The 144179-nt window shown below is 41.3% G+C and overlaps 4 protein-coding genes across 5 annotated transcripts; 1 reads left to right on the top strand and 3 right to left on the bottom strand.

Moving 5' to 3' along the window:
• Positions 1–57852: 57852 nt before the first annotated feature.
• Positions 57853–83837, bottom strand: rnf144aa (ring finger protein 144aa). Of its 2 annotated transcripts, none has more exons than XM_080871442.1 (8): positions 83719–83837; positions 68685–68835; positions 65230–65334; positions 64412–64472; positions 62158–62374; positions 60664–60811; positions 60233–60322; positions 57853–58321 (listed from the first exon to the last, which is right to left on the bottom strand). In XM_080871442.1, the coding sequence occupies exons 2-8, from the start codon at positions 68817–68819 to the stop codon at positions 58190–58192; spliced, it is 888 nt and encodes a 295-aa protein (XP_080727568.1). In that variant the 5' UTR covers positions 68820–68835; positions 83719–83837; the 3' UTR covers positions 57853–58189. The 2 variants fall into 2 exon arrangements, with proteins under 2 accessions (XP_080727568.1, XP_080727567.1); XM_080871441.1 differs by having other exon boundaries at positions 83239–83831.
• Positions 83838–86154: 2317 nt separating this feature from the next.
• rsad2 (radical S-adenosyl methionine domain containing 2) lies at positions 86155–88952 on the bottom strand. The gene is made up of 6 exons (XM_080870764.1): positions 88424–88952; positions 88181–88342; positions 87837–88066; positions 87606–87755; positions 87000–87032; positions 86155–86775 (listed from the first exon to the last, which is right to left on the bottom strand). The coding sequence occupies exons 1-6, from the start codon at positions 88740–88742 to the stop codon at positions 86611–86613; spliced, it is 1059 nt and encodes a 352-aa protein (XP_080726890.1). The 5' UTR covers positions 88743–88952; the 3' UTR covers positions 86155–86610.
• A 258-nt stretch (positions 88953–89210) lies between these two features.
• cmpk2 (cytidine monophosphate (UMP-CMP) kinase 2, mitochondrial) lies at positions 89211–92909 on the top strand. Its single transcript, XM_080870763.1, has 5 exons — positions 89211–89981; positions 90235–90349; positions 90740–90941; positions 91135–91368; positions 92245–92909. The coding sequence occupies exons 1-5, from the start codon at positions 89388–89390 to the stop codon at positions 92363–92365; spliced, it is 1266 nt and encodes a 421-aa protein (XP_080726889.1). The 5' UTR covers positions 89211–89387; the 3' UTR covers positions 92366–92909.
• An 8902-nt stretch (positions 92910–101811) lies between these two features.
• LOC308389288 (histone H1-like) lies at positions 101812–109824 on the bottom strand. The gene has a single exon (XM_080870590.1). The coding sequence runs from the start codon at positions 106913–106915 to the stop codon at positions 106526–106528; it is 390 nt and encodes a 129-aa protein (XP_080726716.1). The 5' UTR covers positions 106916–109824; the 3' UTR covers positions 101812–106525.
• Between the last annotated feature and the right edge of the window lie 34355 nt (positions 109825–144179).

Raw genomic sequence — 144179 nt, 5'->3', positions numbered from 1 at the left:
ATTCAAATCACAATGCAAGTCGTCTCAGGGGCATTTTACTCATTAAGGTTAAGAACTTATAACATATACAGAAACACAACAATTCCCTTTAAGCAATCACTTGCTGACAGTGGGGAGGAAAAACTCCCCTTTACCATGAGACAAACCTCTGGCAGAACCAGCCTCAGTGAGGGCAGCCATCTGCCTCAGCCAGTTGGGGTTAGAGGAGAGTAAAGACTGAAGAGAGGAGCACAGAATAAAAACAAGAAGTGGGCAATATAATAGACAAAGTCTTGAACCACAAGTGCCTGCACAAAGGATATATGGTAAAAAAAAAAAAAAAAAGAGGACAGAATGGATGAAATGGAATGAATGAAAAGAATGGAACTGTTCCTGCTTCCTTCAAAGGTCCTGCTATTACCCCAATTCTGAAAAAAACTGGTCTAGATCCCAACAACTTTAATAATTTTCGTCCTATCTCCAATCTACCATTTCTCTCAAAAATCCTTGAAAAAATAGTTGCTTCACAAGTCCATCTTCACCTAACTGATAATAACCTTTACGAACAGTTCCAGTCTGGCTTTCGTCCTCTACATAGCACTGAAACTGCTCTTATAAAAATAACAAACGACCTTCTTATAGCAGCTGATTCTGGTCTCCTCTCCATCCTTATCCTTCTTGATCTGAGTGCAGCTTTTGACACCATCTCTCATCCCATTCTCCTTAGCAGATTAGCTTCTATTGGTCTCTCTCACACTCCACTAGCCTGGTTTAAATCATACCTAGCTGACCGCACTCAGTTCATTCAATTAAAATCCTTCACTTCTCAGCTTTCTCCTTTATCCACTGGGGTGCCCCAGGGATCTGTCCTCGGGCCCCTTCTTTTCATCATCTACCTTCTTCCACTCGGACATATTTTTCGTAAATATAATATTCAGTTCCACTGCTACGCCGATGACACCCAGCTCTATCTCTCTACCAAACCTGACTCTACTCTTCCTCCACCCTCCCTCATCCTCTGTCTAGCTGAACTTAATTCTTGGTTCTCCTCCAACTTTCTTAAACTCAACAGCAATAAATCGGAACTTCTTCTGGTTGGCACTAAACGACTGCTATCCAGAATTAACAATTTCTCTCTCACCATCAATAACTCGCTGGTCCCTATCTCTCCCTCTGTGAAAAGCTTGGGTGTCATTCTCGATAGCACATTATCCTTTAACTCACATATCAATAATATTACACGTGCAGCATATTTCCAACTCCGTAACATTAATCGCCTCCGCCCCTTCCTCACACCTCACGCCACTGCCATTCTCATCCATAATCTTGTTAGCTCTAGAATTGACTACTGCAACTCATTATTATTTGGCCTTACACAAAAATCTATCAACAAGCTCCAACGTGTCCAGAACTCTGCTGCCCGTATTATTACTAGGACTTCTTCTACCCACCACATCTCCCCAATCCTGAAGCAACTTCACTGGCTCCCGGTCAAATTTCGCATCCATTTTAAAATAATTCTGTATACATTCAAGGCTATTCATTCTCTCTCTCCACCGTACCTCTCTGACTTATTACAGATGAAGCTCCCATCCCGCTGCCTCAGATCTTCATCTTCTCTTTCTCTCTCTGTTCCCTCTGCTCGTCTGATCACAATGGGAGGGAGGGCCTTTAGCTGCTCTGCCCCTCGACTTTGGAATTCCCTACCCCCGGACCTCAGAAATATTAGTTCATTCTCTCTTTTTAAGTCCACCCTCAAAACTCATCTGTTTAAAATTGCCTATTCTTAAATTTCTGTATGTTTTAACTTTTATCTTCTATTTTTATCATTGTGTACATTTCCAGTTTTTATCTGTTGTACAGTGTCCTTGGGTGCTTTGAAAGGCGCTATTTAAAGAAAATGTATTATTATTATTATTATTATTATGAAGCAAAAACTGCAGGAAAGAGAAGACACAAAATGAATAAGATGCAATGCTGGCTTATATAAATGTGTGTGGACTGAAAGAGAGGAAGTAGAGGAGCAGTGCACACTGTGAGAATTACCCCAGAAGCCCAAAGCTATAGCTGCAGAATCAAGGGTGGTTCAGCTTATAGTTAACGTTGGGTATATACCCAACGTTAACTATAAGCTTTATCAAAAAGCACGTTCTTAGAAGCAGCGAGGCCGTCTGCCTCTCAAACACAAACAAGTGAACGTGGATTTTGAGAGCAAATCATGCTTTTGGGGTAATGCAATGCCTTAAATGTGTGGCTATAAATGCTTTTTTTGGGTGTGCAAACTATTTTAATCGTATTCTGGATTTTACGTGGGTCAAAGAAGAAAAATTAATCTGGGTAACATTTCTGTCTATTTCCTGTACTTCTACTGCATTATTGTAGGGTCTTTACCTTTAATGTAAAGCACTTTGAGGCGAATGTTGATGTGATTTGGCACTATATAAATAAAACTGATTTAATTGAATAGCATTTAGCTCAGTTGAAGGCTTTTTAGAGTATTTTTGAGACATCCAGCTAGTAAGGAATTATAGCATTTCATCTTAGGAGTAACGAATTGGGTAAATTGTTTTTATCCCCTACATTTAGACGGGATTTTACTAATTTTGATAGGATAAAAATGTCCAACATACTTATTTTAGTTAAAAGACATATTCTGATTAAGAATTAGTCAGTGGTTCCTGACTGTAGTAGTTCACAGCAAGCTTTGAACAGTGCAGTTGGGGTCAGGAATCAGTAGGAAAGCTGCACTCAAAATATAAATCAGGTATTATTGACATTTGCAGAGCTGGCTGCTGCAGTGCAGTCTTTTTTTTTTTTTTTTTAGAACTGTGGTCCATTTGCAAACTAAAATGCGAGCAACCTAATACCCAAAACAAAAGCAAAAGTGACAGGTGTCAAGACATGGATTGATAGAATTAAGCAGATCCAACATGCGATTACAATACCAGTGGGAAGCATATGGATTGTAGATATAAACCACTGCATGGGTGTGTGACTGCTTTGCGAGATGTTAAAGATGAGAGGGGATGAAAATTGGATTAAATTGTGTGTGGCAGCTCACTGTAGGGAGGTAATTAGGGACAAACATTGAGACGCTGAGTCTGATCTCTCCTGCTGGAGGTTAAGTGAAATAGGAGCTGTGAGTCCCAGTGTCCCGGTGGCACAGTGATTAGAATTTCCTAATGTGGGGCTAATGGGATGTCAGCCGGGAGCAGAACCCCTACACAGAACCACTCATAACAACAAGTGGTCAAAGATCAAGGCTGATTAAAGAGATAGAGAGGAGAAGGAAAAACACTTTGGCACTGGTGATGAAGAAGTAGACACTTTAGTGAGTTACGAGTCCTGACCATCAGCTGTATCATCGCACCGTGCAGGAATGGGTACACGAAAAGTAGGGTATTACTGTTTTGTTAGATGCACAATTAGGATGTGGGAAAAACAACAGTAGCATTGTATTTTAATGACCAACAGATTGCAGATGTTTTTGCACGAGCGTGTTAAATGTATCAGCTTTATATGTCCATAACTCAAACCTTGTTGAGTTGCAAAACAGCAGATTTATACATCATTAAGATGAGCCACAAGGTAAAGTACATCTGTAGTCTGTATCTCACATTTGTACAAGCCAGATTTATATTTCCAGCTTATTTATTTATTTAATGGGAGCCTGTGTTACTCCGGTTAGTGTCTCCCTCCATCATCAGACTTGTGCCATTTTCCTACATAACCTCTTTATCAGCTCTTCCTCTGCATTTGTGTCTCTTCTTCACTTTGTTTGTATTTTTTTTTTTTTGTTGTTCACCCACTCCAGCCCCAGCTTGCGTTTGCATATTTGATCAACGTCTAGTGAGGATTAGATGGCATCCCTAGTTGCCAGTTGCAGCAGGGTCTGCGGTTGAAATAACAACAATAGCAGCACAACTTGACTGCCAGCCCCTGATGATGAAACGACATGGGGAAACAAAAGCAACCCCCAGAGCTGCAGATGTTGACGCTGGAAGCTGTTTGTTGTGTGGAGGTGTTTGTGAGGTAGAGGTGGCGTGCTTTTGTGTAAGTTTATGAGTGTGTGTTTGATTGTGTGTGGGTGTATGAACATGTACTTACACAACTGTGCGTGTGTGCGCGCGTGCGCTGTATTTCTGTCTGTGTGAATGTGTGTCAAAGCTGTGGCCCTGTGGCTATGAGGAACCCAGCTGGGAGAAAGAGTGAGCGCATTCATCCTGGCTCTCAGGGGCCGGGGGCCACACAGGTACCCAGTGTGGGGATGAAAGGCTGCTCTGCAGATGTCACCCGCTGGGGTTCAGTGGCCTAGCCAGCAAATGTCATGTTTGGCAGCTGGCACGCTGCTGCTCTCCCACCAGTTGTTGGCAGAGGCGTCTTCTAAAGGATGCTAGAGTGGGATGCAAGCACCGAGAGCGCCCTAATGGGAGCAACATTAAAGAGAGTTGCTGGCTTCTGTCTGTCATAGAACATTAACCTTGTCCTGTTTCCTGCTTCTCTCGGGCAGCTGACGCATATGAACTCTCTCTCTCTCCTATTCTCCCTTTTTACCGCTCTACCCCCCAGTGACTTACCTACATGTGTGCATGCATGTCTTTCTTCACACAACGCTACTCTCCATTGAACTCACTCTCAGCCAGTTTATGCGCCTGTGAGGTCAGTTGACCCACACTACAACTTATCATTCTTGATTGAATTTGGCCCGGTTATGTGTCTCTTTCTTCTTCCAGTCTAGTAAAATAAAGGTGTTTATTGTTACAATATTAAAATGACTCGATGAAAAAAGCAAAATTACTATGATTTTAGTTTTCAGAGCTATTCGTAACACTGTGCCATCATTTATACGCACAACTTTTCCTTATTTTTCCTTCTGTTGTCCAGAATCTACGGTTGTTGAGTGTCAAAGGTCTCATGACTGGCCAGTGGTTTTTAGACCCTCCTGCTGTCCTACAGCCGAGCTCCCTAGGGTTACTAAAACACAGAAACATCACCCACTATGACCACAGCACACATGACTTCACATCCAGATGTACAGACACATACACACAGAAGACAGACCTTCTTTAACAAACTAAATGCTATCTACATATTTTTGAAAAGCTACAGATGGTGTCCTCTGTTTTTATTGATGATTTAATGGCAGCAATCCAAGTGTGTACAATAGATCACGGTGCATATTTTTTTCCTTCTCGTAACACAGCGGTTCCATTGGCATCGACGATTTTCCTCCAGTTGTTGGCCTTTGTGTTAATGCTCACCAGGGCCATGAACATGAAAATACCATTTGTGCAAATGCTAAAGGAAAGCATAAAAGAAAGGTCAGTTTCTCACTGTCAGATTGCTGTTTAACAACACATCAATCCCTCCATAATAGAAGAAGACACATGGGAATGACTGGATACCCTGTGTGTGTGTGTGTGTTTGAGTGAGGGAGTGAGATCATTTTTCTGGTCACTTTCGGTCAGTTAATATAAACATACAGTACTTCGGAACAAGACTAAATCAGTGGGTTCCCTTACTCATAAAACCCATTATCCAGTGGAAATGCCCAGAATTCCCTGTAATTTCCACTGATGCACCCACTGATCCTTTATTTTGTTTTTATTTTTTGGTCTTGGTATCTAAAGAGTAATTGGTTTTCAGATATTTTTGTTTCAAGATATCTGTCAATTTTTCATTTTAAATCTGATTATGCAGGCATGCGAAAAATCCACTTGCCCTTCCTTTAAATGATTTCTAATAATAATTAAATAACTGAACAATATATTCAGCTGCCTCTCGTGTGAATCACACAAACACTGGGCTTGGTGTTGGCGAGGCATGGGCTCCGACACTATCGTCATGGACTACAGCTAGTGATGTGACCTTCATATGATACCGCATAACCAGCATGATTCACTTCAAAGAATATCTTTCTCTATGTGTTCCTTTGCTGGACATGTGTGATAGTCAGTAAACATTTGGGAAAGTCATCTTTAATAGCTTTTCAGGATTTTTTGATGGGCAGGTTAGGAGGAGAAATTGCCTATAATTGATCACAGCTGGTCTTGTCACCTTCACCAATAAAAAAAATAATAATAATGAGTTTCCACTGTTTAGCAGTGCTTATCTGTGGGGAAACAGTGAGTCAGCTATGGTTTCAAGTTTGCTACAAAACAGATCCAATGTTTGTAGTCGAGTTGAAATAATCGCTTCATGACAATCATGTCGTCATATTTTCTGATCCTGTTGATAGATTAGTTTCAAATTTTTGAACAGTTTTCCAAGGCAGGCAGTAAACTGACAAAAATGTTAATGTTAACCTAATGAGTGCAAAGTGTGATAACAGAAGCCTCTAGGTCCACATTCACACAGGTCTAGAGACTGGTCAGTGATCCTCTGGGGTTTTTGGTGGAGTACCTTTTGGTACTGCTTTCCAATTACAGCTGATTTTACCTAGCAACAGCAAGCAAATTCCCCAAACCATTCACCAACTGGTGGGGAAATACACATTTTTCCCTAGCAACAAGTGGTTGGGGAGTGGTTGCTAGGCAATTGCTAGTCTTTCAGCCTATGTGATTCATGATTTTTTGTCTTTCAGCACTCCTTTATGTCCACTATGTGTTTACAGCACTTATGAAGATATTGTCAAAAACATGGTTGGTGTACTTTGTTGTTTAGTTGAGGAGCACAAAATATGCTAAGCTACCTTTTAACCTTTTAATGTTTAGACAGTATTGCTTAGGAATTTTAGATTACATTCATGTCAGTAATCTAATACCATCAGAGAGGCATCTCATCTGTCCCATTTTTATTCTGATACATGACAGTGACCTCAAATATACAGCCAGAGTCATAAAGAATGATCCTCTTCAACAAGAGGAATGATGAGCCAAACCACAGATGTGGGGCAACATTATTGTCCTTCTGGGATTACATGAAACAGACAGAAGCTATAGAAAGCAGCCTGAATCCACAGGAGAACTGTGAAAATTTCTCAGACATTCCCAGAATATTTGATATACCAAACAATTGAAATAATTGATTTGGCTGCATTTATACCATTGTTATGAAAGTATCCTCCGTTTACACATAGGTTCATCATAAGTAAGGCCTTTAAGGAAGCAGACATGGCTTTACCGCTAAGCTCAAACTCTTCTGCCATTTGTCTTAAAGTTTGCTTTAACATTTTGTAATATACATGAATACTATACATGTACACAAAAGGCACACGTGCATACATGGGCACACTCTCTCTCAGACACACACACACACGTGTCAAGTGGACAAATTACACCCAGAGGATTTGGATGCATGCAGTTAAGATTATGATCAATGACAAGTCAATCATGTGAGTCTGTTCTCCTCTCACTTCCCCAGCTCAGCAGTTATTCTCCAGCTGGCTGGATCTGCCCTGAACCATTGGTGGAGACATTATGCTCCTCTTTTTTCCATCATTTCTTTTTCCTACCGCCTCCACCCCTTAACCTCCTGCTTCGCCCTCACCCTCACCCTCCCTTTTCTGACTTCCCATATGAAGCTTTGTCTTCCCAGCTCCTCCTTCGCTTCTTTTCTGTCATCTCTGTGGAGCAGTTAGCTCTGTCAGTCACATATGACAGCTCACAGCCCTTCGCCATTAGCCCCTGGCCTCCCAGCCTTCAGATTCCATGTTAGGTCAGATATCCCCTCCAACACTAAAAAAACAGATAAGGGATGCTATTTATTACTCGCCTCAGGTGAATGTTAAAACTTCTGCTGAAACTAGAGCTCTAAAAGACTGTTGTGGTTTATTATTCCATTTTTAAAATATGGATTACTGCCAAACATGGACAAACTTATTGTGGTTGCTATTGTCTTCCATGTTGTCGCTTGAAAAAGCTGCTCATTTTGTTGACCAGTCAGAGCTGTGTGGAATGTACACAGACAACAGCAGGAGAGGAGCTGCACCTGTCCTCTTCCCTGTTTTGCTGTTTTTTTTTATTATTGGCAGCTCAAACAGGCTGGATTTCACAGTTTCTCAGGTACATTTGCTACTGTGCTACCAACTGCACTGAATAATAGTGTTCTGTGTGGTTGTGTACGTTGAAGAGAGGCATGCGCTCAGCTCTGCCCATTATTCATAATAGAAAGGCTGGCAGGCTGGCCAGCAGACCCATCGCTCCCGTGCTATCTGAGAGCAGATAAAGGAGGCAGGTGTGGGGAGGAAATTAATGTAAATCCATCAGTCTTCAATTAGAGCTCTGCTCACACCCAAAATAAAGACTCCATCTCACACCAATAGGACCCCAGCTTTATTCACATCCCAACCCCACCTGCAAAAAGCACAACAGCAGCAGCAGCCCTACCGTGTAAACAATCAGGAGCTATATAATGCGATGTTTAATGATGAGAGAGCATGAGATGTGTGATATGTGCAGGTGTGAGGTGTTATCTAGCTCATGAGCAGCAGCCATGGTGTACACGGTTGTCCATTAGGCTCCCAGTATGTGGCCCAGCTAATTCTGTGTGCCTGGAGGTGCAGGGGCAGAGGCTCTCCATGGACTGTGGGCTGAGGGAAGAACTGCAGTTTAACCTAATTTGGTTCTAATTACAAAGACAGGAAGTCCACCTGCCACACATACGACTGTGTTTCCCCTGCCTCCCAAAGGGCGGAGAGTCTGGAGAGAAAAGAGAGGCGATGGGAAGAGGGCAGGAGAGAAACTGTGCGATAACAATAGCAACAATAATTATTAGAATTATTAACTTTAATCTTGTGTTGTGTCCTCCTGCGGTAAAAAAGTCCCATAAATTCCCAACACATACAGCACCCTCACAGCTGATACCAGGCTGAATATTTTGAATAGTTGTCTCAACAATAAATATTTAACAAATCAACAGCACATTAGATTGGAATTTCAAAGAGTTGTGGGAGTTCTGCAAATCTGTATGAATGTTATCTGATATGAACAATGTTATCTCAAAAGAGCCATTACCAGTCTGCCCAACACTGAATCAGCCTTCTATAGCTCTCAGTTAGCAGCTTGGGAAGATTTGCATCTCATTGTTTCTTTTTGAGTTTGTGGTTTGATTAGCGATTGCATGCATTCATTTTAGCCATAACAGCTTTCCGCATAGAATTTATATAGTTTGAATGTAATGCCGATCACATAACATCATCAAGAGACAGATTCAGCAGGTAGTTATATGAGGTCAGGTTTCTCCATATATTTTTGTCTTAAATTAATTGAATTGATTCTTATTATGACTTATTATTATCCGTTCAGCTTTATGACTTGAATTTTGAATCCGGGCTAATACAGATATGATAAACGCAATGAGAAATCTTTGTTAAGTAACAATAAGAAAGAAGGCTTACGTTGTAAAAGCAAACATTTTGAACAAGTGTGGCATAGTGTGCAGTCGCATGAAGGTGCTGTTTTGACAATATCTCCTTTCAGAACATTCAAAAGCACTTTTTTAAACATATTCTACCCAAAGGACACAAATAAATGCAGCCATGTAACCTGCACAGCCTTCTGTTTCTTTCATCTGGCATCTTATCAATTGACCAGATCTCCCAGTGGTGTTAATAGCAGGCTTTAGCGGCATAAAGCTCCCTAACAAGGAAACTGATTGTTCTGTTAATGTGTTACTTCCTGTTGGAGTCACTTCTCTGGAATGGAGCTGAGTGACTGGTGCCGGAAGAAAATCCCCACATCAGAGCGATCACAGGCCAGGGTTTCACTTAGCTGGTCAGCCAGCCAGCCAGCTAGCCAGCCAGTCAGCCAATCAGCGCCTTCCAGTGCCGGTGATGGAGGAGATACATTTCACTAAAGCAGTATGTGTCACCTAAAACCCAGTCTATAGGCCTTGGTGGTCCGGTTAAAGCTGGGATATATCACACAGAGGATTTAATACGATTGCACAGACTTTACACGAGTCTGCATCTTTCCCAGTTTGAAAATATGAGCCAAGAAGTGTTTGATTCAGACATTCTTAGCATATGCTAATTGGCACTTTTCAAATCGTAATGTACACTCCATATATGGCACAGGCTCACGGATATGGACTGAAAGTTATTGCAATTTGGCATGTGAGTGTTAGTGGAGGTGATTTGCCACTATGGATTTCTCCAGCTTATTCCCCCCACTCTCGGATTTAAAACTTTGATCATAAGGTATTAAAGTCAATAGTAACCCAGCAGGGTATGTAGTAAAGCTGGGGCTTATAGGCTTTTTACCCTAGTCTATATGCGGGGAACTGTGTGAGACCAAAGTTAGGTGAGGAGACAATGTGGCAGAGAGACGTCAGGAGTAAAAAAGAAAAGAGTGAGAGAGAGAGAAAACATAGATAGAGACAATTTTCCGGGTCATGTTACCAGCAGGTCAAATTCTTGGCAGAAGAAGTGCTGTGTTGCTATGGCAAAATGCCTTTTTAACCACCCAAGAGTCACGGGCCAGGGCAGTATCATTGGTGTGACTGTTGTTCAAGAAGCAGTGGAGATCAGGGCCTTAATCAGTCAGCACTGCTACCAGGGTGAAGAGTGGGAATTGAGCCTGAGGCTATTTGGAACAGGAACATCAGTACGGATGCGCACACACACACACACACACACACACATGCACCCACACATTCTTATCTGATGCACAAATGAAATCATCTAACAACAATTTGCATTTTATATCTTGCATGAAAAAGGCCATTCTTACCTAATACTGAGATAATTAAAAGAGTAGATAGCAGCAGTGAAGAGGATCAGTAACTTCATATGGTTCAATATGTGCAACTCCGCTTGGCATCTTGCATAGCTGCAAAGAAAGTAAACAGGGAAGAAACTTGTGCCGCGTGCCCAATTTGTGTCTTTTTCCCTTCGATGCTCTAAAAGTCTGAAGAGGAAATCTATCCTGAAGTTATGTTATGAAACTTAATAACTGACCAACCATCTGATTCACACCCTATCTGTCCAAGACATGCCACATATTTATTTCCAGCAAGTGATTGCATCAAATTTATCCTGTTTTTAACTTTGTTAGAAAAAACATGCTTGGCGGATGCACGGCACACACTGGTGGCTGCAGGGAGCCAAAAGCACTTTATTTATGTTTGGATGGCAGTGGGCACTCAGTTCTGCTTGGCACAGACAGTGTGCTGTGGTCTTTGGCACCTCTTTGCATCCATCCTGTCCCCCTGACATACACTCTCCCTATCTCCATTGGGCCTCTGTAGCATCTTGTGTGTACGTATGCATTTGCATGTGTTTGGAACTATGCATGAAATGCTGTGTACTCGTGTTTACATGTTCTTTGAACTACAGTTAAGATTTTTTTTCTACCCCAAATATCATGTAAAAGAAACAGCAGGAATGCTTTATATGAATTTTTCATTGACTCTTTTATCTGTACTTTTCCCCCCAGAAATGACTACCAGCTCCTCTAATTAAGCATGAGAAGTTTTTCAGAAAGTGGTTTTGAAATGGAAACTAATCTCCAGTGCACCTAAGGTCATGGGACTGCAATACTCAACGTTCCAAGAAGAAAAATACTACATGAATTAAGATGAATACATATGACATTGGCTAATCTTCTACTTTGAGTTTGCTACTTGAAACTTACTTAAGACGTCACATGCAGGGCATGAGTGACTCATGTGGTTATACCAGCCAAGTGCAAACTCTAATCTTCCCTCAGCTATGCTTATGCAGGAGAGAGCACTCTGCCAGGGCGTCCACTGAGCACAGCCATTGCAGAAATTCAAAGTTACAAGGTCGACGTACATCTGCTGCCAGCAGAAACTAAAGTAAGCAAAGATCTGCAGGTCTATAGCCTAGCAATCTCATTTATTATTTTTCTTCCACCTTCCCAGTGCTTTTCATGTTACCTCAGGGAACCGACGGACCTGTGCTTGGTATATAAATATATAATTTATATCTCACATATTTATAAACCAAAGCAAGGCCAGCCCACCTTAAAAGGAAGCAAGGCCCTTTTCTTTGTGCCGGAGCACTGTGGAGTCTGTTGAGGCTCAAACCCAGGATTTGTAGCCTGGATTTCCTCAGTCTGGATCAGCAAGTGTAGCAGAAGGCTGGAAAAAGAGTGATTCTGGTCAGGCAGGCTGGCCATCCACGGCCAGATAACGGCTGATACTGGGACTAATTTGGTCATGTGTAGGGCTGCCGGATGATGAGGGCTGATAAAGAAAACATGGCAGATAGACAGCTGGGCTGCTGGAGGAGGATGTGAACTCTCCAGATGCTGGCTGTTGGGTTTTAAAGTGGTTCAGAGCCTGTCTGTCTTTCTGTCCATTCATCTGTCCAACTGCACAAGAGCGGCACACACCTCAAAAATCATCAAATCAAGCTCATGTGTAGATAATAGTTCCTAGTGAGGCAGCTGAAACGCACTGTTATCACGAGGAATCTTGTGACTGATGTAGTATAATTAAAGAGCAGCAGCACAGTTTGAGCAGCCCTGCCGGGGTCATATGGTTCTGACAGTCCTGGTCTGCTTAGGCTAACACAGAGCCTGTTGCCCGGCCTAGAGAGGGGAAAGACATAGAGATAGTGTTTGATGGTGTGTGCATGTGTGTGTGTGTGTGTGTGTGTGCTGATTGGCTCCCGGAAGATCAGCGGTGGCTCAGGACTGCGAGGAGGCTGCTGGGAAATGTCTGTGTCACCGGTGTCACCCAGGCAAGGCAGATACACAGAGCAGCAGTCACGGACACATTCTTGGCCCAGGCCGATCTCCAAACACACTACCACAATCCTCTCCTTGCACTTTCGAGCTCTCACTCCGTTTCCTCTCTCACTCACAGATGCTCGCTCTCTATTCTCTCCTTCTCTGACATCTAGATCTTGCTTTTTCGATCTCTGTTAACAGAAACATGCACGCATATACTTTAATGTGCCGTGTCACCGGACAGAACAGTCAAGAGCAAAACATTAAGACGGACTAAGCAACAACATCGAAAAAAAGGCAGATTTCAAGAAATATTTATTATGCTGATTGAAGATTAAATTAAGATTATTTTACTTCAAGTGATTGTTTTTAGATTTTTACTCCTGAATAGTTTGCTTTCTCTATTGTGGCACATTATCCTCTTTAATTTAGTCTAACAAGGGCTCTAACTCTTTCAGAGCACAACAGGCAGAGGAGCCAAATGAAGCTAACTAGCACCCCCTTTTGAAAGTTAACACTTGACCAGAAAAAAAAAAATCTCTTTCTCTTTTCATCATGTTTGATGCTCGAGAAGCAGATGAGCTTTCTGTCACCCGCGCGGATCCAGATCGGCCCGTCTCACGGAAGTGAACGGATGGAGTGATGAGCTGAATTAGCGATTAATTGGGATTAAAATGTTTACCACGGGAGGTTTTTATGAATGACCTTTTTATGTAATGTCTGCGTGTCTCTGTGCGCCTGTGTGCGCGCGTGCATCGCGTGTGCTAGAGAAAACAACGGCTCAGCTTTGATTAATATGGATTAGGAGTCTTACAACTCATAATTCACACACGGAACAAAAACATGTTTGGTAAAACCCTAATTCCTCTCAAATATGAAAAAAAATTGCTAAAGAAAAATGGGTGAATGAAAGGGAAATTACAAAGTGCTTTTTTCATTTAGGTAAGAAAATCACTATGATCACTTTAGATGAGCAAAATATTGTTTTTAAAAATAAATAGTCTCAGTAAGGAAGAAGATACCCAGAGAGTGTAATCTGGGTGCCTTTTATGATGCAATTTCCTGATTTCCTTTTTAAATGTAATTGATTATCCAAAGTTTTCTATACTACGGCATTAGTTTGCTAATAAGTTATTAGTTGGCTTTACTTTTTATTTTTTTATTAATTGTTGGTAAACTTTATAGACACTAGGGCAATGGTGGAAATATGCCCTCCATATACTATTTTACTCTTGATAAAGTCTGTTGTGTTTCTATTTTTTACAAAAATGTATTGAACATTGGTGAATGTACTGATATTAATCTAAATCCTCCATCAATATACACACACATATACATTCAGTTCACATTTTCGGGCATCTAATCAAAACCCAGTGAATTCAAGCCCTCACCAGAGAGCAGTGTGCGTGAGATCCGATAAGCAGCTCAGACTTGATCAGTCGTTGCAGTAGAGAAGCATGAGAGCTTCTCATTGCCCTCCTGTCTAAATATCCACCATCCCTGCATCCATTCAACTTCGTTTATTTTTTATGGATCACTCTGTATTCTGTTTCCTGTGTTATTATTTACATTCTTACATACTAAGCATGTCTCAGTCACTTATTTCTCTTCTTATAAGCATCTTTCTTCCCCATCACTTGCATATCATCCCCTTCTCTTAACTATCCTCCTGTCTGCTTTAAACCACCCTTGTATTTGAGCCCCACCTCCCTCCTTTCTCTATGCTTTGAGAGCACAGCTAGTTTCTACTCAGAGTTTGGAGGCATTGGAGGTCAAAGAGGAGATGGAGGGCTGGGGAGTGGAGGGAAAGGAAAGGGAGGGCTGAATGAGTATTGAGCTGGTCGGTTGGTCAGGTGCAGTGCCACCAGTGATCATTAGGGTTACAGCTGCCCGGGCCAGATTGTGTGCTGCCTGCACCAGGCGAGATGTTTTGCCCAGGGAGAAGAGCGAGCATCTGTCTGTCCCTCCCCGTAGACAGCAACCTCCTACCAGCCTGTCCAACTCAACCCAACTGGTAACAAGGTCACCCAACTCTTACTTTCTCTCACTCAAACACACCCGCTCTAAACTACTCCGTACTTCTTTTCCCGATTTGCTCAGTGCCTCCTTTGCAGACAGTTCCTCACTCCCTCTCTCTTCAGGACGTGTTGTGAAAGCAGCGGGCCCTAAGTGCAGCGCAGATTGCAAAATGGAGTGCATGTGATATTTGGAATGAAGTGGAATTTATGTGAATGTAATGCAAATGTGCATAGCGCTGCAGAACAGCTTTTCCTTTTTAAACTCTAGATGCTTTATTCATTATCTGCACCCAGTGTTAATTGCTTAGTATGATCCCGCTTGATAAAGGGATACTTTCATCATAAGAAAATAATTGGCCCTTGCAATTAGAGAAAAGATTATTTTGAAACTATTTCTTTTACCAACATTGTTTCTCCTTATCTTATGAAACTTGTACAAAATCGTAATTATGCACAAACCCCGAAGGGGAACTTGTAGCTGTATTTACTGTATATACTGAAATTATTTAACTTCTCTTTACATACTTAGACCTGATGAAAGTGTCAGTAGAAACTAAGTCAAACCAAAATATATTCTGATAATATGACTTTTTTTTAACATTAGAAGCCATTTTTAAGGCATCATAAAAAAAAAAGTCCAAAAGAGTAGTTAGCGCAGCTTAGCATATTGGTGACTGAAAGTAGTCTGTCTAGTCCATCTGTGCATTTCAAATATAACAAACTGCAGACAATGATATATATTTTAATATCACACTAAAAATATTCCCCTTAATAACATCTGTAGGTAAGGGTGACATTCTTGCATGGCTTATGCTGTTGGACTTGCAGCTGTCTGCTAGGCCGCAGCTCCCCAGATTTTAGTAAGTATGTTACTAAAAACTTTATCTCTACAATGCTAAATTGATGCTTTTTTGGAGTATCTATCAAATAATCTGTCCTGCTATGTGCCAATCCAAGATGTTTGTGTTTGAACCCTTTTTACAGAAAGGTCAGCAATTTGTGCCACTGTCTGGTAGATTTTTTGGGTACTGCCGTGTCCACAGTGTTCTTTAGCTTACAACGGCATTCAGTGTTAGCCATAGAAATAACGCTAAAGTTATGTAAGTTTGGGTTTGAAGTTCAAACCTGTTCCATTAGTAGGATAAGTGTTCCAAAATCATGCTCTGTTTGTGAATTTAAGCTAGTCATTTAGCTACTGCCTTATTATTATGATATGACATTAACAATTACTCAACACTGATTTATCAGTCACATGCAAGCTAAGGCCAGTGTTCTTGATTGAAATTCTAGTATTTTCAGCAAATATGTGTGTCAGTTCGTGAATTGGCAATGCTAACCAGGCTTGCTAACCATGTTTGCTAACATTAGCTAATAGCCTAGCACTTCACTACAGTCACTGATTTTGTGACCACTGGGCCTTCGTAGCAAATCCACATTACTGTTTCCCACCTGGTTTTCAGTCTACAAAATTCAACTCATCAATTTAAAACCTAGTGCTCGCCCACAGGGCAACAGGAGTAACCATTTAGTCCCCCCGACCATAATTGTTCATCTCAGGTTTTTCTCATTTGTGGCTTCATAAATATATTTCCAGCCTTCCTACACAAACTTTATCTCTGCAATCCTAAATTTTAGATGTTATCTAGCATGAGCACAAAGCATGTGGAATATGAATCCAATGTAATCTGTGCTTACTATAGCATAGTAAGTATATGCAAAATAAGTGGCAAAACCGCAAGCTCTGTTGTTTGCTCTCAAATCCTACGAGATTATGTGGGGAATTCCTCAGAGGGCTGATTTTGTCTTTGGTTGGATGCCAAACGTCAGTGTTGTTTGATATGGTTTGAGGTGATTTGTTGTATAAATGAATTGGGTGATGGATGCTAATCTCTATGATCTAGCTTTGTTTGTTGACTACCAACAGGACAAAGGAGCGAAAATCTTACCAGGCGACGAATAACATACGGCCTTTGTTGTTAATCTATCAAATGTGACGGTCCCCTGACAACAATAAACAGTTTATGAAAATATAGAATATTTAACAGTGTTGATCAGCTTTGTTGGCCTTTTGTTTTGCAGAAGTATAAACTGAGAATATAAAACAAATGGGAATGTGGTATCCACAGAAACAGTCGTCCACAGAAAAAGACAGCCCGTGATTTTTTCACACCTGTCACAGCAATGCCCAGTATGTACACATAACACTTATTTTGAACAAGCAACAAATTTGCTGTGAGTCAGTGAAGTGGAGGGGTTAGAAAGCAGTGAAACCTTTAATTCATTTTGACAGCATCATCTGTACTCAATTGTCAGCCAGACAGAATGAGCCGGGCCAGGCGCTCACAGAAAGGAGCTGAAACAGGTGTGACACCAACTTTCTGCCTCACAGGAGACGATAAAGCCCTTGGTCAAGGGCACAGCACCTGGGCCATTGTTTTATCACACAAAATGGCTTTTAAGTGCAAATTTCCACTTGGTCCTAAAGGAGACCTGGCCTCTGCACTTGCTTTACTCATCAGAACCAATATGTGATCCGCCCTCATTTACATAATGGGCAGAATGGAAATGAGGGGCCAGCTTTGTCAGCTCAAGACAAAAAGAAGAAAGAAAAAAGGGAGGCAGACTGATGCCATTCTGTTGAACTGCATCTGTATAACACAAAGGTGTGATATATTGAGTCTCATTTGACCACTTTTAAATATGATCAGAGGTTATATCGAGTACTGCCACTCTTGCAGTTTGACAAAGGCTTTATAAGTGGCTGCTAAATTTGAGATAACTAAACATCATGCATACAGATGATGCAGGAATACCTGCCTATACATATTTGCCTTTTATTAGCTGCTAATAGGATTTTAATTTCAAAAGCTTCCTTTCTACTTTTCAGGCTCCGTGTGGAGGTGGGAGTAAATTGTTGCGGTGCTGACAGCTTTCAGTCTTGTAGAGGGAAGGACTTCTCTGCTTATATTCTGACTGCATTGACTGCATTTCACTCATGTTGCATCATATGTTTCCAAGTTTCTTCTCTCAGTCTGTCTAACAAGATATCAGTGAGTAAGGACTTGGCAGGTTTGGAAGTTGGGCTCGAATTAATCCCCATGATGAGAGCGGATCTTCTGCACCGTTTAAACAATCAAAAGTTTTACAAATTCACTGCAAAGCAGATATTTACCAAACTCCCGCTGAGTCGTTGATATGTATGCGCGTCTTCGGTTTTTCGTATATAAAGTGACAGATTTGCTTTTGGGAGAATGTTATTCTTATTTCAACGACTGCCTTTTAAAGAGAGGCCCACCATGTGTGCCATTGTCTGGTAGATAAGTGGGGTAATGTAGTGTCCCCGAAGTTCTTTATCTTATAAAGGTAGACAGTAGGTGCTATAGAAACAATAAAATTATGTAAAAAGGTAAATATGATGAAATAAGGAATCACACATTTCTATGGCTGGGTAAATTTATCATTCTGAAATTGCCAGATGTAAGATATAATTAAGTATAGTCCATTTTTCTGGCCTTCAGGCTGCCATTGAAACTGACTTTAAAAGCAACTGCAGAGTGGGGTTTCAAGTTTGTTATTTGCATTGCTCTGCAACAGTACAGCCTCCTCTCCTTCTCCAAAGTGGGCTTTGCGGCTGGGGCTTCAAACTGTAAGCAACGGTGCACTGCAATTAGCAAAATGTCACTTCTGCATCAACTAAAATGCACCTTCACTATGACTCATTTCTCTTTTTTTTCTGTTAACCACTGGTAGTTTTTATTGTGTTGTACACTCCTGTGACCTACAAATGTGCTGTGGTGAGATAGTGCACCCTAGACTGTGTACTAGGGAAATGATCAGATATCAATGTATAAAAAGGCATATGGGCCATAAAATGCCCTTGTTTATGACATCCAATCATAGCCATCACCTATAATCAGTGATTGTAAATTTTAAGCACCCCCAGTAGAAATATACAAAGCTAGTTCAAAAAAAAAGGTGGAATTATGGGTAAAATGTACATGTAATGTGTATCTAAATTCAGTGATTTGCATATCGTTTAAACCCTAATCAAATTTGACTTTTTTTGAGAAAATATACCCAAAATTTTGAATTTGAAGCCAGCAATATGTAAAGTTGGAATGGAGCGACGGCCAACTGACATTCAAATGGGTTTTTCCCTCCCCTCACCCACAACTGGTCACAGCAGCCTGTTTCTGCCAGAGGCTTTTTCCTGTTAAAAGGGAGTTTTTCCTTCCCACTCTCTCCAACTGCTAAATCACACCAGGTTAACTGATTGGTAGGATTTCTTACTAATATTGTACAGTCTTTATCTTCCAATGTAAAGTGCCTTGAGGCGACTGTTGTTGCACGTTAACACTATGCAAATAAACTGAATGGAAATAGTTTACAAATCAACACCACAACTTTTATGGACATGAGCTGAGTTTCATTAACCTACACACATCATAATATAAGTTGTATGATTGCTGTTTGGAAATAAACAGACCGGTGCTGATTTAACATTTAATGTTTTTTTTTTCTGCTAGGAAACTTAATTGTACGATATCTATATCAAAGTGGTATTTTCAGGAAACCACTACTTACTTTTCCATCACTATGCTAGCACTTAGGCACAAAGGTATTTACTTTAGTTTAATCTTCTTGAGCTTTCTACAACCAGGCAACACGTTCACATAAATTCTTACATGGACAAATACACAAAGCGGCAAAACCCTGTCGCCTTGTTCTCTGCGAAGGTAGATTATCTGTGAATGCACAGAGAAATTTCTCGGGGGATGCTTTGGCGCGGAGTAATAAAACTCGGAGAGTGTTGCCTTTGCCAAGCTGAGACATCTGGTCACCTTATCACAGATAAGTGGGGGTTAGTCCTGGCATCTGCTAGAATTAATCCATTTTGCAAACACAGTTATCCTAATCTCCTAAATATGTCATTCCACAACTGTACAAAGCAGTATGTACAATTTCACCTTTCTTTCTCCAGCACGCACAAGATTGATCAAGACACACTTCTCGGCACCGTGCTATAAAACGTGAACGGTGACACACTATAGAAGTGGAAGACAAAAAAGGTTGGAAATCGGTGTCACAACCTGCACCTGGCCAACTATTTGCCAGTGCCCAGCCTGGTCTACAGCTAGCCACCTAACATCCCTGCATGAATATTCATGTGGGTGGATTTCTCTTTTGTTGCCTGCCTAGTCAGCAGTCACAGAACACATGGTGAGTGTTGGCAGCGCCCGGCCTAGGTAGAGGGTCCGCGGACGGAGGCAGTGGCAGGAACCAGGACCTGTGAGGCTGACTGACATTTCCATCTGTGGCGAGGCCTGGTAATTATCGGGGAGAGGAGCGCCCGCAGCAGCGCGCCATCTGCTAGGGGAGATGGCTCAATGAGGTATGAGCACGAGCGGCACTCCGTCGGGCCACTGCCTGCCTCTGACATGAGGGCTCGCATCTGCTACCGAGGAGCCGGGCCGCCCAACACAGCCTGCCTGCCTGGCCGAGAGAGGGGGCTGACAGGAGGGAGGAGAGCAGCCAAGAGCCCCTCTGACCCCCTCCACCCCCACCACCACCCACAGCCATCACTACCACCACTGCCCTGCCAAAGGCACACTTGACAAACAGCAGAGCCCACTCGCAAGTTTTCATACAGATCTCATCAAGTTGTTGGATTTTTGTAAGGGATGCTTCTTGGTTCCAGTTCCTGCAGAGGAATCCATCATTGTTATGTCAGTGTCAGCGAATGTTGGAACAGAAATACAGCTTGAGGTGAAACTCAGCGAGCAAATGTATTATATATTATATTGCTGTGGAAGAGGATGGCTGGGTTAAAGGCAGTTGCTCTATTGCTGTGCTTGTTACCAGGATTTGTTTCTGACTCATTTGTGAAGCACAGCTCTCTGAGACTGGTTGGTTGTGGGAGCCTGGCTCCGTATCACACAGCCTCCTCACACACCTGGCAGGTGTGTGTGTGCACCACTTTTGCATGTGTGCATGTTCTCATCTTCTCTATGTAGCTTTTTGAGCTCAGCATGGTTAGTCCAACTGTGGTTCTTTTATTACGCTCTGCCCACAGACTCAGGCACATGCTTTCAGCCCTGCACACCAACATCCCATTAACGGTGAGCACAGAGCACGGGCCTATTGCTCACTGAGCGGTCTAGATGTCTAACTACAGAAAAAAGAAAAGACAGCTGCGATGCACACACCTCAAAAACAAACTGTGTGAGGTAGCCGGGTGTGAAAAGAAGGCGGTTTCTATTGTGCGTGCTGCCGACCTACTTAAATGTGAGCTTTAAAAAATTTTTCAGAAACAGAATGATACTAAGTGTTGAATCTCAGACTGTCGTCCTTTCTATCTTTGGTTTCTTACAAAGCATTTTGTTTATCTTTGAATAAGACTCACAAACTTAAATTTTGTTTAAATCTTTTGTTTTTCAGTTTTTCAGCATCTGTCAAGTCTCTGACATGTTGTTGTGGAAGCTGTTTTTACCTTTGTGGATCAGTGTTTTCATAGTGCCCTGGTGACTCTTGCATCACTTATTACCGCTTGGGAATTACTCTGAAGGAAAGGAAGAGCAAGAAAGAGCAGTCAAGGTAGACAGACAGAGAGAGAGGAGAAGAGGAGGGGTAGAGCAAGTGAACTAGAAAGAGAGAAGCACATCTCTTCATCGCAGGATTTTATCTGACTGTTTGGACAGATTGGTAGAATTCAAAATGCAGCAGGGGCCTGTGATGTGGCAATAAAGCGTTTGCCTTTGATCCCGCCTCACTATTTTCCCCCCCCCCTGCACATGTGCATGTCAAAATCAATTAGATCAACTCTGAAGAGGCAAGGCAGCTGCGCATCCGCACAACAAACCTTTTGCATCACCTTAGTTTACCAACAATCTGCTTATTATTCTCATTGTCAGCTCATTGATATAAACTCCACCGCCGCCATCACCTGCACGCACAACAAACTTCAAGGTGTACGAAAGATGAAATGATACACAAATAGAATATCCTTCTTAAAAGACAGAAACACATGCTTACATCCTAGCCACAGCTGTCAATTACCTACAAAAAAACCCCTCTTTGATAAGGAAAATTTGAATTTCCCCCTCCCTGCTCTTGGAGTGGCTTTTTCAGATGTCATAGCACTTATGAGAAATTTGTGACAGCATCAACAGCGCCTATTCCCCATTCAGCGGCATTAACTCTGTGCCATGTGTCTAACAAACGGAGGCCATTCTGGAGCCCTTAATGACAAGGCTGCTTCGCTCCTCTCCTCTCCCCCTCGCTCTTTTCAAATTGCTCTCTAAATGAAGTACAGCTGTGTGGACCAGGTGCTGCCATCCCCCTTTCAGAAAGAACAGGAAATTATGAAATCCCCAAATCCTTCACAAATGGCGGGCAGGAGGGAAGGTTGGAGAACGTCAGCTCGGTTTGCCTGGTCTGTAGCTACATGTCTCTTGTCGTTGGATAATCTTTCATTCGAGTTCCTCGTTCCGCTCTCTCCATCCACCTCTCCGATCCACAACCTATCACTTAGGAGTGCCAGGACGCACAACAGATGCACTGATAGTTTCATTCAGTTGCAACCTCGTTTTGACGGCTTGATTGGTATCATTTTTTGAAACATGCATTGATTCTAGTTGTTGCAGCTTCCATGCAGACAATTAGGAGTTTGACTAAGTGGAAATATATTTTTAATTGATGTATTTTTATATATGTAAGTTCAACATTTTAATAATCTAAAAGTTCACAACTAAGCTTAATAATCCAAAGATTGGTTTGACTTAAAACCTGCGCTAGCAAGCTTAGAATCCATTTAATATTTAAAGCTCTGCACTTGTTCTCTGTTCTAGACAACAGCAAGAGCACAACTGCTGAAGTAGGCCTCCTGCTCAGGAGACTGTCAATGTGCAGCTGTCAATGTCTCCATAAAGCCCCATATCCATAATAGACAAAGCACTCATCAAGCCTCAGCTTCATCTGGCCTCCCAGATGCCCCATCACCAGGGGCAAATCCCATCCAGGACTGAGCGCCGCACCATGCAGCCAGATGTGAGCTGGCAACATGGCCGTGGGGTCAACACATGGCAAAGGTAGACTCAATAAATGAATTATACTCTGATTATCATAAATGTGGCATCTGAACATGGCGCTTGTATTACTGTTATTTGGAAGGGAAATGGTGGCACGTAGTGTATCAGGTGCACTGCTGTCACCAAAATCCACACATGCAGAAACATATGAGAATAATATGAAGCTTAAATATACAATTCATAAAAAAAAAATCATTTTAATATAAGAATGCAACATTATGACTCAAGCATGTGTCTGCACACGTTTGGTAATCATTTACTTATGACTCAAACTTTGTGCAAGAACATTACAGGGGGTAACACGATAGAGCCAAAACATATTTCGGATTCTCAGAATGATTCCATGCCATATGCCCTGTATTTGTACATTATTCCACAATGTTCTAGGTCGCTCCCTCAAACATATTCTGTTTCGTCACATGCCAAAAAGACCTTTCCCCCCCATCCCTCCTTTCCTCAGTTTGACACGTTTTCATGCGGTATCTGGCTGCCCTGGCTCCCTGTCTTCCCCTTTAAAATGCCATGCCAACTTCAGAGGACCCAGGTGTATGGGTCCGTTATCAATTCCACTAACAAGCGTGCTTACTGGGATCACAGGACGCGTTGTGGCTTGCTTTTAAGTCCCCGTCTGTAGCCAAGGCTGACCTGAATTGGAGACATGCGGCCCCCTGCTGATAGCAGCCAACCTCTGATGGGCAGTCCCTCTCCCAGACTTGGCCAGCACTCCGCCTGGGAAGGAGGAGGGGAGAGAAGAAGAAGTCTTTGAAATGTTGGAGTTCCATGAAGAATTGAGAAGCAGGACAGAATCAAAGGCTTCTGATATAGGAAAGGAGAAAAAATATTGAATCAAGACTTCAAGATGAGGAAGAAGGCAAAAAAAAAAAAGCCCTCATCACACACGTGTACACGGTAGATCTTACTTACACTGTGAACAAAGAACATATCAGAGGTTGCAATTAAAGCTTCTCTATTTCTTTGCCATAGAGACAGTTGCTTGAAATGTAGTTTAAATTAAAAAAATCTGCAGCTCTGTAAAGTACAGTTCATCTACACTCATTAGAATTACCTTTACTTTAAAGTTAAATCCTAGGGGTTAGGATAAAAATCATCAACCGTTTCCAAAGCCAAAATAGGTTTTTGAAATTTTATGCTCTTTTTAAATTGTCGTTTTAATATTAATTGTTTTAAGTTGTTTTAACTTAACTTTGTCCTGGTGGAATATGCAAGGTATTCCCAGAATAAAACAGCAGTTGCTATCTGCCAATACAAACAATCAATTTAATACCAGTAGTAAATTGTATAATAATAACTGTGGACTCCTAGTATTTTACTCATTGTATGAATCCCTTTGAGGAAGATACTGAGGATCATTTTTTTAGGTAATATCAAATAATTCTTTTCCGGGTTTGTAAAATAATAACAAAAATCTTGCATATATTAAAATATACAGTTGTATATTCATAATTGGCATTTGTTTATAAATGACAGCATAAAAAACCTCAAATTATTTCCATTACTCAACAATTTATTTCCACTAGTGTCATTTCGACTCAATCAGAATCAGAACAATTAATAATCCCTGATGAACTTATGTTTGGCAAAGTCATGAAGGTGCTTATTTTCTAGTTTCTCCTTTCCCTGCTCTCTGTGAGAGTGCACTTGCTCACACACAGACACAGACACACAATGCACACGTGTTGCGTGTGGATCGAAGCTGATAAGAAGATGGTAAAGTGAAGCGATATTAATATAGTTGACGAAAACACATTATGTTACCATACTTTCAATAAAATTTTGAACTACAAGTGTTACACAGAACATAATTAGACTGAGACTGAGCATAAAACAGAAAAGAAACATTAAAGGAAAGACTGCTGGCGTGTTAAGTACCTCCAAACTGCCAACCCATTGCTATTAGCTTCCGGCACGCTTTGTTATCTCTTAGCTGTACTGTTCCTCACGTGTGGCAGAACTGAACTGAACAGTCTGGGTGAAGTGGTTAACACTCACAGCAAGAAATTTCCTGATCTGAAACCACAAGGCCACTTGTTCTCTGGGTGCCTCTAACAATCAGAGATAAGCTTGTTGGATAATTCATTCTAAATAGTTAGTGATATGTTGCCCCTGTGATTGGGTGGTGACATGTATATCGTGCCTTTTGCCCCGTGTCAGCTGCGATAGACTTCAACATAAAATGAAACATTAAAAAATTAGACAGAGGAGGCCCCTAATTGTTCAGCGGCTGAAATCCTAAAGAAAGCAAAATGTGGTATCAGTAGGGATACAGTACGGGTATGTACATATGTGAGAGGGTCTGTGCTTGTCACTTTGTCTGTTTTCTCCTTGCACACAGCTAAATGAACAGTAGCAGAGGTCCATGTGTCATAAAAAGAAAATGGGTGCATGTGTTAGAAATGGGTCTCTCTCAGCTCTTGCTGCTGCTTATACTGGTGGTGATGGTGGCAGCTGAAGGCCATTATGTCCAGGTGGCCTAGAGGATGCAGGGGCTTTACTGAGAGCTATACACAACACGCACACACTCTTTCACACACAGAGATAGAGAGCTTCACAGCTGCTAGGGCCCACTGCATGTCAATTAGGATGGCAGAGGATGTATAGGGACACATGGACATTCACACAGCACATGTATAATGCATGACAGGTTGGATGGACCGCTCTGAGGTCTCGCAGTAGCAGTGTGTAAAAATATATATAAACTTCAGAAGGCATCACACGCACACATCAGGTTCGCGCTGGCAGGTGGATTCCATGCGAGTTGACTTGTGTGGACTCACATGTGTTTGTATGCTTGTAAGTTCTACTTTTGTGCACACATCACAAGGCAAAAGAGGGAAACGGTGCATTGTATTTGAAGACTACCTGAGAAAAAGATGGGAAATTGTGATCTTCATTCACACCTGAACCAAAACAACATGGCTGAGGTTTCAGTCTGCAAAAGACTGGGTGATAAAAGCATTCAGGGGGCGTTACAGTATACTCTTAATATTTATAATCTTGCATGAAAACTTGCAATAAGGTATACAAAATACTTGAAGTTTGAATATACTATCATATAAATTGAGTCAAGTCTCCATTATGCCTTTTGCCTCCATGCCAAAGTGACAACAGGTAAACCATAACTGTACCACAGAGATGTCTATAAATGTATCGTAACAACTGATAAATTCCAAGTTTCTGATATGAAATAAGCTCATAAATTGACTTTAAACTGACATCGCTGTTATTAGCAACCACATTTAGAATCACGTTATTAGAAAGTAGTTTTACAGTCTTCATGTAGTTTTGAGAGGAAGATAATTTATAAGCTGCACAACTCAGGACTTGTAATCTTTCAGCCAGTGCCATCCCGTTGTCATGGAGATACACTTGTGCTTTATAAACCTTGTTGTCTTGTGTGATTAAGAACATATATTTGAGAATGATCTAAATCCTCATAAGTGTATTCTAATGTCTAAAGTTTAGAATGCATTACAGACATGACCTTCAAAGAAAGTCTTACCAAATTTATGAAGCACACAAACATTCCTTTTAGGGTCAAAACAAGTCAGAAGTTATGTGCAGAAGCTAGCACATTATGCTGATTACTCTTATGAAAATTGCATGTCGCGGGGTGAAGGGTCACCAGAGCTTAATTCTGTTTTCATGTTTTGTTTCACACTAGCCAAGCTGTGGGTGTCTGTGCGTGAGGCACTGTTTGCTATTGGCTTTGACAGCCTGCAGTGTAATTGGCTCACTAAGGTGATTCAGTAATCGCCTGAGTGACACCTTCCCTGGCAAATTTTGACATTGGAGGTGGATGAGGATGCGGTGGGTTTCAAGTGCCAAGGGAGCTAACCTTGGTAGCAAACCACATTTATAGCAGGAAAATGTTGTGGAGACCTACTTCATTCATTCATTGTATTTGCTTCGTGTAATGAAATGAAACAGGGATTTTTTTCACATCCTCTGACTGATGTGACTTCCACCGCTTAAGTGCCCTTGCCCCTGGCTATTTTAGAAACAGTCGCCTAATTTCATCATCTTTCCTTTTTCGACCTCTTCATCATCACCTACTTCCTCCTCTCTTCTTACTTCTCCTTGCCCACTTGATCTTTACCTAACTCTTGCAACAACCCCTCTTACACTTTCAACTCACCCACCTACTTCATTAACTCCTCGCTTCCCCGTTTTCCAACTCCTTCGCTTCCTTCTCCTCCCTTTTGCTCCTGGCGTCGCCCATGGAGAGGAGGAGCAGCCAGCACTGTTCGTTCCTCAGGACTGTCCTCCTCATGCAGAACACAGATGGTTATTATGGAGCTGCACATAAATTGATTATGTTGGAAATTAACTGTTGCTGTCAAAGGCAGCCGCCAACCTGTCCCAGTGTGTCCCAGTGTGTCCCTGTGCCCGCTGATGCATAGGATCCAGCTGATGGACCAGATGTTTGCACAGTGCGCTGCTCCTTTTAAGGTCAGCACAAAAGTGGTATGGGGGCTCTCTGATCTCTGTGTCTTTGTACTTTCAGTCTATGCGCTCTTGCCTCCTAACACTTGTAGGAAGTAAATTAGGATTTTTTTGACCCTGGATTAGACGATTGTGGTGCTGAACTGGATGATGTGTTTTTTAAATTTTGTTTTAAAATTGCTTTCATTTAACTGTTACTTGTTAGAAGTTTCTTGATTTATTACACTTTAAAATTCAAATACTTTTTGAATATCTTCCTCACCTGCTATATTTTGAGATTTTTAGTGTGTTCCTTCACATATGGAGGTTACCACTAAGTAACATTTAATCTATGGGAGTTTGAAGTTGACCCTAGTTTTGTGCCAGAAGACCATGTAGTCTCTTCAACAGAACTATCGTGCCAACAGTCTCCAAACACTACTCCTACATCGGAACGTCTTCCAGCAGCTCATTACAGGTTGGTCTGGATAAGCATGATGGGTGACTCCTGGCTGTGGCCTCGGGGGACAGTGAGCACAATGCCAAACTCAGCAGAAATTCAGGTTTTAGGAGTGTTGCTACATCATTTTCCAGGCCTGACCTTGATTCCAGGCCCACTCCTGCATGTTTCCGTATGCATGGCAGAATACAGAGGGCTGCCAAAATCGGAGCCAAACAGGGAAGAGAAGCCCCCTGTGATTCACGCACACACACACCCCGACCAACAGAGACATGCGTAAACACACTCACAGACCTGGGCCAAATCCCATCATGAAGGTTAACATGCATAGGAATGAAAAGCTGGATACATTATTTAATATACTGTAAAAATGATTTCAAAACATAAACTTTGTGGGGAATTTATAGATATATATTTTGAATTACAGGCATATACAAACTATATGCATATATGCAAAAAAGATCAGCATAGTTTTTTATGTTTAAACTTCATTACAAAAACATAAGGTTCACCCACTTTCAGTTATTGGACATGTTATTGTGTTGTATATTTAATTTGTAAATATTATGAGATGCAATTTATCCATCAACACTCAATAATTAATAATTGCAAACATGCTTTTTTTCTGCATCTTGCAATTAATAAAAAATCTGAAATGAAAATGAAAATTTTCAGACTCTTCTTTTAGTACTTTGCAGAAGCTCCTTTGGCAGCAACCATAGCATTGAGTAATTGCTGAATTTTTGCCAAGAGTTTTCTCACGGGGAATCACTGGACCATTGGGGCTCTCACTCTTATATTGTAGGTTCTTTACCTTATAGTATAAAGCACCATTACATGACTGCTGTTATAAAATAGTACTTTATATTTTAAAAAGCTTCTACAGCCTAGTCACACACATTTTTCGCAGGAGGTTCATCAGGATGGAAAACATATGAAACCTTCTTCAGGTCTTTTCATAGATGTTTTGTAAGGTTTAAGTCTTGGCAATTGTTGCTTCCATGATACTACTACCATGATCCTGGGGTGGTTGTAGCTCAAGCGGTAGACCAGGTCACCTCCTAATCATAAGGTTGGTGGTAACCAAGATACTGATCTCTGATATGTTCATCAGAGTGTGAATGTTATATAGACAACGTGAATGGGTGAATAAGGTAAGGTAAGTGCTTTAGTAGAGTATAAAAACACTTTATAAGGCCCAGTTTATTTATCACCATTCTTTATATTAGTAGTGTTCACGCCACAGCCCCCCAGTTACACCACTGCTGTATATGGGAGGGTCTTTCAATCAGTCTTTTTCATTTTTCTCTGAGTCCTTTAAATGGTATTTGCCACCTGATTGATGAAGTGCTGCTAAGCTGAAGCTCTACTCAAACAGACACTTCACCAAATTTGGTGATTTGGCCAGATGGTCAACAACAAGAAGAGTGCTTGTGGTTTCAGACTTCTCCTGCTCTACGCCTCACCATAGTTTTATTGTAGTTCTTTGGAGATGATAGTGGGACCTTATATGGTCACATAAAAACAAAATATTTCACAGACCACTAAGCACTCCAATATAAGGACACACTTACTGCTTCCATATGAATTAACATGGTACATAAGTGGCAGCCAGGTGTTGCTAATCAAATGCACTTGATCATCAGTTAGTGTGACCACCCCGACAAAAGTAGTTTTGGCAGTTAGTGATTCTGGAGCAGTCAGGTGTGTGTTAACACAATGCCAGAATCTTCACCCCAATGTTCGACCTTTCAGTGCTCAAAGAAATTGAAAAAAGAAAAACCAAGAGCTACATGTCAGACTCTACATACCTCAGTTGGGATGTTAAATTTTGAAGGTCTTGACAGTACAATTAGAAAAAGACTGAATAAGTATGGCTTATTCCAGGAGAAAGCCTCTTCTTGCTATAAAATAGCGCATGGCGCCTTTGCAAAGCTAAACTGAACAAACCGCAAGATTTCTGGAACAATGTCCTTTGGACAGTCAAGTTCAGTGTGGAGATTTTTGGCCACAATCGTGAGAACCAAACACAGCCTCATACCAACTGTCCCGCACAGTGGTGGAGGTGTGATCATTTCAGTTTGTTTCAATTGAGTTGACAATGAACTCTTCTTTATACCAAAGAACTCTAGAGTCAAATGTGTCCCAAACTGAATCAAATGCCTGCAACCCTCAATGAACTCAACAAACTTTTAAAAGTTCCTGCTGAAGGTGGTTCTTTGATTTAGGGTCCTGTGAAAACCTTAGACATAGGTGTGAATTTCTAAACTATGTCTAATCACTGTCAATGCTGTAAGTGGGCTATCGGTACGCTTTAAGTATGTCTCAAAGATACTATAATTAAAGCAAACAGAACACATCTAACCAAAAACATTGCCAGCAGGCAGTTTAATGAGTTTGTAAAAAATGAAAAAAAGAAACATTTTTGCTTTTTTGTTAATGGTTTTTGAGTGTAAATTACATAGCAAATATGTAATTATTTTTATCTATGTAAAACATGGAATATGTTCAAACCTCCTCAGTGTGAAAGTGTCTTGACACTTATTAGCATCACTCTGAAGATAAAGATCCCTTTGAAAATCTTTTTGATAAAAGTTTATAGTAGCTCGGAGACAGATTAGAGCCTCGCTGGTCAGTGAACTAACCAAATCCTATCACAGGCCAGAGAGGCATCGTGACATGAATATGAATGTCAGCAGGTGATAAACAGAGTGGATTTCTAGGATGTGTGACTGTTTGCGACACATACCCCTCACACCCCAGATGTAGGCGAGCTGGGGAGGCTGCCACTCAATTTGACGACATCTGAGCAGCTAGCAGCAGTAATTGGCTACAACAGCCTGACTGTATGGCAATGAGTCTCATAGAAAATATAAAAGATACAGAAATGAGAAATACAGTGGAGACCAAAAGTTACTTTATAACAGTTTTATGCAAACGTAGTTCAAGTATTGTTCAACTGAATGCAAAGTTACAGCAGAGACAAAGCAAGTTGTAATAGTGTTGTTCAAATTGAATCTTTCTCACTCTCTCTCAGTTTAATTTCATGACAGATCATCTAAAGGTTTTTGCACTAACTTTGACTCTTGGAAAAGTCATCGGTGGGAGATGACTTCTTAAATTTAAATGCATTTCCATTAGTTTTTTCTTTAATTTGTCATGTACTGTATCTTTGCAGTCTATAATAGGAGAAAGTACAATCCTGAATGAACCTACTGAAACTGCAAGGGGACTCGTGCTCCAGAAGCCTTGGGGAATACAGTTCAGTGATAAAGTATTCCTGATTTCTTCCTTTTTGGTTGTTTTTTTACACCATGTTTGGCTGTTTGTATTATGTTCTTTTGCAGTAGTTAAATTACACCTGATGCAACAGGACTCGCACCTTTCAAAAAATTACATTTTTATCTTCTTAGTCTACAGAATATTTCTCCAAAGTCTTGGGGGGTCATCAAGATGTTTTTGGTAAATGTGTTGTGTCTCTTTTTAAATTTTGAATCATGTACAATGACCTTAAAGCAGACTGATGAGGCCTGACGTTCATTAGATGTTGTGCTGGGTTCTTCTGTGACACCCTGAATGAGTCATCCCTACATGTTTGGAGTAATTTTGGCTGTTAGGAAGAGTACAAATGCTTTTTCATTGAACTGTCCTGCAATATTGAAGCAGAAAAATTATCCAAAGTTTCTAAAGAAGAAAATATATGACCTATCACAGTATGTCACATGACTTTAATAACATAAAATACATTCTGGGTATTTTGAAAAGTAAACTTAAGCAACACAATGCCTCTAGCAAAAAGCTAAATTCCCCAAATTTGTGGAACACTAGCAGTATCCTCTATGCCAAGGAGGACTTTAAATAAACATGAACATAAATAAATGCATGTGCATGTTCTTCTACACATCTGTGAAAGTGTATTGGTGTGGCTTCATTTACTGTATGTGTGTGTGGATGAGAGTATGGTACCTGAAGCCCTGGAAAATATTTTCCAATCACTGCTCTGCTGGTTTCTCATTGTTCTGTGAAGCTGTTTGCTACTCTGCACGATTAACAGTATTATCTATACCCAGTGCAGTCAGCCAGCCAGCCAGTCCTTGTGCCATTGTGTTTCTGTCAAGGGTGAGTGCTCTGTGCACTGCATGTCATGCCTGCCCCCCTGACAGTGGGGTCAGGCTTGGCTAGGCCCAGGTGGGACGTGCTGGCATTTGGGCAGTGTCCGCTGCAGGAGGCAAGGGGTAGACAGGAGGGGTATTTGGGAGAGGAAGTGGCCTCAAAAATAGAAGAGAGGCAGAGAACTGGTCCCCTTGCCCAGTCAGAGTCCCGGTTTCGGGGTGAGAAGGGGTGAGGGGATGGATTCGAAGTCCCCCAGGGGGCCGCCTTTATGTGCCCTGAGCATCAGGCTCCATCTGGTCGCTCTGCTGAGAGGGCAGTATCTGTGACAAGACTACCTTCGCAAGACAGATACGCCTTGCAGCTTCTGGTTCACTCTGTCCATCACTCCATCACATTTGTTTTGATGTTTTGCAAAATGTTAAGGACACCTCATAACTGCTGTGGAGTGTAACTGCACTTAGGTGCAGTTTTGAGATGCTTGTATTCTCATTTAACACTTTGACATGTCAGCAGGAAAGGATCACTTTGAGAGTTAATGTCATCAGTTTGCAGATAAGAATTTGAAACTATGCAGTACATGCAACATGCAAAATATGACACATTAAGGTACAGAAGACACTAACTAATGCTCACTAACTACTACAGTACTAAATGAACCAATAATAAAATTAATAATGAGGGGGATCACATCTACATAGTAGACTCATTTGTTCTTGATACATAAAATACATTTTTGAATACAGTAAGTTAATTTTTTAATTGAATGAACATGGTCTCCAAACCCAACAGAACAGGAAAAATGGCTTACTTATATTCATGCACATAGTACATCACCAAACATAAAGTGCAAAATATGTAAAGAAATACTCACATTGCTAAATTACATTCCCCAATAAATATCTTCCAAGTTAACTAATTAATATACACAGAGCTGTGCTTAATTTTGCTATATTCCAAATTTCAAATATATGTACACAAAATGTTGTTGACCTTCATTTTTCAGCAGAGCGAATGCTAATAAATCAAGATGCAAACACTCATATGGAGCCTTTTATCTAAATTGTGTCTTATTTGATTTGATGATGTAGTCTCCTCTGATGTGAATGTCATATTAGCATACCATTGACAACCTACCGAACTGATGCTCTATCTTTTCTGTTTCTCCCACTCTCTTGCTCACTTCCTCCCTGCCTCGCGGCCTCTCTCACCGCTGACCCCTCCGACCTCTCCTTTGATGAACTCATGAATTCATTGCCCTGCTTCTCGGGCCTTACCCCTCTTCCCTGTGCTGTATAATTGACTCAGCTGCAGCCTTTGTGATATAATAGCTAGTTTACCTGGCAGAATGACATTTCACAGGCTCTGAGCCACCATAAAGCTAATTGTTCTAGCACGAGAGGGAGAGAGCAGTGTGTGCGTGTGCAGCTGATGATAAGAGGAGAGCGGTCGCTCCATTTGTGCTGTATAGGCCAACGGAGGGTTAGAAGTGACATTTATCTCACTGAGGCTCAGACCCAGCCGTGGCCCAATGAAGCCTCGCTCCCTGCTTCACTTTCTAACATTTTATTTCCATTACTTACATGGATTTTTTTATAGTTTTATTCCTTTTAATAAGTGTTGTGCATGTGTGTTTGCAACCAGTCATCCTGCATGCGAATGATAGGGTCTTTAATTAAGCCCATTGGCTGCATTTGCCCTCTTAGTATTCAGTATAATGTGGAAGGAAAGGCATATAATATACATAAATGTATAATATATATATTTATGTATAATTTATTATACATAAATGGAAAGGAATGTCAGGTGGCCTCTCAGCAATGTCATTCTGACGTGTTGCATCTGATTGCTCGGTGCCCATCTGTCTTCTTTAGAATGAATATATAATATGAATCCATGTGTTCTAACAACTGTCAGTGACCAATAAGGACCAGATAAATGCATGATGAACTTTTCAATGTATGGATTCATTGTTGTTTTTTATATTTAGTTTAAACGGGTAAAAGCTACTAAATACGAATAGAAAATGACTTGGGAGAATCTGAATTATTGTAATAACTTTTTGCAAAAGTGGCTCAAAATATCTTTAATATCTGTAAATCTGAGGGTGGCACAGTGGTGGCTCACAGCAAGACGGTCCTGGGTTTGAATCCCATGCGGCACCTTTCTGTGTGGAGTTTGCATGTTTTCTCTGGGGACTCTGGCTTCCTCCCACAGTCCTGTGACATGCATGTGGTTAATTGGCAAATGATAATAGGTGTGAGCGTGAATGGTCGTCTATCTCTATGTGTTAGCCCTGCAACAGACTGGCAGTCTGTCCAGGGTCTACCCTGCCTGTCATCCTATGATGGGGATAGGATCTAGCCCCCCATTGACCCTAAACTGGAAAAATGATGATGTAAAAACATCTCAGAGACAGCCAAATCTTCACACTACATATTATGTGCTTCACATATAGGGTAGCTGAGGGACAAGAAGTACTGTATTTTAGGAATTACCAGTGACTTCTACCAGTCGGTATAATGATGTTTACTCCAGCACAGTCCTGGTCTACACTATAAATTATATCCAGCTGAACTAGACAGCAGCTGAAAATAATACTTTTTGCAGTTGCTCCATGATCTCCAGCTTTTCAAATGTAGATATGTTTTGTAATGGTGAGGTGATACTGGAAGTTGAAAAATGACTGTACCCCAAAACAGCCCTCAATGATGTCTTTTGTCAGAGGGACCTGTGAAATACTGCTGTTCAAGTCTTTTAAGATATTCTTGAACATTTTTAATGGGTGGGAGGGAGATTTATTACTTTATGAATTATTTTATTTTTAAATTTGTCTTTTGGGTGGGCATTTCTAAAGGTTAAAATCTAGGTTTTTGGTGTCATTATTGTAAATTTATGATTTTAAAGATGTTACCTTCTGTAAAAGTAAATGTCCTGGAACATAAATAATGAATTAGATTCTCATTCTGGTTCAGTACATCTTAAAATATCTTGTAACAAATTGTATTAAAAATCTGCACATTATTACAGTGAACCGCATTCTTTTTGATAGTGTAACAATACACTCAGAAAACAGAGAACTGTCACTGACATGTTTTGCATCGATCCTCCCTGCCTGGTATTCAGATAGTCCTGTTTCAGTAGTGAAACTGAGATGGATGAACAATATATATAGAGAGGAGAAAGCTCCCAGAGGGAGATCTGCTCAGCACTGCAAGGAGATACATTTCATAATCACAATATACTGCTATCGATTCCAAGTTTGAACAAAGCATTGATTTGATTGAACTGTCATTACATTGTGACCCTTCACAACCCTAATGTGATCAGACTAAAAGCATGTCTAATGCTATTTAGCTAGGGATTTTTGTCAGTGTGCACGGTAAACGATACTGTACTTTAAAGCAATAGTTCAGCATTTAGGCACATTTCATTTCAAAACCATGCACATTGGGTATAGCATTAGAAAACTGAAACGTTGTGCTTAGTTGAGCATAGATGGTAGGGGGGGGGAAGCATGTAGCCTGGTTGTGTAGTTCAAAAATACATCGCTATTACTGAATGTCCTGCAGCCCAGAGCAGTGACTTGATGTCACCATGAGATTGCAAGCAATCAGCTGAGACTTAAGCCTGGCTTATATTTCTGTGCTGAATCGACACTATAGGTACACTGCAGGCATGTATCCAAAGGCTGAGCTAATGAGCTAGCTTGACGTGCAGCTCCCCAGAAATGTAAACACATGTTGCCTGCAGCAAATCTGCTCTGTCTGCTGGCCGTGATTTGTAGAAAGGTAATGCTTCAGCAAAAGAAAATGTTATAGGAGTATCTGGCATGCAAACAACAGTAGAAATAGTGCAAACACTGGAGCTAGTATTCTGCTAGTGCAGCAATAAAACACTTATTCTCTTTCTCAAAAAATGTGTTGTTCTGATTTGTTATTTGATAGAAAAAAGAAAAAAGAGTCTCAACCTTTCCCCCGACGCACCTGTGGCTCGTTCAGGTGTCCAGAGATTTTGAACTAGTTGTTTAACAACGCGCATTTATAAAAACCTGCATTTTCAGGTTAAGTCACGATCCAAGGAACAGCCTTAAAATATTAAATATTTGGTAACACATCCATCCGTGCTGGTAGATTTTGAGGAGGCAAGCACGCCTGCCTCTGTGTTGAACAGACTGTGGGATGTCACTGTAGCGTCACTAGGGTTTCTTCTGCTCTGTTCCTGTCAAAAAAACCCACAGGCCCACCCATCCAAGATGGCCTCTCTGCTTCCCACTTAGAGAAATAGATGGAGTGTTTAAGTGTTTTTGTCGAGTCAAATGGCACCAGGCAGATGACTGCATGCTATTACCATAATTTACCCTGATGCAGGCTGTCAGGGTGTATCATCAGCAGGTCTGTTTCCTGCCCTACGGAGCTTCCAGGAGCTTACAGACAGGTCTAGCTATTCACAGTCATGCTGTGAATCTCGATGCAGGTTCAGATTATCGTCTGCATTTAGTTTTTTGTCTGCCACAGCTTGTCGCCAGTAAAGTAAGCTTCACTTTCTCTTTTGCATGACAGCTGAGGGGTGCTGAGTGGCACTCGTCCTTCAGTCTGTCTGTCTGTCCGTCCCCACCTGTCTCTCTCTGCCAAAGCTTTTAGGGGCTGCCCGCACAAATCTGTCAGGCAGATGGGGGGCCGGCTTTTTACGTGTCACTTGAGGGACGCCCATGCAACACAATCTGCGGCCCACAATGCCGTGTGTTTGAACCTCGCGAAGCCCAAATGGAGAATCGATGCAGCGCCATGCACAACCCAGATTCTCTGAAGAACCCCTCCATATCTGCCTGTCTGTGTCTACCTTCTGCTGGGCTCCTTTAGAAGAACTCTGCATCTTTTATTTATCCCTTGAAATAAGGCTGGACCCTGACGAGAGCATAGGCTGCACACACAGACACTCTTTTCACACAAACGTGTACACACACACACGCAAATGGGCCTCCTTCTGTTACTGAAAAGTCGGCAATTATGGAGAGAGAGGGGAGGGACAGTTGGGATTTGCATATGTCGTTGAGAGAAGAAACTACATCTCCCACAAGGCCCGGCGGTGGAAATGAACCAGCTGTCCATGGTTTGTAGATCAGATCCCATCCTCTTGATTACGAAATCACAGAATAATAAGGACCAAAAAGTTGTGGGCCACGCTGTTTGTTCCTCCTTTGTTGTTCCCTAGAACAGAAGTTATTTTGCTTCCGCTGCCTCCGAGCTGTTTGCCATGTGCCAATGTTTGGTGCACTGTGCTCCACTTGTTCTCCTTCTCACACAGAAAATCAGAAGGCTCCAGTCCTGCCCCTCCAAAGCTGTCATGTGAACTCCCGCCTTTTGTTTAATTTACATTTTGAGGCACAGCCCATCAATCCCCCCCTCTTCCTGCTGCCCCCTGCCAACACCACCACCCCACCACACCAACTGGCTTCATCAGAAATGCAGAGTTCAAACTAATTAGTGACATTTGGCCATTTGTGAAACTTTTTTTTCTCTCCAAGCTCAGCTTCTGTCAAAGATGGCCTTATAGCTCATAGAAAACTGTAATACTTTTCATCAGTATGAAAACTGTGAATACTGTATACCAGAGACAAAAGACTCTTTCTGCCTCTTCGCTGATGCAAGTTTGTGTAGAGCTCAGATGCACATTACAATATATGAAGCACTTGTATTTATTGCTACTAACTGTATAATTTATAGAAAAAATAAACTATGATCACTTGTTTTTGTCATGGGAAACATCTGTCTCACTGATTAAATGCAACTCTCCTATGAGGGAAAACATCTGCAGGGCCAAAACGACACAGATAATTTGACAAAATGATACTGGAAAGCCAAATAATGTAGACAGGCATTGATATTTAGTAAATGTAGAATCAAGGGACTGAAGATGCTACACACAGAGGAGTATATTTTATATATGTACAGTGTGCACTGTGATTTGGCCAGTGCAGCGACATATTTAGTGTTTCTGAACTTTCAGCTGTTTTTCAGACATACCAACAGCTGTTGTTTATGCTGATATATTTATATATATATTTTTTATTTTGAATAATAATGTTTTGTACATTATAGGTCTACGTAGATAGCAATGAATCACTTTATTACACACTTCACTGGGCAGGCATACTGAATTTTACTCTGTAACATCTTGTATTTATAGGTGCTTTTGGTCACGTGGTAGTTTTAAATCAGAATCAGAATCAGAATCGTGTTTATTGGCCAAGTATATGTGCAGACACATACAGGGAATAGGTTCCGGTAGATGGTGGCTCTCAAGCACAGCAATGTAAAACACACACACACACACACACACACACACACACACACACACACACACACACACACACACACACACACACACACACACACACACACACACACACACGTGTCTATATATACACATTACACATACATACACAAAGCTGTGTAAACCAACTATAAATAACGAATCTAAACTTATATACATAAAATACAGAAATGAATGAGGTGGAATGAATACTACAAAATGTACATAAGGTGCAGCTGCAGTGTGGCAGTGGGAGCAGTGTGACAGGTCAACTGTTAAGAAGGGAGATGGCGAGGGGAAAGAAACTGTTCCTGTGTCGGGTGGTCCTGGTCTGCAGGCTTCTGTACCGTCTGCCAGAGGGCAGCAGATCAAAAAGTCTGTGTCCAGGGTGTGAGGGGTCTGTGATGATTTTCCCTGCCCGTTTCCTGGTTCTTGAGAGGTACAGATCCTGGATGGAGGGCAGGGGGGTGCCGATGACCCTTTCTGCTGCCCGTGCAGTCCGCTGCAGTCTGTTCCTGTCCTGTTTAGTGGCTGCTCCATACCAGACTGTGATGGAGGACCACAGGACAGACTCAATGACCGCAGTGTAGAACTGGATCAGCAGCTCCTGTGGGAGACTGTACTTCCCCAGTTGTCTCAGGAAGTGCATCCTCTGCTGGGTCTTTTTGAGGATGGAGTTGATGTTGGTCTCCCACTTCAGGTCCTGGGAGATGGTGGTACCCAGGAACTTGAAGGTCTTCACAGTTGACACAGGGCTGTCTGATATGGTGAGGGGGAGCAGAGTTGAGGGATGTCTCCTGAAGTCCACTGTCATCTCTACAGTCTTAAGAGTGTTCAGCTCCAGATTGTGCTGACTGCACCAGATTCCAAATGCCACAGTTAGACGAAAGTCTGTCAGTCAATGTTACAGATCAAAAACCATAACAGGCTTGGTGGGTAAAGCACTTATCATATATAACACAGCAGCTGTGTCCATGCACTGTGCCATGATAGAAACGAGAAACTGGTAAGGTGGGACATGAAGCATGGACAGTAACCATTTGAATAAAATGGCAAAATAAAGGCTTTCTCAGAATGAACATTTGGGTAATTCAGAAAGCATTTTTTACTGCGCTGTAACATCTGTACTAGGGCTGCCACGATTTGTCGACTAGTCACGATTACGTCGACTATCAAAATCGTCGACGACTGATTTAATAGTCGACGTGTCGTTTGAAGCTTTGTAAGATCGCAAAAGACGCAGGAATAATAGCAGGATTTAAGAGTGTAATAACGGACTGAAACAGAAGATGGCAGCACAGCATGTACAAGGATGCCAGCTGCCGTTAAACCCCGAAGAAGAAGAAGCAGCTGTGTCCCAGAATTCATAGCGCGGCCCAGCTTAGTTTCCAACAATGGCGGTAGTTAGTTAGTTTTAATATTACTCTTATTATTCTTTCTGGGTCACAAAATAAACGTTTAACATATTTTCAGGCGAGAATGTAGCTGTGTAAACCTCAAATATCTGCTCAGTTTATCAGGACACCACATATTTTCAAAAGCGCTCCGACGTTTTCGGAGACGTCTGTTACCCACTAGCTCAATAGCTAGCCGGGGGCTAGGTCACTAGCGCCGTGAGAACACCGGACTCCCGGCAAATTGTTTTCAAACCCACCGCCGTCTTTCGCGACTCAGGTTAAATATATATGAGTCACTTAGATAAATTAAAAATGTTATTGTTTGGCTTTTTTTTAGTATTTTATTTGTTCCTGAGTAAATCGGTTTGGCTGAGATTAAAGTTATAGTTTTTACACAGCTGAATAAACGTCAAGCAGACAGCTGATTATCAGAAGTGTGAGATGCTGGAGAATATACTCCGGTGTCCTGTTATATTTTAGATAGCAAGGAGTTTATTAAACTTTACCGAAACAATCTGCAAATTTCATTAAAATTGAATAAACTATCATCTTGTCTTTATTTTTAGTTAGCACCTTAAAAGCTTAAAGCTGTAAGCTAATGATAGTTATATAAGAGCAGATGCTGCTGGTGCAATAAGCTGTAGTTTTGCGTCCAATGGATGATGATCTGATTAGTCGACTAATCGCAAAAATAATCGGTGACTAGTCGACTATCAAAATAATCGTTTGTGGCAGCCCTAATCTGTACTAAATCCTTTTGTCAGGATTTGGATCATCCCTGCTGTCATATGACTCAGACGCATACAATTAAAATCATGGGAAAGTCAGGACTTGCTCATATATTGTGTCCTTGCAGCTTTGCCACACAGTGACACCACGTCCCCGTTTACTGAGTGACATCTGTCACTCATTTAAAAAAAATCTTCACTCTTTCAGAAAGAATGACGTTTTTAAATATATGCATTGCTTTGATTTGAGAACGCCTTGTCACACGAAAGGGTTCAGAAAATATTACAACTCTGCAAAGCCGAAAGTTTTTTGCCAAACTTTCTTGCACCTCTGTGGATCGTGTAGCGTCTGGGTGTGAGGGGAGCCCTTAGTAATGAGCAGACAACAGAACATGGTGAGGTATGGAGCAGTGCAGGTGAGGAGAGGGGAGGTAAAAAGCTGACAACGTTAATATGGAACGAAAAGGAGAGTGCAACCTGGCAGTCACTCAAATCCTGCACCTGCACCTTTATAAAACAAGCTCTCTGGTGTGTCTCTCTGGCTCCCTCTCTCTGTTTTTGTTTCCCTCATTTCTCTCTTTCTCCCTCCCTCTCTCTCTCCCTTTCCTTTCCATGTGCTGTGGCTTGGGGCGTTGTCATTTTCGGCATGTTTTCTCTACACTGTGCACTCTGTGTGTGTGTTAATTGCAGCCATCCTTGGGGAAAGGGGGAACGATGAGTAGGACCTGTTTGAGAACTGCCGTGCCAGGTTCTGTGGTACGACTCAGCGTGGAGCTGTAGACACCTGGTCTGCCTGAAGGGCACGAGGAAGGCACGCTTGCTTTCTCTCTCTTCTCCCTCCTTCTGCCCTCCCTTCACTTTCTATTCGACCTCTCTCTCTTTCTTTCCTCTCTCTCACTTTCGCACATACTCTCTCTGTCTTCGCTCTCCTCGAACTCAGAGAAAACAGCTGCTCTACAGCCTGCACACAGGCATCCCCCCTTACCAGCCCAACCTATCCCATCAATCATGGCACACTGCTTACCCCTGCTTGTATGAATGCAAGTGTGCTAGAAAGGGAGAAACTTGGAACTTTGTGGGTCAATAACTCTGAAAGAACTTATCCAGGAGGCCTAAGGCCGCTGTTCCAGCTTTAAATGTTTCAGAAATCACGACAATACTTCCCTGACCATCCTCAGCATCTCTTGGTTGAAGCGAACTACTCAAATAAGGCACAGTGATTATTAATAATTATACATATATTAATATGAACAAGATCATGAAGGTTTATAACAAGATGTGGTTTACTTTGACAATTTAGGCCATTGTTTCTTTTAGTAATGAACAAAATGTAGTTACTAAAGTAACTGCAGAGATCTGAAAACATGCCTGCTCCCATTCCTGAACCAAAGTTACTGACAACAGTGGTGAGCTGATCAAGCAGCATTTCAACTGCATTTCTTAAAATGTTGGGATTTCAGGTCCCAACAAGTTCTGTCATGGGACTTTGTGCAGACCTCAAGTTAAAGTACACCTCATGATTCAATAGGTTGTTGAAGCATCTTTAATAGCAGTAACTTGAAGTAATAAGTTTTTTGCCAGATTTTATTAGTCTCTCACATCATTGTGTAGATATTTAGGAACGCTCTTCATTACCACATTGCTTTAGTTCATTGAGGTTTGCAGGCATTTGTTCATATTTATGGTCTCATTACAGCATTTCAACCAGTTAAGGTCTGAAAACCTTGATTCTTTTCTTTTTCAGACTTTCAGCCGTAGAGATGTTGCAGTGCTTGGGATCATTGTCCTGTTGCATGGCACAGTTTCAGTCAAGTTTTAGCTGTCACACAGCTGGCCTCACATCTGACTCTAGAATACTTTGGTATATAGATCCTGGTCCTCTGGCTGCAAAACAAGCCCAAATCATCATCCCTCTACCACCTTGCTCGACAGTTGGTATGAGGTGTTGTGTTTGGGTTTCTTTTAGACGTGGCACTGTGCAGTATGTCTGTCACATTCTTCATAGAGAAAAGAAGCATTTTCCTGGCATCCCTTGCAAACAAGCCACACTTGTTCAGCCTTCTTCTAAGTGCACTGTCAGGAATTTTAACATTTAATATGATAACTGAATCTGAGAGGGGTTAGACATTGGAGTGAAATAGCTGGGACATCAACTCCTGGAAATATTGCGGCATTGTGTGTGGCACCTGAACGTTCCAGAGCAACAAACTGCCAAAGAAATCTATTTTTATAGAGGTGCTCACACTTCCTAATGAGCAGTTGATCAATGCTTTTGATTAGCAGCACCTGGCTGCAACGTACCCTTTCAATTCCTATGGAAACAGTAAGATTGTAGTTCTGTGAAAACTATTTTTCACATATGGCTGCAGTGTTACAGTTTGAGCTAAAACACATCATTTAGGTCAACTCGCCTCAGGTGAGTTAACCTGAAAAATGAGTTTTTAAATGGGGAAAATGCATTGTTGCTTCCATAGAACTCAGTAATTTAAGGATTAGTTCTTTGCTTTGTTACAGAGAGTTACAAGTTCATATACATACACACTTCTCATATGAAGCAGCTTGTACTTGTTTACAGTGCAATACCCACTGGCAGATTTTTTGCCGTCATTACATCTGTGAATTGATCTCCTTTAACATTAGACTGATTATTGGAGTGGCCAAACCTAGACTGTGATCTGTGTCTATCACCAGAGTACAGCATGTATTTATAGTCTGTGGTGCTTTGTCACTGGTCCTTGGCCTTTCCACTCAACTTTGACATTCACCATTAGTGTTGTGGCCTTATGTGCACATGGTGGGTGAGTGATGAAAAAGTTGCCCATTTTCATATTCAAGTCTGACATATTGAGCAATGGAAAGATGCTCGTGGAGTGCTTGTGGGCAAAGACAGTGACATACGGACTCTCTCTCACTCTCTCTGATACACATGCGCACACAACTCTTGGTCAGCAGCACAGATGAGTTCTGGGAAAACAAGCAGCTGCAGGAGGAGGAAAGGACCATAAGGCTGGACTGCTTGCCAAATTTCATCATCTATTATGGATTGCCTGAGATGCACACTCTACTGCAACCAGGGGCATGTCTCAGATTCACGTGCACTAACAAATTTCTGTGCACACTCATGCACACTCACATGTGCAACTTGAGATCCGCTTTGGTGGTGCATGTCAAACCTCTAAAGTCTATCTAAACAGAACCTAAAAGGTTAAACTGCACCTTCAGTACTACCTATGATACAGGACGCCACATCATTGATAAAAATCTACTTCTGTTACCAAAACAATTGGCATTCGTGTTTTCTTTATTGCGTACATGTACAGTATGTGGCTTGAATATTAATCCTTAACTTATCATGAGTAAGATGTGCCAACGTCAGAAAGTTTCAACTTCCAGACAGAACCTTAAGGTGAAATGAATTGTTGCATTTTTCAACACAGAAATGTGTCCACGCAAACAATGATTCTTTAAGTGCAACTAAACAGCTGAAAGAACCACTTCACATATAAAAACCAGAAAAAAAACCACCCACATTAGCATTCGTGCCAGATGTTAGGCAATCAAGACAATTTAACTGTAAGTGGGCGACTGCTGGATTAACTTGGTGTATTAGTATTGTGACAGCGAGCCATGAGGACATAAATAAAAATGTATATAGGTGTGACTTCTTGATTCACAAAGGATTAGAGTCTAGAAAATATATTGTCCTTGTTGATAGGCTGCTGAAATCTCATTAGAAGTTATCTCTAAGGGTGCAAAGTTTTGCTGATTTGCACCTCAATTCAGGTAAATATGTGAAGGCTTTATGTCATAATTAGTTAAATGTATCAAGCTGCTATCTTCTTTTTTAAGCTCCTGCAGCTCAGATTCATGTTTTTAGTTAATCCATCCCAATTCCCTAGATCTTAGATTCCCTGCCATGGTTACTGCTGCTTTTTTGCCAAACGGCAGAACAATTGCTACAGTCAGCCGTTACTTAGAAAATGATAGATGCTACATTCCCTTCATACTTTATGTTAATAATGCACGATACAAGCTTACTCCATGTAAAAAAATAAAAATAAAAAAAGCCCTGACAAAAGCCAAAAATTGTCTTAAGGTATTGGGTCACTATGTTCTGCCAGAAAACTTTCAATATCACGCTTTCTGCAAGTCTTTTGAGTTGTTTTAAAGGGATGGACCACCATTCTTCTAAAATATGTTTCCGCATTTGAACATCTGAAATATTCAAGTTCTGGGTTGTGATCTTGAAAACGTTGAAGGCCACAGTATCGTCTTTTTTTATAATTGTCAAACCAAGGCCTTCTCAGACCGTTTTATCATTTATTCACTCGGAATAACTCTCAGAGAACAAATGGGCCCAAACCATGCCTGCACAATGCATAAAAGAGAACTCAGTATCATGGGTTCAGATTTTTCCTTTTTAAATATGTCCTGTTCAAGAACATCCCATATCTTTGCCTTGAGAAACTCTTGGGTTGCTGTTGCAGTATACTTTGGGTTATTTTCCATCTGCACTGTGAAATGCTGTCTGATCAGTTTCACAGCATTAGCCCAGTACACTTCATAATTCATCCTTCTACTTTTATCAGCAGTCACATCATCAATAAACACCAGTGGTCCTCTAACAGACTGACGGCCATGCATGCCCATGCCATAACAATGCTGCCACCATGCTTGAAAGATGAGCTTGAGATCATAAGCTGTTTCATTCCTTCTCCATTCTTTTCAATTCTCATCATTATGACACAAGTTGATCTTGCTTTCATCATCCAAATAATTTATTATTCTAGAAATGGGCAAGCCTTTTTGTTTTTAGATACTTTGTGTCAAAGTGTAATGGGGTTTCATATTCTTGAGTGTAACTAGTGGCTTGCACCTTGTTGTAAACCAAGAGTATCCAACTCCAGGTCTCAAGGGCCGGTGTCCTGGAGGTTTTAGATATCACCCTGGGTTAACACACCTGAATCAAATGATTAGTTCATTACCAGGCCAACTTCAAGACATGTTGAGGAGGTAATTTAGCCATTTAAATCAACTGTGTTGGATCAAACACATCTAAAACCTGCAGGACACCCTCCCTTGAGGCCTGGAGTTGGACACCCTTGTTGTAAACCCTGTATTTCCATTCAAGGCGTCTCTTGATTATGGACTTTGACAATGATGTGCCGACATCCTTGAAAGTGTCCTTGACTTTGGTTAGATGTTGTGAAGTTGTTTTTCATCACCACAGGAAGAATTTTGAAATCTTTATGGTCTTTTAGTGTTAATGAGCTGGTCGGTGCATTGAGTCTTTTTAATACTTAATCACATTCTTTGCCTGCTCCTGAAGTGTTTTTGTTCTCTGCTAGATTTATTTACATTTTTAATATCTTTGGACCTCATATTAAGAGTCCAAGTGAAAAGCTCCCAAAGATGAGTTCAGACCTTGAAATCAACACAAAATATTTTTTCTGCTTAGTCATGGAAGAAAAAGGGGACGGGGCTCATTTGTCCATGAATATCCTTTTAAGTCAGTTATTACTTTTAGCCTAGAAAATGGGAGACTACGTATAACAATGACTGTAATACCTAAAAAATTGATTTCTTTCTTTCATTAAACCCTTTAAATTAAAGCTGAAACCCTGCAGATTGTTTGATTTAATATCCACAGTGGCTGTGGATTAGGGCAAAATTTTAAAATCACCAACCTGCAGGCTTCATCTGTACATCTCTGACATTTGTGTATACTAGGAATTCCCTCCACCCAGACTGTTCACATACTGGAATTACTTACACTCACTTTTTGCTGTTATTTTCCAGGTGAGTAGAGCTTAAAAGCAAGGTTTAGGTTCTAGGTTTTGTGTTTATAACTAAATGCCAAATAAATGCCTTCATTAAGACACTCTCTGAAAATGGTGCAGTTGTCCGCTCTCTGCGATGGGACACTGCTCACCCAAACTGTGATTGCAGCCGTGTGAAGCTGCTATAAAACAGGTTGGCCCTCTAATGTGGTCTAAGTTCATTACCCTCCTCCTCAAATCCTGATCTTTGTGTTTGCTGGTGCTGATTGGCAAGTCTTGACACCGAAGACACGATGTTACTTCTTTTTTTGTTTAGTGCAGCTTTTTAGCAAATTTATCACTTACCTTTTTGTCTTACTGACACTTAGGACACTCATCCAGATTTTTCCCCCTAAAATAAACAAATCCATAACCCTAAAATGAAGTTTAGTAATTTAGTATTGGACTCCTCGGCGAGGGGAGCGTTGAAATGTGTTGCGCAGTACATGCCTTGTGGCCCTCGACAACACGCACGTTCGTCCTGTGGTTACATTTTACAGAGTGGTCTTGGCATTCTTGGTCCCATCTTCAGGCAAGGAAATGGGATAACTTGTTGTTGTGCATGTTTGTGTATCTTTTCAGAGGGAACACTTTGGCAGGCACCATTACAGCCCAGCAGTAAATTGCCTTGTAAATTACAGTGCCGGGGTAATAAAGCCAGATTTGTATATCACCGGGAGTGGAGACTGTGTCTGTCTTGTAAATTTAATTAAACAGCAGGTGCAAAATCAGGTCATATGGCTTTGATGTGCCCCATGTGAGAATGACAACCAGACAAAGATTCTAATACGAGCGGCATTTACATATTTTTGCATGTGGCGTGCGGCTTGTACGGAGGTAGGGGGAGCCTCGCCTATCACCTTGTAGTGTATTAAATTTCCCCCAAATTAAAGAGGATTTTAAATTAGCTGTCACCTTCAATTTTAATAGATCTACAACTAAATAAATGCTTAATCTCTTTAAAGAAAAACATCCCCTTGTTTGTTTAGTGTGCATATAAATGCTGCTATTACCTATAGCTAGTGAAGACTGAAACACTTTTGGACTAATTGGCTCTTATTGCCTGTCTCCTGTACATTGCACCTCATCACTAACCTATTAGAGTGCAATTAAAGAACTTCTAAAACTTCTCAACTTAAGTTAAAAAAAAAAAAAAAAAAAATCAATGCATGCTGGATGATATTGAGAAAAACTGCAGTTTTTCTGGCCAACTGGAGTTGTGTTTTAATATAGATCTCCTTCAGGCTGATGTGCACTGAAGCCAAAAATCATCCTCTTATGGCTATGCTTGACCTCTGACACTGTCAACGCGCTGTCTGGGCTCCAGAAGGCCCTTTCCTGTACATGTCTTTAAGCTCTCTGCCAGAGAGCCTACAAATGTGTCAGCGGCATCAGTTGACCTGTCTGCAACACCTTCGCTTGTTTCTTCTACATTTTTTTTCTCTTCTTCTTTTTTTTTTCCTTGTTGGGAGGAAGTGGTTGATAATTACCACCTAGGATGTAGCCATCTGTGCCGCCCTTTCACGGCCTGTTAAGCTCGCTTTTCAGAAAGTTTACTGTTGACAGAGGGCACGTGAGAGGAGTGAACACCGGGGCATGCTAAAAAGATTGCACACTCAAGCAGTATTAGAAGCAGCGCTAAGGAGCTGATTTACAGGCTGAGGAGGAGGAGGCGGCAAAGGAGTAGGTGCTAAAGAAGGATGGGGTTGGGTATGCTCATTAATGTGCTTGCATCCAGAATAGTAATACTGGAAATTTACATCTAGTCAACATCAAACCATTTAATCTGATCATTACTACTAAGCGAGTTTAAAAGTGACCACAGAAGTTCACCATCTCCAGCTTGTTTTCATCCCAGCGCGCACGCTCTGCTCGTGTTCCGGCTCTGTAACTTTTCATCAAACCTGCCCATCACTCAGAGCTGCCTATTGTCGTCAGACGTGAGGGACACCTGTGTTTCTGCAATAAAGCACCAGTTATCGTCAAGCTGTCGGATATCTGTCACTATGGCAGGCTCGATGTGGAAGCCTTCACTGTCAAAACCTGTCACTTCACTGAGTCTTTAATGAGAAAAAGCCAAGTTGGAACCACAGGCACAGACGTGTGCGTCTGAGTGAGTGAGAGATGGAGCAGGCTGAGGGAACAGGTGCATGGCTGGAAGCTGTGGTGGTGGTCGGAGCAGTAGGGGCTCGGTAGAGTACGTCATTCCTGATAGCTGATGATTCCAGTCCCACTAATCAAACGCACATCAACTGCCAGTGACTAAAAGACATGACTGACATTTCATAAAGAGCAGCGGGATGGAAATCGATCCAGCTCCGTTTTACAAACTTCCTCTTAAACTCGCAAAGGAAAATATTTTTTCCCCACTCTAGCCTCGGGTATTATAAAAAAAATCAATTTGTGAGCTTCAGATAATTTTCTTCCTAAACCAAATATAAACTGAACTGGAGCATCCTTCCATGATTGATTTCCCTGCAGTTCATTTTCCACCTGGCAATATCCTCATTAACTTGAGTGCGTTTGTATTTGCCTTTGCGTTCATGGCAAACCCGACTCCGTAAGATCCTCACCAGTGCGTCATCTTGACAGAAAACAGAATTTGTTAAGATTTCTTCCGGCAATCGGCAACTGTTATCCTCACCAGGCAGGCCTGCTGTCCCGGCAGGCTTTTCAGAGGCCAGGTGAGGAGGCTCAGGTGAATGCCCCAAGGCAAACTTCTCGCAGATAAAAATCGAGAGAAAGGAGGGATGTTGGGGAATGAGACAGGAGGCAAGTGGAGTTGGAAAAAACAGGAATAGTTTAGAGAAAGAAATGGGTTTAGGCGATGAGGCAATGAGGTGCAATCGCAGGAGGCTAAGTCAAACAAAACTCGGTGCAAAGGGAGAGGATGCCGATGACACATGAAATCAACAAAAATGCAGAATACACATTTTTTTTCATCATGGATTAGTCCAGGAAAATACATATTCTTATTTTAACTTCACATAAAAGTGATTTTTCTTCACCAAACTCTGCTGTGTTTGAATGAATTCCAGTACTTTTATTCACTTTCTTGTCCAATTTGAATGGGAATACTCATCTGAGTGTTTAACTAATCTAAAAAACAGCTATGCAGTTGGAATAAATGTGAAACTACAGTCAGCAGCTTAGCTTAGCATAAAGAATGGAAGCTAGGGAAAACAGCTGTCCTGGATCTGTCCAGAGGAGAGAAGCAAGTGAACCCTGTGAGAGGAACAAGTTTTTAAAAAGAAACTACAGACTATTTTTTGCACATAACTGTGATGTCCTGAAGTTTCTTCTATGCCAAAACCTTGTAGTTTTCTGCAGGCTAAGAAAAACATGTTGGTCGCTAAGATGTTCAGCAGTATCAGTCTTCTTATCCAACTTTCAGCATTGATATTTTGCGACATCCACTTAAAAAAATTATTTTAAGACTATCCATTCTTTTTTTGAGCCCATCTTGCTGAACCACAGGAATCTAATGAGAGCTAATAGGTGTCACAGCCTTGAGGGACAATGAGCAGTACAGCTCCACGCTGGGAGAAAATAGATCAGAGGCGGAACCCTGTCACCGTATGTCAATCACCAGCTGATGTACAATGGCCCCTGGTCACAATTAGAGCCCTCTGTGCAAGTATGAGCAAATACACATGCCTAATATTAAACCTTAACCTCCATTGGGAGCTAGCAGGGAGCTCTTAGCTCATAATGTCAATGTGTGTTTACGGCATTCTTTCCTTAGTGGAAGTCTCCATCAGAGTGACACGTGAGAGTGAAAGAAAGGAAAGTCAGAATGGGTGTGAAAGCTCAGTGGGACAGAAAATACTGAACGGTTGTATTGTTGTATTCTGCACCTACCAGTGTTTCCTAAGTGACACATGTGCAAACAAATAGGTGAACAGAATGAATGTGTGGTTTATTTATCCCCAGCTAATTTGAAAAAATGTGTTGCAGGATCGAAAAATAGGTGGAAAAAGAAAAAAAAAAAAACATCTTAACCATTCTGCACTGAACACATCACTTAATATTTGATATATTTAAAGCCACTGTGTGCCACTACTCACAAACACAATGGGATGTTTTTCATAGCACTCTAGTTCCCTCTTCTGGCAAATGGATTTATGGTTAATATCGAGTGAATGGTGAATATTGCTTTCAGCACTATCGATTACGTCCCACTGGCGCACCTTATGGACTGGATGGCTCATATGGATGTTTCTACTGATTTCTGGTCACTCAAAGAAAATCTAAAGAAAACATTTATAGCTGCAAACATTTAACTGAAACCTTTTGAGACTGAGAGAAGTGAATATCTACATAAACACATTGACCAAAATCAGACAGGCATTTTTAAGTACTCTCTAATTCAGTGTGTATGTTTTACTGCGGTCTTTAAATCTGTCTTTTCTGCTCTCACATGAGTGGTTCCCAATTTGTCAATAGCTCTACATGAGGTCATGACATAAATCATGCAAAAATAAAGCTGTTTGATAAGGTAAAATCTGCTGAAGTGTTAGTGGTTTAAAGACTTGAACTGTTGCTTCAGTGACTGGGAATCGAAGTCCAGAAGATTTTGAGTCCCTGCTCTGAATATTCAACTACTAACAGGTCGAGCAGACAGATCATGCAAAGCACCGTTAAGATAGTTCAATTTGTATTTCATGCATTAGACACACTAGGTTCACATGCATTGTATATTCAGTTTAAATTAAAAAGTAAATAAAAGGCTTCTGACTATTTTAAGATATTTTAATTCTCACTTCTCAATTTTGAAAGCTTAAAGCTTAAGAGCATTGTTGATATTGTAAGTACAGAGCAGCAGATGAGGGGGGTGTTGATGGGGAGCAGGATGACGACTTGGCAGCAGAGTGTTGGAAGGTAAAGCCAGAACAGACCAGCCTGATGGGCTGGCAGCCAACACACGTGTGATAGCAGAATCTTGTGTTCTGTAACAGAGCAGGTGCAAAGGCCTCGTCTCTTCTCTTCCCATCCAGCCCCTCTTTCAGTGCCGGGGCTTGGCTCTCGGTTTCCAGTTTCTCTGAGGTTCAGCTCTTTGTCTCGCAGGTGATACACTCATCTCTGTCTCTCCGTCCATCCCCGCACCTCCTGGCACTCTCTCCCTGCATCATACTTCATTTGCTCCAGATAACACATCAGCTTCAGCGCCCATCCACAAACCTTGTCACCATGGTGCCCACAGATGGCAACTTCCTGTGGTCCTGCCTAGTGATTGGTGGAGCGACTTCCAAACAGAGAACAGCTGGTGAGGGATGATATATCACCGAGCGTTTGCACTTTCATTTTCAGGGTTGTCTTGTTAATGCTCCCGATCCAGCATCTGGCAGGAAATAGAAACAAAGGAAGAGAGAAGGAGAGAACAACCTGTTCTTTGGCAGACCTTAACAAAAGGCCGATACATCTTTGATGAACACAAAGAGATGCAGTGGAACAGAAAGAGCCGCAGTGAATAAGAAGGAAAGATGCTTGGTGCAAGTTAAATAAGGACTAATCGAAATATTATTGTCTATATGATTCAAAGTCATTTTTTTATACAAGTTATTAAATGAACCAGACAGGAGGGTTAGAATAAATTAAAGAAAATAAAATAAACCTGTGAAAGGTGACAAAATTAGCTTTTTGTCAGATCTGTTACTCTCTTCTCTCTTTAAGTCACTTTGGACTTCAGGTATCTCTTAATAGAAAATTACACATTTGGAACACTAGAGGGAGCTATTTGACAATTGCATGAGCCAAAAGGCGTCTTTGAGACATGTTAAGAGATTTATGGAAGCCTGTTTCTGCCACTAAAAAAACCAAAAACAAAAAACAAGTATCCATAACTCGAAATTTCTAAACATAACGTGAAATTACAAGAAACTTTTCTCAAATTAATAACTTGAAATTTCGAGTTAGCTCTGCCAATCAGTAATGAGGTCACTTTCTTGTTACCCGGAAGCATATGGCGCAGAGTAACGCGCACTCAAAAACGGATCGCAACAAATTGGCGATTTCGCGAGTACGTTTGCTGATAGTAACGCCATGTGATTCAGCTAATAACACAAGGATTTCATCATTTTTGAAGTCACGCTGAAAATACTCTGCAATCTGTGCATTCATGACTGGATGTAATGCCGGTAGCTTAGCTGTAGCATTTGTACCTGAGGGCTTCAGCTTCCGGGTAACAAGGAAATGACGGCATTCACGTAGATTACTGATCGGCACTGCTAACTCGAAATTTCAACTTATTAACTCAAAATTTCGAGAAATTAACTCAAAATTTCGAGAAAATAACTCAAAATTTCGAGAAATTAACTCAAAATTTCGAGAAAATAACTCAAAATTTCAAGTTATGGATCCTTTTTTTTTTTTTTAAGTGGCGGAAATGGGCTTCCATAGAGATTCATTTCCCCTGCATGCCACACTTAAATACGAACTGAAATTAATCACAACTGTAAAAGACGTCTCTAGGTTACATTTTTCACCTATTTGTAAGCAGCTCCAGTTTGAGAACCACTGGCATCAGTGAAAGAAGAGGACACAATCACGAAAACAACAACCTTTAATACCTGGTGTCACAGTGTTAGTGGAACTGTAGATATATTAAGATGCCAATTCTAAAGTTGTACAGAATGGATTTAATGCAATTTTACAATGGTCATAGCTTTGTTATCATTTAACCTTTAATTACTCAGTGAACTAGAGACATTGTTTTCTCATAGTCCTGTGTATGCAAAGCAGTTTCTTTGAAAATAACCCACCTACGGGAGTGACCGATAATTGTAACTCATTATAATTAATATACGACCAATAAAGGGGCGAAAAATCCCTCTATATAAACGGATAATACAAATACACAAACTGATGTAACAAGTGTACAAAACATAAAAAAAGAAAAAAGTAACAGACACATGAAGGCCATCTACTAAATATAGGAAGGCTGACCAACATATTTTATGGCTGAACATCAAAGTGCATTTTCTAAACGAAAGAAGAAGAAGAAAAAAAAAAAACAAAAAAAACAAAACAGGATGACGACTTTATCAGTGCCACCATATGAAAGCTCTTTAGAGGCTACAATATTATATTTACCATGTAGAAGTCAAAGAAAACTCATGCAGCTTCATCTCTTGACACAACAAGTTATAAAATATAGACTGCTGCTCGTAACCAAACTTGATCTGATAGTTACAAAGTTGATTTTGAGCCTTTGTAAAATACTCTTTCCATTCAGGGCCCCAAGTAATGACAAGCAAGCCCTTACTCAGGTCATCCTATTCTCCAGCACCTGTGCTGATGAATCATCTGCGTGAAGTGGTTGTACTCTGTAGGCCTTTATGTCGAGCCCTGAAAAAACAAGTAATTATGCTGCCCTTATGTTTGTTGCATAATACAGTATCTACCTGTTTATTAATGCCAGCAGACATTGGTAAAGAAGAATGTTGAGTTTGAAAAAGAAAAGAAACAAAGTGTCCATGATTTGTTACTTTGTGCCTTTCAAGAATTTGATGGACTTTTAGTTTTTGGACTTAAATGTTTACTAGTGGTATCAGCCCCCTCCTGCTGTTCCTCAAACTGTTAAAACCCCTAAAAAAAAACAAATTTAACAAACCAAACAAACATTTGTGATCATCTGCATCGACTTTTCCATAGAGTTCATTTTAGCTGCTAAACTCTTCCAGTAAAACACAGCAGGCACCATATCACGCACGTCACAGATCATAGCAAGAAGTAAAACGATAAAATCCATATTATACAGTGCAGCGCTTACATAAAGAAGCAATCATTTCAACCCTGTAAAAACTGTTAATACATTACAAAGACGTGATCAAAATGCACACACAGCTCAGCTTCCTTTTGCCTTCTGGGAAATCTGCTTGGCACGATTGTCATTAAAACAATGAGAGTTTCAGCAATTTAAATGATTTGCAGCGAAGAAATGTTGCTTTGAAAGGTAGTAAATTTAACCGAATTCAGTGTCAAATGATCATGCTCCTACAGAAGGCAAGGCCAATGAAAGCAACCCAAGCTACAGGTAACGCATTCAAACCTGAAGGCTACTAATAATAACAATGTTTTTTCTAAAATTTTATATAAGAGTTAAAAACAGGTGAAAACTGGTGGGAGGTGCAGGTGATCAGCTACTGTTTAGCTTATACAGTATTAGCTACTCTTGTTAACCCCTTTATTGGCAACTGTAGCCACACTTTTAATGAAATGCTACATGAACACTGATGAATTGCACCAGAAGGGAAGCGAGAAACCGAATGGCTTATTAAAACACTGGAATGGCTATGACAGGTTGGCACAGTGGTTAGCACTGTCGCCTCAAAGCTCGAACCTGATGTTCAACTCTGGTCTTTTCTGTGTGGAGTTCACATGTTTTTCCTTCTGCGCCTGTGTGGTTTTTCTTCAGGTGCTCTGGTTTCCTGCCACACTCCGAAGACATGCAGGTGCTATGAGAGTATAAATTAAATGTCTCCATTTTAAACTGAAAGGTTTCTACTTTTTTCCTAAACTGACTTACAGTTTTGGTAAAGAAACAAACAAACAAACAAAAAAAAGCACAATCTCTTTCAATTGCAGGCTTTACGTGTTGGGACATAATAAAAGAAAATCAGTTGGTCTTTAGAAGGTCTTAAATTGGGTAAATACCACCTCAGATGATTAACAAAACATGATGTGTCACACTGCTTCAATATTTATTTAACAAAAACAGATAAAATGCAGAAACCGTGGGTGAAAAACTTCAGTGCAGACTTACTGCTTCCATAGGAAATAAGAGGGGACAATAGCAGCCAGATGCTGCTAATCAAATGCACTTGTTTAACTGATCATGTGCTAGTGTGACCAGCTCTATAAAAGCAGGCGTCAGTTTGCTGGTCTGGAGCACTCAGGTGGCTTTTAATGAGGGAAGACCTCGGCAATGATCTTAAAGAGCGACCGCTGCTGCCCATCAATCGTGGAAGGCCTTCTCCAAACTATTTTACAGTGAAAGATTTTTCACATCCATCCAATCATTCTCTTCTACTCTCTTCTATCCTTACTGGGGTTGTGGGGGGCTGGAGAATATCCCAGCTATCATAGGGTGAGAGGCGGGGTACACACTGGATAGGTCGTCAGTCTGTCGTAGGGCTAACGCAGAGAGACAGACAACCACTACTCACATTAACACCTATGGGCAATTTAGACTCACCAGTTAACCTAACTCCTCTAACTGCAGGTCTTTGGACTGTGGGAGGAAGCTGGAGTACTCTGAGAGAACCCACGCAGACACAGGAAGAACATGCAAACTCCCTGGAGAAAGGGAGATGGTTAAGGCTAGATGGTGGAGTCGAACTCAGCACCTTCTTGCTGTTAGGCAACCGCTGTGAGGGAACAGTGCTAACTGCAAAAACCCATTAACTACATCTCAAGACTCTCCAGGCCTCAGTTAGGATATTAAATGTTAAAGATGACAGTACAATTAGAAAAAAGAGAAAAACAAACAAGTATGGCTTGTTTGGAAGTGTTACCAGGACAACGTCTCTTCTCTCTATAAAGGACTCCTTAGGTTTGCAAAGCTGAATCTGAACAACTTGCAAGGCTTCTGGAACAACATAGATGAGACCAAAGTGGAGACATTAGGCTATAAAGCCTAATGCCACTTATGCTGTGTTTGGTTTTCACCAAGTCAACACAGACCCTTCAGACCAACTATCAAGCACGGTGATAGAGGGGTGATGATTGGGGCTTGATTTCGAGCCACAGGACAACTTGCAATCTTTGAGTTGACCATGCACTCATCTGTAAGCCAAAGTATTCTAGAGTTAAATGTGAGAACACCTGTCCATAGCTGACCAGGACAATTATCCAAAACACACCAGCAAATCTACAACAGAATGGCTGAAAAGAGGGGGAAAAAAGGGTGGGGTGGGACGGCAAATCAAGGTGTTGCAATGACACAGTCAAAATCCAGACATCAACCCAACTGAAATACCGTGATGAGACACTAAGAGAGCTGTGCATAGATAATTGCACAAAAACCTAAATAAATTAAAGCAACACTGAAAAATAAGCATGCCAATATTCCTCCACTGGACCCAGAGGACCAAATATTTTCTTTTATTATGTCCTGGTCTGAAAAACCTCCGAACTGACAGTTGGCGTACCGTGATTATAACCAGGTAAGATTGTTTTTGTAAAAAGGTCATTTCATCTTTCTGAAGACTGCAACTTCAGGTTTCCAGAGAAGACAAATTTCTTCTCTGGAAACCTTAAAACTAGCCTAAGGACAAAAAAACCAAACAAAAAAACCCAATGCACTGTATATAATGATCATAAAATGGATATTTTCCAGATGATTCCCTGATTAAATTAAAGCGACGATATGCTGACATTCTGCAGCTCTCATTACACAATACTTCCATACAATTAATCATGGCCAATCAATAACCTTATCATTACGGTAATGCACAAACTTGCATAGATAAAGTGATATAGTATAGAGAAGCTTGATATTCATGTGCCCAAAGAGTTAACATGCTTTTTAAATTTATTCTATAGGCTTTTCTGACATTCCTGCAAGGAATAGCTGCTTTTTGTTGGAGGTCTAACTACCAACAAAACAAAACAGACACTCGGACCACTAACATATGCAAGTTTGCAGTTTGAGCCAGCGGGTATTTGTTAAGACTCAAAAAGTGGGAGATCTGAGTTGATCTTGAGATCATTCACAACCATAGCTGGATTGATCGCTCTCCTGCTTAAAGAGGCTCAGAAAATACAGGGCCTAGATCACAAAGAACACCATTTGAGAACAATTGTTTATATTATATGTAGAGAGAGATATCCTCGGTTTTTTTGTTTTTCTTTTTTTAACAGTATGGCTATTAACAGAGTGGCATATGAATGACATCATAGAATCGTCTGGATATAAAGGGCTTCACTGACTAGTCCTTAAAACATGCTTTCCCTGGGATCATTTGGATCTGACTTGTTCTTTTAGTGCATGGGGGCTTGCCTGATTTTCACTACTTTTAATTTAAGGCCATTCATTTCTATTTGGCTAGACTGCCGCCTAGGGACTGAGAAATACAGGAGTGACATCTCTTTTAGTGAATTAAATTAAAACAACTCCACAGCACGTGGATACGAGGTCCTTTGATAGAGTTTAATTTAATGCTAAAGGGGAGTGCCGCTCAATTTGTGACATTTGTGAATTTAATGTAGAATGCAAAGACAGTAAAAGAAAGTAAGGTGATAGTTAACCAAAACAAGACGCGATTATCATTTTATCACAGGAAAAACTGTTTTTTTTTTTCCTTTTAATGTAGTTGAGAGGCAGTCCCCTTTAATATGTTTGCCTAACAGTTGGAAAAACACTGTAAAGTACAACACATAGACACTACTTTGAGCACAGTTCTATTAAAAGCGCAGGATTATAAAACATTGACATCATCAAGAGGACGTGCTATACACTGAGCTGAGAGTGACGCTAGCCTCCCATCTCTACCTCAGTCGCAGACATGACAAAGAAATCATGTTCTGTGCGCAAATCGAGTGAACACCAAACATCTGTGGTGTAACTCTATTATGCTACTGACTGAATCTGTAGAGCTACATCGAGTGTGGTGGTGAGGGAAAAGCTTTTGTTGCGCATAACAAACCGACAAAACAGAGCGATGAAGTAAGAGTTCTTTCTAAGGTGGCTCCTGCATGACATGGTCCATACAAGAATAATAATAAAGAAAAAAAAATCGTTTCTTAATGTTGATTTTTTTCCCCCTCCTTCACTTGCAATTACCCACCAAAGTGCAACAACAAATTAACCCACACCTCAGGAGAGGAGAGGGGGGAGGGGGGGGGGGGGGGGGGGGGCAGCTGAAGTGGTGCAGTCATCCTCCATGTCCCCAGTCTGGCAACTTCTCATACATTTGGACACAGTAGTCCCTCAACGAGTCTCATGTCCACTAACCTTTGACCCCTGCACCTCTCTCCCTTGAGATAAACATGTAGGGTCGCTTTTCTGCCATGCCTCCCTCATGCAGAGCAATGGATCCCCAAGCGGCTTGGGCTGGTGCAGGTTGAGCCCAAAAAAGAAGAAAGCTTTCAAAGCTGGTGGGATGGGGAAAAAAAAATGTAAAAGGGGTGAAAAAGGACAAAAATAGATAGGCCCATCCTTGAAGCGGCTCCCTGTGCCAACTCAGATGGTGTTTTTTAGGTTGGCAATGGGTCATCATCGCCTTTGCTGCACTTGCACTTGCAGCAGAGTACGATGGGAGTGGCCAGGAGGAGGAAGGGAGAGGCAACCAGCAGGAGAAGGCCAAAGCCAGCAAAGATTCCCACAACCTGCAGGGACACAGCAGCGAGACATTAAATAAAACAACAACAAAAAAAACATTATTTAAATAAATGCAGCACTCTTTTAAACATACAAGCAGCCATGCATTTAATCTATTAATCCTGCAATTCAAGTAGCGTTAACAGCTTTCAAGGTCATTTCTGAAAGTTTTATTGCTGATTTTCTCTTCAGTATGTGTCATATAAGTTACCGATATTTTTTTGAGCAACTGTGCATATACTGTTTCCCAAGTGTCCCAAACTATGAGCACGATTTCTGCAGTAACACATGTTCACCAGTGGATGTCACCAAGTGCTTTAAAATGATCTTTTTTTTTTCTCAACATGTTAAGAATGATCGGTTTTATTCCAGTTTTACAATCTATATTTTCATAATTGGGCAAGCCCTTCACTTCACTTCTTTTCTTCTTTTTTTTTTACTCAGAGGGAAAAAAAGGATATCAAACAGTGGAGATGCCATTTTATATCATTAAAATAAGTTCTATACTGCAGTACATAAAGACAGAAAGCCTTTAGTAAAATGTTCTTACTCCCACAAAAAAATAAAAATCTAAGGACATCATGATTTTGTCACATAGTGAGACTGTACATAGAGACTGTACAAAGTCACACATTCAGTTACATAATTATGTACTTCTCCAATCAAGTGGCACAAAGGATGCTTATTTTCCAGCAGAACCATTTTGTGTGGAAGTTATGCAAGTGTTCTACTAAGGAGATGGTTTTTAGGAGTTACCAACACAGTTCTAGATTTAAGAACTGTGGAGTTACATGTTGGTAAAATCCAGCTTTGTTTTGTTGGTAGCCAGGCAACTTAAGTAATCCACCACATGGGGGAGCCAAACTCCAGGAAATTCACACAGCATGATAGAATACATAATCGGCTGTCACATGCAACAGTGACTTATAATAGCACAATGGGTTTTTTCTTCCACCAGTTTATTTGGGAAAATATATTTTGCAAGATTGCTTGCATGCAGGGTTCTTTTAAAATAAATAACAACAAAAAAAAAAACAACCCTGCATTAACTGAGCGTTGGCTAATGCATTAACTGTTATTTTTTCAGCGAAAAGGCCTTGTGTAGTGAAAAACAAACAAAAAGTATCAAGTACAGGGTCTTCTTATTAACAGATCGTTGTGGCACTTTGAAGCATAGCATGTGACATTGCTTCAGAACGATGGTACGTGGCTACAACAGAAGATGCTTTGCTCTGATACACCTTGGCTTTATAAAGCAAGCGAAAGGGAGGCTTGCATATATGTGAAAGCCCAAACGGGTGTGAAATGAGGAGAGCGAGACAGAGAAAAGAGACACATACAACACTGAAGCTATAGCTGGCCTCCACCAGCTGAACTGTAATCATATGACTCAGCCTGCCCTACTAGGCAACAGATGCCAATGTGTATGCTAATACTGGGAAAATAGCAAATATGCTGGACAAAGGGATGTGCTAAGCTATGAATAGATTTTTTGGCTAATAAGTGATACTGAGAGGGCATTTGGGAGCTCAGTCTATGAATTAAGCACTTCAATATGTTGTATCATGAGGAAATCTAATCCTTTATATGCAATGTGTAGCTTTATTGGATTATCGCCAGGTAAAGAGAGACCTTGGTTATGTAAACTTTTTTTTTTTTTTTTTAAAGCCTTAAACAGCAGGACACTGACCACTAGACACTTGTCGCTGCATGTGGATTGAGTTGTTCTTTTGCTTTTGTGCTGTTACCATAATACGAGCCCATCACTGTATGTGAATGTGTGCACCGAAGGAGAGACAGAAGCAGAGCCAGGGAGCACGTGTGAGGCCACATGCTGCAGCGTGGCAGAGAGGGGGAGGCAGAGGGGGAGGGGTGGGTTGCCGAGTGTGACTTGCGGATGGGGAGGTGGGTGTTCTCACCTGTGTTCTGTGCCAGATAACGGACGCCCTGGAGTGCCCCAGTTTGTTTCGACAGGGCCCTTTGTCATAGTGGATCAGGAGAAAGTCATCCTAGCACATGACACACATACAGATAAAGACTTGAACATCAGCTATCTGAATGATACGGGTGGGCGTTCAGAGAAAATTGCTTTTTAAGTGACCTGCGGAGCACGGTCGCCTGTATGCTCACACAATTAGGATTATATAAGGGCACCACAGCTCATTAATCACCAAAGTTATATGAGTTCAGCTGAGGCTGTCGCTTTGAACAGTCAAAATAATGAAAATTGCAAATACTCTTAATGTAAAGCTACAATTTTCTGATAATTAGAGATATTGTTGTTCCATGGAGTCAAATAATTAGCAGTGTGAAAATACGTTACAGGATGAGGAATAAAGATGCCACTCACATCCAGGGACTCCAGACAGTACCAGCAGAAGGCATGCTTGCAGTTCTTGCACATCATCTGTGCACAGCCCTCGTCCCTCTCAATGTAAACTTTACATTTAGGACAGCGCTTGATTGGTGCATCATCCTCTTCGTTTTTATAAAAAGAGCTGAGGAGAAGAGACGCAAGTTAAGTGTTCAATTCAATATTCATACTATGTGGCATAACAGGATTTTATGTAGTTCTAAATCAGATTCATCTAAATAAATACATATGTAGGTGTCACCAGTCACTAAAATGACCTTGAACTCAACCCCAGACTAACATTCTCCTGTCCTCTCGGTGTCAGGTTATCTGTATCCATTTCTCCCATTATTTCTAAACAGCTGACTCCGACAACCTGTGCATGAACAGCGCTCTGTCATTTTGCGAATTATCCGAAGACAGCAAACAGGCCCATTGAGTTTTTCAGGCCGGTCTCCATGAATCTGTCATACTGTTCGTTTGAGTGAAACACAATACAGTCTCAACACCTCCACCACTTTAGCTAGAAACTAGAAAACACTGAACTGTATTTAGAACATGACTTGTTTTTGCCTCTCCCAAGTTTAGCAAATTCTACTGTGTTAAAAAAAAATTCTTCTGCATCATGAAAGAAAAACACTTGTACGACTTGTAGAAACCATAATCTTGTGACAGGCAGAGAGATTAATGTTTAACATAAGCGTAGCCAAAATGAACAAAAAAAAAACAAAAAAAAAACAAAACAAACAAACACAGGGAAAATGATGCTTTTAGAGATATCTTTATGGTGAACAAGTGTAATTCAAACACCAAGGCTCTTTACAACTATGAACCCTCTTTTCCAGTGTGGCCTCTGAGCTCTTGCGCAGACAGCAGAAGGTTCTGCAGAGCTAATGGCATTTCCAGGGTAAGAGGATAAGACAAAGAAATGGGTCAGCTGCATGCATCTCTGAGCAAGTCTGTTCTACCTTAGGAGACAGATGCTGCACCCTTAAAATTAATGATTAATCTATTTCAGCCAGCCTTACTGCAGGTTAGTTGAAGCAGATTGTTTTATCTCTACCTACAAAATATGTGCTTGAGTGTTGGCTGATGCTCAAGCAAAAAGTGGCAGCAAAAAGACACACTGACTGAATCCTGCCAGGTTTTTCTCACCTTCACTCAGATGGGCTAAGACGGCAACATAGCATTGACAAAACTAGTATTTCTAGCAGGCCTTATACCTGCTGCACTATCACATGCCAAAATGTTATTACTTTACTGAAGTGCTCATGTTTAAATGATTGCCTGTTAAAATTTGAGCAAAAATTAAAAATTAATTATAATTAATGACTTAATAATTATGGATTTCATTAAGGACGCTGCTTAAGGACAAGGACAGGTTTCAGAATTCATTTCATGTCTCATAGCCTGTAAGTATTTTTTGGATTATTGTCCATGAAATGTTAAAAGTGTAAAAGCTAGTGAGTGGATACAAGTAGAAAGCAGCACCTGTTTTCTCCTGGTAGGAAGGACGTAATGGGCAGGTTGTTCTCCTGGCAGGCCTGCCCGGGGTGCCAGTTGGCCTTGCAGGCTGAGCAGAACTCGAGGGCACATACAGCACATTGGACCAGCTGGGGCAGGGCTGGAGAATCCGCTTCCTTTAGCTGGCACACCGCCTGGCAGGTCGACGAAGGGCACCATGTTCGGCACGGGTCCAGCAATACCTCTGACGACACAAAAAAGGTCCAGGTCATGAACACCGGCTCTCTTATTAGCTCATTTGAGCCAAAATATTTAATGAGTTTCAGATGCAGATTTCTGAAGATGTAGCGCAGTAGACTAGAACCTTCTCTGGCTGCTTGGTGATTTTTTAATGCCCCGGGATTTCCTGTTACGTGTGAAATAATGATACATGTATTCAAGAATAATGTTTCTCTCTGCAAACTTCTTATAATTTGATATCATGCTCTCTGCACTTTATCTTTATGCAACAAAAAAAAAACCAACCAAATAAACAAAAAAACATCAGTACTGGAAGAGAAACAAAACCATTTTCACTCATTTTCATTTTCAATTCTTATACAAATAGCAGATGAGTCATGTTAGACATATGAATTTCCCTCTGGGATCAATAAAGTTCTTATTCTTATATACTGAAATGTTTCTTTTGTTTTTTTAAAAAAAAAAAAAGTTATTTCTTGTGTTACTGCATCTATTATTTGGTAACTTGTTTCCATGGCTTCCAAAAATTCTTTCGAATATTTTTAAAAGTGGTAAAAACAGATTCTGCCAATTCTAAGTACATAGCATGATGCACTTGCCCTTGTATCCCGTCCTTACATCTCCTTGCCTCTCTGCCAAGAACTATGAGCACACATTCCACTTGCACTTTTGGCTCAGCCTGAGAAATATGGAACGGTTACAGAAACTGTTCTGCCTGACTAGACTGGGACATTGATGAGACGGCTCACTGCTTTTATCCAGAATCAACAGCTCTTTCTGAGGATTTTTATTAATTTACAGGGTCCCTTCTGTGTTAATGAATGTGTGTTTGTCTTTATGGATATGCATTTATTCCTGCAAGCGTGATCTGCATGTTCTGTGTATAGTTTGTGCCTCTGTGTAGGCGGAGAACCTGCAGAGTGAGTACCATCAAAGAGTGATAGCACAGCATGGTCACTGCTGTCTCTTGTAGGGATGGAACTAAAATATTGCTGATTAGCATGTCTACACTGACAGTGTGAAGCAAAGCAACACAGACCTGCCATCATGTTTTCAGCTCTGAGATCCAAGCTATTTATTAGAAAATGAACTGCTGACACTAAAAGTACACGGGGGAAAGAGACAATGGGAATTTAACAAAAATACAAGGGATCAAATGGTGATGATCCCTAAGGCTAAAGAGGCCAATTAACTGTAGTTCCTGCAGTGGCCAGTTGAAGCTGGCTGCAAAAGTGGGTCAATCCCTTAATGCACATTACCTGTTAGTTTCATCCAGCCATGCAGTTTGTATCGATGCCCCCTGCTAACCAAGCTAGCTAGCCTTAGCTAATAGCTTAGTACACTGCCCTCTCTTGTACACTACTGTACACTACTAAGTCACCCTTCAATTCTTTAGACTTCGCTTCTAAGCAGCCAGATTTTCATGTAATCTTTAAAGAGGTCTTTAACAATAGCTCCCCAGGTTTTCTGAAGGTCTGAGCAGTGAATGTCTACAGCTGTGAAACACAATCGAGGTTCTTCATTTGATTTGGGGCTGCATTTAAGCCAGTGGTGTTCGGGAGCTTGTCAAAATTGCTTTTTGCTTACTGTATTTCCATGTATTTTTGCACATTTCAATAAACTAATGACTATTTGTAGTGAAATTCAATTTAATTGAATCAAGAATGAAATCCAATTGTTCTTCATTTTGTACATAACAAAATGTATGCAAAGAAAACTTGAAAACACCTGTCAGTGTTGAAGAGTGAAATTTATGGGGCTAAGAAGGATTTTCCAAATCTATTCTAGCAGTTTTCCACAGACACCCCCTGGTGTAACTCAATAGCGAAAATGTCCACAGGGGTAAAATGATTAAGTCTAGATAGAGCAAGCAACAGTTTAGCTCCACATGCAAAATGAGACTGTCATCCTTTTGTGTGTAGTATCTCTGCAGGACAGACGGGTCCATGTGACTCCGTTTGATAGTCATCGCCCATACTGCGCCTACTGGTGAACTCTGAAGTGATCACTGACGTACTGAAGCTGCCTTGTACTGACTCACCCCTTTCAAACTGAAGTTTCTTGTATCTCTGCATCATCTCTGTGGCCACCATGCACTCAATCTGCAGGAAGTGAGGAGAAGAGAAGTGGGAGTGAAATGAGCAGGTCAGTGTGGACATTTGTAGACAGAAACTGCAAGAAGCAATTATAAATTCTCCACACGAGTTTCATTTCCAGAACAATGTCATAATCAAAATTCCACAAAACCTGAACTTGCCATTTGTTTGGGCCTTAAATCTCATCCCCACAGTAAAATAGAAATTGATTGCCAAGTGCAGCCAAGGTGCGTACGCAGGCCCACACATGGTTACTCATTTAATGGGCATTGAAAAACATTCAGGCTTTGAGAATTACAAGAATGGAAAGGGATGATGCATGCTGTGCCTGACTGGCTAAAGTGGCTTTGGTTCTATTAAGGGCCAGGGACGCTAATTAGAAACTGAATGCTGCTGTGTGCTAAACTATGCTGCGTCCTATGGTAAACTGCCTGAAGAAGGAGCAGTTTGACCTCAATGTGACACCTGCTACGGAAAAAGACATGCAGGATTGCTCATTGTAATTGAATACACACATGAAAGTGAAGTGAAATGCACGTCTTAGTTAAGGATGGTGCTTTAAATTGACAATGTTGTTTTAGAAATATAGGTTTAACCGATATACTCAATAGTTGCACAAAGTGCATTAACTCTGCTACATCTGCACATACAGTGCTGCGCCTGTGTAGAAATTTAAAAAATGACTACTGCTAAATGGAAAACGAGTGACTGAGTGGTCCCATGTCCAATGCAGAACTAAGACGTTCTAATAATGGAAACGCACCTCATTTTCTTGCAAGTGTCCTCTTTTAGGACAGGCAGAGTCCGGACAGCTAATTGCAGTTTCAAGGCCATCTTTAATCAGGAGTTCCACATACTGCTTCAGGCACTGAGGAAAAAAAAAAAAAAAACAGACAAGTATAACATAAATCCAGTAAAATCTCAAGTTAATCAGCAAGATGAAACAAAAATGAAAGCATAACCAGCGGCAACAGATAAGGCAAACAAACAGTGGCCAGTCTTGGGATCACTATGCATGTTAGATGTACACCAAATGGTGGCACTTTTTTCTGAAAGGCTGACAGCTGCACTAATCAATTGTTTTACACTACCAAGTGATCTGTCTGTGAAAAGCATGTCTGTGATGCTTTTCAGCTTCTTTTGACTCACCATTCTGGTTTTTTAATGATTAATCAAATGGATAGTGCTGTAAAAAAAACAAACAAACAAAAAAAACCCAACCCAAAAACAAATTCTATTCACCTAAAACCTGTAACATGCCCATCCTTCACTCCCTGGTCAAGATATATGCAGACTATGCAAAAGCCAAAACAAAGCTAAAGACAAGTAATTATCAGACTGAATGATAGCCACAACTATTTTTCTAATGGTACAACAGTAATAGAGATGCCCTGCTTTAGCATGTTATAACATTTCTTGGCACAAACACATGAATTATGCTTTTCATGTGAAACTTCTATGAGTCATTTAAGGGAAGCCAGTAAGTTTCACAAAGCTGAGTGTTACCAAAGACACACACCGACATAAACCTTCTATGTGCCACGGCTGGCTATTTTCTAGTTGTTGTTTTTTTTAAACTGTTCATTTTATGTCAGCCAAAAAAAAAAGGGGAAAAAAAAAAAAAAAAAAAAAAAGGAAATGGTGAGTTATTAGTTACAGACTGCAGTACGCTTGCACTCTGGAATAAAGTGTGCTAAAGAAAGTTTGGCAATTACGGCTGCACCCCAGACTGAGTTCTAGGAAATGGCAGCTATTTTTAAGTTGTCATTCATGAGCATTGTTTCCTCATCCCTGGAAAAGATTGGTTTACATCTGCTAACCAATTGAGGGGGGGGGGGGGTGGTTATCGTTTCTTAGCCTCAGCTGTTACACTGGAGGGATGTGAGACTGATACTGCAGCCATTTCGGTGTATGACTTTTACTGGGTCTAAATTTAACACAGAAGTTACATTTACTGTACTTCAACGCAGAGGCAGATCTTACTTAATCTTACTATTATTAGATAATTGTAGCCTGTTTAATAATAGTAAGATTTATGTTGTTTGAATTGGAGTTTTAGGAAAAAAAGAAATTAAAATGTATTTTAATCAACAATATTCAACATTTGGACACCACGGCTCCAGCTGCAGGCCCAAGGCTGGAGCCCACCAAAACAACTCCCTGATAACGACTGTGTGATGACTATTCTTCCCGCCCCATGAAGGACACCTGGATTGGCTGGAGGACTGTTTACTTAGCCTGATAGGCCGAAGGACACTGTCTCAGCTAAACTATGGACACGCACACACACACACTTACACTGATAAGCACTTACTCATCCCCCTCCCTTTCCAACGCCTTCGATGCTTGTGCCCTACCGGGGATGATAGCAGTCAACTGGACCAGCACAGATGCTGCAAGACCGGATGCGCTGTCTACGCCGGCTCTCTCTTACCCTTTACCCGCCCTGTTGCTTGTCTCGTGTTTCTATGGTGTATTGATAGTCATGTGCTTTTGTGCTGAGGTGTTTTTTCTTTTATCAAACTGTTCTCCCACTAGGAGCTCAGTCTGAGTGGAGTTTTTTTTTCTCCTCCTCTTACCTCATGTAGTGTATTTTCGTTGTTTTTTTCCTATCAGCCTACCTTCTGACATGTCTGCCCAATGTGATGTTTGTGTAAAGTTGGTCAGGAGGTTCCTTTGTGAGTGCGCATGCGCCATTAGCGTGCTGCCTGCTGTAACCCCTAATTTCCCTCGGGATGAATAAAGTATTCTGATTCTGATTCATATAGCGCTAGTTCACAACAGTAGAACCCCATTGATTGCAACATCCCTTATGAACAAAAGCTTTGCGGGGGCAGGAAGGAAGAACGCTCCTTTTAAAGTTAGAAACTTTTGGCAGAATGTGATTTAGAGAGGGACAGCTGGTACCCAGAGCATAGAGAAGCAACAAACAGGACGAAAACACAAACTACGAGAGAGTGTAGTCAAAAGTTAATGACATATATTAGTGGTATATAAATACACAACTGAAGTTCAGCTGAGTGGAGGAGAAGTGCTAAGTGCAATATGGAAAGAGCCCTAGCAGGACAACTAAAGCTGGGCAAACACTGTGCGATTTTTCCAGTCGCGTTATTCAGCTTCAGCTCAAACTGTACGACTGACTCGCAGGGGTTAGAGGTTTGTAGGTCATGATGCAGGGTCTCACACAATACGGCCCGATGCTCTGATGCGACCTGAGTGCTCACACTGTGCGTCCATAACATGAAGATGATAACACAAAATCTGTCTCTCCCTCTTACACACACACACACACACACACACACACACACACACACACACACACCATCAACTTTGCTAAATTGCTAATGAAAAACATTGATCAGGCAGCTGTGATCGAGCAGCAATGTCCATGGTTGTTGTAGTCGTGATAATTTTGTGAGGTGACATCGAAAAGGCTCAGATGAGCATGCCAAAGTTCTACAAGTTGTGCCTCCATCGCTTGTGTCCAGATGACATGCTGCACTGCCGTGCTGCTCCGTCTTTTCACTTTCATTTCTTTGTTTGCGTGTGCGCAGTGTGAGAGGCTGCGGTGACACCCTCATGACGGCCGACAGGTTTTCAAACAGGTTTGATCTTCTTACGACCAAACGATTGATGATCGCGAGCTGGTCATGAGGTGTTAATCGCTTCTCGTTACCCCATATATACTACACTATGCACGACACACGATTAAGGCGAAACTCGGGCCGATCCCCAAAACGGTCGCACGACTGAAAAATCGGCTCAAAATTTGGCCAAAATTGCACAGTGTATGCCCAGCATAAGTGATAGCTCTGAGTCAACAGATCCAGTCATAAGTGTAAGGTTTATCAAAAAGGAACATTTTAAACCTAGCCTTAAAAACAGAGAGGATGCTTGCAAATAGCTGATGTTCTGCTTCTCATTGTACTTTTGGGAACTCAAGAAACTGCAAGTAAGCCTGCAGTAAATGCTCTATTGGGATCATAAGGTACTACAAGTTGTTAAAGATTATAGAATCTTATCGCTCAGGACTTTATATAGAAGAAAGAAGGGTTTAAATTCAATTTTGGATTAAGCTGGGTGTCAGTGAATAATATCTTCTGTGGTATTAACTTCATCTCCTTTTCTGGTTCAAAAAGGACTCCAGGGTTCCTTAAAGTAGTACCTGAGGCCACAGCAATGCCACAAGAAAAGGGAAAAAAAATCCCCAAAACTTACCAGTGTACAAAAGACACATTGGCACTGTGTGATGGTGGTCATCTGCTCCAGAGGGAACTCTCCAAGGCACAGCTTACATGAGACCAGAGGGTCCACGGCCAGCTCCCACGTGGGACGGTACCGCGCCGTGGTCATCTTCACCGCCACGGAGCTGAAACATCAAAAGACACAGCAGGGAAGAGGAGAGAAAGCAATTAGTTAAGCTCAATGTTTCCTGGAAGATAGTGAAACAAATACTGCTGGTGACAGAATAAATAAGAAAAAAAGAAAAGAAAAAAAAAAAAAAAAAGAGTCTGTGTAGCTTCGAATTGTTTTTTTTGTCTGTTCACTTAATAAATCCCCCGTCCAAGATTTGCTCTGACTCAATGCTTTACGAATTGTGTCCAGCGAGATTGTGCACACACAAATGGGCTCGCTGTATGCACAATGACACTAGCTCGCCGCCTAAATGGCCGTTGTCAGTTCTGTTCATTTTTATTTCAGGCCTCATGCTTTCTGGCATTAAAGAAAACACGGTTCAAAAAGCTTCTGAAGCTCCTTTAGTTATCTTCAACAGCTTTCACAGCTCCCTGTGAAATTTTCACTTGGTATGAAGTTACACTTTTTTTCCTTCACTGCGCGTCACTCCATGTCTCTTATGAGAGTCAGAAAGGGTTATTTTAGGCCATCTCGTCTCACTCTCTCTTTCTCTCTACAGCTGAGAGCAAAGAGCACCCACTCGGCTGTTTACAGGAAGTGCTCCCGCACATACACAGCATCAACACTGTCAAGCTCTCCCCGTGCTGCTTAGCAACTGGCTAAAGGAGGATTTTGAAGGTGGAGGGTGAGCTGATAGGAGGGGGAGAAACGTGGCAGAGGGAAAGAGACATGGAGAGTTCGCAGTTTGCCTTCACTGGTCGCAGTCTGCTTCAATGTGCAGCTGCCTGTTTGCAGAAGAGGGAAGCAAGTGGGACGAGATGGGTTGAAGAGTTCATATCCATGGACTCTTGTGCTGTCTAAATGTGCTAGTCAGCGATGAGAGAGACACACATCCCATCCTCCTCCTTAACAACACATTACACATTCTAAGTAGATTGGGAAATGCAGGTCATTGCATCCACCACTGACTGACTTCATTAAGCTGTAAATTACGCGCTAAAGTCAATCCACAGATGATGTGTGCTAGGATATTAAAATAATAAGAGTTACAATCTGCTAATGTGGCAAATATCTCTTTGTAGGATTGTGTCTGGTTTCTTCTTTTAGTTCACTGGCCACTTTGAGGTGCTGGAAACATTCAGCGATTTTGATCCATATTGACATGATGGCATCACACAGCTGTGTTCTCCTACTGGAAGCAGCCATCAAAGAATAGGGAAGCAGTGAGGTCAGAAAGAGGTGGACATGGTCAGCAACAATACTCATCAGCAGATCGGCATTTTCTAAAATACTCAGACAAACCCATCTTGCACGACAACCATGCCATAGTTCAACAAGTCATTTAAATCACCTTTCTTCACCAACCACATGGCAGCAACCTAATGCATTTAGGCTTGTAGACATGGTAAAGACAATTTGCTAACATTCAAACCAAGCAACAGAATGGGGGTCAAATATAGAGGAACTGAACAAGTGTTCCAATTAAAGGGTGTAAGTATATTTGGATTGTTGGTACAAATGGTTCTCTTTAGATAGAATGGGTTGATAAATGATAAAGGGAATAATTTCAGTGTTTTCACTATAAATATTTCCAAACATTGTGAGACAGCCTCCTCATCCTCAAGTTAGTAGAAGTAGGAGGAAGAAGAGTCATGATTAAATGTACATTAAGATGGAAAACTGCTCATCTGAAAGTACAGGTTTAAGCAATAATACATAAAATGTGTCACTACTCTCGTTTGTGTAAACAAAAACTCAAACTCTCAAGCTGGGAAACTGTTATTAGTAATTGATGCTAATTCATTTGCTGCTTGACTGGGGGCAAATGTCTCATTTGTTACAATTGGACTGCTTTAGTTGTTCCTGTTTTGCATCTCTTTGTCGTGTTTTAAGTAGGAGGGCCAAGGAGGAAATTGCAAAGTGAGAAAAACTGAGAAGATAAATTAGAAAAATGAGATGCAGCTCATGTCTGACTCACTCAAAATGCCTGGCATCCATCCATCCATCTATCCACCATCCATCACGCTCACCAGAAAGCACTGAGTGGTGAAGAAGCTCCTTTATGTAGCTGCTGAACTCATAGAAAAGCTTAAATGGCAATTTGTTATCAGGGTGTTGCCAACTCATAAAAATGACCCTCGGGGGAGTGCGTGGAGGTGTGTGCTTTGGAGGCCAAAAGGAGAAAAAAGAAAAAAGAAAAGTCAAAAGAGAAACCAATTACTATATTAATGATGTCACAACTGCAAATGCAGCCAGACAATTTAGTGTAATGGTGTGTAATAGCCCTTTTTGTTAGCTTAGGAAAAAAAAAAAAAATATAAACATGTTAAGACAGCCTGGATGATCACCATGCAAAAATGAATAATAAAGTAAATGTGTGGGAACTTCTATAAAAACAGAAGCAGCTTAGCCACTGTTTCATTCAATCAACAAACTGCATCACTAAAAATGATTTGAATACGAGTTGAACCCCACCAGCAGGAGTGGACTGACACTTCACAGGATAGATGCTTAACACTACAAAGCTAAAAGCTTTGCTGATGACTAGAATGATAAGATATTCCAGGGTGACTGAAATTAAGGGGGGAGGGGGTGGGGGTTGACTCTTTGTCTAAATTACTAATTAATATACATTTACATTCCACGAGCAGGATCTCCTAATACAGTGGGTACTTTAATACTTGAACCTTTTCCTCTAATCCCAGGTTTTATATCGGCTGTGCAAACACTGACAGACTGGGTCGATATGGACAAATGAAATGGTTTTGTAAAGCCCTGACATGGCCTGAGGAAAGGGGGAGTGAGCGAGATAGAATGGCAAATGGAAAATGAGTTTTCACGAGAAAAGGTGGTGCAGTGCAATCCCTCTGCTGCATTATTAACTAGATGGTCCATTATCACTGAGAAAAACACGCGCGCGCGCACACACAGGTACACAGGATATTCAAAGCAATGGACTACTTGGTGCTATCTTTTCAAATATAGCCTTCCTGAGTACGATAAGTCTGAAAAGGTCAGGTCAGAGAGTTAAAGATTAATAAAGTGAGACTCAGAAATCAAACATCTTTCCTGTGCAGTGTCCACCATGTGTCAGTCAACAGTCTAAAATAGCCCTCACTCACAGCTTAACCGGCTACAGCACCATACATGCCATAATGACTCCATATCCAGGAGACAAACAGACACACACGCATTAACAATCCATTGCATAACAGGGTTGGAACAAGTCACAGAGGAGTGACTGACTTCTCCAGGGAACAACAAGTAAATGGGATTTCTTGCCGCAGTAGAAGGCATATGATGCCACCCATTAAAGTTTTTTTTCCACCTACATCATGTTATGTAAAGCAAAGGTCAGCCACAGTACACAAACCCAAGCACAGTCAAACAAACACACACAAGCCATGCAAGTAACAGCAGAACCTTAACCAAAAAGCATACTGCCCGAAGCCTCACATCACAAGCTGACCTCGCTTCAACGATTTCAAGGTTTTCATGGTACATATGAGGACTATGATACAAGACCAGACACAGACTCACTCATCACCAGCATATAAACATTATGCCTCTTTATTATTGGGGAATTCATGTATATCGTCTTACAGATAAACCTGTTGAACTGCTTGTTAACACAAATATCACCAGAACTCAATCCAATGGAGCAGCTTGGAAACAGAAAATCTGCAGCAGCTGGGCGATGCCATCATCACCATGACAGGTGGGTACAAATATGGAGAGCATAAAGAGCAACGGTGAATAACTACATGTCAACATGTGTTTTTAATGAGTAGCAGTACTCTAAATTCCTTTCTTGGAAATGTTTGTACAAATCCGCAACAGTTACAGTGTTTTTCCAGTCAAAGTCCTCCTGAATTGTGAACATTGCTTTCTTTCTACTTACTTATTAAAACCAAACAACCTACTTTAATGCATCAGAAAGTGTGTCATTTATGAGTAAACAATTACAAAGGAGTCTACTTAAAAAAAAAAAAAAAGCTAGACCGATATTAATACACTGCTCCCAGTGTTATCTTCTGATCAGAGTGTGCATTCATATAAATGCTGCTTCCTAGCTTGTAAAGAAAATCCTAAAATGCTAATTCTCACCTGAACCCCCTCAGAGAGACTTTAGAAGTGAGAGCACATTTTCACATGCTTCAAAAAGCAGCCTCACGCTGAATAACAATGCAAGCCTTTACATTCACTAGGAATCAGCCTCAAATAACAGGTTATAATGCACCAGTGTGTACGATCTGTACTGTGTCATTTGCTTTGATGCAGATGGGCAAGCACGGAAAGAATCAGTATTTCAGCTCTTTGTTTTCAACTGAGCACAGTTTCACGTTGCATCCTATCTGAAATTAAAAGAAAGACAGCAACCATCAGCTGCTTTGCAAGTTTGAGCAACCCAATTTTTTCTTTTTCTTCTCACAAATGTGGACACGCACAAAAATGTCTTTCGCCTGATTCAGAAAGAAACTGCTCTCACCCAATGAGACGAGCCAGAGACAGTGTGATGAAGGACACGCAGTAAATACCGAATTGTGTTCAGCTGCAGTAAACAGCTCATATTGTCCTACGTAAATTATGAGAACGGCCCAGTGCAGTAGATGCTCGCCCGTGTGATTATTTGCCACAGCCAAATGAATATTGTTAGAGGAATGATATAACACCAGCTGTCACGAACAGTTTTCGTTCTGACTTGCTTTATCGGTGAAAACAGACCTTTCTCAACTTTTCTGAGCAACATTTCTGTCTGGCACACAGCTACAATCATTTCCTTGTCGTCTCATTGGACTCGGTCCTTTAATTGCATTTCGCTGGAATGCATCACTCTTCACAGAAGCATGATTCATTGCAACTCAAGAATCCATGCTCAGACAAATAGTTATTGAATCTTCTGAAATTTCGATACAGTTAACAGAAACTGGAATTTGTTTGTTTTTAAAGAATTATTAACAAAAAGTAAAAGAAAAAAAAATACTCCAGGCTGAGCTGTGTGCACACTGATCGTCAGTTTGAAATAACCACATCGTGATCCTGCTCTCTGCTGCCCCTGACCCCCGCCCCCCATTTACTTCCTTCCTTCCCTCCCTCAAAAGCCCAGCCCAGCTCATTGTGGCCAATTAGTGCAGCCTTTAAGTTTATGCCATATTAACTCTGCGAGGAAGAAGACGCAGTGGAGAGAGAGAGCAACAGGCAATCTGCCAACTTTGCCTTTTTTTCCCAGCCTCCCTTGGCTTACCTTTACTGCCTGATATTTCTACTTGTCACCTCATGGTGCAAGCTTGTGGCTTTTACTCGCTGTCCTAGGCAACCACACAAACAGGCATACCACGGGCTTTATTTATAACCACAGCCTACGCACAAATCTGAGCAGATAAGATAGGTACAACAATACAAACTTCTTGAGGATGAGCATCCTGTAAAGCAGCTGTGCTCCTTGGGGGGGGGGGGGGGGGGGGGGGGGGGGGGTGTCAACACAGATGCTTCAAAGTAAGTTTTATAATAAATCATCTCAAGTTTAACTTGTGAATTTGCAGAAAAACAGTATTACACTGGACTTGAGCTTCACGTGAATAATTTCTTAAAAGATGCAAGCAAACAAACCATTTACATATCTTACTCTTAATTCAAAATACTGAGCATCTGGCTCATTACCATGTTCCCAAACCCTCTGTGCTGTGAGGTTTCTGTCAGTTGACTCTTATTTAAGCACAACTCCATAAGTATCTGTAGAAGGTATGCTTTTAAAATCCTACGAGCTTGTTCATCAGTGCTTTTGTTGCTTTCTGAAAAGTCAAACTGCTTTGTTGGGGTCAGCACACACTCTGCTTGAGAATTGCATTGTGTTGGCATCATAGACTGTGTATAAAAGAGGTAAGCATGTAAGCTTCTGCAGGTACTTGATATTGATATTGATATTGTGTTTGCTCCTGTTCTTAGCAGTTTCACTGTCGCACACTGGTTCCCTTTTGCAATAGGTCATTTAAACCCTCAAAAAGAAAGCTGTTCACAGTTACAATTTAAGAGAAGTGATGTAACAACAGCAATACACTATTGTGCAACTGCACATCCAAAGACAACATCATGCAGATAGTACAGAAACCTATGTAGCAAAAGTAATGGCATAATTGATGAGCTGTAATGTGATTGCTGAAGCTATAACCGTAATGCACTACCGTGTATATAATGACAGCGTAGGTTATTCTTTAGAGCAGCTAACCTACATTTTATACGTCAAAGTGCACACAGAGTATTTTTGGGTGGCTCTATTGCTAAAAGTGAAAGGTGACTTGCTCTTTTTGACAGGCAGCGGTTGGGGACAGACGCCGTCTGTCCTTGACACAGAGGTGGGGTGGGGGGAGGGGAGCCAAGAGTTGTGATAGGCCTAGTTTTTATATGCCCCAGTGAGTTACACAGTCACCCAAATGTATTTTGGCATTGTGAATGCTGTGTGTGTGTGTGTGTGTCAGTGGGCTTAGCAAGTCAAAGTCCATCTTGCAGTGTGGGCCAGACGGACAGTGAAATGGTGATTAAAAAATACCCAACTAAATATAATATAAACTCAGTGCACGCAAGCATGTCGATACGGTTAATACGGCCTGCTGAATTTCAGTCTGAGTATCGAAATGGTAATTTAAGCAGCTTTGAACATGTCTTGGTTGTTGGTGCCTGATCTGAGTATTTCAGTAACTGCAGATCCACTGGGAAAAATCCCAGTGGATCTTTCCCAGTTTTACAGAGAATGTTCTGAAAAAGAGAAACTATGTTCTCTGGGTGAAAATGTTTTGTTTATCTCAGAAGTCAGGAGAATGGTCAGACTGCTTCACGCTGACAGAAAGACAACAGTAAAATGATGTCACAACCGGGGTATGCAGAAAAGCAGCTCTGAATGCTGAATAAATCTCACAGCAGCAGAAGACCACACTGGGTGCCACTCCTGCCAGCTAAGAACATGAAACTTCGCCAACAATTTGCACGAACAGAAGCCGTAAAAGTAAAAATGTTGCTGGCCTGACGAGTTTCGTTTTCTGCTGTGACATTCAGATGGTAGGGTCAGAATTTGGCGTCTGCCTTGTATCAATAGTTCAGGCTACTGCTGCAAGTTTAAAAGTTTCAGATATTTTCTTGGCAAACTGTAGGTCCCCTTAATACCAGCTGAACACCATTTAAATGCCACAGCCTGTCCGTTTATGCTGTTTTCTGTGGTTTATTTTCCAGTTCAATTATTGATATAGGTAATAACTATGACCAGATGGAAGAACAGGAGGGTAGGGTCTTGTTTTCCCCAATAATTTTCAATTTAACAAGAATGACAAAAAGGAAAGATTGCAGCCCATTCAGGGGTGACAGTGGCTTAACTGCCATTATCTTTGTCACCTACCATTAATGTGTCAACAGCTAGAGGAAATTTGGGGGAACACAGCAAAGCTATATTACATTCAGTGTTAATGCCACCTGCTGGAGCTGCCTTCAGAGAAAAGAGAGAAATAAACTAGAATGACGCAGACTAGCAAGACGGGAAACAAAAAAGAAAAAGGGAAGGAAAGAAGATGTAGATGAAAGCATGAGTGAGCATGAAAAAGAGGGAAATGGGTAAAAACAGACTGAAAGAGTGACATTAAAAAAAAAAAAAAAAAAAAAAAAAAAAGACTGGAGGAAATACAAGAAAATAGCTGGAATAAAAAGGGCTCTTTTCTTTTATGCCTCCTAACTAGACCATTAGGCAAACAAGCTGAAGCTTTGGCAGTACTTAATGACTGAGTGTAAATATTCATGAGATTTTTGTAGCATTTTGTTTTTTCCTTCAAGTTGTAAAGAGCCTACATTGAAGAAAGTCGACTCGATGTTGGGCCACACTCATCGATAAAGTTCACAAAGCTCTTTTTTTGTTAATATTTGATCTCCCCCACCCCATTTTCCTTTATACAAAAAAAAGAAAGAAAGTACGACTGAATACTGAATGACATGATGGTGAACAGCAGACACAGAGCAAAACAGTCAGATGGGGGCTAAAGCAAGGGGGCCAGTTCTTGCCTACAGAGTCTTATTGTCAGTGGTAACAACACTTACAGTTCTCTACAGCACAAAGAATAAACAAGATACGGACGTTATTGTGGAGACAGTAACAGGAGATACTTGTTTCTTACCAAATCAGTATGCAATAAAAAAGAAAAAATTTAAAAATGAGGCTGTAACCAGAGACGGCGAGCTAGTTCTCACCTCCAAAAAAACCCATGCTGCCACACATTATTGTCTCGCAAGCTGAGTGAAGATGACAGGCATGCCACACTGAGCCCATTTCTATTGACAGATGGAGAGAGCCTGGGCGAAGGGTCGACTTTGCTGGGTATCTCTTGTCACTCACCGCGTTGCATCTTCAGTCTTTATGTTTACATGTAGGGTTTGACTAAATTACAGCAGACAATAACAGGTAAAGTCCAAGGTCATTATTGTGGACGATTTTGACTTATTTATATATCTGTAATCATGCAGAAAAACTTCTCCCGGCTTTAGCTGACAAAGAACACTTATCTAATACCGTAACACTGCTCAGCTGGGTATGAAATTGTGTGAACTGCTTTGTCTAATGAAGGAAAGTTAGTTTTAGTTTGTTATGCAAATGCGTCCAGAATTCACTTTGTACTTCTGTCCAAAACAGAATCCAACAAATATCAGCTGGCAGGAATTTTTCTCTTTCCAGACTCTGTTTAGTTGATCAGCGCTTTTGGCTTTCATCTTGTAAGAGTTCTTTATGGGGTTTTTTTTCTCCCTACCAGGTTGTTCTTTATTTATTTATTTATTATAATTTAACTCTGAAATCAGACTCATTAGAATCTCTTGTGAATTTTAATACAAATCAAAATGCTAGAAAATACTAATAGCTGCTGAAGAGATGGACTAAATGGACAAAATCTTGACTGTTACGCACACAGCCGACAAACGCCAGGACACATCCACTGAGAGCAGCAGCTGACAACAAATAAGGCCCGTATTCGCACGCTGATAGAACGTTCCTGAACTACACATATTAGGCTGCGTTTCTGAATAAAGAAAAAGGCAAGAAGATGTCTGTAATGTTTGCATTTTCTAATATTGAACAGTTCCTGATTTATTTGGACTTATAATGGAGGTGATGCCACTCTGTCTTCACCCCATCAGTTTGACGATTTAAGGCAAATAAACCGTAACAGGTCTTGTGTTCATATCATGAAGTGACAATGGAGCTATGTGACAAGGAAAATAGGATTTATTATTTCTTAAATTTTGCTTTTGAAAAAATGAGAAAATTTACTATGTCAAACACACGTCTCATATTCTTTAAACTGGTGAAAGAGTGTTAACACAGAAATTAGCACATAGCATTGATTCCCTTTACATGTCAGGCTGAACACTCAGTGTGTGTGTTATGCCAATCACACACACACACACACACACACACACACGAGGCATAGTCTACATGTCCCTCATTAGAAAAAAATGCCCTGGGGACAAATTCCTTATGCCACTGCACTGTGCTAAATGAACTGAGAAGGTTATGTCAAGATCTGGCAAAAAAGCTAATTGATGACATGAAGTAAGAAATAATAAAAAGAACTGCGTGTCCTTTTTCACCACAGCTTTAAGCCACTAAATAGTACTGATCGAGACACTTAAGTGGAGTCGGGTCGTGTCAGCCATTTTAGTCTTTCACTGAAGTTATTTTAATGAGGAAAATACACAACAAGGGCTAAAATAACAAGCGTGACTCTTGCATGCTGAGTACTGCCGTCACTCCACTGGACAATAGTGTTTTCATGGACAAAACAGGAGTGAGAAGCACTCCAACAGAGAGGCACTCAGAGTCTAATCTGTGGGATACAGTGGCACTCTCACCAAGCAGTGGGCTAAACAATTCACAAGCAATTTTGCTAATCGCTGAGTCTGCAAAGCAGACAAAACAGAAGAGTGGATAGAGTCAGATCCCCCAAGAGCTCATGCCCCAGTCTGACCCTCCATACTCCCTGTAGTCCTGCCATGACATCACAGCTTATCATCTTGTACAGAGTGCTTTCTTGTATCACGTAAAAATCACCACCACAGCATATTATTTTCTCTTTGCCTCCCAGCTCTTTCCTTCCTTGCTGTTGTGGGATGCTACCCTGTACAGAAAACCCAGTCTACAGGTCTCCCGTAGAAATGGGAAGGAGGAAGCCCCAAACCCATGCTAGGAAATGTTCTGGCATCCTGTTGTTGGGTTTGTTGTAGAAACACAGAGGATACTATCTCACTAAAGGTAAGCAAGGCCCTCAAAGTATCTACATGGGGGAAAATATTACAACACCCTGGTGACAAAAGAAAGCCCCATTGGACTTTTTTGATACTTTGATATATTCTCTATCAATCCTTATCGGGTTGGGCTTCACCTATTTGTAGTTTGGACATGTGTCAGGCATTAGATGTATATAACATATTGGTCATAACCGATTCAGATACTTTTGTTACACTGGAGATTAGAAAGAAAGGGAAGAAATTGATCAGAGTTACTGACAAACTCTGACTTTCACATTATTTTTGCAGAGAATGAAAAAAAATGGAAAGCTGGAAACAGAAAACCCCTCTGCAATGTTCTTGATTAAAACTTACTCATAAAAACACTTGCATTGACCACAGCTTCCCAAACATGTTCACGCCACTTAAAGTTAGGATCTTTAGGATTTAATTAAATAAGCCTGCCTTTCCAATATCATTCTGGATTACTGAAAAAGTAGCCCGATTAAACAGGCCTAAATTTTAAAGGCCTTGTATCCAAACAAGTCTGAACACTAAATTGGAAAGTTGGAATCATTAAAGCTGCAGTAACCACTTGGTGTTGTTATTGCTTAGTGCTTAATGCTACTAAGGACACGGCTGCAAAGTCTTATTCACTCCAAAACAAGAATGGTGCAGGAAAAAACCTTCGATATCTGCCCAACAGGCCAAGTTGTAATGTGATCACATCTCCTCTAACAAGGGGATTTTCACATTGTCAATGTAATTTTTCCCTCTTTCAATCCCCAGTGGCACTAATCTATGCTTTACAAAATGCCAGGCTGCACCACATTTCGCTTCAGTGGTGTCGAGATCCCAGCCTACCACTTGGCTCATCTACTTCACTTAGCGGTTTTCATCATTTCTGCGAATGATTCTCAGCTGAGCGCGAGCCCGAACGTGTTCCATTTGCCGCTTTTATCTGTAGGTGGAGAGCGTCAGTGATGGAGACAGACATAGTAGGACCAAAGGGCTGGCTTAATCCCAGTAGCTGAAGTGTGAGCTGTACCCCTTTAATGAACAGAAAACATAATTTGTTGTTGAACTATAGTCTACTGAGAGTACTGTAGGAGGAAAAACTTCCATCTCCTCCTACAAAATGTTTCTTCCTGACTCTTTTCCAAATTATTAACCAACACGTGGTGTGTGAATGCGAGACACCAAATTCTCCTCTTTATAAAAGCTTTACAAAGATGTGCTGGAAATACTAAAATATAATGATAATAAATTATCAGTATTCAAACTTTTCTGCACAAGTCAGTAAAATGCATGACAAAATTAAAAAAAATGGACCTAGAACTGCAGTGAAAGTCAAATATTTTATCCCTGGATGGTGCAAATACATCTGCTGGAACACGGGAAACTTTAATATGCAAGAAACAGATGTTTAGCTGGCGTTCACTTCTCCCTCACCTAAAATTCTTTGTTCTTAATCTTTGTTTGTGTGAAACTATCCTGAGCCTTTAGGACTAACTGAAATGAAAAGAGGAAGACCACAGAGAAGATTCATGGATGTAATGAAAGAGGTCACGCAGAGGGTTGGTGTGACAGAGGATGGAAGGGATAGGATGAGATGGAGCCAGATGATCCACTACGGCGATCTTAAAGGGAGCAGGCGAAAGAAGCAGAAGATGAAGAAGACTGAAATACTCCGTCGTATAAAGTGTCCCGGTCAGCAGATAATGCGTTACATAACAGCGTCTCAATTTGCAAAGCCCTACCTGTCTGAGAAAAATAGGGCGTGTGAGACCAGTTCAAAATGCCAAGTGGCTGTCTGGAAGAAGCACGGCGCACAAGCACCAAATAATACTCTCATAACAATCCCTGTCTCATCCAAACATAATCCTAACTGGCTGGATACAAGCCATAACACACAGAGCTAAAGTGCTCTCGGAGCAGAGAACATCATTTTCGGGAGCTATTTAGGGCTCAACTGACAGCAGTATTGCCTGTTTAATGTGTACACTATCCACTCTATCCCCAGCCACGCACGCGCGCACACACACACACGGAAACCACCACCACCACCACCACCCAGAATACTCACTCCAAGCAACACCCTGCTGAAATGGCATTTAAGCTGTTGCATAATTTTTGGAGGACTCGCAGCACAAAGGCAGAACACGACCCCTGAAATCAGATTACTCTAAAATGACTTTTTCTCTGGAAGTGTAAATGTTACCAGAATAAAGGAGTAATTTAACAAAGCTGGACTGCAGTAATGAAGTGTATACCTGAGACAGCTAAGGCTTTAGAAAGTCCAGTTACCTAAGCACAGTCATTTGACATTCAGTGTCAGTCCCCCTAAATTTAGCCTTACTTCTCTAACAAGGCTTTACTGCCATTGGAGGACTGACGGTAATTGAGATCTGATCGCTGGTTAGGGGTATTTAAACTGAAAGCCTCACTTCTACACCAAGTCCAACTCAAGGTAATTAATCTTCTTAACATTAGGTGCTTTTGTAGTGACCTAAAGATGGACAGAGCACTGACAAACAGCCTCTCCAGGATGTCGATTACAGCATAGCACTGTTTCACCAAAAAACAAAACAAAACAAAAAAACCCAAGGCCCTGCCTAGGTTTATTTCCCAGAGACCCTTCTGTTATTAAACCAGAAGGTCCAACCTACAGATCACACTGGAATCACTACCCTTAGTATATGATTGCCTTCAATATAGCTCAAATAATCAGCCATGAGTCGTTGCAGACATGCTCTTTAAAGAATGCATAAATGCCCAACCCAGGGCTTTCCCAAGTCTCCCAGATTGCCTTATTTGCAGCACAGCAATGATGTATCCTGCTAAGATCGCTGCATATTTTTTAGTACGTAGCAAATGCCAAGGTCAAACAGACCACTGCAAAGCTTGGATAAACACGAAACCGTTTCTAAGAAAGTGTCTGCCCTGTGTGAAGCCCTTGTAGCACAACAGGACAATCATAACACCTCCTTGTCTATATAAAAAGACATGTATGAAGTGCCCTTCATACATGTCTGTTACGTATAGGTTTCCATGTGCATTCATGGGTGTGTTGTTTGTGACAGTCTGTTGACTTCAATAGCAGGCTGGGTTCTCGACATCATGACCTCATTCCTTCTGGCTCTTAAGTCAACTCAGCACCCCACTTTCCTCTGGGAGTGGGCTGAAAGCTGCCGGTCATTCCAAGGAGCGTGTTGTACAAAGCAAGCTACAGTATAGCTCGCTTTGGACAAATTTGCTGCAGAAGAGAGGAATAGCAGCTTGATGTATTTTATTCCCTGATGGGAGCAAGCTGTATCCGAGAATAATGGAGAAAGTGAGCAAATTATTATTTTTTTCTCCAGCACATTGATAGGGCACCTAAAAGCCTGTTTATGACAGGATTGGTGTCAAAAATGGAATTTGATTTCACAAAACAATGCTGAAGTAAAACAATTTCTCTTCACATTGATGTGTCAGATAATGTTAATAAAACACAGGCAATACTAACTTCCGTTACTAAAAATGGTTGTTTAAGAAAAAAAAAAGATTTTCCCCAGATTTACTGACAGCCCTCAGAGGGGAGATGACACCATGTGAGAGGTGTACAGGTAGCAAAGAAATTAGCAAATGAGTATTTTAGCACTTCAGAGCCTTGATTACAACATAAATCCTTTGATTACCTAGCAGCCTGGTTTCACAGCAATGCATGTAATCCAGCTGCACCCTGAAAGGACTGCTTTACGTGTATATAGCAAGCGCTGAGTGACCTTTTCAGGGCTCAGTGGAGCAATCATCTCCGAGCATGTTATGCACCCTGCAGCTGTGGCATAGGAGACGAATATGACAGAAGGATGTGGGAAACAACCCAATTACACAAACTCCAAGCAAGTGCCAGCAACAGCTACTTAGGACCACTGCTCTGCCAACTAACTACAACTCTTTATGTCAAAATTCGCTAACACAGAGGGGAGCTATCTCGTCAGGCATCGGCATCAGTCAGCTGGCTGTAAGCCAGGTAGCTACAGCATATCTTGCAGTAACAAAAAAAAAAAAAAAAAAAAAAAAAAGAGAGAGGGAGAATGTCGGAAATATGCGACAGCCGTGTGCTGACAGTGACAGCTCAAGCAGCTCTCTCACACTGAGTAAAAGCGCAAAACCTTACCTGGCTTTCTGAGATAACGCCGTCTTGATAGTGTAACCTCAGGAAGGGCTGAAGAGATGATCTCTTGAATTGGATTAACGAACAGGCGGCCAACCAGTCAGGCGGAGGAGGTGGCGGTGGTAGAGGAGGAGGAGGAGGATGATACCTCTGAAGGGGTGATGCCCATATTCAATATGTAGCCCTGAAACGTCGGGGCGGACACATTTGACCTGCTACTGTCGCCTACAGCGCCTGAGTTCGAGCTCTGGTCAAACACTGACACCAAAAAACCTCGAGTCAAATCATAAAAAAGCCTAAGCGCAGATAAAATAAGCAAACGGCGGGAAGCACGAGCCGCAGCTGACACTCTTCTTTTTGTTTTGCTTGACAGGAGGATTGTTTGTACACCGGAACAGCGGTTTACTCTCGATTACAGAACAATGCGCAACATCCAGTCGTCACCCTGCCACACGAATCGTACAAAAAAAACCAGTACACAACCTTGCTGAGAAGAGATCCGGTGGCGCCCTGTTTATCTTTCCGCCGTTCCTCCTGCCTTGCTCGGTAGGAAATCAGCTGCTTCGCACTGGAGGGACGCCATTTGTTTGTGAGAGGTTTTCCGTCTGCTGTCCTACGGTGCCCCTTAGAGGAGAGCTCAGCACCTGCCACCTATCCAAATAACAGCTCCCCCTGCTGTCAAAACACTGCAGTCGCCTTTAAGCGTTTTCTCATTTGCCTTTACAGCCTACATTGCATACACATTGCCTAACAAATGTCTTTTATGTACTCATTTATCTGGGTAAAAAATTAGAAAATACGGTTTGTCAAGAACTTTTTAAAACTAACAATTGATTTAATCAGTTGTTACGGAATTCACGTTTTTTATACAAGCATATTGGACTATTAGTGTGAATCACTATTTTTCAGCTTTTTGTGAAACAGTAAATTTGACAACATTTTAACAACAGTAATTATATTTTAGCTTTAAAAATGTCATTTTGATTAAATGCATTAAATGTGTATACTGGTTCATTAGCCATTACAGTAACATAAAAAGTGATTTTAATAATTGACAAGGCTGTTAATTTAGAAAAGCTGTGGCTTAAAATGGCATTTTTTTAAATTAAATTTTTTTTTAATTTCAACTAGTATACATGCTTGTTTCCATTAATCTTTTGTCTGCCAGTCAAAATTTTATTTATTTGCCTAAATTTAAGACCTAAAAATGAAAAGAATTACAAATAGAAAAACGTGTTTTCATACACAAGCTTTTATACAATCTAAATTGTGACCTACATCTCAGTACTCAGTCAGCTGCAGTGAACTGCAATAACATTAGTTTCAGTTCAGCTATGTGTGAGTGTTGCAAAACATAAATCAGACATTGTAAAGTATGTGTTTGACAAAAAGAACAACTAAACCATATCCAGATAGAGGCAGTGACAGAAATATTGAAACCACTCAAGCTATTTGAACTTCTATACAACATTTTCAGTAAATTGAAAGTAGAAAAGTATTGCTGATCTTGTTGGAACCAGCTACAGTCTGCTAGGTTTATACAACAGATAAGATCAGTGTACTTAATTTTCCAAGGCCTGGAAGGTCCACACAATGGTGTGGCTTTGTTGTTGTTAGCCTCGTGGTCTGGCCTCTTGCTCTGAGAGGAGACCACCGTTCTTTCATATCAGCGCTATCCATGTTTATCTTACTTTGCATAAAAGTGTGTTCTTATTTCTGTTCTACCTTAAGAGGAAAACAAATTATAGTATCAAAAAAAGTTTAAAATGTACAGTGACAAATAGTTACAGTGGCATGCAAAAGTATTCGGCCCCCTTGAACTTTCCCACATTTTGTCACATTACAGCCACAACCATGAATCAATTTTTTTGGAATTCCACGTGAAAGACCAACACAAAGTGGTGTACACGTGAGAAGTGGAACGAAAATCATACATGATTCCAAACATTTTTTACAAATAAATAACTGCAAAGTGGGGTGTGCGTAATTATTCAGCCCCCTGAGTCAATACTTTGTAGAACCACCTTTTGCTGCAATTACAGCTGCCAGTCTTTTAGGGTCTGTCTCTACCAGCTTTGCACATCTAGAGACTGAAACTCTTGCCCATTCTTCTTTGCAAAACAGCTCCAGCTCAGTCAGATTAGATGGACAGCGTTTGTGAACAGCAGTTTTCAGATCTTGCCACAGATTCTCGATTGGATTTAGATCTGGACTTTGACTGGGCCATTCTAACACATGGATATGTTTTGTTTTAAACCATCCCATTGTTGCCCGGGCTTTATGTTTAGGGTCGTTGTCCTGCTGGAAGGTGAACCTCCACCCCAGTCTCAAGTCTTTTGCAGACTCCAAGAGGTTTTCTTCCAAGACTGCCCTGTATTTGGCTCCATCCATCTTCCCATCAACTCTGACCAGCTTCCCTGTCCCTGCTGAAGAGAAGCACCCCAGAGCATGATGCTGCCACCACCATATTTGACAGTGGGGATGGTGTGTTCAGAGTGATGTGCAGTGTTAGTTTTCCGCCACACATTTTGCATTTTGCATTTTGGCCAAGAAGTTCCATTTTGGTCTCATCTGACCAGAGCACCTTCTTCACATGTTTGCTGTGTCCCCCACATGGCTTGTGGCAAACTGCAAACGGGACTTCTTATGGTTTTCTGTTAACAATGGCTTTCTTCTTGCCACTCCTCCATAAAGGCCAACTTTGTGCAGTGCACGACTAATAGCTGTCCTATGGACAGATTCCCCCACCTGAGCTGTAGATCTCTGCAGCTGGTCCAGAGTCACCATGGACCTCTTGGCTGCATTTCTGATCAGCGAATTCCAATAAAATGGATTCATGTTTGTGGCTGTAATGTGACAAAATGTGGGAAAGTTCAAGGGGGGCCAAATACTTTTGCAAGCCACTGTATTGTGGAAAAAATGACTTTATTTTGCCTTGTTACTTAACCACATAAAAAATAAATTATGACAACATCATTGACAAGTTGTCCTTCAATCTAAATTTGTTGTGTAAAATTATAATTTGAATATAACACTCAATGTTACTTTGTTCAACAATCATAAACAGTACAATATATTTCCAATACAATACAATACATCTTTATTTATAGAGAATATTTAAAAACCAGCGGTATACCAAAGTGCTTAACATAAAAGACAGATATTTAGATATTTAATAAAAAATAAAGAAGAACAATACTTCTGGATCACCTTCTATTTGGTGACCGTAACCTTCAAATAACCCCCCCAGAACACACACACACACGCCTAGATATATCTGAATATTTACATTCCTAGTGCAAAATGATCATACTGTAGAGCATATCAATGCAAACACTTAGCAAAGGAGCATCAAACACAAGCTGAAGAAGCGTTTTACCACTCTAGCTTCATATCAGCTTTGCTCCACACATACTTTCCCCCTCTTTTTAGAAACATTTTTTCATCGAAGCCGCTGAAGCAAATCGCCTCCTTTACTCCAACATCAAGGATGGATTTGGAAGGATCCTTCCGTCCCTCTCGACAGTCCAGGAAACGCATCTGTAACAAAAAAAAGGAAGAAAATCAACATATGAAGTAAGTTTCCTTCAGCTAAAATGCCTAGCAAGTTACTAATTTAAACAATTATACCAAATTCAAGCCTTTTTACTTAATTTGAGCAATCCACATTCATATAACTCAAACATACAGTTCATTTTTTTACTTAAACATCTGATAAAATGGCTCAGCCGCACTACCAGTTAGTAATAATCTGAAGTACTTACATATTCATCCAGGATCAGATAGGAGTTCCTCATCTATTAAAACAAAAAAGACCACAAATTTTAATTTTTGTGTATCCTAACGTTGGATTTTCAACCATTAATTACAGCACAACAAAGAATTATTTTAGGCAGGATGACCTGAGCTCATGTTTCAACCTAATATATATGTTTAGTTCCTACTTTTCATGCCATAGTGCTGCAAAATTGAGGAGTAATGCAGAATGAGCACAACGCAGATATGAAACATGGATATTCTAGAAGTTATCATAGCATTATAAACTATACCAAAAGTCTATACCAAAATATCCCCTTATATTTGGTGGCCATCTATACAACAACAAGAAAACAACATCAAAATTCCTAACTGACAGTGGTGTTCAAAAGTCAACTTTTGTATAGTTTGTTTGTTTAACTGTGCATTGTGTGTGTTTACTATAATAATATTCACATTTTATTCACTCTAGGCATACCAAGCTCTAATTGTACGCCCTTACTTAAATCAAAAAATTTAAAAAAAGGATGAAAAACATGTTTCCCACAGAATACATTATGGTTATTGCATTAAACATATTTGCCATACTTGCTGCACATGTCTGAGAATTATACCTTCTCATTAGACTCAGGAACAAGGCAAGATACGCTGCTGTGTCTGTCCAGAAACTCCTGAAACTGCTGATCACTGATGACAAACCTCTCTGCCTCTCTCAGGGCTGTCTCGCCTGCGTTTTCCCCGTCAATCAGCAGGCACTGAAAGACCTGAAAACAAGAACGAGACGTTCAGTACATCCATGATTACCCCGTACAAACATATTTATTTACTTATTTTTTCATTTTTACCTTCCAGCGGACAGGATTAATCAAATTGATTTGCTGTGTCATGTCTTCGTCATAGTTGAAGATGTTGATGACGGAGTTGATTTTCAGTGCCACTTTATACTCCTTGCACCAGCTGCAGATCTTGAAGAGGTTGTCAAGGTGGCTCTTCCTGCCTTGAGTTCTGCCAATCAGCTGGTTGGTTGCTTCATCAAAGCTGTCACAGGAGATAGCTAGAATGTCCAGATAGATACCTAGAAGAGGAAATTAAAATGAAAGAGATCATAAATGTAAATTATTTTATGGTATATGGCACAGCTGGAATGTACCCATAAAAAAAGAAGCTGTTAATAACTTAGCTACATTACCATATTTCTGGAACCATTCTTCTTTGATCATGCTTCCATTGCTGACAATGCTGACACTTGGGAGCTGAAGGTCCTGTTTGCAGTACTGGACCAATTTCCCAACAAACTCTCCCTTATTATGCAGGAAGGGCTCTCCGCCAGAGAAGTTGATCTTTTCCATCCCTTAAAAAAAGACATAAATTTAATAGCATGCACAGCAATTTGACAAAAAAAAAGCTTATTGTTATTAATTTGTCAAATCACCTGATTCCTTTAGAAGTTTAAGCCCCGTCTTAGCTTCCTCCAGGGGTAGGACGAAGGACGTTTTTGCAGTGTGGAAACAAAATCCACATCTATAATTACATTTGCGCGTAAAGTGGTAGTTGACGCTCGTTGGGATCGTTGGATTTTGGTCTTTGTTTTGGTCCAGTTTATCACCAGCAACGAATGAGTTTGTTCCCTTGCAGGCTCCTGTTGTCCAGTAAGTGAGTTTTGAAAAGGCGATCTCAAAAATGCAGTAGATGGTGCTGATGAAGCGCCGCAGAAGCAGCCTGGGAGACGAGACAGCAGGAGAAAAATCCATTTTTTAAATGACGAGTTGTGCTGTCAGACTTGCTGCTGGCGCGTCATAAGCCGAAACCCGCAGGGCTCATGTTATATAGAGGGTGAGGGGAGTCGGTCAGCTGAGCGACTCAAAAGTTTCTGTTTACAAACAACGAAAACGAAACCTAGCCTGGTTCCATCCTGCTGAGATGCAAGAAATAATTTACGCGCGTCATGACAACGCATTCTTTGCATTTCTTCACAGTGTCATTCGTCCATTAAACCTTCATTAGAGACCTTTATGTACAGTAGTGATATGCCATTAAATAGTGCAGGACTTATAGATCTTTAGCTCTAATGGTCAAACTTTCAGTGATAAATGCTTCTTTGTTAAAACAGTTTCTGTTTCGAGTCTGGGTGCATTCAGTTGTTTTCACAGCCTCGCTACTTGTCCAGTCTCTTGGTGTCTCTCATTTTCATTAAACACGTTCAAGAAACACAACTTGGATTCCTGGAAAGAATGAGCTGCCCCTGCGAGGCGTTGGCTTCAATAATAAACGCGTTTCACAGTAAACGAAAAGTTTCGTTTTCTCCGTTTGGCGCCGTTACTATCGTTTTCCCTTCAGCTCACACGATGCGTCTCGGGACATATTTTGGAAACAGATAAGGGCATTTGGTGTACAAGATGTCAAAACACGCAATGTCTCTTCTTCCACGGTGGTGCTCTCGTGTTTTTTCAGTGGAGTTAAATGGAGCGCCTTTTTATTTTGCTGTTAAGGAAAAGCACCTGGGAGAAGACGTGCCGAGGGTGTTCAGAGAAGTTCAAAACCGTGACAAGTGCTACTCTGTCCTTGTTTACTGCAGCAGAGACAGAATCAAAACGGCGAAGTTTTACGGGGAGCTGAAAGACAAACTGCTGAGGGACTTGCCTCCGGAATGTCGCTTGTCTCCCATGTCTTCATTTCTACCAAAAGTCAGGGATTCTCTCGTTAAAGGTTACTTTTTAAAAGGGAATTCTGACACTTCCTCCCCGATAGAGCGGCTTTTGAGTGATTTAATACAACATGACCCAGTGTTAGTTTGTTCGTACTCTCCAGCTGAAGACGGCCAACAGTGGACGCAGCACATGTGGTCAGAGACAGCAAGCCAGGTGATGGATGTGGCAAAGGGATACTATGTGGTACCCTCAGAAGCGCCAGAATATCACCCATCTACTCTCAACATTATCAATTCAGATGTATTCTACAGCTTTGATGAGGCCTATGACGTGATGAAAAAAGTACGTATTTTCTCATTTTAATGTTTACAAGACTGTTTTATGTTTATTTTAGTATACCGCATAAGATTTTGGCAAACGGGCGCACTCTTGTGGAGGATGTAGGGATAGCAGTTTATACCAAGAGACCCAGAGCTCTTGCTTCTAACGTTTATCTATCAGGGAGGGCCAGGTGGCCCACAGCACTGTGTGCGCTCATTGACAGCACAGTCTATGACTCACTCCTGCCTGCTTAACTGATTTGTCTGTTCTGCAGTGTGGTGACATCATCCCAGAAGCTAAAGCTGTGCTGGAGCTGCTGCCCAGCAGGGTGGAGGCCAGAAATAAACCAGACTTCCCTGTTATTGTCATAGAGGGCCTGGATGCCACAGGTTAATGCCATTACCTCATAAATAAATATGTGATCAGTCTGATGCATAGATGTCATCCTAAAGTGGTGGCTGGTTGTTCTCCGCTAAAGCCATTATCTGCCAGGGAGCTTCAGTTAATGGAATATCATGTATCATGACCTCAGAAAAGTTACATCACTTTGAAATGGTTTACTGTGCAGCTCGCTCCTCTAATACTATTTTCAAACCTTCATGAAACCTCAACTGTGTGGTTCAAGAGGGAGTTTTAGTTGAACTTTTCAAGGGCCACCGCAGTTTCTTTTAATATGAACAAAAAGGATGAATTCCTCCTTTTGTGATTCGAAAATGTTCAGACCTTTGTTTTCTTTGGTTTTGAGGTGAATCTATTTCCTGTCCTTCTCTGTATCACAGGTAAGACCACTCTGACTGAGTCTCTGAAGGATACACTGGGGGCCACTCTTCTGCCATCCCCACCAGAGTGCCTTTCCCCCTGGAGAGCCCGCTTTGATCAGGAGCCACCCCTCATCCGCAGGGCCTTCTATGCTCTGGGGAACTACATCTCAGCAGATCAAATAGGCCTAAAGGACGCGAAGACACCTGTCATTGTTGACAGGTAAAGACAGCTGAGATGTTGCAGGTGGAGTGAGGTCTGCCTGTTTTGTGACCTTTTTTTTTTTTTGTAAGAACTTGTAGGTCCCGCTGAGATCCAGATCTATACAACTCAATATTCAGTGGCTACCAAGTCACCTGATGCGACTTCCACCTGTCATTCACCTTTCAATTCACCATTGATTACCTGTCCCCAGATTTTGGCACAGCACAGCGGCCTATGCCATCGCCACAGCGGTGAGTGGTCCAGTGTGCAACCTTCCAGGAGAAGGTTCAGAGGTGTACTGTTGGCCTAGCGACCTGTTTCAGCCCAGCCTGGTGGTCTTACTCACACTTGACCCCGAGGAAAGGAAGAGGAGACTGAGAAACAGAGGCCAAGGAAAGACTGATGAAGAGGAAGAGCTGGATCACAACCAGCTGTTCAGACTCAGGTAGTTGGAGTGCTTATGCATAATGTATTATTTACTCAGTTAGCATTATACTTGCATTAGAACACTCATCAAGCAAGTGAAAATGCCCATTTAGACTGAAAGCGTAAATAATTGGTTGTGAACTTGTGATAACATTAATATGGATCTTTTAAAGTAGTTCTCTGTGCATATTGCTGGCACTCTTAATCTGATTGAGGACAAGTATGATGATTCTAGGTACCCAGACTTGGTGATGTCAGGCACGTCAGACAAAAATGAAAGGCTCCGCTATGTTATACTTATATTAAAGAAAAAGAAGAAAAAGTATGAGTGTTAGAGCATGAAAGCGAAGATCAGTACAAACCCGACTGTGGATTCACAGTCAAGTCAGCTCAGTCTTCGTCTGATCCATCAAACACTTAACAATCAATTACGGTCCCATGGGAGAGGCAGCTGATGAGAAAGAGCAGGTGATTAGTTGCTGAGCTGCTGTGCTCCATTAAGCTGGTCAAAACTGGCAGGCACTGCCGGCCTAGTTAGTTGCTACACAGACAGGTCGATGGCTACTTTCATTCGTCTTCTGTCCTGACATAATGGCCTTTCCACACGGGACAGCCAGATGTTGGGCCTGCAGAATTAGAAAATGGAGGGAGTTGACAGTCAGCCTGTGAATGAGTGAGGGATTCTGCAGACTTGGCCCGCCACTATCAAAAGGACAATTCTTCACTGGTAACAGGAATAGCAGAACTCTGAGCCATCTGTGTTGTTTCTCAAAAATGTACTGTATTGTATACCTTACTGTGCAGCAAAGCTGTAAGCAATCACAATACTAAAATTTGTCTTGTGCTGCACGCCTCCTTCACTCCTTGACCAATGTTTGCGTGTGTGTGTGCGCAGAGTGGAGGAGGCTTATCGGAGGATCAGCGGCCCAGCTTGTGTTACTGTGGATGCTAGTCCTTCTGCAGACCGAGTGCTCCAACAAGTACTGCTTTTAATTAGGGGCAAATGCCACTTGTAAACAACTCTCCATCTCCCCTGCTGGCAGTCAAGCATCAAGTGTATGCAGTGCATCCCGTCACCACTAGGTGCCAGTAAGGCATCGTAAATGTGATTGCAGACAGACTAGTGGGCAGATTGGAGTGTGGAGAAGAGATTCTATTCATAACGTGTAAAGGTTGAATGCCAGGGGCCAGAACTGCATGCTACAATCAGAAATACATATTCATGTAGACACACACACACGCACACATACTCACACTAATGTATTGTCAGGAAGAAGTGTACATCTAACGACTGTTGTGACCTCTCAGAAATTAGACACTGTGTAGCCTCCAGATACCTTGTAGCAGCACTTTTTTTTTTTTGCAGACTGACGCTCGCAAAGTGGATAGGAACATTTATATAAGGGCGACGAGTTACTGCAGATTGAATCAAAATGCACAAATAAGAAAAAACAAATCTTAAAATGTACGTTGAATGTTAGCTTGTTAAAATAAATGCAGAACCCAGTCTATCTTCGGATAACATATCTTCACTTGTTAAAAAAAGTTTTTGAATTAAAAGAAAATGACACTAAACATCTGTTTGTGTTTTCTCTTCTACAAACTGTGTATAGCTGCATGTTTGTGTTGCTTATATAACTGGCTATGAACATGAGCACAATGTCCTGCTCTGTTTGCAAGAACATGAACTCAGCTGTGTGATACTGACACAAGTGATGCACTAAGATCACATGGCACTATCTGTACTTGATGCTCTCATAAGCACTGGCATTTTCAAGTTGACACACGTAAATGTACACACGCCTACTTTTGTAAAACACACACACACAATCATGCACATCTACTAAGAGCATATACTGTAACTCATTTATATAGGGAGGAAGTGTATATTTGGCCTATGTGATGGGAAGATTAATTGGGGGTTTTAGTAATTATGAGCTTGGCAAAGCTGCAGGGTGGAGAAGACAGAGTGACCCATCTCTTTTACTGCGATGCATCAGCAGAGTGCCAAGCAATGCAGACCCTATTCATATGGCAATTAATGGAGCGCTGTATATCAATGTCATTTCATTGGTCCCCCACATAAGTGCATGGAATCACTCTTTCTACCAGTTATAGCAATTCAGTGTTTTACTGAATGCAGAGGTGCTGTGGATGCAAATCTTACCATCGCATGCCGTCACACAGACTAAAATTAAGTCATTATGTTTATAGAGTATGGTTTCCTACATGAGGCAGCTGTGTACAGTTTGCTGAATTCATAAGCTCCTTAGCTCCCCCGTGCCTCAGTGGATGTTCTGTATGGCACAGAATGAATGTAGTATAGACCATGTGGAATTTTGATTACCATTAACACAGAGAGTCCAAAATGTATGAAGTTGGGAGAGCAAGCCAATTAGGCCTCCTGCCATATTTCATACCTGAATGCAAAGCTGTGTGCGCTAGCAGTGTCAGCCACATTTCCCCGTCAGATGTTGTTAAGCGCTGATATTTTTGGCAACAAAAAGTTAGCGGTGATATCATGCCATTACTGCTCCTCAACACAGCCGTAATACAACATTTATGGCCCATAATCACATCGCATTACACATGCAGCGAAATAATTCTGTTCACATTTGTCGTAGCATTTTCTTTTTCCTTTTGGAAACATTTGTGGCTATTTCTTTTGTCAGATAGCCAGAATATACTCTGGAGTCTTAACAACAACAAGAACTCACATATTCACCCACTGAAAATATTTCAAAGCTGAATTGCAGTTCGAGGAAGAAGTTAATAACTAACGCAATCTGCTTCCAATCTGTGACTTCACTACTTAAAGTTTCAAGATAAAAGTCGGAGCCTCATATAATGAAAAACTAAGATCCATCTGAGAGCGGCAGAAAATCGGCCTTACAGATATATGTCTGTGCACACAAATGCACTGTACACTTACAAAAGCAGAGGAGACACGCACACAGACACACACCTTACTCTGTATGGGGCCACTTTGCACTACACTCCTCAACTTCAATATTTCATCTGCACAACAGAGAAGGAGCAGCGGAGAGGAGGAAAGCCCTCCATGAAATAATTAAAGATCCAGCAGGGATGCAGCAGCACAGCAGCCGCCGTCCCGTCCTAAGTAATAGATCAAATGAAAGCTGTCCCTTAGATCATTAATAATGAGTGTGGTATGGAGACTGAAGGCATAGGCAGGAGGGGAGTGGGAGGGCATAGGGCTGGTACAGGTTGGGAGAGGGAAAGAGGGCACTGAGGAAGCACAGGTTTTCATATTGTGTGTGGGTGTGTGTGCATGTTAGGAGTGTGGCTTGTTGGGGTGTGTGTGTGTGTGTGTGTGGGGGGGGGGGGGTGTTGAATAATAGTCTAGGTCCCTTGACAAAAACCAGAGTGAACCTCATTTGGCAGCCACATGAAGCGGCATGGCAAGAGGAGTCATGCATATGATTTGGCACCAAGTGTCTGCCAAACTCTAAAGACCCTCTATAGCAATATCTGTATGCATCCACTGTCAAATAAGCAACATTTTCCACAGTGGATGGGCAGGATAGCGGGAGGTAATAATGCTCCTTTCAATCAGTGAGACCTCAGAGCAGCAACCGGATGGAGTGGTGGTGGATTTTGGGAGAGCTAAGTCTGGCAGGGATGGGCTGTCTACAGTGGGGGGAGGGGAGGGATAAAAGAAGGAAGAGAAGCCTAGGGGAAGACTGGAAAGAGGAGAGGATGCAGGAAAAGGGGGTGGAAGTGTTGAGAGTGATGGGAGATGTCGCGTACGCTGCCATCTGTGGGCTCAGGTCCCTCCAGATTCCCCTTGCTACTGCTCGCACCTCCAAATACAGCACACGAGCGGCTTCAAATACCAACTAAAGTCTCCTATTTTACATTTGTGATAAAAAAAATCCAAATTTTATTTATAAGGAAATTTAAATCAGAGTACAGCCTCATAAACTCATATTTTAGAGCTATTTAAACACCTTTAAGGACAAGTATTTTGATTTCATCACCCAGTTTATGTCATCAGACCAAGTTAGATGATTAACAAAACAAACAGATTGATTTTTAGTCTTTTTTGACCCTAAATCTTAATACAATTATTTGTCCATCCAGACCAATCTCCTCAACAGTCACTCACCCTAACATAACATGCCCTTCAGACACTTCCACTATTGTACACACAAACACCGCGTATGCAAGCACACCATCGAAACGTCTCTCTGAACACAGCAGGTGGTGGCAGACACCCCAGCACCATTCTCTGTGACTGACGGGCGGTGGGATGTAAAAACATGAAGAGTGTAGGAGTTGAACTGATCGCTGGTGAAATGTTTCTCAGAAACATACAGAAAAAGCTCAAAATGGGGATTACTTTGTTGGGTGGGGGGGAGGAAAGAAAAGTTTTGAAAATATCCCATCAAAAAACAGATGTATAATTCAACAGCTTTTCATCATCACGCTCACCCTTTTGTCATGTTGCTTATTTGCAGAGGCAAAGACGGCATGTCTGTCGATAGGTGCAGGTATTAGGCACAGCAGGCTGTGTATTCATAATGCCATTATGTATTCAGGTTGTGCTTATTTTCTGATGTTTTCGGGGGATAGGTTCAGTATAGTTTGTGATGATTGCATGAAACCTCACCAGTTTTGCCTGGCGGCTGTTGGGGAGGCTTCACCAGGAACGGTTAAATATTTAAACACTGCTGTGAGATCTCATTAAAAACGACACATCAGCCCCCATAAGGCCCCTACAGCACTCCCTCACACACTCCCAAAAACCCAGTTAGAACTCGGTGGAGTGTGACAAAACAGTTATTGTCTATTTACTGCGGAGAACTTGTGATAAATCATCATATCCTGTCAAATAAGGCAGCTGGCAGATGTGTTGACAAGTGGTAAGTCGGGGAAGAAAATGATTGAGATTCAGTTCTGTTTGACAGCTCCAGACAAGCAGAAATATACCAAAACAAAATAACATGACAACTAGACCAGACTAATATTTCCATAACACACATTTGAAAACAAGACGGAGAACAAACTTTGGCTCTCTTGAGTCTTCTTGCCTTCTCACAAAAATCTGGGCAATTAATTCCAACACTATTGTTTTGGGGCTTCCCTATTTTTAGCCCGGCTGCCCTCTCAAATAAATTGATTTCCTGTGGCAAACTTGGAATGTTCCTTGTGTGCCATGTTTTCTTTCATACAAACACCGTCCTTCTTCCCCAGAGGAATAAATGAAAGGCAGCACTGCCAAGTTCTACGCAGCTTTGTATGCGCATCTCTCTTTATACATGAAAATGGTTTATTTTTGTTTTAGTTCCATTAATGTTTAGGCATGTCTTCTGCTTCGTCGGGCATCAGCAAACAGCAGAGAAGCTGCTTGCTTGACAGGCAAGTGGATGACTAACTCTCAAAATACCTAAACTGACTGGCTGTCTCTCTCCCTTCCTCCACATCTCTGGTCTTACTTTTTGATTCAGTCTCTCATGAGGCATGCAGGTCTGTTTTTCTTTTTTTTTCTTTTTGTGGTCCCCACCACAGAAGTAATGGCTGGGTCAAAACAGACCGAGCTCTCACATCGCAGGAAGATATTTAAACTCCCGGCACTACACATAAATAAAAGTAGAGCAACTTGATCCTGGTTTCTTGTAACAGTATCTGGAGAGTCACCGGTCTTTGATGAACACTACCACAGACAGATCCAGGGTGGTTGGGGGAAGCTGCACTTGCGGAGAAGTGAGGAATTACAAACGCACAGACTGACAAAGAAAATCAGAATAATTCTGAAGGATATGAATCATTAAGCAGAGCAAATGTTTGCTAAACTCTGCAAAAGTACACCAAACTGTGCAATTTACATAACAATTTGCCTTTAATTTATAATGGTTTTAAGTCAGTGTATTTTTTAAAATGAAATAACTGAGATTTTGGTGAGGCTTATGTTTTAACCTGTGCTGTTGTCACAGACTGCAGCGTGAGAAGCAAAGGATTGCAAATAAGGCCTTTGGGGTGAGAAAGCACAGTGATAAAAAGAGAGAGAAAAGCAGGGAGAGAGGCAGAGACACAAATAAGAGAAACATACCACTAGATCCCAGTTCCTATCCCGACTAAGCCATCTGAATCCCTCTACACCCATTTAGCTTGCTCACTCTCTGGCTCGCCCGTGTGAGAGGGAGAGTGTGTTTGCTTGCTTTACAGTCTTCTCACTTCAGCACGGAAAATATTGAGTTTATGGCTCTCATCTCCATAATCAACACCATATACCTCGCAGCCAGCTGAAGGGACAGTGAGCTAACAGGAAAAAAGGGATTTACTCTGGATTCACCTCCCAACTCTTCCCACAACTCAATCCTTCTGACTTCTAAACAGAGTCTAATGAGTTGTCCTCGGGGGTATGGTTTAACAGTAGACATGATTTTATAAATCTAAGACCTACTCACTTTTAAAGCTGTCCATCTCTGAAAAGAAAACTTTAGCGAGTAAGTTCTGAAGTCAAGCATACGTATAATAAGATATGGAGAAAGGACGTTGTGATGAAATAGCCAAGGCCTCATCCTGCTTTGTGTTTTCTACGACTTTATAAGTAGACATTCACAGGTACAACAGAAAGTGGATTCCTCGTGCCTGAGATGAAATATGTGCCATAACAGAAAAGCCAAGAAACACTGAAACAAGAAACAAGGTAAAGCACACTATAAAGAAGTAAACTTAAAAAAAAAAACAAAAAAAAACAGTAGATAGAAAAAGAAAAAAAAGAGAAACTTTTGCTTTCCTAACTACCTCTACAGAGCCAAGTGATGATGTAGCTGGCTAAAACCTGACTCGAGCAGTTATCCATCTCGCCCTGTGCTGCCAGCTGTCAGAGTACACAGCTCCAGCTAGCCGCTGGTGGCAGGTGTAATCAATATAGACTCCACAGAGAGTTGCACTACCAGAGGCCAGTCTCTACTCTCTAACCCATCTCTGTCTCTCCAGGGGAAACAGTAGGCAGGCGGGCAGGGGGAGTACGTTTGATGTCTCCTGCGGGCCAAGATGGAGCAGCTCAGCTCTGTTGCAGGGAGATGATTAATCCTGCCTATTCGATGCAGCATCATGTTTGACTTAAAGTGGCCAGTTTTTATCTGACTGAGGTGGGTATGATGCTCCTGCGAGAAGTTTCCTTGCCAGAGATTTAATGTAGTGCCTAAAAAGACAACTGCAGGACTTTATGAACTTCTTAGAAAATTCATTTCGGTATTAAAAATCCGAATCGCTCAGAATATAAAGCAAAATCAGCAAAATTTAGCTGAAATTTTTTTTTCTTTGTCAGTATTTTTTAGGTATTAAAAAATACTTAAATAAACCAGCATGAAAAGCCTGAAAACATCATTGTTAAACAACAGTTTTGACCTGACATTTATATCAGCAGTTATATGGAGTGGATTACATCCTTTTTGTTAAACGCCATGGATTTTCTATTAAACATTTTACAGGTTTCGCATTTCTGTATAATCTTTCTATTAAATGTATCCCTAAGAGTCATTAGTAAAAATGCCAATGTATAGTTACAACTCAACACTATACACGTATTAAAATTCCCTATACTGTTAAGTTGTGGAGTAGTTTTGACTGATGTATCATTAACGCTCATTTGAGCAAAAGACTGGCAGTCTTGCAACACACACGCACGCGATAGTGCACCCAAAGGTATCCGCTTCTCCGGCTAATTTAAAGCGTTCTCACAGCACAGCAATACAGAAGAATAAACAATGAATATTAAATGATCTTTCATTTTAATGACTTGTTGTTGTCTTTAAAAAATAATCTTCTGGAATGTTTCCAGGGGATCTGTGGAGGAGTCGAGCTAATTTAAAATTGTATAGGTCTAGCCTGAAGAAAAAAAGTCTTATGTCTTTGCGTGTACTGTGTTTCTTTTGTTCCATATGCACATATAGAAGTATTTACAGTAATGACAGATTTAGGCAAGGGGGGCCACATTCTGATGTCTCTAAGGTATTTCTTCTGTAATTACTAAACTCTTGGTTTTGCTGTTTAGCTGTTAACTTAGTTTTGTTTGGTCTCAAATTGGATTTGCATTTAACATGTAGGGCATGGCATCAGTTGCAATAGTTTTAGTTTTCAAATCGTTTTTAAATATCTTAACCACTTGACAAAGACTGACCTCTGGGTTACCCTGGAGGAAGTCTAGCAACAAAAGACAAAGATACTATTACAAAGGTTAGATCTATCTTACAGATGCATGCAACAAAGGCTTGCATTCATAACATGGAAGGAAATCTCTGTGACAGCCAATCCACTGTGAAGCAGACTGTTGGAAATGGAAAACAGTATAAAATAAAGCAGGATAATCTACTGTGATACATCGGTGTAATTCCAGATGATCACTCTTACTCTGAAGTAACTAATGGAGATTTAACAATAAGAAAGAAACTTTGGGGTAATATTTCTCCATCTTGGCATAATTAATATGCATAGTGCAGCGCTTTAATTTGAAAATTTACTGGTCCATTGGATTTCTCTGGTAAAGCCATGTCAGCCTAGAGACACCCACCTCGCTTTGCAGGACTATCTAATCTAATCTCTAGTTGCTTGTAAACCCTTTCTGTCAATCTTCCAAATCTGGCATCATCTTTCCTTTTTGTTCTACAAGACTTCATGGAAGTATCTAAAGCAACATTCATTGCTTACTTTGACACTGAAATAGAGAATAAAAAAACAAAGTATCAAACCATGCAAATAAGATGAAAAATGCTGAAGTTGTCACTGTGTTTCAGCTTTTTAAGCAAGCTTTCAAGCTGGAGTGAGTGAATGCCATTATGCCATTATCACTTAAAGTACGGTCTGAAATTGAGAATATTTTATTAACTGCATCTACAGAAATGTGAGAAGAAGGCGTGTCTCTCTTCTGCGTAGAAGACCACCCTAGCAGTGAGTATGTGTCAGTGGAAATAGGTGTCTTTCTATCACTTTAAATCCTATAATCTCACATCCTCCTTCTTTTTTCAGTCTGACCTGGATTTTCTGCTCTCGTAAACAACTGATCTTTTCCTCTGACCTCAAACTAGTAAGACTGCTCCGTGAATGATGGATTGGTGCAACACGGTGGCCCATTTAAAGTTAACTCCTCTACTTTACGGTACGTCTGATGCAACCACGTGATAGGCCTTGCAGTATGCCAGTGTGTCAGCCGCATGCTTGCAACAAAACTCAAAGCTTTTTGGTTTATTTAATATTCAGACTGTATTCATACCCTGTTATACCGCTTTAAGAAGACTATCATTTGGATATACTTCAAGCAGAATGTGTTCTTGCAGCCTGTAGCACAATCCTATGCTTGATGTCTCTTATTACTTCTCACAGTTGTGTGAAAGCAGAGAGGCAGGGATCACACCTGTTCGCATGCCGTAAAAACAGCTTACTGGAGGGTTGTTCCTGACTCTAATGTTTATACCATCCTCTACATTGTCCCCACAGGCCACTGAAAACACTGTGGATTATTTAATAGTGCTGTATACTGATGGTAGGCTACAGTTTCACTGCCGCTTTATTATCCAAAGCTGGGAAAGCTATCTTTCAATTGAAGATATGGAGACTGCATAAGCAAGAGGCATCATTCACTGCTGTGGTTTAAACGCCCTCGCAGAACACCTTATTTAATTGTGAAGTGCACACAAGTCAAGGGGCAAGGCAACCTCCCTGTACACATTAAATCTAGGTTTGCAGATAAATTGGCCAGAGCATGGCCAGAGATTGCTTTGATTTATGGGGTAATTACACAGGTTTGTTGCAGCATTGACATGCTGGGCTGTCTGTGCTTCAGTTTTTGTGCATGGTTAATAACAATGAGGCTGTCAGGTCTCTGAGGCAAGCAGACAAGTCTGATGTTACCGGTAGTATGATGTGTGCGGTGGCATATCTCATGTAGCAACCACAACTCATATAGAGGCATGTTATATTACACTGCAGTCTCCAGCATGTCTGCGCATCTTGGCTCAGAGAGTAATCAGATAAGATAATGTAGTCAAGAGAGAGGGAGAGAGAGCAATAACTATAACACCCCCTGTCAGGATGGGAGTGCATCCCTTGGAGGGAGGATCTATCACTCTCGGCGCTCACGTACACAGTCACGCCTGATGCACACACTTACACCCACACCCACGCACAAAGCTGAGCAGAGAAGACGGGGCTGTGAGCACTGGCCGTAGACAAGGGAGGATGTTTATAAAGCTGCCAGGCTCAGTGCATCTTTCAGGTTGCATTATGTGTGCTATCCTAATTGGTGGTGGTGGAGGCAGAGGTGGGCCTCACTGGAGGTTCAACCAGAGGCTACAAGTTTCATACCATCGCAACAGCTCATATTTCACTGTACTCAGTGTGCTAAGAGGGTCTGTTAGGTTTGTAGCTTGAACCTATTCGCTGGAACGTTAAGACAATATAATTACACTGCTAAGCAAGACACAAATAGGCAAAGTTCTTCATGTTACTCGTGCACGGGAGAGAACCGGACAACCGCTTGACTCCAGTTGGTCTCGTCCGTTCTCCCGTATCACTGTCCTTTTATTGAGGTTACATGAATATGCATAAGTTCATTAACATATGACGTCTACATACACAAAGAGTACCTTGCCTGTGTGTGTGTGTGTGTGTGTGTGTGTGTGTGTGTGTGTGTGTGTGTGTGTGTGTGTGTGGACTGCTGATCAAAGGGTCAAACATCCTTGGTCAGGAAGAGGGTAGCCTCCCCCTCACCCTAGATGGTTCATCCTAGATAACACGGTGAGGAAGTCCTGCAGTTCATCTAAACAAAGAGCACTTAGACTAGAACAGACGCAACTACGTTAATCCTACCATAAAATAATAAGACACGGTATGACCTCTCATGCTCCCAAAGTGCTGTCTAATACACACAAAGTTTGCAGACTATCAAGGATCAAAACCTCTACCAATCTACAACTAATTACAAAACTCTAAGCATATATAAGTAAATATTTCTAAGCATAAATGACAATCAACAATACAAATCTAACATTTCCCCCCTTTTTGACCTTTATGCCTGAAAAGTTCCCAGGTATGAATACCTCATGTCTGACAGTTTCAATGCAAACATTTTTATACTCAGCATATGTCAAATCACCCTAAATTACTGAAAAGGTACACAGTTCAACAAATGTATTAGCAGTTATCCCATTCATTGAGCTCATCTCATGGCAAACTGCATCTTACGAGCAAACAAAGAAATTGTTAATTTAATAGTGAAAATAAAAAAGTAACATTTTCAAAAACATCTCAGCTTGGTAATGCTTCCTCCAGGTGTGCACATCACATGTCTCTCTGCAGAGTGGTTTGAGTTCTGCAGGGCGTCATGAATGTCTCTTCCAGTTGTTTCCATCGTTGTCCATAGGACCAGAGTCCAAATGTATGTAGAATAGACATTCAAACATACCAGTTGGTTTTGTTGTTTGTCAACATGGTTCTCAGCTATTTCCAAAGCTGCAGACCTCTCAGCACTCTAGTTTTATGGCCTCCCATTACCTCACTTCAGGCCTTCGTCCTGTGAGGGGGATATTTATGACTCCTTCATTGTCCTTCATTGTCCATACTCTGCAGAAAACACCTCTGTGGAAAGGGTGCAGGGTTGTCTTACTGCTATTATGATCCCAGCAGCCTTCAGAGTGTCATCGTATGCACAGTACAGTGGCACAGCGTTAGGTGATGTTCATAGGAAACTGCTGTTATCACCACCATAGCTTCTGGTTCCTGTGCTTTTCACAGAATCATGATGTCATCCTCGAACTCCTTCTACGCTGTCGATGGAGCTTGGCACGCTCCTCATCCCCTGAGTGTTTATGTTCCAACGCTGCTGAAGGTTTAAGGCAGAGCACGTCGTACACCTTAGTCGTCTTCCTCAGCGTCAATATTGAATCTTTCATTGTATTTAAAATCTTGCTGTGGGAAGTCTCCTCTTGATTTCCTGGAAGCTTAGTAGCACAGCTCTCTGTGTGATGTCTGCTGTGCTGAAGATGATCTCTGATCCTCCTGAAGCCTCTCTCCCATCTTGTGGACGATCCTCTCCTCTATTTTGCAGGCAGTTTCATGGTCCTTGCTGTGGCTCCAAGGTCTGATTTCATGATGGGCCCCAATCAGCTTGATCTTTGACCTCAACCACTGCCTGGTCCTGTCAGCTATGCGCTTCTCACTGGGCCTCTGAAGATTTCTCAGGAGATTACTGCTGCACCTGTATTTCCTTGCTAGGAAGACAAACTATTTGGAGAGTATGTCAACAATCATCAAACCACATTCTTTAGTTCAGTGAACTTCACTTATAGGCCATCAAAGCCTCATCTGAACATGGGTGCACCACTTGCATAGGTTTAATATTTGTAAATAAAACGGCTAATCACACAAATCACTGCAACAATAATAAAAAACATTGTTTAATGTTAATCCTTGGACCCCTCCTCTTGACGCATGGACACACCCATGCGTCAACTCACCAAACCTGGATTCCAGTCTTAAAGAAAAAGATTAGCTAGATCATATCCCAGGCAACATCAGGGCATCTCCTCCCCTGGAGCAGCACCACCCTGGACCTATAATCCTGCAATGAAAATGTTAGTGTGCTTTGCATATTAAGTTTGCTTAACACCCGGCTCTCCCAGGAGCCTGCATACACACCATCATGGCCTGGAAAACAAAATCTGGAAGTAAAATCAAACTCCATACCTGTAAACAATTGTATCATAAGGACAAGAAGCATTCAACATCAGCAAGACAAGTGTCATGTGCAGGTTTTCTCAAATCAGTAAACTACAATTATTTTCATAAGTCGCCTCAGACATGGATCATCCCATGTACTCAGGCAACATTAATGTAATCGGTGACTGCTCTTAAGCAAAGTCACTCCACTTATATACTACTATGGGCTCAAAAGTGGCCAGCTAATGAGCCCATATCAAACTATCCCAGAAACACTGTATCTCTTATTTGTTTTACTCATGTCACTTGTCCGTTCCAGCTGAATCTTCCACAGCATTCTCAAAGAAACTAACATTAGCAATACACATGACTGTAGTCAGACAGAGGTCAGACACAGGTCAACAGGTCCCAGAGGTGCCATAAAAAGACCATAAAGTTAGCCATCTATAGCTGTGGAAAGAAGTAACACCAGTTCTCAACACAGGAAATTTCACACAGGTTATTCACATTATCAAAGTAACCTTCACATTTTCCCATCAACACAACGCAACAGCATCACCACTCATAACCTGTAAACACAGTTTTCCTCACACATAAACCCAGAAATCCTGTAGTAGGAAAAAACATCAACCAGTTGTCCTGGTATAAATCGCATCATCAATTCACATGAAGAACTGGCATGCTGTAAGAAAAGAAAATGCAAATATTAGCGCTTGCGCAGGCGTATGCATACTTTGTCACAGTTATCTCTGTGAGCAACTCAAGCCTATGAATAACACACCTGATAAATGCACAGACACAGAAAATGGCATTTAAAAGGTTAAATCATCATGCAACCTCGAGTGTTGCTGTCATCTTTCTGCTCCTGTAAAAGGAAACACATGGGTTCATCTGCACCTTTGTCAGGTGGGGGTTAACTTCACACAATCATGTTCAGTCAGTCAGTTATTTTAAAATTCTTACTCATTCACTCAGTGGTTCCTTCTTTTGCTAATTGTGGAAATTATCATCGCATTCGTTTCCACGCTCAGCAAAACGACGTTATTTCAAAAAGAAAAATAATTTAGACTGGATTTCCTCGTTGAATCCTTTTTGGGGGGGACTCTCATTTCCTAATTGTCCCAAATAAGTGGCTTTCTCCTGAACCCATTTTAAATGTGGAGAAACTCACTTGCAACAATTTTCTTGACGACGTGTAACGCTTTTAATTCCCGACTTGCAGATCTGCTCAAAGAAAAGAAATTCACAAGCAAAAATCAGTGCTTGTTCAAAAATGAAAAATAAAAAAATAACAGAGATTATCAAACCAAACTCTCAGTGCACTGTGAAAGTATCAAAATAAAAAGGCCTTGTTAAGTCATGACACAAACTCCTCATCATCTTCACAACAGGAGAAGAATCATCAGCTAGATTCACTCCAAACCAACCATCAACTGCACAACACACAACATAACCCTAATGTCATATTAGCTATGAGTTTAATCACCCGGTCTGTGCTCTTCACTCGTTTAGGCCACAGATCTATTTTATTCAATTTTTCCTTTTTCCCTTCATCATAAAACATGTGACATGCTGTCATGCACTTCACAAAAGACGTTTGTTCTGATGTATTCAGAGTTGTGTATCTAAATACAGGATTCACTCGCACATCAAAACAGGAAACTCAGTGTTTTAGAGTCTCCACTCAACACACAACAACTCCAACACATCTCATTCACTCGTACTAGAATTCAGTCACCTTTCATTAATCTAAAACCAATCAACTAATTTGCATATCAGCTATTAACCCACTAAGTTGACAGGACGACAGAAAAGCATGTTCAAAATAGTATCACAAAAGACAATTTCCCTCATACAGTAAATTACATGTGCTGCCTCAATCAAGCAGGAAGCTTCTCCCAATTTACCATTTTAACAACTAAATTTATTGTCTGATCACTGGTTGGTCAAACCAGGATCTTTTTTCCCACAAAAGTTAAACTGTTGTCCTGCAACCTGGAGAGTCAATTTTTTGCATTGGATAAATTCAGTATTTAATAACAAGTGTCTGCTAAATTGACACTATTTTAACACTGATGAAAGATAACAAGCTAATTTTCATTGCATGGGTTTGTGTTATTAGGCAGGTCTAATGCATGTCTGTGGAGCTGCATCTCCAGCAGAGCATGTTCTTAAAGCTGCCTTTCCTACACACTTCTCTGCTATTATTTAATCATTTCTTAACTAATGTGCTATGAGTCTTCATGAGTCATTTTGTGTTTGGAATTGTTAGTAGGGTTAATGCATGTTCTGCTTGTGTGTGTGTGATTCTGTATATGTTTCTATTTTCGCAATGTTTCAGACTCCGTCTCAATTTTCCAACTTAAGCAGTCAGTTTTCTTTTCCCCAGGTTTGCTAACCCAAATTTTGATTTCCCACATTAAATAATTCCTATGTGTTCTCACCTAGTCTTCTCACTCTGTTGTCCTCTCACTCTTTTGTCCTCTCCCACTTCAACAGTCCCGGCAGTTCTCCTTCAGCTTTGTCCTGTCTAGTAGCTGAAGTGCTGCTGCTGCCTTCTTGGGCGACTTCTTAGCAGCTGCTGCCGGTTTCTTGGCTTTGGCCGCGGCGGGCTTCTTGGCTTTGCTCTCAGTAGCCTTGTTCATCTTGAAGGATCCGGAGGTCCTGGTGCCCTTGGTCTGCACCAGAGTGCCCTTCGCCACCAGGCTCTTGATGGCGGTCTTGACACGGGCCTTGTTCTTGTCCACATCGTAGCCTCCGGCAGCCAGAGCCTTCTTGAGAGCGGCCACAGACAGGCCGTTGCGCTCCTTGGAAGCGGCCACGGCTTTCACAATCAGCTCGCCCACGCTGAGGCCGACCTTCTTGGGCTTGGAAGTCATCATCTTCTTCTTCTTGGCCTGAACCTCGGCGCAGGGCGCAGGGCGTGTTTATGATGGAGCCTTTCCCACCACAGCGCTGGCACGTTGAACGCATCATGAAGGGTCCATTTCTTTCATGTCGCTAGCCAGCATGCTAGCTGCATGTGGCTTGCCCGAGTCACTCAGTCCTTTTTGAGCATTTCAACATGCTGCCACCGCCATCTTGCTCGCCCCTCCGTGGAATTCATCCAATCAGACAGGAAGATGGGTTTGCTTTCTTCTTCTGCTGCTGTTTATCCACATTGCTGCTGCTTTGCTGGGACTTTTTGTGCTCAGGACTTGCTGCTGTCTCTTTATCATGTTATTGCTTTGGAGCTGCATTCCTTATCTTCAGGGAGGAGTGAGCTCGCTTGTGAGGTTGAGAAACACATGGCACTGTAAATAAGTCAGCCAGAAACTTGGCCTGCATGTTTCCAATGATGTTAAACTATAACTTTCTTCCGACCGCTGCATGTGGAAAATTGATTCAGGTCTGCTTTTCACCTGAAAGTGACAAACTAAGACATTTCATTATTATCATCACTGCTTAATCAACACACATCTCTCTCTCTCTCTCTCTGTCTGTGTTTGTGTGAACAATCCTTTCTTAAAAGCAGAAAATGACATTGTAGTTGTTTTTCGGCTGATCAACACAAAACCTTTTTCCTATGATTATTTCTCTTCGTCTACAATGTAGTAATTTGTCTCTTTTTCACTCTTTTTTTTTTTTCTTCACAATAGCTGGTGGTCTGCAAAATCACCGCTCTCACTCACAATCAGAGGCAATCACTTTTGCACAGTGCACAAAAACACTGTGATGTCAGACACATTCACACTCACTTTTTCATCTGCATAAATAAACCATATGGCTGGAGATATGTGCCATGGTGATCCATAAGCATGATCACCAGTTTATTTAATTATTTTTAATCCAACAACACAAATAAACAAAAACATGATGCTGATGCTACACACACACACGAGTCAAGGTGCAGAAAAACTGCTCATGGAAACGCTGCACACTCTCTGTTTCCCTCTCTTTGAGTAGTTCTCAGACAGCTCTTGATCTGATAATGTGTAGCTTGCTCATCAGCTCAAAAAACAAAAACAAAACTGCAACGCGACATCACACAGTAGTTGCATGCTCTGCCCACAGTGGCAAAGTCTTACACTTTCATATTCAACACAGCTTCTCCATCATGTATTTTTAGATGTTTCATACAGGGTTGAGCATATTAGTTGTTTTCACAGATGTGCTCTATATCTCAACAATGGCTCATAATAAGACGAAAGTCTTCCACACAGGTCAAGTGCCTCTATGCACTTCATTAGTTTAAATATTTACCTATATCACTTCACCTCACATGTCATTGTACTGAATTTAAGCAACCACAAGTTTAATGTAGGTTACTTTTAACAACTATCCACCTCAATGGTTTGGCACACAGGCTGTTAACATTTTGTGTCAGGAAGGGGTGGGGGGAAAGCCACCCACCAGAGCACAGCTGCTGATGTGGGCTGGCCTTTTCCACACACTCTTCAAGGCTGGTGTGTTTTCTGAAAACTTCTAACATTTGAATCTCTTCCATTTATAAGCCTGCGATTAACCGCACGGCTCAGGTCCGCGTGAAACCCGCGCGACCGCATTCGCGTGCACCCACGCAGCTGTGGAGCCTTCGCTCTCTCTCTCTTTTATACATAAATACTTTGTGCTGCCAGGAGCAAAGTCCAGCACAAACGTCTTTCTCCCTCTAACTCACTCTTGGTTGCTTAGAAACCCATGATAACAACAACAGTCGGTGTTACAGACCACGTGTTCTGCTCCGCACACACTCACACAACAACAACAACAAAAACGACGACGACGACAACAATGACAACAACACAAAATAGGCCTACTCCGGACTCACACCGGACCGCTCGGGACCCTGACCCAGTTGTGGGACGCTCACCCACTCGCGCGACAAAACCCAATGAAGGGACGCTCGGGACACACACCCAGGGCGATTTCAAAACCGGACACTCACCGGACGCTTGGGACCCTTGGGCGATTTAACCAAAACTTCTTTTTCGGGACACTAACCCAGTTATCGCTCCACAAAGCAGCGAACTTCTCAACGCCTCACAAAATGGCGGAGACTGCACAACGACATGGTTATAGAGTCGGCCTCTTTAAACTTACTTGGCGTTGCTTAGCGTGTAATATCAGCCTGAATCCCGCCGATCGCCATTCATCGAGGAGAAAGACAGACAGCGAATCCACAGGAACTTCCTGGCTGACGTCAGTCTTTCAGCGTGCCTCCCCCCCCTCGGTGAATGCGATCCCAGGGAGCCGGCATCGAAGGACCAATTAATGTTAGGTTTGTAGCTTGAACCTATTCGCTGGAACGTTAAGACAATATAATTACACTGCTAAGCAAGACACAAATAGGCAAAGTTCTTCATGTTACTCGTGCACGGGAGAGAACCGGACAACCGCTTGACTCCAGTTGGTCTCGTCCGTTCTCCCGTATCACTGTCCTTTTATTGAGGTTACATGAATATGCATAAGTTCATTAACATATGACGTCTACATACACAAAGAGTACCTTGCCTGTGTGTGTGTGTGTGTGTGTGTGTGTGTGTGTGTGTGTGTGTGTGTGTGTGTGTGTGTGTGTGGACTGCTGATCAAAGGGTCAAACATCCTTGGTCAGGAAGAGGGTAGCCTCCCCCTCACCCTAGATGGTTCATCCTAGATAACACGGTGAGGAAGTCCTGCAGTTCATCTAAACAAAGAGCACTTAGACTAGAACAGACGCAACTACGTTAATCCTACCATAAAATAATAAGACACGGTATGACCTCTCATGCTCCCAAAGTGCTGTCTAATACACACAAAGTTTGCAGACTATCAAGGATCAAAACCTCTACCAATCTACAACTAATTACAAAACTCTAAGCATATATAAGTAAATATTTCTAAGCATAAATGACAATCAACAATACAAATCTAACAGGGTCTCTCTCACTGACACACATTCGAAACTTACACATTCACAAAGTGTGTTGTGAGCGAACGCACATGGACACATCAAAATTCATAAAGAAAAATGTTCTCTTTATGTAACGGTTATGTGACTACAAATCTACTCAGCACCACAGTCACACCAAAATTAAAAAAGGCATGCTTTTACAGATCCCGAACCCTAACCCTACATCTCAGATTCATTCAACTGCAGGCACTCCAGTGATCTAATGCAACTATAGTGCTTTTCTTCATCAGAAAGAAGAGTGAAGCAATTCCTTTTTAACTGTGTTCTTTAATTACTGTTCTTTAACATGAGAGAGTATAAAGTACAAAAGATGCTGCAGTGTACTTGAAAAATATCTTACAGTATTTTGCATTTAATTTGCTGTAAGTAATTGTTAAAATTACCCATTCTAGGCTGTGAAAGTCTCTACTGAATTCTCTCGTACAGTAGCTACAGACGGGATAATAGATGCTTTTAGAAGATGAAAAAAAAATCTCAAAAGGCACAGCTAAAGCCCAACGGTTTTAGTGATGTACTTATGTGTGATAGTTTTTCAGTTATAATATGCAGTTATTTATGGATAGAAATATAATGATTTATTATCCTAGATGAGAGACAAAATACAATTATACATCCATTTATCCATTTCAAGTCTTGGGGGACTGGAGGCTATGTTAGCTGTGACAGGGGGGAAGGCAGGGTACACCCTGGACAGAGAACCATTCGCACTCTCTCTCACACCTACAGCCAATTTAGAGTCACCAGTTAACCTAAAATGCATTTCTTTGGAATATGAGAGAAAGTCAGAAAGGCCCTTCAAAGACTGGTTTGAATCCAGGATCTTCTTTCTGTGTAGTGACAATGCTAACCGGTGCACCACCTGTGCCACCCAATTGAGTTAGTTTTTGAAATATAAAATTGTTTTGCCAACTGCGTATAGTTGTATAGTCGTAGGTGGGTGAAGATATTGAGAAGTTGTGTTCTATTCTCCATAGTAACCTCTCACACTATTGCAGATGCTTTCTGAAACAGTTCTCATTTACTAAACATATTTTTTTGACCACTAGTGAAAAAGAAATTGTCACTTTATGTACCAGTCAACATCGTTTTATCCATCCCTCCATTTTCCTATCCTGTTCTCGAATTCAGGAGCCCCCAGCTGTCACAGGGTAAAGGGCAAAGTACACCCTGAACAGATCGCCAGTCCATTACAGAGTTAATATAAAAAGACAGACAACAAGTTCACACTTGCAGGCCATTTACAATCACCAATTATCCTAGCATGTATATCTCTGGTATACGGAAAAAAGCTTGAGCATGCAGGGAGCACCCACACACGTGCAGGGTAAACATACAAACTCCACATAGAAGGAGCATAACCAGCTGGTGGATTCAATCCTGGCACTATCTTGCTTCAGGTGACAGCACTAACCACTGTATTACCTATAGAATATGTAAATTTTCCAAGCCCGTGAGATTACGACACCTTTTTCAAATGGATCTTTACTGAGCAAATGAGAGAAACAGATTTCCTCTGAGTCAGAAGCCCACTTATAGCACACAGACCTCACATGCAGCACTAGGCTTTTACTCTGACTGCATCTTTCACTGTCTCAGCTACAATTCCCCTGGATAAAGTTTGCATCAAATGTAGTGCCTCTGCTCTGCCCCCTCCAACACCTTCTCCACCCAGTCAACCAGCAAGGACTTTGCTCTAGTGCAAAGTGGTGAGCTCTGTCTGATCACTGGGCTGAGCAGATCCCACTGCAACAGACTTGAGGGGCTCGACTGTGTGATTAAGCAAGCCTCGGTTCCACCAGAGGGCCACCGGAGCAGATGTTCTCATTAAAAATGCAGGCTCTGTGAGCGAAGAAGATTGCCTTGTTCCAGGCAAAACCTGGCCGGAGGTTGAAAGCTCTCATTTCTCTCACTTGTAAAGCCAGCCAAGTTTCAATGCCTCTACACCCTTTAAACAACGTGGCAACCACAAAAAATGAATTATTCCAACAGAATCATGCAATCTTGGGTTATTCTACTTACTCCACTGGTAAAAGGAAAATGGATTGCTTCAGCTGTGTGTTATAATTAAGCATGTGGTTTTCCACTTTTTCTGGCTTCCTCACTTGTATCATAGTGTTTATAAAATGTAGTAGGCTGGCTTAGATCTCTCATTCCTGGGTAATTTTCAAACATATTATTTGGCGACCGGAGCAAAGAGAGACAAACATTTTTACCTTTAAAAGGAAAGATGACTGTCTATGAACACTCTGTGTTTTAGGGCTTAAGAACAAGGTGCCGATGACAGCTTTGGATATTCCTCGGTTTCCCAGCTGGCACCTAGACGAAGACTGCTACAATTAACATAAAACTACAGTGCACTAAAAAGTGATGCAGCACTCCAGAGGGTACAACTAAACCCACAGTACACAGCTGCTTAATAGAATTGGGGATATCTATCAAAAGCTTGTGTAAACCCTCAGTGAGACAGCAGCGGTCTAAAAATCTTTGTTGAACCCTGAAGATAATCCCTGGGCATTAAATATTGTCAACACAGACAGAGTTTGGTCTATGAAGCTAAAGTTGTTGGAAAGTTAAAGGGGGGGGATTTGTGTGATCTTGTGGGGCATTCTGGTTTTCATCAAACAACCAACAGTGGGGTGGATGGAGTTTGACGGTAGGGGTTACACGAGCTAGTCACAGTTAGTGAGTTTATGTGTACTTACATGTGCAGATGTGCAGAGCATGTGGGAGGAAAGGTTACTGATGGATTATAGCCCTCACCTTTGGGACTGAACCCATTACTGCCCTTTCTCTCACCCTCTCTCCAACATGCTCACCACCTCTTATTCCTCCGTTCCATCTCCTTCTTTCTCCTTTTTCTTCTCTTCTGTTCTACTCTGCAACACATGTGCACACACACACACGCACACACACATGCTAAAAAACAGCAGTTCCCTCACCACATGAGCAGACACACGCAAACTATTAGGTTGAAATGTTGGGGGGAGGCAAAGCACACACTTAACATGAATGCCAAACAGAGGATCCTTCCCTGCTGCTGGTGGCTGCCGACCAAAGAGGCCTTAAGCTTCCTGCTGTATATGCCCCGACATTATTTCCCAAGGTGTAAAAGAATGCCGCTTACAACAACGCACACCTCGCCATGTTCTCGTTACATATTTTCGTCCAGCTGAGAATGGTGTTAAAGCCACAGCTGCGTGACGCTGATGTTTCACTTAAATGCTACGAAGCGTTTGGATGACGCCTGCTGATACTGCAGTCTGCACATAAAGATACTGAGTGTGAGCTAAAGTTGCTGTCAAGTACTTTGTGTTTGTTTAAAAAAATGTTTTTGGCTCTATTTTCGTGTTGTTTGTTTAAGTCCAAGTATTTCTAGAGCGCATCCCGGGATGCGCTTTATGTGGCAAAGAAAATCTATCGCAAGATACTTCAATCAAAGCGTAAAAGAGGATGCTGTTGGTTGCTTTTGGTCACAGAAAACAGCTAATGACTTGTTAAAAAGGTTATTAGAGTAGAGTAATGTGTAGTTTGGCTCAAACTGGGAGCAAGTGCCCCAAAAGGAAACGCATCAGCATCATTAAGGAGGGTTTCGGAGACTACGCTGTAATCTAATGATGCAAATGCAGCCATATACACGTGCACTGGTGTGCGCACATGTATACGCACAATTCTATTCACAGATTTATGGAAGATTCTTGTTTCTTGCAGCAGTTTCAATGATGCTCTTTAATGATTTATCATAGCAATATGAGGTGGTAAATACTACCAGACATTTTACATGATTCACTTTTTTCCTCTTAAATAATGTGCTGATGTCACTTTGTAGATTATCGGGGAGGGAGAGAGTTCATTGTGCTCAGCAATAGCTCTTGGTGTCTGTCTGCTGTTTGTAAGTGTAACTCTCCATGTATATAGTCCATAAAACAAATGGCAGTTGTGTAGAACAGATTGTGTTGTTAAAGGAAACATTGTTTGTCACATTCAAAGGCAAGCAGAATTTCAACATAAAAAGTGCAATAACCTCTACATTACAGAGATTTATGTGGCTCTGGATGGCACGCTTCTTCCATACTGAGGATTGCCAGGTAGTAAATTAGGAAATGCCTTTTGGCAAAAACTGTACCCTCTACATCCAGGCACTCACACAAACACACACAGGCACACTGTAAGGCATGCTTACTATTTTCCATCACTGACTTGTGCACCAATATACACTCACTGGACACTTTATTAGATCTGACCCCCTTTTGTCTTCAGTACTGCCTGAATTATTATACACAGATTCAAGTTCTGGAAACATTGCTCAGAGATTTTGGTCATAGTAACATGATAGCATCACACAGTTGCTGTAGATTTGTCGTCTGTGCATTCATGATGCAAAACTCCTGCTCCACCACATCCCAAAGGTGCTCTATTGGAAGGGGATCTGACTATATGGGTCATGTGAGTACAACAAACTCATTGTCTTGTTGAAGAAACCAGTTTGAGATGATTTGAGCTCTGTGACATGACACGTTATCCTGCTGGTAGGAGCCATCAGGAGTTTAATTTCTCCATCTAAAAGCTAATTAACTAATCCTGTTGTTTACACCAAATCCTGTCTCACCACCCTAATGTTGCAGCAGAAATTGAGATTCATCAGAGCAGGCGACAATTTTCTCTTCTATTGTCTGCAAATTGTAGTCTCAGTTTCCTGTTCTTTGCTGGCAGGAGTGGCACCAAGTGTAGACTTCTAATGCTTCAGACCATTCTGTGAAAAAGACCATGTCAACTAAAACTAAATAAAAACTAAGTCAAAAAACTATGACTGAAACTAAATCAAAATTTGCTGGTGGGAAATTTCTGAACTACTGAGCTCATTCTATCTAGCACTAACAACCATGCCACGTTCAAAGTCACTTTAATCACCTTTCTTCTGCATTTTGATCCTCAAACTGAACTGAACAGGTAATCTTGACATGTTTGCATAGCTAAATGTATTGAGTTGCTACCATATGACTGGCTGACTCGATATTTGCATAAACAGGCAGCTGAACAGGTGTACCTAAAACATGGCTGGTGCATGTCTAGTGATATTTTTAAACGGACACACAAACACACACAGAGTCTAAATAATGTAAAGGACAGAAAACTGATTAAACACAATATTCACAATACTCATCTCTCATGCTTTCCCTCTTTTTCTTGTGACATTTGATCAAGCCAAAAGATTTAATGTGAGCTGAAAGCTGTTGTCTGTCACATTCACATATCCACAGACGCACTACAAGTACACACACTAATTTCCAGTGTGACTATGCTTTATTAATGGAGAGACAGGGCTGCATATCTAATGGCGACAGCAAGTGAGAGCGAAGAGGCTGCTGGGTATGATCCATTTACATGCATGCTAATAACGGAGCACATTGGGCCCGGGATGAGCAAAAGATCTCTCTATAATCGACCATCCATCATTAAGATGTGACTTTCCCATCAGACACAGTGCGTCATTACTCTGCACACACAACAGGCAAACAAAGATGCACAAACACACTCACTCAAAATCACTTTATCTGCAATAGTTCCTTGCTTTCATCACCTTTGCACACACTGTGTATTTGTATCAGTCGGGACGCATGGGAAGCACAGTCACCGAGTGGAACAAGTAAAAGTTAACAAGCTTTCACAATGGCACAGCTCTACTCAAAAGGGTCTTTGTAAAGCTAGACTTCTCTTTCAGTAATGAAGCATGTGTCAGAAGCTGGCTCACCTCTGTAAAAGACAGTGACCTGAAACTGCACACACTCACATACTCATGCACACACAACTTTATCCCTGCACGTATATAGCTTATGAGATTACTGATGGAGTTCTGAATTCCACTGCACAATAAATGTCATCCACGTGTTCCAACTACAGGGCGGCCTCATGAGTCCTGCAGTGGTTTAGGAGGTCATTGTTGAGGGAAAGGTAGCTGGTCTCCTGTGGCCCAGTGTCAAACCTCAGCTCTCACGGCTGCTTGCTCCTCTCGGAGGAGGAAATGAGTAACGGTGTCTGCTTTCCACTCAAGGGAGTGAGAGCACTTTGGGGTCCTTGTGCTCTTCAAATGGCACACATTTAGGCAGTCTGTAAATGCACCTACCAAAACAGAGAACAACTTAATGATGTTGGATTAACCAAGCACAGTTTAAGTGTGAATTCCACCCTTTCCTTTATTTAATTAATTTATTTATTTTTACTATGGCTGGTACTTCTTTTTAGGATTCTTGTTATCCTTTATACTACAAAAAGGCCATTTAATCAAAGCAATTTTACCTTTACTGTATGAGCTAAGTGTGAATTTAAAATGAAATTGAAGTTGAATTTTTATACTTGTGTTAATTGTGTGATTTGTGAAGGGTTGTTAGCTTTAGTTTATTTGGTAATAGTTTAGTAGCTGGTCAATGTTACCACATTTATGTTTTATTTGGGTTATTAACCCTCTCGAGGCAGGCGTTGCCGATTTGCAACAGTTGAAAACTAACAACCTGATTACCCCACATACATAGTTTTTTTTTTACTCAGAAGTACCACTGCAGGACTTGGTTGTGCATTAGCAACAAAAAGTTTAATTTGAGCCTGAGAGGGTTAAAACTTTTTTGCCGTTATCTGATATCTTAGATGTTCTGGTTCTTGAGCAATTCCTCTCAGATTTCTTCTTCTATTCGTCACTGATTGAAGAAAATAAAAACAACCCCAGGTTTCTGTTCAGCACTGTAGCCAGGCTGACAAAAGGTCAGAGCTCTTTTGAGCCAACCATCCCTTTAATGTTAACTAGTAATGACTTCATGAACTTCTTCACAAATAACATTTTTATCATTAGAGAAAAAATTACCAATAATCATCCCACAGATGTAATATTATCTACAGCTACTCTTAGTACCATTGATGTTAAGTTAGACTCTTTTTCTCCAGTTGATCTTTCTGAGTTAACTTCAATAATTACTTCCTCCAAACCATCCACGTGTCTTTTAGACCCCATTCCTACAAAACTGCTCAAAGAAATTTTATTAAATTAATTAATTATTCGATCTTAAATATGATCAACCTATCTCTAATAATCAGCTATGTACCACAGGCCTTCAAGCTGGCTGTAGTTAAACTTTTACTCAAAAAGCATCTCTAGACCCAGCAGTCTTAGCTAATTATAGGCCAATCTCCAACCTTCCATTCTTATCGAAAATCCTTGAAAGAGTAGTTGTCAAACAGCTAACAGATCATCTGCAGAGGAATGGCTTATTTGAAGAGTTTCAGTCAGGTTTCAGAGTTCATCACAGCACAGAAACAGCTTTAGTGAAGGTTACAAATGATCTTCTTATGGCATCTGACAGTGGACTCATCTCTGCGCTTGTCCTGCTAGACCTTAGTGCAGTGTTCGATACTGTTGACCATAATATCCTATTAGAGCGATTAGAACATGCTGCAGGTATTACAGGTACTGCGCTGCAGTGGTTTGTATCATATCTATCTAATAGACTCCAATTTGTACATGTAAATGGAGAGTCCTTTTTCACACACTGAGGTTAATTATGGAGTTCCACAGGGTTCAGTGCTAGGACCAATTCTGTTTACATTATACATGCTTCCCTTAGGCAGCATCATTAGAAGACATAGCATAAATTTTCACTGCTATGCAGATGACACCCAGCTCTATCTATCTATGAAGCCAGATAACACACAAATTGCAGGAATGTCTTAAAGACATAAAGACCTGGATGGCTGCTAACTTTCTGCTTCTTAATTCAGATAAAACTGAGGTTATTGTACTTGGCCCTGAAAATCTTAGAAATATGGTATCTAACAAGATTCTTACTCTGGATGGCATTACTTTGGCCTCCAGTAACGCTGTGAGGAACCTTGGAGTCATTTTTGACCAGGACATGTCCTTCAACGCACATATTTAACAAATATGTAAGACTGCGTTCTTCCATTTACACAACATTTCTAAAGTTAGAAATATCCTGTCTCTTAGTGACGCTGAAAAACTAGTTCATGCATTTATTACTTCCAGGCTGGACTACTGCAATTCATTATTATCAGGATGTCCTAAAAACTCGCTGAAAAGCCTTCAGCTAATCCAAAATGCTGCAGCAAGAGTCCTGACAGGGACTAGAAAGAGAGAGCATATTTCTCCTGTTTTGGCTTCCCTTCATTGGCTTCCTGTTAAATCCAGAATTGAATTCAAAATCCTGCTCCTCACATACAAGGTCTTAAATAATCAGGCCCCATCTTATCTTAATGACCTTGTAGTACCATATCACCCTATTAGAGCACTTCGCTCTCGCTCTGCAGGCCTACTTGTTGTTCCTAGAGTATTTAAAAGTAGAATGGGAGGCAGAGCCTTCAGTTTTCAGGCCCCTCTTCTGTGGAACCAGCTTCCAGTTTGGATTCGGGAGACAGACACTATCTCTACTTTTAAGATTAGGCTTCAAACTTTCCTTTTTGCTAAAGCATATAGTTAGGGCTGGACCAGGTGACCCTGAATCCTCCCTTAGTTATGCTGCAATAGAGGTAGGCTGCTGGGGATTCCCATGATGCATTGCGTTTTTCCTTTCCAGTCACCTTTCTCACTCACTATGTATTAACAGACCTCTCTGCATTGAGTCATATCTGTTATTAACCTCTGTCTCTCTTCCACAGCATGTCTTTATCCTGTCTTCCTTCTCTCACCCCAACCGGTCGCAGCAGATGGCCCCGCCCCTCCCTGAGCCTGGTTCTGCCGGAGGTTTCTTCCTGTTAAAAGGGAGTTTTTCCTTCCCACTGTCGCCAAAGTGCTTGCTCATAGGGGGTCATATGATTGTTGGGTTTTTCTCTGTATCTATGAAGCACCTTGAGGCGACTTTTGTTGTGATTTGGCGCTATATAAATAAAATTGAATTGAATTGAATTGGAAATGTGACACTATAGAACCAGCCTAAGTCCACATCAGTTTTGAGTGAAACCAAAGCGATAAAAGATTTGCCATCAACTGAGGATGTTGCACTTCCTCTTTGTAATCTGCAGAATATGACAAACACACTGATGCCCAGTTAAAACTTGAAAACCTGTTATTTATTTCTTACTCACTGCTCGTCGTGGTTTGAAATTAAATGCAGTCCATGTTTGTGGAACATGTCGGACCTTTATGAGGTCCTCAATCACCTCAATTTTGCCCGAATGTGATGACAAGGAAAAAAGTTGACTTCGAGAAAGAATTTACACTTAAAAAATAGCTCATTAACTTCTAATCTTGCAGTTAATGTGATATATGCTTGATGAAGCTTTATCTTATTTTGGAGAGGTCTCATTTCTAGGTTTAAGAAATCTCTTGAAGTAGGCAAGCGCACGATGGCACTCGATTAAACACAAACATTTTGCATTTTACTAAAATTACTCCACACAGTACTTATGCCTGCATAATTAAAAGCCTGGAAACTCACATGTATAGACTCACAAACTTGCTCACACTCACAGTAAGACCTACATATGGCAGACTGTGAACAGGCAAGTTGGGCAGCTGGCCGGTATTAAATTGGATCCCTGGGTTCCCCACTGTTCAGTGAGACTTAAAGCCATATTAAAGGCATCTCATACAGTTCTGCAGCAGTGGGAGAGCATGGACAGTGGCCAAGGAAAGCAGCCCTGTGCCAGCCACACCCTTGGAGGACTACATCTGCTCTCAGTCCACTTCTTTATGTGTAGCGTGACATATCGTCCCATGTGCCTATATGCCAGTCATTCCTAATCCGTACTTTAACACAGAGCCATGCAGGCGTGAATGAATGCATCTCCGATTATTTGCACCAGTGTTTTATGTGACTTTGCGAATGTTTGTGTGCTGGGGATGGACTTCTTAATGATCAGCTCACTCTGTGGAGGTTTGATGTTAGTAGGCAAAAAAGGGAGTGAGTTTGAGGGAGTGAGTCTGTTGGCTGGTCAAGACTGACTACTTCGTTTGGTGCACATTGGGATACTGCTTCATGTAGCGTGGTCATTTTTTATTACTGGGTTGTGCCATACACAGTGGACATAAAGCTAGTGGAGCAGTTAAGCCTGAAGAAAGTGAGAAGATGTGCTTGTGAAATCACTCTCTGTTCTCTCTCACTTAATTGAACTGGTCTCATTTCCTGCAAAACCCAGGACCGAGGGGATGTTTCAGAGGTGATTAAATATGCTCTTGAAAAATGCAAGAATCATCCAGAGAGTTTTTTCCAAATAGGACGGTGATCTGCTTGCTTTTGTTCCTTTCTGCTTTACCTACATCCGGCCAAAAAACTGACCAAAATTGTAAATTTAAAAATGCCGTTGAGGAAGAGCTCCTTCTCAAACTGCCACATTGGCAGGAAGGAGAGCAGGAAGGATAATGGGGGTAGTCTAATAAGTTTGTTTGGCTTGTTAGTGTGATTGTTTTCCCACAAAGCTAATTAACTGTCTTGGCCCTAGGGACCCTTCATTCTATACCCCGCTATCACCACCCATCCACACACACCCACACACATATATGCACATTAATCTATCCATCCCCACCTTGCTCACCCCCTCTGAGCTGCCTATTCTCTCACCCTCACCAAAGACAGTTCGGCGTCTCTGCCTTTGGATGCTGTCATGTGTAAATTGATGGAGGGTCTAGTGATTGTCTGTATGGTCCCAAGGTGCCTTTCCCTACCACACAGGCATCCTCTAGATTCTTCCTGGCTCACAGTTGATTACGATAAATCAATCTGAGGGTCAAACACTTGGACTGGGGCACTGTCATCTCCAGTGGCTACGGGGGTAAGCCGGCCCAGGATAAGAGGGCGTTTCCTCGAACCCCTGTGACCCTCTCGACCAGTCTTGTTTCCGTGGTGAGACCTTCATTAAGGGACAAATCTGTTCCTGGAGTTAAAAGACAGGGAGTGGGTGGGGGTTGAGGGTGGTTGGGTGCTTTTGTTTTTCATCACATCTCTCTCCTCTACCTCTGGTGGCCTTATTTCTCTGTCTGGTAGGGCTGGATAACTGACAGGTAACGGCAAAGCAGAGCAATAATGCCATCCCTCTGGCCTGCATAGCAAATAATTCCGGAGATTTAATCAATGGCTGAGAGGAAAAGCAGGGCCAAATCAATAGAAGCCTGGCTGTTTGCTCCTCAGCTTTGAAGGTGAATCCGGGCCTTGCTACATAAATTGGACTAATTGAAGAGCATGCTAGGAAACAAGCCCCTTACAAAGCAGGTCTGTGTCAGCATGATACTTGTATGTGAATTTCATCAAGCTAGAAGTGCAGAGGCGGAGTTAATAAGCTGACATAAGCCTGGGCAGAAGAGTAGGGATAAACACAATATTAGTTTCATTTAAACTGATGACAGCCATCCCTACTTGTTTAGATGATGAGCATACAGCATTTATTGCTTAGTTGGGCATATAAAAAAAATTGGATCTCACATTTGAATCCCTTTTTACGTGGTAATAAAAATTTTTTAAACCTTGATGTTCTGAATCTGGTATGTTTTTCCTTATTTATCTATCATGGAGCAACGTCAGGTCCACGTTTTGATACTGTACAGCAGGGGTCCCCAATCCCAGTCCACGAGGGCCGGTGTCCCTGCAGGTTTTAGATCTCACCCTGGGTCAACACACCTGAATCACACGATTAGTTCACTACCAGGCCTCTGGAGAACCTCAAGACATGTTGAGGAGGTCATTTATCCATTTAAATCAGCTGTGATGGATCAAGGACACATCTAAACCCTGCAGGGACACCGGCCCTCGTGGACTGGGATTGGGGACCCCTGCTGTACAGTGCATGAGAGTTTTAAAAGAGACCCCTTGCATGCTGAGCTGAGGACATAAATCCAGCGACAACGATACATCTCATCAGCAGAGACAAATTAAAAACACCCACCCACGAGACATGGCTGTTCAATAGATTGGCCTTATTTTCAGTGGGAAAATGGGGGCATTCTCCACAAAAAACAATCAATCAAAGTAAATGACCCTGCTGTTCACAAATCTGTCACAGCGTAGCGATGCCGTATTAGCCATAAGATCTCTCTAGTGGTCAGGCTGAGATCTTCCCTGAGACCTCATTTCAACTTAGATCTCTCATGGGGGGTGGGACGGGGCCCCCGAGGTCTTAGTGTTCAGGTCAGTTTTAATTAATAAGTTCTGAAGGAATGACAAAAACAACACAAGGTGCTAACCCTGTTAGCTGAGTGGCATGTTATAGCATTAAGGTCTTCTGATATAGGTGGGTGGATGGGTGAATTAAAAGATTTTTGCTGCGGGTTGGTTCACAATGCACCAGGAAGGAGATCTGAGCTCAAATGAAATGATTGTATCAGATAGAAATCGATAGCAATCCATGGCTTCCTTAATCCTGCACTAGCTCCCAGATCACTCCCTGGTGCAGGCAATCTTTCAGCCATCATTACGACACGCAGATCGATAGCAGGCAGTGAGGCCTCTGGTTAAGTTTCTGGCTACTCTGCAAAGTATGAGAGAAGACTCTAAAGGATAAGAGAGAAGGGACAGGATGATGAGAGAAGCCAGTGTGGTTTTAGGTGTCTGCCAATGTGAAATTGTGATGTTGTTAGAGGTAATTAACAAGAAAAGACAGCAGAAAACAAGTAATCTACCTAGCCTAAAAAAACCTTTAAATCCTGCTAAAGCTCAAAAGCGCAAAATCTTTTGTTATGTTATTATCTTGCAATAGGGGGTTTGAGTTAAGCACCAAGCATATTCTGCTTCAAGAGATGGATGATGAAGCTTGGAACAGTGTTTTATGGTTGTAATCAGAACAGGTGCACATCATCTATCAAGGCATAATGAAATTGTACAAAGTGCCTTCTTGTCTTCAATACTCCTGACATCCTGTTTCAGTTTATGCCACAACCAATGAAAGAGACCATCTCATAAGTCTTGCTGGCAACATCTCTGGGGATCCGAGTGAAGAAAAACAGGCTTGAGTTAGTACGTGCGATTTTGGTTGTGCAGTGATTGCATTCGTATGATGTGAAATATGAGGGAAAACAATGCAACGGCAACAGACGCGAGCCCTTGACGACTCGAAGCGGCACCTGCAGAAAAGCCATCGTGGAATAAATAAAAGAACTTTGTGAACAAAACTCACGGGGTATTTGTCGCAAAATTTCTTCTTGAAAAATTAATTGGCTAATCGTTAACACCAGTGGCCTTAACAGCAGGAGGATCCATCATTAACACGACTGGCCCGAGCTGCTGAAAATACAGAGAAAGCGCCTGTGGCTTCAACCTCTTGCTTTGTGCTTTGTAGTCAAGTCACAGTGTATGTTTAAAACCCCTCAATTAAAAATGGCGAGTGGGGCGCTGCTTTAATGATAGCTGTGATTTTAATCAGGAGAGCGGTATTCCTACTAGGTCCTGGAGGTCTGGGGGTCTCGCTGCGCACATCAACTTATCTGCTTCCTAAAGCTTCCCTTTTTTAATTTCCCACCTCAGTCAAAGTCTGCTCTCCTGGTGCTCCTTTCACTCTGCTTCTCTCCCCCAGCAGACCTTGCTGTTAGGATGCAAATATTGAAAGAAAAAGCACCACAAGTAATTAATTTCATTAGCATCAATATTCTACTCATGAGCCGCAAACACAGGCAGAAAGATAGTTGGTACAGGAAATCTCGGCGATGGAAATTATAGTAAGGGGATATGAGCAGGAAGACGGATAGAAAGAAGGGGAGAATGATTGTTTACTCTCCCTCTATTCTCTGTCTCTGTCTTATCACCTTATTTTCTACAACCCCGCACCGCTTTGAAAAAGACTACTGGGCCAAAGGAACTTCTCCCAGCAATTAAGGGGGGGGGGGGGGGGGGGGGGAGGCACAAACACTCAGCGTAATTACTGCCGCACATTGCTGCTGTCACAAAACTCAGCTTGCCCTCTGGTCATAAAAAAAAAATACACTGAAGAATATTTAGAAATGAATTATTCAAAGTGATTGTTCGCACTCAATTATTCATGGGGCCCCGGCGAAGGGAGATTTGCATCTCAACGCTGTAAATATTATTAATCTTGCCAATTACAAAATTCTCTGCTGCTCCAAATTCTTCAAATGATGTTCCAAATGTGCACGGCATTTTATAGCCTTTAATGTTTAAGTGGCTTGAAATGAATGTGCTACAGCTTTTACAAGTCATCTGGAAAACAAATCAAGTTCTTCTGAATGAGAGTTTTCAGCATGTGAGACATAACTACCGCAAAATTGCCAAATGCTTACAGCTCGGACGGAATTGTGAATTTTTAACTCGTAATTCACGGAGTATCCTTGAAAGAATAAAACATGCATCAACTGTGTCCCAAGACAGAGCGCTATCCATGCCAATTAACTGATTTTAAATGCTGTTTTAAGGTATTGATGAGATCTTTTTGAGAAAGAAAAACTTTCTGGATTTTCTCTGCTGTCAAAGGAAATCAAAAACACAACAAATGCACAGATTTAATAAGTTGAATCCTGAGATCTGTGAGCTCTCTGTGATTGTTCAATTGCTAAAACACACTTGCTGCTCCAAACAGGCTGTGTCAAAGTGTTAAGCTGCTGCTGCTGCATGTGGATGTTACCCAAGCAACACAGCCTAAAGACGCAAATATGAATTAAATATACCTGATCTGGGTTCTAGCTTGCGGGAGATAGTTGCAGAGGCTTTTCCTATTTGGTTTTGTATCTTCGCCTCAGACAAACAGCTTTTCATGCCTATTTTAATCCTGAAAGCAGAACACATGTTCTGCTGCAAATCTGGACCCTGGAATTAAAGGGAAAACCTAATCCAAAGTCCTGGGAACTTTTCCCCATGTAAGTGATCACAAGTCAGTAAGACTTTCTGAACAGGCGCTCGTGATCAAGAGCTTGCTTGACCGGGAGGAAATCAGTTCGCAGCTGTGAATTATTGTGGTCACAGATGCTCTCCAAGTCTTTGAGAGAGGATTCATATAGCGAGTGTTTGATGTTAAGAAAGAGACAGACCACTGTGAAGTCTGTTCTGGACAGTGTTGCGAGTCATTTTCTTTAATGTTGTGGTACATCGTCATAAGTGTTAAAATGTGTTAAAATTAATTTGCCAAGTGGTGGAAAGTATTGGGTTCTGTTAAGAAAGAGACCTCTATCCTGGCAAACAATGCAGATGGTATGAACAAACAGGGGTCAGCTGTACATGTTTGTACAAGAAAACAAAGTAAGACATTGAAAGTTCAGTACGAGTTTCCAGTTGTTGTGGGGACACTGCATTCAAAAAGCTAAGTCATCCTGTGCTTCTTTACTCCCTCAGGTGCCAGGAGTGGATAAAAAGTCATATCTGAGACATTCAGGAAGTAGCAGAAATGGCTCTCGCCATCCAGTGGTCGGTAAAAATTTTATCCTGTGATTTAGTTCATGTACTATCACAAGTGCCATGATTTTGCAATGTGCAGTAAACATAGCATATAATCAGCTCAACTTAAATTGGTGTTAAATGCGGGCAAATCCAAGTTCATGTTATTCACATATGGCAAAGCCTCCTAAGATCAAAACCATCCAATGGGCTTAAATTCAAATGGCTGCATCTTTTAAGTATTTAGGTGTCATATTAGATCAGAATTTGTCATTTGAAACGTTTGTGTCCGAGCTGAAAATTTTTTCTTGAACTCCGGAACGTTTTACCTTTTTTGGGCTTTGCTTATCTGCTCTTAATGAATGCACCAGACATGGACCTAAAGAGGAAGGATACTGTCTATCTTTGTGCTTCACATTTTATTATTTGCTGTGGAAATTGTGTACATTTCTGATCTTGGAATACTGCTGATAAGCGGCCATCTCTGTATAAACAGACTTGGTTGCTTTATCTTTAAATCTGTACTTGGGCTGGGTCCTTCTTATCTTTGGGTCTGGATGTGTAAAAATTACAACAAGTACAGCCTACAAGCTCACATTGATATAAAAAAATTAGGATGCTGCCCCTGTCTCCTGGCATAATGTACAGAAGGGGCTGAAATTGTCAGAATTGGTCATGATTGGAGAGTTTCAGTTTGTTTTAAAGGAACAATAGCAAAGCTCTTATGTTCAATGTCACTGCTTTTAATGTTGCTGGCTTGAAAAAGAGATTTTAATCTTTAACTTGGATAACTACAGGATACAACATTCACCTGAAGTATTAATTTAAAATTAATGGGTTTTTTTTCAAAGAAAGAAACAGACAAAATTACTTTCCAAGTGTGTTGAGTGGACTAATACAATATTTTGTCTATTTGTTACCATGTGATCCTTCTGTACAACACAAACTGAAATTCAGTCTTATTGTTTGAAATGCTTGGAAACTTAAAGTGATGAGGAACACGTCCCAGGCAGAAAAATGATAGCACAAAACAGACGGTCAACACATCATCCCTCTGTCCCAGCCTCATTTAACAGGCCCACGAAGAGCTTCTCTTCATTTGCTTGCACACCTGATTCTTAAACCAGTGACAGCAGGTTATATCATCAGCACATGTAGCAAAAAAGAACAAAATAAAATAAAACCACCATGTTTTAAATATGGGTTGCCATTACCTTTCTTCTATTCCCTACAAATGCACGCTAGAACATATAATTTATGAAATGCAAATTGGGGTCCATGTACAGACAGTTAATTAAATTTATGTCAACTTTGATATTACGGTTAGCTAGTGTCACAGATTGTGATAAATGGAACACATGCTGGTCTGCAGTAATAATCTGTCCTGGCTGGTTTCATTGTGTAAGACTGGAGGGCTAGTGGCAGAGATTTGAAGCTGTGCATCTGTCTGTATGAATGTGTGATTTGGCTGTGCTGAAATAAGCCCAAAGAATGGAATTTAAAAGGTCTGTATGATAAAATTCTGCATTAATTTATGTATTTGGAATGTTTTTTTCAGATTTATTTGTACAAATGTTATTCAAATTCGAGTCTCCATTAATATCTTTAAGTTAAAGCGGTTTGGAGAAAACAACTTAAAGTTTATTGCACAGCAAAACAAGACAGATGAGGATAGGTGGGGGTGGAGTTTGGCCCTGGGAGAGGAAGGCAGTTAATGAGTGTTTGGGTTTGATTGGCTGAGAGGGAGAGAAGCAGGTGATAAGGGAGGCAGAAAGTAGTGTGAAGCCTCATGTCTAGCAGAGATTGGGTAGGCAGGCTGAAGGTGAGAGAGAGCTAGTAGGCATCCTGGAGAGCGGACCTGAAGTGCAATGAGATCACAGTTAGTCAAATAACTAAACACGAGAAACTGCTCATGTTTTATTGCCAAAGAATGCCCCATACCACGTAGGTGAAGGAATGATCTGGCAAAGACTGGATGAGGGGCGCGGCAGATTACTGCAGGGGTTAATTAGGTGATGATAAGCAGGTGTGCCAATTGCCATCAGCACACATAAATATACAAACAGAAAGATACTGTGCAATCATTTCCACCGCATGCCTTTACAATACAAATACCTGTATCATATTTTAAAACTGATCTTATACACAAATAGAATATCCAATCATGTACAGCAGAAGCACATCTATGTGCTACTTCTGCTGAGCTATATTGCTTTGTCTTGTGACGTCATGTGCGAGAGTTGTGCACGTTATTTGATGTAATACAACCATCAGTCTCAAGTGAAAAATTGTCACAATCTGGTAGTAGGAACTCAAGCGCAGAGCGGTTAGACGTCTCCAAAAACAGTTTATTTACAGCACCAGTGCACGATATATACAGTGAAGGGAAATCCAAACTCCAGGGAATCACGGGGAAGCTCTCTCACACTCGCTCACGTCTTCTTGCCCAAACACACACGGCAGGGAGGTCATGGGTCCGGGGAGGAAAGTCTGTAGCAGAAGAAAGGGAAGTCAATCACAAAACACAGGTTCACAGGCGCTGGGAGAATAATTAACCATCCAGCGAGGAGAGGATCTGTGTTCCCGCCTCAAATAGTGCTCCTAGGTGATGACAGCTGATTGTTGTCAGGTGTGTGGCTCCGCCCAAGCAGAGAGGGAGAGAGAGAAAACCAAACAACACATGTAGCCTTGTAGGGCCAGCCAGGCAGGCACGGAGACCATGACAAAAATGTGTATTGATGTTGGCTGTTGGTAGGTGAAATCAGCTGCAAAGAGGGTGCTTACACCAGTTAGGGGAATACATGTTTTCGGCTAATGACTGGAAGTTACCAGATGATTGCAGATGAGCCTCTAAGTAGTCATGTGTCTACAACACCTCAATAAAATAAAGTCTTTATTTATATTTAATAATAATCTACTATGATACGCAACTCATTAAAATATTGCCTTGGAGAAACATTAATGTAAAGTTAAGGGAGAGCACCACAGTGATGGTAAGCCACATAGTTTAGTAACCGTCCAGTTATGAATCCAGTCATAAAGCCTTCACCCAGTGTGTTGCATGCATCAGCGATCTTAATATTTACTTGTAACCCAGTGTCTCTCACTTCCCTGTCTTTGCTTCTCTCGGGTCTGTCAATAAAAGAATGACACTTTGCAATGCTTTAGGCTGAGTAGCTTTTCAGTCTGGCCTTAATTAGTATGGGACACCCCTGTGTTAAAAGATAAATCCAAACCCCCTTGATAGAAAAGCTGATGACAAAGGTGCAAAAACAAAATGTAAATGGAGGATACACAAAGTACGTGCATGCACATACAGATTCAGCAAAGAGTTTTACACAAGCTGATGTAATTTTCAGTTTTTAATACTGTTTTAACTTTGAAGTGCTGCTTACAATATAAGACAAGTCATACAGACTTTCGGCTAAGTCTTTTTCTCTCCTTCCACCCCTCACTCCTGCACGATCCCTCATTGCCTTGCAGGCCACAGAGTGATGTGTCATTTTATAATCCTTTCGAGGCTAAATTACATTAAGAATATCCTCTCATTAATTAAACCTGCTATTGGCAGCACCTGAGATAAAACAGATTATAAGAGCTGAGAGTGAAAACACAAAGCACAAAATGCTGGCATCAGCACTTTGTGTGTGTGTGTGTGTGTGTGTGTAAGTGCGCATTCCTGAGAGTATGCTAAAAGGGATAAAAAGCTTGAAAGAGAGACTGCAGAAAGAAATAACATAGTTTGTAGCTCTCGATGAGGCTGGAATGAATACTGTGTTTTGCTACAGTGCTACATTCACTTTTCTATTAATGCTTCTTCTTTTGGAAATTTACAAAAATGGTTACTTTTAGGGTTTAGGTGCTACACTAATTCTTTTTTCGTCTTTGTTAGTGTCTATTAAAACAACGCATCAACTGAGTATTGGAAAGGTAATTAATCAGTGCAGTCATCTGCTTTACTTGTTAACATTATAAAAAAAGATTTGTGTGAAAGTGGGAAAAAAACATTATGTGTTACTTAGATTACAGATTAGATACAAAATCGAGTAGATCTGAGTTGATTTTAATGGTCTGGTTTCAGAAGAAAAATATCCAATTTCTCATCTGAGCTGTGGTGAGGTAGAATAACCGATGATGGAGTCTATAAAAGCAGAAAAGTCAAAGCAAATACCGCATAAAAAATGTATCAGAAATACCTCCTTCAAACAAAATTAATCATGATAAAACTTCACATTAACCACACTCCTCTTGGTAGCTGTCAAAACTGATTAATGGCAAAGCGAAGAGGAGTGAGAGGGTGAGAAGTAGGAAAGAGGAAAAAAAAAAGTTGTATAAATATTAAGTGAGTCCAAATGTTGCATGTTGTCTTTGTATGCACATGATGTAAAGCCATTACGGAGTTCATGCGGGTCCCTCACAAATGAATAAATCACTGCCTTCGGACGAATTAATCAAAGTGCCCAGCTGTTGCTGTGTGGCTAACTGGCTGTGGAGGAAGAAGAGGCTGAGACTCCTTCCCCCGATGTATTGCTACTCTCACGTCCTCTCTAAGACCAGCAGACCTGAAGTGGTAGATTAGGTTTGTCGTCTTCTGATTGATGGTTCTACTTCTCACATGATACTCAATCATCAGATCAGATGTTTGTAGGATTGATAAACCTCCCCTTTTCTTTCAAAACAAATCAGAAAATGGATGACTTCTGTGACCATTTACAGAATAAAAACTGATTTCTTTTTCTACAGACAGACAAAATAAAGTGTTTAAATATCTTCATTTATTAAAAAAAGGTAACAATACTGAATATCTGTTGAAAATCCTTTTTTTTCAGAGAAATGCATAGAGGTAATGGGTTGATATTTTATAAAAAGTGGATTACATTACATCTACACTTTCTCTCAGTGGAAATTTCGATACACATTGAGGTTCATAGATGAAGAAATAAAGAGACATTCAGTCTATGAGGCTTTGTGTTTATCTGGTAAGTGGTTTTGTTTTGCACATTTTCTGTAAAAGTTGGTTTTGTGGTCAGTGTGATGGACTTTCTTATCCATTGCAAAGCATCCTTATCGAGTATCAGTGCAGACCAAAGATTTCCGACTAGTACCACAGTCATTCTGTAGCACGATAACAGGCATATAAAGCCTGAATATGGATCCTTCACAATATGAACAACGCAATATGAAGTTTTGCAACAGATGGTGTGGCTCCCACTGAGCCACAGCCTCTACTTTATCAAGTCTGCCTGGGATTTCATGAAGAGACAGAATCAACCCAGGCATCTTTAATCTGTACAAGAACTATGATTTGTTTCACAGGATACTTGGAACAACTTTTTTCCTGTTGCATAATATCATATTGTGAAAGCGCTATACTTTTAGAGCCAAATACTTTGTCATTTTGTGTTTATTGCATAACTGTAGTCACTTGTGCCATTTGCCATAATTCATACCTTTAACCTTGAAATACACTGTAAGAACAATCCTACGTTGCACTGTAAAGCAAATTAGCAGGTGCCAACATAACGGCAGTCGTGCATGTGCCACGGCCGTCACCTGCTATGCTTCAGGTGTCACTATGCACTTAAGGTAATGGGAACATAAGACATGTCCCTTTCTTGCTCTATCTCCTAATTTTTCCAGAGAACATTTAATGTTGTCATTTTTTTTCTAATTCCTGAATTGATTGTTAACCCTGCACCCTGCCCAGTACTGTCTCTGTTGCCGAATGCTGATGTCCCCTGCAAGAGAAACCACTCTAAGAAGAAGTTTACTTTGTGCTAATCTCATAAATGCCCCGTGTCACCCCCCCTCCCCCCCCCTCCTCTTCTTGATGCAGGCACGCAATAAACCACTTACATAAACCCCTCCTCTGAGACAGCCCAGAAAAACAGCTGACATGCTCAAAGTTCCACTCTGCCTTTCTCGCTCTCTCTGGATGCTTATGATTTCCACCAGGAATGCTTTATTTGGATCCTTTATTACACGTGCTGTCCCAAAGTCTTGAAGGGCAGTTTTAATATGTGAATTCTCTGCTCTGTAGAGTGTGAAACAAGTATGAGGCACACTAAAAAATGTTGACATTTATGAGCACAGATGCATTTCTCTGGGCTACTTGTTGTTAGGTGATCAATAGAGGATGGCATCAGTAAAGATGTGGTAAGGTGCAGTTTTATAGTGGCAAGGAAGGCATATATAACAACTGTATGCATGTAAAGCCTGTGATGCCATTTTCTTGTGAACTATGAAATAGTTACTTGCATATTTTCTTTGTGAGGGTTTTTTTTATGAGTGTGTAATTTTAAATGACAAACACATTGACAATACAAAAGGGAATATGTTTATGAGTAACCAGAGAACCGTTACTGGCCTTGGATCAGGAACCAACCTTTGTCTTTCTGAGCTTGCTCGGAAATCATGGAATTTTGATGATGTCTTCTGTGGACTTGGAGAAGGCCTGCAGAACTGCATTTCTGTGCATGTGCGTATTCCTCAGCATAAAGGCGTTCATACGTCACCAAGGATGGTGCTTGTCTTAAATCCTGTTGCTATGCTCTCAGGGTGCAATCATAGCAGGGAGGACTTCCTGGTTTAGGGACCTCAGATATGAGTCTTTGCTGTTCTCAGATAATGTGGTTTTTGTCTTAATCAGATTAAGTTGAGGGAAAAGCTGAAGTTATAATCCAGCAGTGGTGGTAAGTAAGTAAAATGTATTTATATAGCGCTTTTCACAGATAAAAATCAAAAGTTGTTAGTGCACTGGAAGTCCATTGATGGCTTGTCTACCTTCAAAGAGCATCTGTTGTTACAGCTTGTCTGTGGGCCGTTTTTCACCCAGCCGTGGAGAAGAGTGAAGTTATAATATACAAAGAGCTGAAGTGAAGCCAAGTGTTAAAAACAATGAAAAGTGTCCACTGTCTGTACTTTTCATACTGTATATTTTGATTTTTTATCTTTTTTTTCACACTTCTCCCATTCTTGTTCAACCCCACCTTCTATCGCTTCCCTTTTACGGTCCACTTCTCACCGGTTTACATCCGTCCAGCAATGTGTAGTTTTTATTTTGGAGGAACTGCACAGGAGCACATTTGCATTGGGTGAAAACCCTTCTCTGTTCATGCACAGAGTTTGGGGGATAAGATAGACAGCTTTTGTACTTGACTGCTGGAATGAAGAGGGAGCTGAAGTAGAACACAAATCTTTCGATTTACAGGACAATTTATGTTCCAGCCATCACATATGGTCATGAGCTCTGGATGGTCACCGTGACACTGAGATTGCAGATACAAGTGTTTGAAATTGGTTTCCTTCATAGGATGACTGGGCTCAGCCTTAGAGAGGAGGTTGGACATGTGGAGGAAGCCTGGAGTAGAGCCGGTGCTGCTTCACATTGAAAAGAGCCAACTGAGGTGGTTCAGGGCATGTGATTAGGATGCCTCCCAGGCACATTCACTTGGAGATTTTGTGGGCATGTCCAGCTGGAAGGAAGCTCTGGGTAGACCCTCAGCTCAGTGGAGGGATTGAATATCCCTCTTCACCCCCTCCAACCACAGATAAGTGGAGGAAAATGTGATTATCTATTGTTATTTTATAATATTAAAGTTCATCATAGGGATAAAACAGACTTACTGCTTGGCTTCTGGCTAATAGTCTGCACATTAATTTACAACAGCAAAAACTGTGTTGTGAAGAAGAGTTGTTCTTCAGAAATGCATGTGCAGTCTGAAAGTGTGTTGGCTTTCAGACTGCTAATATTCAAATGACCAGTCTGGATAGATAGGAACCATCATCAGACCTTACCCCTCCTTTCTTTTACTCTTTTCACGTGTTTCTATGGCTGCATACCATTTTCCATTTCCTCTTGTCAATTCTCTTTCCCCTCCATCTCCACTGAAACTCCCACTCCACTCTGCACCATGTGATGTGCCATCATTCACATCAAGAGAGCTATTCTCTTTCTGAATGGGATCATAATCGGTCCAGCTTTACTTTTAATAGCCCATGTGACAATACCTTGCATGTGCATATGGGTAAATGTGTGTGTGTGTGTGTGTGTGTGTGTGTCTTTCTATGTCTGACACCTCTGCGGCTGCATGGATGAACATGGGCAGATGTGCCCACTGGAGCGGAACTGCCTAAGCGTGCAGAGACTTAGACATTAATAAGATGGTGACAAAACTCACACTCTCCAATTAAAGAGAGTGAAGAGAGGCCATTTAAAACAGAGGGACTGGGAAGGATGAGAAATGACAAGGGTATCCTGAAGGGAAGGTGGTGGTAGCGAAGAACTGGCTAGTGTGCCCCACATATTTATTTTTCAAATGTTCAATATAGTTATTCCTGTCAAAGAATACAGATTTTGACCTAACTCTGTTTTAAAAATTTCTTGCTACTGACTGTGCAAATACACACATATTTCAAACTCAACTAGACCTAATTTGGGATATTTACATGTAGGGCTTCTGTAAGGCTTTACCTCCAGTCTTTCTGAAATCTGCCTCATTAAAGGTGTATGGGGCTTGAAGTGTCACTGGGACCGATGTAATATAACACCATTCTCACTGCAAGTGTCTCTGCTCTCCGGAATAATACCTATAAATCTGAAAATATGTGCTCTCCATCGAATTACTGTTGATAAGCAGACTTTCTAATCCTTCTCAGTCTGCTCTTATTCTCCATTTTGTCAGGTTTAGTTTTTATAGTCTCCAAACATGAGTCTGGAAAAAACAACTGTTCACCACACATACACTGTGGGCTCCAAAGTGTACAATGCCGGCTACAAAAAGGAAATGTTGTCATGGTACAGGAAAATAGGGATAGAGAAACTGGCAAAGACCTGTTGCCTAGGCGTGATTGAAATTTAGCAGAACTTCTGATTACATTTTTATCTGTTTTATGCTAAAATTAATTCTATTCTTTATATTATATTGTTGATTTGTTAAGGTAGGCTCTCTTCCGTCTGGTTTTCTACTCTTACTACAGCTCACAATTTCATTTACAAACATCATAGTCCATGGAGAGTCGTGCCCAACTTCATCTGTCATCCCGTGCATCACCAGTGCAAAACAAAAAGGGGCCCAGATGTGATCCCTGATGTAAACCCACCCCCACTTTGAACCCTGTCACCCCTACAGCACACCTCACCATGTCTCACCGTCCTCATACATGTCCTGCCCCAGCTTCACATGCTTTTTTGCCATCCTGACTCCCACATACACCTCCGCAGTTCCTCTCTTGACACACTATCGTATGCTTTCTTTGGATCCACAAAGACGCATTGCAACTCCTTATTTTCTCTATACTTATCCATCAACACTCGTCTATAGTGCTCTTTCTTGGCGTGAAGCCATAGAGCTGCTCACTGACTGTCACCTCTCTTCTTAACCTAGTTTCAAAAACTCTTTTCTGTATCTTTATGGTATGACTCAACTTTATCCCGCTGTATAGTTGCTACACCTCTGTACATTACTATGGTTCTTGTAAATTTATCTAGTAGGCACAGATCAGTACACTTTTCCTTCATTCCACAGGGATCCTCTCACTCAATCACATTGTGTTAAACAATGTAGTTGAAAAGTCCATTGCCCTCTCCTCTAGACATCTCCATACCGCCACAGGTGCGGGATATAACCGCCTTTCCACTTTTCATTCTCTTCATGGCGAGCCTCACCTCCTCCTTGCTTATTCTCTGCACTTCCTGATTCACCAACGCTCTTCCAGTCATCCTCCTCGCTCTCATTTTCTTTATTCATGAGCTCCTCAAAGTACTCCTTCCATCTTCTCAACAGACTCTGTTTCACTCATTAGTACATTCCCATCACCCTGCTGCACATCCTTTCCAGCTCAAGCTCTCTGCCTAGCCAATCGATACAAGTGCTTTTCTCCTTCCTTAGCATATAACGTCTCGTACAACTTATTGGAAGCCTTTAAAAAAAAAAAAAGAAAATGCAGTAATACAGACATTTATGTAAGTATCCATCTAATAAGGAACATGAATATCTGTGCATTTATTTTTTTAGTTGTAGTTCAATCTGAATCAAAGTTGTCAATCCGAAGCAAACATCCCTCTAAAACGGCAGCTTTTTTGTGTAGCAAACTGTAATCAGGTTTGCTGAGCACCGCCAATGAGGAGACGTGCTATAAAGAGAGGGTTAAACATCTCACAGAGTGGTATCTAGAAAATAACCTGGTCCTGAGTACCACTAAGAGGATATGAGTATGGACTCCAGAAGATCTGAAAATACTAGAAAATCCCTGCTTTGCATAAATGGTGAAGAGATGGAGATTATGCAGAACATCCACTATCTGGGTGTTCACATTACCAATGATCTCACATGGTCACTAAATATTTCATACCTGGTGAATTTCGGAAGGAGCAAAATAAAGAGCGTCCTCTGTCAGTGTGTTATACCAGCTGCTCAGTAGACAACAACAACAAGAAAAAAACTTATCACCAATTATTATTTTTGTGTCTTTTTAATTTTAATTGTCACCAAACAAGATTTTTCTATATCTTCCTACAATGAAACCAAAGTGTCTTAATCTTAAGACCCACCCTTATGTTACTGATTCATTAATTTATGTATTAATTTTACTTAAGATTATATATTGAAATAAACCAACATTTCTTTATGTGTTTTGATGTCTTATAAAAATTCATCATCAGTGTGGCAGAACAGATCAAGATTTGTGCAGGCAGTGTACACAGTATGACTAATCTATGACCTATTCTTCTTATCCATCCATCCATAAATACATTTTCCTCTGCTTATGTTTTCATTCATTTATTTATATTTATTTATATTTTCTAAACTTTAATTAGCTAGGCAGCGCCTGTATCACCTACGACAACTGAGGAAGTTCAGGGCCTCTCCAAAGATCCTCAGGATTTTCTATACAGGCGCTGTGGAGAGCATCCTCACACAGAACATGACATCGTGGTTTGGGAACAGCTGTGTGAAGGACCAAAAAGCTCTCCAGAGAGTGATCCGTACAGCAGAACGCTGCTGCAGGATTGCTCTCCCCCCGCTTCAGGACACCTACACCAGGAGATGCCGGACTAGAGCAGCGCAGATACTGAAGGACCCGTCCCATCCTGGCAACAAACTGTTCCAACTTCTGCAATCTGGTAGAAGGTTCTGCATCTTCCGGGCAAGGACAGAGAGACTCAAGAGGAGCTTCTATCCCCAAGCCATCCGGGCCCTAAACACACACACACCCGCCCTCTCACATCATCTATAATTGACTGAGACAGGACTCTCTTCCAGACACTCTAAACCAAGGCACAATGTACATTTCAATTCCTTTAATTTTAAATATGTTTATATTGCCTATCCTGTAAAATAGTCAGATGTCCATTCATATTAATGTACAGAATTCACCTGCTTGCTGGTACTACTGCACATTCACCCAATGTATATACTATATATATATATATATAGGGGAGACCGGGGATAGTTGTAACGTGGGTCAGTTGTAACACTTCCAGTTTCTCCAATCAGGGCTAAGTTTCAAATGATGTGACTCATCCTGTGCATGCCCAATTCAGTTCTGCTATCACATGTGAAAAATCAGCACATTTTGTCAAACACAGACAATTTAACATGAAAAAAAGTAATTTGTATGCCAAAAAGTAAGTTTTTCTACTTTATTTCAATTTGTAATAGCATTATCTGCTTTGCAGTTAAACTCATCAAACTTAAATGATGTTATTTGAATGTCTATGGGGATATATTCTGTGTAGGTCTTTAGTGCTAATGTTTTAGCCGTTGGCTGTAATGTTGGCTAGTTCATGGCTATAGGAGTCTGGGTCAGTTGTAACAGCAACAGTCTGGGTTAGTTGTAACAATAATGCAGATGTTACAACTTACCACACTATTACTTTAACTTATATTAAACAAGTTGGGGCAACGACATCAGCAGAGAGAGGTTCACTGGTCGCTTTTGTATATGCGGTTAATGCCATTGGCAACACAATTCCTCCACTGTTTGTGTTCCAACACATACATTATGCAGACCTCTGTGTCAGAGATGGACCAGTAGGAAGTACTGGTAGTGGAAATAAGTCAGGATGGGTGCAAGAAACAGATTTCCTCATCTTTCTGAAGCACTCTGCAAACCACACCAAGCCATGATAAAAAGTAATGGAATTGCGATGCTGGTGAACAACTACATTTTTTCAGCTTCATTGTTATGTTCAAAATTGGTGCAAGAGTTGTAGGTTATAATGCCCACTGAGCCAATGAGGCCAAACTCAAGGAAGACCAACCAAAATTAATGAAATATTCAGTTGCAGAAAATTCCATAATTTGTCTTTTTTGGGGGGTTGGAATATGTTCAAAAGCTAGATTTCTGCATTCTGTCACACGCACACACAGCTACATAAATGGATGTAAGTGCATTCATGTGTTGAATAAACAAAGATTACATGTTAATGTTTTGTTAGTACCCTTATTTCATTGTGTTACATTTTACCCCAGGATATGTTACAACTAACCCAGACTATGGGGTTAATTGTAACATTTCACTCTTTGTGTTTGAGACCATACCATGCAATGGGTAATTGTGCTGCAGAGAAAATAGCTGCACTATTTAATAGCAGAGACATGTAAATACTTTGCATTACATTTTGAATCCACTACCTTAAAAGAGCTCCAATTTACAGACAGAAATGTCAAAAATGTTACAACTATCCCCGGTCTCCCCTATATATATATATACACACCCAGCACGCCCCTGCGGGCGGTTTATCCTTCAAGCTCGGATCCTCTACCAGAGGCCTGGGAGCTTGAGGGTCCTGCGCAGTATCTTAGCTGTTCCCAGGACTGCGCTCTTCTGGACAGAGATCTCCGATGTTATTCCCGGGATCTGCTGGAGCCACTCGCCTAGCTTGGGAGTCACCGCACCTAGTGCTCCGATTACCACGGGGACCACCGTTACCTTCACCCTCCACATCCTCTCCAGCTCTTCTCTGAGCCCTTGGTATTTCTCCAGCTTCTCGTGTTCCTTCTTCCTGATATTGCTGTCATTCGGAACCGCTACATCGATCACTACGGCCGTCTTCTTCTGTTTGTCTACCACCACTATGTCCGGTTGGTTAGCCACCACCATTTTGTCCGTCTGTATCTGGAAGTCCCACAGGATCTTAGCTCGGTCATTCTCCACCACCCTTGGGGGCATCTCCCATTTTGACCTCGGGACTTCCAGGTTATACTCGGCACAGATGTTCCTGTACACTATGCCGGCCACTTGGTTATGGCGTTCCATGTATGCCTTGCCTGCTAGCATCTTGCACCCTGCTGTTATGTGCTGGATTGTCTCTGGGGCATCTTTACACAGCCTGCACCTGGGGTCTTGCCTGGTGTGATAGACCCCAGCCTCTATGGATCTTGTACTCAGAGCTTGTTCTTGTGCTGCCATGATTAGTGCCTCTGTGCTGTCTTTCAGTCCAGCTTTGTCCAGCCACTGGTAGGATTTCTGGATATCAGCCACCTCCTCTATCTGCCGGTGGTACATACCGTGCAGGGGCCTGTCCTTCCATGATGGTTCCTCGTCTCCCTCCTCTTTCTTGGGTTTCTGCTGCCTGAGGTATTCACTGAGCACTCGGTCAGTTGGGGCCATCTTCCCAATGTATTCTTGGATGTTCGTTGTCTCATCCTGGACTGTGGTGCTGACACTCACCAGTCCCCGGCCCCCTTCCTTCCGCTTAGCGTACAGCCTCAGGGTGCTGGACTTGGGGTGAAACCCTCCATGCATGGTAAGGAGCTTTCTTGTCTTTATGTCAGTGGCTTCTATCTCCTCCTTTGGCCAGCCTATTACCCCAGCAGGGTACCTGATCACGGGCAGGGCGTACGTGTTGATGGCCCGGATCTTGTTCTTACCATTCAGCTGACTCCTCAGGACTTGCCTGACCCTCTGCAGGTACTTGGTGGTTGCAGCCTTTCTAGCGGCCTCTTCATGGTTCCCATTTGCCTGCGGGATCCCCAGGTACTTGTAACTGTCCTCTATGTCTGCAATGTTGCCTTCTGGTAGTTCAATCCCCTCAGTTCTGACTACCTTCCCTCTCTTTGTTACCATCCGACTACACTTCTCCAGTCCGAACGACATTCCAATGTCATTGCTGTATAGCCTGGTAGTGTGGATCAGTGAATCGATGTCTCGTTCACTCTTGGCATACAGCTTGATGTCATCCATGTACAGGAGGTGGCTGACAACTGCTCCGTTCCGTAGTCGGTATCCGTAGCCAGTCTTGTTAATGATCTCACTGAGGGGGTTCAGGCCTATGCAGAACAGCAGTGGGGACAGAGCATCTCCTTGGTAGATCCCGCACTTGATGGTAACTTGTGCTATGGGCTTGGAGTTGGCCTCTAGTGTTGTACGCCACATCCCCATTGAGTTCCTGATGAAGGCTCTTAGGGTCCCATTGATCTTGTACAATTCTAGGCATTCCAGTATCCAGCTGTGGGGCATTGAGTCATAGGCCTTCTTGTAATCAATCCAGGCAGTGCACAGGTTGGTCAGTCTGGTCTTGCAGTCTCGGCTGATTGTTCTGTCTACCAGTAGCTGGTGTTTTGCGCCTCTGGTATTCTTGCCAATTCCTTTCTGTGTCCCGCTCATGTATTGACCCATGTGCCTGTTCATCTTAGCCGATATGATGCCTGACAGGAGCTTCCATGTAGTACTGAGGCAGGTTATTGGTCGGTAGTTGGAGGGGACCGGTCCCTTCTTGGGGTCCTTGGGGATCAGGACCGTCCGGCCTTCAGTTAGCCATTCCGGGTGTCTCTCGTTAACTAGCAGCTGGTTCATTTGTGCTGCCAGACGCTCGTGGAGTGCAGTCAGCTTCTTCAGCCAGTAGGCGTGAACCATGTCGGGCCCTGGTGTTGTCCAACTCTTCATACTGGAGACCCTTTCTTGGATATCTGCCACTGTGATGGTTACTGGACCCTGTTCAGGGAGGTCGCTGTGGTCTGCCCTCAGATCCACTAGCCACTGAGCATTGCCGTTATGGGTTGCACCCATAACCCATAGGATGCAACCCATATATATATATATATATATATATATATATATATATATATATATATATATATATATATATATATATATATATATATATATAAAATGTTCTTCCTCCCCCCCAATTTTTTGCACATGTCGAGGAGCGTGTCAGGCTACATTTCACTGTGTGTTATACTTGTATAACTATGCATGTGACAAATAAAGAACCTTGAACCTTGAATTAAGGGAGAAGTCTTTTGAGTTTAAATCTGTTTTTCAAAGGAGACCTGGTCAAGAAGACGCACCATTATGAAACTACATAAATTATATCTATTGTTCTTCAACTATATTTTACTGTATAAACTACATACATGCAGTTTTGACAAACCAGCAAAAAGCTAAGTGTTGTTATGAGCAAGCTGTGAGTTGGGCATTAATAAATGCCTTTCTGTCAGTCTGTGCCACTGGAGCGACACAGGTGGGATCTGACAGAAAGACTCATTTTGGCTCTAGAGCCTTAATGAAATTGATTTTACCAATAATGGACACCGAAATAAAAGAAAAATGTCGTCTTTTAATACAAAGTTCACATGAGGAGATTTCAGGCTTGGCGCTGAAGTAAGTCACACATCTGTTAGCCAGGAGACTCTGGTTTGTGTCCCTATCTGTATTTTGCTTTACTTGGTTTTCAACGCAAAGATGAAAACCAGGTCAAAAAGATGTCAAAGCAATTTCCACTTCAACTGTACACTAGAAACATGATAGAAATAGAGGCTACAATGCTACAAACCTGACTCCTCATCCCTGACTTTGTTACCTGCTGAAGGTCAGTCTCTGGCTGCTGTGCTCGAGTCACATTCTTTGTTAGCTTCGTGTCAGCATGCTGTTTGAATGCATGTTTGCCAATGTTGTATTTGTAGTATAAGGTGGTTACTTGTTTCCTGGACATAGTTTGCACGTTACCATTGCACTCTTGCCTTTTTCTGAAGTAAAAATCAAAGTAACATTTCCACTCCTTAAAAGTTGTAGAGCGCCACAATTTTATTACTTTGTAACATGTTGCACCCACTGGTTTTCAATTCACATTTTACTTTTGATTCATTCATTGATTAAGTGAATAATAACGCAGCAGGCTAGGTTTAGGTACTTAGACCTACATTAAATTATTATGCAGAATGCAGATAATATGGCCCTTCATAAAATTAACCCTGCATGTTGAAAAATTGGTTTTACCTGGTGCATTTAGTCCTATGCAGGTACACTGGTGGTACGTCCTGCTCCAACCATATAGAGAGTATGTTTGGTATGTTGGACCACTCTGCAGTCAACATCGATCGAAACTCCTGGACACTTGATGCAGCATGACCCCTCCAGCAACTAACCAGCAATTGATCCTGCAGTACTGTTCTGGATTCCCACGGCACGTGGACTCTACATATGTGAGCGTGAGTTTGCCTCCCACATTTTTCTTTGACGAGGCTTCTAGAAGCATGCCCCATGTTGCTAACCTCGCCAATGCATTTGCATCATATCCAAAGGCCAAAGTGATGTGCACTGTACTAACTCCATACTTACATGCATCCATTTTCACCCTACTCTGCCTTCCACCATGCCCTCCTCCTATTTATTTATTTTTTTCTATACAGTCCACAGCACTTATCCGAAACCCGATGAAATCTCTTTGCTTTCAGTCAGGCTACTACGCTAGTTTGCCTACTGATCAAACAGCCTTGTAATTTTATGTTGACGTAAGTAAATCACAGCTCCTCAAACTTCTTTCAATCCTCTGCCACGTTTGATTGTGTAGCCATTTTGAGCGACTCACTCACCATAAAAGAGCCCATTTCACTCCCATCCAGTCTGAGACAGAAACAGAAAAGAGGGGTGTGCCAAGTAAAAGCCTCAGTCTTGCTTTTGGTGGAAGATTAGCAGCTGCCAGGAAGCTTTCAGACCACGAAAAAAGAATAGAAAGAAAGGGGGAAAAACACATATGCACATATATGATACATATATACACTAATAGTAGGGCTGAACGATATATCGCATTTGCGATAATATCGCGACATGATCAAGTGCAATTTTCTAACCGCAAAGGCTGCGATTATACTCTGGACATGTCCAAATTCATGGGCTGCATCCTCCTGAGGCCGCATTTGTAGACCGATTACGTCACAGCGACGCGCCGAAGGTTGTCCAAATTACTACCATATCCCAGAATTCATAGCGCGGCCCAGCCAAACTCCAGTTTCCAGCAATGGCGGCCGCTACTAAGTTTTAAAATTACTCATACTAATCTTTCTGGGTCACAAAATAAACTTTTAACATATTTTCAGGCGAGAAAGTAGTTGTGTAAACATCAAATATCTGCTCGGTTTATCAAGATATCCCATATTTGCAAAAGTGCTTCGACGTTTTCAGAGGCGTCTGCTACCCACCAGCTCGACAGCTAGCCGGGAGCTCGAGGGTTACTGATGCGGCCGAGAACGGCACAACTCCCGGCACATCATTTTCAGATCACCGCGGAGTTTCGCTGCTTGGGTTAAACGTAATATATAAGTCACTTAGACAACCTAAAAATGTTATTGTTGGGCTTTTTTCAGTGTTTTGTTTGTTCGTGAGTAAATCGGTTTGGCTGAGATTAAAGTTATTAGATTAGATAAAATAAAACTTTATTAATCCCCCGGGTGGGTTCCTCCTTGGTTTTCACACAGCTGACTAAACGTCAAACAGAAAACTTATTAAACAGAAGTATGAGACAGTCGAGAATTTACACCAGTGTCTGGTTATATTTTAGATAGCAAGAAGCAGACGGCCGAGTTTATTAAACTCCACCGAGACAGCGGTGACGCTAATCAGAACTAGCCTTCTGATTCAGAAGGCTAGACCGTCCAATTTCACGCCTTTAAATTTTAAAGGCGTGTTTGTGTGTGTGTTTATACAATTGCTATTATGTTTGCACTTTATGTGTAATGTTACTGACTGCAGAGATCAGTAAGATGTGTGTATTTTTTATTTATTAGTTTTATTTATTTAATATTATTTTTTAATTGAATGACTGTCTAGTAGTTCACAGATGTCGAAAAACTGAGTGTGGTAAAGCCACCGATTTTTTTAATGTATATTTCTGCAATCTGCACATTGTACTGACTTTCATTTTAATGTTTACACCAGGGTTCCTTGTCAGCACTTTATGCTCAGATGTTTGTAAGCTAAAAATAAACTATTGTGTATGTTCAAATATACTGTTGTGATTGAAGAAGTTAAATAAAAATGTCAGTCATCAATTCATGCATCACCTCATGTCATCATAACAGAGGTCTGTCTTCCAGGAAAGAACAGTTTAAAATTAATGTAATATAGTATTGGCCATACTATATGATGTATTGCTTGTCTTTGTTTAATAATACAGAAGACAAAGACCTTAAAAAATAATCGCATATCGCATCGCAATCGCAATATTGGGGCAAAAAATCGCAATTAGATTATTTTCCATAATCGTTCAGCCCTAACTAATAGCCAAATCCACACACTGTCATATTTTCACACAAATGCAAACACACACATATATGTGGATGCTCAGTTACACAATCAGATAGTCTCTCTCTCTTTCTCTCTCTCTCACACACACACGTGCACACACACACACACACACGCACACACAGAAACTTCAATCAGAGCCTTGTCAAAGCACTTGGAGTTTCTTTTAGCCTCTGTAGTATCTGCAATTCAAAGTGCTGTGGGTTTTGCTTCTGCCAAATTACAAGCTCCATTTGCCAGCCTAATTAACGGTTCATAGCATTCAGTGAAATTTATTGCCACAGCCCGAGCGCATGCCAAACCAAACAGGACAGACCTCACAGATAACCATAAGCTTGGCCGCGGAACCTGACACCTTGAAAAAACAAACTTGTTACA

The sequence above is a fragment of the Rhamphochromis sp. 'chilingali' genome, assembly GCF_963969265.1.
Source record: "Rhamphochromis sp. 'chilingali' genome assembly, chromosome: 21".
Taxonomy (NCBI): Eukaryota; Metazoa; Chordata; class Actinopteri; order Cichliformes; family Cichlidae; genus Rhamphochromis; species Rhamphochromis sp. 'chilingali'.
Note: the sequence above shows the minus strand (reverse complement) of the source record. Positions and strands in the feature narration are given on the sequence as shown.

Bases quoted from the DNA above. Each gene is read 5' to 3' on its own strand.
- rnf144aa (XM_080871442.1), bottom strand. From the start codon at position 68,819: ATGACCACGGCGCGGTACCGTCCCACGTGGGAGCTGGCCGTGGACCCT. The intron at 64,473-65,229 runs GTGCGTTTCCAT...CACTTCCTGCAG, and splicing joins GACACTTGCAAGAAAATGAG to ATTGAGTGCATGGTGGCCAC. The intron at 62,375-64,411 runs GTGAGTCAGTAC...TTGTGTCGTCAG, and splicing joins GAAACTTCAGTTTGAAAGGG to AGGTATTGCTGGACCCGTGC.
- LOC308389288 (XM_080870590.1), bottom strand. From the start codon at position 106,915: ATGATGACTTCCAAGCCCAAGAAGGTCGGCCTCAGCGTGGGCGAGCTG.
- cmpk2 (XM_080870763.1), top strand. From the start codon at position 89,388: ATGTCAAAACACGCAATGTCTCTTCTTCCACGGTGGTGCTCTCGTGTT. The intron at 89,982-90,234 runs GTACGTATTTTC...TCTGTTCTGCAG, and splicing joins CCTATGACGTGATGAAAAAA to TGTGGTGACATCATCCCAGA. The intron at 91,369-92,244 runs GTAGTTGGAGTG...GTGTGTGCGCAG, and splicing joins AACCAGCTGTTCAGACTCAG to AGTGGAGGAGGCTTATCGGA.
- rsad2 (XM_080870764.1), bottom strand. From the start codon at position 88,742: ATGGATTTTTCTCCTGCTGTCTCGTCTCCCAGGCTGCTTCTGCGGCGC. The intron at 88,067-88,180 runs GTAATGTAGCTA...TTCCTCTTCTAG, and splicing joins AGAATGGTTCCAGAAATATG to GTATCTATCTGGACATTCTA. The intron at 86,776-86,999 runs GTAAGTACTTCA...TTTTTGTTACAG, and splicing joins ATCTGATCCTGGATGAATAT to ATGCGTTTCCTGGACTGTCG.